This window comes from Gouania willdenowi, chromosome 11 (genome assembly GCF_900634775.1).
Source record: "Gouania willdenowi chromosome 11, fGouWil2.1, whole genome shotgun sequence".
Classification (NCBI taxonomy): Eukaryota; Metazoa; Chordata; class Actinopteri; order Blenniiformes; family Gobiesocidae; genus Gouania; species Gouania willdenowi.
Window position 1 is genome coordinate 8,849,691 of NC_041054.1, and position 144,179 is coordinate 8,993,869.

Below are 144,179 nucleotides of genomic sequence, written 5' to 3' on the forward strand. Positions count from 1 at the left end.
AAATAGACCAAAGACATGTCTCCGCTGTGCTTACGCACTAAAAGTTTTAAAGAAAATGACAATTGCTCTTAACTTAAGCTGAGGGGAAACCAGAGGTAACTGAGCTGGGTTCACACAGTGTTACAGTAGAACAAACAGCAACAGTGTCACTTCCTGTCAGTGAAAGCTTGCTGTATGGTTGCATGGAGGAAAAGCATAATAGCTGCAGGAGACAGAAAATCATTTATCTTTAACAGCAGCTGAGCATGAGTGAACCTGCCCGCTGACAGATTAACAGCTGATTGTGGCATTAATGAGACAAAACACACACACACACACACACACAATCTAAAATACCTCAGACATCTCCACAGGTCATGGTATTCAATCAAATTCACATGTTTTTTTTAATTTTTTTTAATCTATTCAAGCCTTACTTTTTGTTTTAATAAACCTAGTCTATACCAATGGTTCTCAATCTCAACCTTTTCAGCCTGCGACCACAGTCATGTGGAAACAGGAAAATAGATTATTATTATTATTTGCACCATAGCATATAGTCATCTTAAATATGTAAATCCTTGTTTCAATCAGAAATAAAAGGAGTTAAAGTGACCAAAAACGGTGGAAAAAGTGGTGAAATTTAATTTTGAAAAGCACAGAAATTGGTTAAAATTTGCAAATTAGAATGGCCATAAAACTGACAGAGAAAGGGTTAAAAAGGGTTAAAAGTGTCAATATTAGCTTAAAAGTGGCAGAAAAAAGTCAGAACAATGGAAAATAATGGGCATGACAAATTGTGATTGTGGTTAAATGGGTAAAATTAAGTTTGAAATATGGTGAAAAGAGGTTAAAACTGACAATAATGGGGTCAACATATGTGACATTAGGTGGGAAAAGTGGTGGAAAGGTTTTATAAATGCCAAAATATATTGAAAGCAGAAAAAATGCGCAGAAAAGGTATTAGAATTTGATGAAGAAGTGGCAGAAATGGGAGTAATGTAGCAAAAATGCATTAAAAGGAGCCAAAATATGGACAGAAAAGGTGATGAAAATAAGTTAAAATATGGAAAGTTTGGTGTAGTCGCAGAAAAAGTTATTTTATTTTACATTACATTTAAAAAAAATATTTGCTGAAATTGTTCAAAAAATGTGTCTCGCAACCCCAGAGTTGAGAACCCCTGGTCTGTACAATTGGAGACAAAACTATTGATTTTGCATTTAAAAAACAAAATACTAACATATACTGTATTTCCTTTTACTCTTTGACAAAATTTCTAGTGTTTTTTGGAAAAAGCTAAAAAAGAAAAAGCATTTTCAAACTTCTACTTTTAATATATTTCAGACAATCCTTACAAACATCTTTTTTTTCTTTCTTTTTTTAAAGATCCAGTAAAGTTATGACTTACAATATAAGAGGAAAATATGAAAGGAAATTTTGATTTTTAAATTGAATTACGAATTGGTTGGAACAATTTTTCACCATATCTTTAGTGTTAAAGCAGCGCCATCTTTTGAAAAACTCGACCTACTGCACAAATAAGAAACCAGTTTCAATGTAAAGTGGTTTGACTGTAATATATGTTATTAGCTATTTGTCTAAAGACTAAAGACAGAGATCAGGTGAAATAAAGACAAATAGAAACTTCATTAAAATTGTATTGTCTGGTTACAAAAAAAAAAGCTTTGAAGACTCAATACTTACAGGTTTAACAACAGTAACAACACGTATGAATACAAATGTGAAGCAGTTACATTTTCATCAAAAAAAAAAATTAATTCCCTCTTATATACAGTGTATAAATACAGTAAACAGATGGCAAAAAAGAGACTTAAACATATCTTCATATTGTAACTAAACTTCAGTAAGCCATATAGATAAATAAATGTTAATAATGACGTTGATAATGAAGCAGTAAACTGGCAATTTGTTTAGTTTGGTGTCTTAGAAAAACAATATTCAAAATAAAATGAATGTAAAAAAAAAATAAATGAGGGTGAATCCTTCATTAAATATACCTTTAAATGTATGACTATCAGTTGGATTTTGGCTCATTGTGGGAGGTTTCTGGACTTATACTGTGAAATTTCTCACGTTTCAACACTTTCCCAAACTTACGGGATTAAATGTACTTTTCTCAACGCTCACCAGCATCACGAGTCCAGTTCCCATCATCAGGTGTTCTTTGTGCTGTATATGTTTTGTTCTATAAAACATAACTTCCGTGAAAGTAAACGTAAGAGGGTCTTTCCCACAAATCTCAAAACACTGCTTTGTTTTCCGTGTAATTTGATTCTTTAGAGCTACACAAATGTACCCAAAGTCACAGCTTGAGGTCAGGCTCAGAAACACAATGTTATCCACAACATCTGTGTTATTAATACTAACAGATGATGAACCTTGTATAAAGTAATCAGACATGTAATTGTGTAAAATGCTAGTTTCTTTGTTCAGTCGTCATATGCCCTTAAGCTTAAAAAACGTAGAGTTTCTTTAACCAAATAATGAGGAAAGGCTACACTTCTTCATGTAAGCACGTTTGCTACCATGACTCCCATTTGATTCCTTCATATTACCTCACTCTTTTAAAACAGCTACTCCACCTTCCAGATGGCAATCTTCCCATCATGCTTTCCTGCGCCGCTCAGGACGTAGCGATCCTCGGCAGAACAGAGCGCCGTCACTTTATCATTGTGGCCGTGAAGCTCCTTTGAGACTTGGTGGTGCTCTATGTCAACAATGTAAATCTTGCCTTTGGTTGAACTGCGCCCTAGACCACCAATCCAAACCTAGGAAAGAAAAACATGCATTTGTAAACATAATTTGTAGAGTTATGGATGTCTTCTCCATGGCTCTAATTGAAGAAACACACTGCAAAGCAACAAAGTAGAGAAGTGTAAATTCATGCAACAGCCAGTCAGTGTGTATTTTATGTGCTGGCAGCAAAACTGAATTTAAAACCCACTCAGTGCAAAAAGGAACTGAAATTAACTGTGGTTAGAGCAGTGTTTTTCAACCTTGGTGACGTAATTTAAATGGGGTTGCCTAAAATAGCTAGTAATTACTGATTAAAAAAATAAAAAATCTATATATATTGCTCTTTTTATCACCTCCAATTCAGACATGGGCAAAGGGAGGCTCAGGGGGTACATGTGGCCCACAGTCTAATTTTGTGTGGCCTCCAAAGTAAAGGAAAATGATTAAAAGAAACATACTCAAAAATATAAAACGCAAAAATGACAGAGAAATTTATAAAAATAACAACAAAAATACACTAATTGACTCAAAAAACATAAAAAAACAGAGAAAACCACAAAAAAAACAACATACACAAAACAAAATCTAAAATGTGAACAGAAACACACAAAATTACCCAAAAGTTGCACAAAATATCAGAATAATAGAATATTAACATACTAAGCGAGTGCAGTGTACACAGTGCAGAATATACGAATCGACAAGAAACAAAGAGGATTACTTCCAGTAATGTTGATCATTTCTTTAAATGGTTGTTTCTCATAAAGTTGGGTAAGTGCTAAATAAAGACTAACCTGGTTTTTAACTTTAATCATGCAGTGACATCCACAGCAGTCCTGAAGAGTCACGTGGTGGAAAGGTTTGGTCGCATCTTTAAGGTGCCAAATGCAAACATCTCCAGAGTCTGTGCACACACTCCACAGCTCGTCCCACTAACACACACACACGAAAACAATCAATAAGTCTGACTTGAGTGTAATCCAATTAAAAAAAGAAATAAAATAGTGTGTGTGTGTGTGTGTGTGTGTGTGACCTCAGGTAGGATCAGTATGGAGCTGAACGTAGCTGTGGAGCCTTTACGCTGCTCTGGCAAATGCAAGCGCTGCTTCGTTGAACCGTTCCTCCACACCTCCATTATACTGTCTCTGGAGCCTGAAAACCGTCGGGGACAAATAGAGCTTGGACTTTCACATGAACTCTTACAGGTTTCTAACTTTCAGCACAACGTTTAACTTACAACACCACAGCATTCCATGAGCGCTGTAGATAGACTGCAGACAATTGCAGGAGAGTCGGAAGTGTCTTCTCACCTGAAGGATTGCAAACATTTATCGATGCGATATTGACAGAAGTGCAGAGAGGTGAGAGAGTCATTTTAAAGCTTGTATTAAACCAACCTGCAGTGTAGAGACGTCCCACACCATTACAGTTCCCTCTGCACTGCAGGAGTACGCCACCTTTTGGCTAGGAAACATAATACACAAGTAATTAGTGTTTTCACAGCAAAATATGAATTAGTCTTCAGATTAATAATGTTTTTTTTTTTTTCCATTTTCAGTTTAAAACCACAAACACTCCCTTCATATCTTCTTGTAACCTCACAGAGCTTACTTATAATTGGCTCTTTTCAAATCAGATCAAAAAACTTTTATTGTGGGATTTTCATCTCATTTCTTATTTGTTGGCGATAATGTGAATCACAGTGTTAGTCATTGTGTCCTTTAGCGTTTAGTCTTATAATAGTGACGAGATCATAACTGTAATGAAAATATTAATTGATGAAATAAATACTGTATGCACATCTTAAACAAAGTATAGTGATAACAATGTTAAGGTTTCATTTATTCAGACAACTGTTTAATTCAGGAAATTTACTTTGAAATTTACATAAAAGCGATCAGTAGATGCCTTTGAGGAAGTAAATTTCAAAATAATTTTCCTGAAGAAAAAGTTGTCTGAATAATTGAAACGTATTAAAAAATAAATGCTGAAAACCACATTAACGCAGATTAATTTAAAAAGAGATGTTAAGAAAGTAAGGATTTCTGTTAGGGTTAAATAGTGTTTCCCAATTCTAAGGATTTAATTCATATAACAAGTATCTTAATTTGCTGCTAATTGTATTCACATACAATAGGAAATGTGATAAAGTCAACTTTTACTCATCCGTTCACCCGACAAAAAACAGATATAAACCAAATCTTCTGCCTGTTTTCTACATCAAAACTCTCACTTCCTGTGTGGTTTCCTTCAAAAAAGGCTGGGATGGTACTTGCAACCATTCACTGCTAACATGGTTGTGAATTTCGTGCCAAAATACAATTTAGTTTCAGTTTCAATCAAAACATAATCGTCTCACTTACCTGTATTTATCCGTGTCCAGTGCGAGTCCCGTGACCTCGGCCCTGTGTTCAGTCAGCTGTCTGTTGCACACCATGGCCACCATGCTGATGATGTAAATAACAGAATCCTCAGAGCCCATCCACACCTGATCCGTGTCCACTCCCAGCATACAGTTCTGAACACAAACAGCACAAAGATCAGGAGTCACTGTTCAACACAATAAAAAGGCCACCTCGTACATGGTCAAATGATTAAAAAACAAATAATGAACTCTAAAATGATGCAGATGGTGAATGAGAACATGCATCACTCACCATATTCAATTAATTATTGTTAGTTGACTAGGATTTTCCAATAAGAAGATTTTTTATTATGTTTTTTTTTTGGTTTTCTAACTGTGGGGCAGAAGCATGCTCCTGTGCTGTAACTTCACAGCTGTGCGTGGCCGTACGTAACAAATGAATGTGACAGTTGTAATTTTTAACAAGAGATTACTGAACTTTTAAACCCATGGTCTGCAGAGAGGATCACATTTAATGCATTACCCTGAGCATTTCAACATGCAATACCTAGCTTTTCCACTAGATGACTGAGTCTTTCTATTTAACTTATTCAGCCTGCATTAAACACATTTAAACAGAACAAGACTTATAGCTTCCCTATATAACTGCATAAAATAATTTGGCATATTTTCATAATTCCTTAAAATTTCACTTAGGATTGTATGCCGTTGCCTTATTCTAAAGACATTAGGCTTATTCTCAAGAATACATTTAAAGATGTTAGTACTTATCACATTCAGTCAAACACTAATTACCAACTAATCTTGAGTGACTCTTTTCAACCTTATTTCCACTCTAGATATCAGTGCAACACATTAAAGGCCAAACTGTTCAATCCTAACATAAGTTAAAGACACTGAGCTCTTGATATAGACATATACTGAGATCACATCATACTAGTGGCTTTGAGATGGAATATGTATATGAATAAAAAACAGAAAATATTGTCTTGTTTGCAGCCTGTCACTGACGTTTTCTTATCTCTCACCAATTTAATCAGTGGTCATACCGCTGTAGATCTATGACGGCATAATCTACTGCAAGTGTCGCATAGTTGAACTCACAGTGAACCGTGCACAAGAAAATACACTCTGTCTCCAACATACACACAAACAGGTTAACACGCTTCATGTGACTGTGTCGCGCAGATAGCGATTAGCTTAGTCTTGACAAACTTCACAGTGATCTTTAACTTCTAACAGGATATTTTTCTACTATAGAAAGGCTTAAGGAAGAAGATTGACTTTTTGGTTTGTTCCAGTTACTGGTACTACACCCTAAAACATCTGCTTTGAAGTCTGGAAATGATACTGCACTGGGCTGAGATGGAGGCAGCAGCAGCAGCAAAACATCTGGATCAGATGTTAGCCACTGGCACAAAAACTGTTTGATCTGCTGTTCAGCGAGGAGTCACATCTGGCAGGGTGGGTGTTTTTTTATTTTTTTTGTAGAAGATCAACAAAGTCCAATATGTTTGTCAAATGAACTTAAGCAGTTATAAAACTGAAACAAACGTAATACATTTTGAAAAATAATTTGTGAAAACTTAATAGATAGCTGGTGAAGTGTTGCTGCAAGCCTTTTATTGCAGTATCCAGATTTTGTTGTGTTAAGAAAAAGATAGATTAATCTCACTTTAAAGGTTATTGTGTGTTTGTGTGTGTGTTCTGCCTGATATTGCAAATATCACAGCCTTTTTGTGTATGTAAAAGTTCACAATCATCAAGAACAGAGATGTACTTACGAGTACAGAGTTTGTGTGTGAGTCTTACCAATCTGGCATTCCCAACATGGCAGGTGTGTGTGAGGGACCAGCTGGAGACATCAAACACCATCACCTTTCCCGCACTCACTGACACCCACAGTTGCCCTGAAAGCGCGCACACACACACACACACACACACACACACACACACACGCACGCACGCACGCACACACGCACGCACGCACCCACACACCCCTCAGTGGGGATTTGCTAAAAACTGGTAAGAAGCCCCTTCCCAATGAACAAGAGACTGTCTAATAAAGAGTGTATTTGTGTTTTGACTTGTTTTCACTAAAAAGCCAACATTGACTTTTACCTTGCTAACTACAATAACTTTATTACTTACTAACGACTTGACTCATGAAAAGACTGAATCAAATCTATATTTGAGCAGCGTGACTCCACCCAAACGGCCAGACTTCCTCCAGCGAATTCATTGCTATTTGAAATCCCCGCTGGTGGAAACGGTAACACCCTAAATTCCACACAAAGTTTAGAAGAGGATGGTGAGACTTTGATTAGAAACTGGACATAAAAAGCAGTGGGGAGGAGAGAGAGAGAGACAGAGAGAGAGAGAGGGGAAACTGGATTGAATCCAGGAATTGAGTTGTGTGACCTATATTCTAGGCAGAGATTGAAAGAGTTGACAGTGTAGAGAGAGAACGAATGAAAGGCTGCATTTGTTTCTTTTCACCAACAGAAATCCAAATGAGTGGACTGCTACAGGGGAACTGAGCTGTGTTTGTATACGTCTGAATCACAGAGTATGAGTGTGCATGAGTGTGTGAGGGTTTGCGGCAAAGCTGCCACCAGCATGTATCCAAGTAGACTCAGATGGTCGCCCACTAAAGGCCAAAGCTTAGCATGTTTTCCTGTTCCCTTCCTGCCTCGTAATGCCCATTCTTCCTGCATGAAAATCAGACCATTATACAGCAAAGTAAAGTAAAGTAAAGTAAAGTAAAGTAAAGTTAAGGGGGAATTGGGACTAATAATGTTGTCAGAAACAGCCAATACAAACTTAAGTAAAAACTAAAATAAAAATGTATGCAGAACGTAGAAAATTCAGGTCCTTTCTTCCTTGTTTTTCTAAACGTTTGCCATCTTAGGTTGACATAACATGTTATGCCACTTTTTCAGTGAAGAGTAATAATTGTGACCATCACTCGCCCTCCCTGAGGTAGGATATAAAAGAGTTTTGTCGTGCAAAATATGTACTGGATAACAATAAGGAAGTGCTACACCCTTAGTGAGGGGGAAAAATGTAGGAGGTTCTGGAAAACAGGAGGAGAGAGGCAGTATAGTGTTAGTAAAATGTGCAGTAACAACTTGCAGTCTGGTGTGCTAGTGCGATGATGCATGTTTAGAGAGAGTAGCCCTGAGAAATATCCCAATGCTCATATACAAGGAGGAAGTAGATGTGTGCATCACGCACTTTCTTACTTCCCTTAATCCTGATTCGTCCATTTATTATTGGTAAACTACCAAACTTTGTATTGTAGCTGTAAGAACCAATGCATTTTTAAAAAAAAATTTATTCTGTAAATATATCATAATTTCCTCTTTCTATTTTAGTTTTCACACTACAGATGAAATCATAGGAGCAGCCTGACTGAGCCAAAGGCAGTGACACAATAAATGTGAAGTTTGCATTTATTTGTAATTCTGAGCAATAATGTTACACAAGAAACATTTTCTACTTCTCCAAACAGCCAAGGTGACAATTACAGCAAGTAAGAACCTGACACTCGCTTTCTCAGCATTAATAACAACTCTACTAAGGTTGCTTAGATACAGGACACGCTGACCAGGTGAGAGTGTGGGTGTGTGTTTACCTGGTGTGTACAAAAGTACATCCACTGCCTGAGGTGCAGCAAGCTCCAGCGAAGGGTTAATTTTGTGCTTTAGTGTCTCTGCAGTTGTCTTGGGGACCATCATTGGGACTAGAAGACCCAAATCACACAAGAAGCTAACAAGCTTTGAACAATAAGAGAACCTTTGAGCAAGGATTGAAAATGTAAATGAAGCGTCTGAAACAAATATAAATGTCCTAAACATGTAAGATCATTAAAAATCTATAATTAATTGTGCCAAACAAGTGTACTGCAGTTATATGAATAAAGTTTTGGTAAAATAGAATGCAAAGTCAAGTAAAGCCAACCTGAACCAAAGCTACGGTGTAAAATTGAGAGTAATCTTGCTCAAAAATAAACATCCAGTTATTGATTTTTCTTTACCTTCCATTTTAATACGCTCAAAGTGGGCCAGCTTGGACGCAGCATAGATGGCCTTGCTGCTCTGAAGGCTTCCCACAACAGCATCCATCAACAAAGCATTCGTCAGAGCCTGTTGCATGTACTGTGGGTCCTGCAAGAGGCAGAAATGGGAAGTCAGAGTGTTAGTAAAGAAATGAAAAAAAAAAGCAAAGCAAACCAAAAATGTGGGGAAAAGAAAGACTAAATAAAATTAAACATATAATTTTAATAATAAAACCAGCCAACTTTAAAATGTATGCATTTCTGCATTTTACATGTACTCTGACATTACTGCAGCGTTACCTTATGTTGGTCAGATACGATTCGCCCCGCCCACATCTCTTTAACCATCAGGTTCCAGAGTTCAGTCTCTGTTTTCAGATTAGCCTCGAACGCCTCCTTCCTTCCTCGAATACGCAGCTTCAGGCTGGGAATCCTCAGCAGCAGGAAGGGGGCAGAGGACACTTTGACTTCCTACAGGGAAAACATGACACTACATTATCATCCTGGTTTTTGCCTGAATACAAAAAAACAGGTTTTGTTTGTTTGTGAAAGCAATTAGATGTCTGCATTTATATTACATCATAATAAAATGTCATGTATTACAGGCAATAACTTTATACACAGATTACATCCCACTTTGGGTAAAATGAAGTATTTCGAGAAACATTCTAAAGTAATGTTTTTCTGAATATAAACACACACAAGAAAATAAAAATAAAACAATGCAAAAAATGTTATCTTCATCTCTAGGTGGTTTTTGTCTACATCTTATTAAAAAATATAAAGACAGGAAGAAAGACATAAATAAATAGACAAAAAGAAAAAAATAAAGGTAGAAAGAAAAAATAAAGACAGAAATAATAAAGAATGACAGAAAAAAAGAAACAACAAGAAAGAAAAAGTTCCACATTGTATGAAGTGGCTCAATGAAGCAATGACTATGCACCAGAGAAAGTTTCTTCCACAGGAAATGCTCTTATCAGTAACTTTGTCACGTTTGCCTTTTCTTAGTTCGGAGGAAAAGACCAAGATGACGTCACCTCGAGATCTCGATACTGAGCCACCTCCACGTAGCCCGGCCGTCCGTCAGTCAGCAGGAAGAGTCGGCGCTGAGTCATGGCAATCTTCCCCACGCCGCGACTTGTTTTGACTGAAGAGGAGAGCTTGAACACGCACTCACTGCTGTCAATGTGCTCCAGCACAGACGCTGGCACACACACCTTTAGAGTTTAAAGTGATGCTACATTTTAGCTCTTTAGCACATTATTTCACCGATGGTTCATTGTAATGTGCAAGGTGCACAGAATGCTGACCTCTTGTGCCTCTGCCTCAGTTTCCTTCCAGATTGTGTAAAACACTCGGAATAAATCGGGACCAACCTGCTTCTGGTTGCCTGCAACAAAACACACACATACACACATTATGTGCATCCATGTGACTTGTGATACCAAATTTAAATGACAAATCCATGCATGTAAACCAAAAACCCTCAAAGAGTGATGGCTAAGAGTATTTCTTCATCTGCAGAAACATGTGGGTGTTTGCGTAAAGACTGATGATTCCTGTCTTCCCAAAGTCTGTGATTCTTACTTTGATGCAGAACTCCGACAATGACTAAACTCACAACAAACACAACTCATTTCATTCTAAACTGTCAGGGCGACCGTGGCTCAGGTGGTAGTGGGTCGTCTTCTGATAAAGCGCTATATAAAAATCAAGTCCATCCATCCATAAAGACTTAAGAACACTTTGTTTTCACTTCAGGAAAGCAGTAGTGAACCGTCCAAGCTACATGACAAAGTCTCCTGGAAGGAGTGAGCTAATGATTAACCCAGAAAATAAATGTTTGCCTGAGTGAAGGGACTGGGGAGCTACGAGGTGGAAACATTTGTGAGCTGGAGCTCTGCAGTCAACGTGTCGGACAAAAGATTTCATTAATCTGTATTTGTGCCACTTTTACTTTACTTTCAAGGACCTTTTTTTTTAAACATAAACATGTTTCAATCAAATGCTTGTACGCACTTCTTACCTACAGTGAGAGCATCAAACAGTCTGTAAATGGTTCCTTGGTCTTTTACAATGCCGGACTCCTGCACACACTTCACAAACTCCTGCAGCTGCATGTATTTTTTGGGCAGCTGAAAGTGCTTCACGGCACCGTCCTCCTGCCCGTTACCGTGACACGCACGTTCCCGCTCCTGATCCCTCTTCACCCGACTGATGAGACGTTTGAGCTCCGGTCGTCTGTCTGCCTGTTGGGACGTATTTTTTTTATATATTAAAGTCATTGAAGCATCAACAACTGATAAAAAGGAATCCATGAAGTAAAACAGCTTTTTAGTGAAGCAAGAATGCTGTGTCATACTTGTCAAAGCAATGTTGTGAAGGACAATTTCAGTTTAAAAGTGAAGAAATGACAGCACTATGGTGTACATTTTAGGACATTCTCAGGTCTCAGAGGTATCAGGTATCAGCAAAACCTGTCATTTGTCAGACCAGACGGACCTATGACTCAACAAAACCTCCGTCAGATGAAACTGCGTCACTTGCCGTCAAATGAAACGGCCTCAGGCCTAAAAATAAAAGTCAGACTCAATGGCATCAGGCTGTAAAACACAATATGGCATTTTATTTTGAAGGACCCGGAAGTCCATGTAAGTTGAAAATCTGTTCTTTCCTTAAGTTAACATATACAGTATCAACGTATAGTTTGATTAATAAATACTGTACATAGTTATATTGATGACGTCATGTGTATTTCCGGTTCCTTCAAAATACGTCATGTCGTGTTTCACGGCCTGAGGCGGTTTTATTTGAGGCAGTTTAGTTTGATGACTTTTATTTTGAAGCCTGTGGCCGGTTCATCTGATGGCGTTTGGTTTGACAAGTGACAGAGGTTTTCCTGTTACATCACTCTGAGACCTGAGGATGTCCTAAAATATACACCGTCGAGCATAATGTTTTTATTTCAACATGACCTAAAAGCCAATACCTGTAACCGCTCAACTTCCGGTAAGGAGTCGACCAACGTCTTCACCATCTGAGTGGGGAAGATATCAGAGTCAGTCTTGTAGAGACTCTGGAAGTCCTCTAATGCGTCCAGGCGCCTGTTGGTCACAGTGTTCACCAGCCCACGCAGATAATGATATCTGCACAGATTCACAATGAATGGTTAAATGTGTAGCACAATGCAATTGTGTGCATTAATAGGAAAACAGCTCATCTATGCTAGATTTCCTAGTTTGAATTGAAATACTTATGTTTTTTCATTAGCATTGTTACCCTGTAAATGGCATAATTCCTATTGTACTTAAAAATACCCTTTTTTTTCATTTGAAAAAGTTTTCCTTATCTCTGTCTCTCAGCTGAGTACCTGGCCAGCAATGCAGACTCCTCAGGCGGTGTCGCATTAATAACCTTCCCCAGTGAGGAAACCATGTCGGAGTAATAGTTCTGGACATATTGATAAGCCAGGGGAGGAGGGAAGTCTGGGAGATGAAAAACCTTCACTGCTTTCTTTGGAGACTTTATTCCTAAAAAAAAAGGAAAATAATTAAAAAATAACAGAATGAGATGAGGAAACTTTCATCGACCATTATCTTTCAGCTCTGCTGCTGCTAACCAATATCAGGAGTCATCTTTCTGAGCGAGGTGGGCCTGGTGGGGCTGATGGCAGTGGCTGTATCACTAGGATGTTGGTCTAGGTTGGGCAGACTGGCTCCGAGCCTCTTGCTCAGTCTGCTTTCAGGGCTGGTGTAGCTACTGTAGCCCGTCCTGGAGAGCTCCGACATCGGAGGTCGACGAGGAAACTCTGTCACGGCGCGATTCCTGCACCAAGAAATCACAAGAGAAGGTGAAATAAAAAGGCCAGCTATACACTGCTCTAAAAAGACATACAATAGATAGATTCTATTTTTTGTTCTAAAACGAACAAGGTAATTTTCTTTTTGTTGTATATCTGTGTAATTCAGTGGTAACAAAGTCCAAGTGTAACAGGTTCACGCATTTCCTTAACTCAGAGGAAAATATGCAACGTTTGTTCCCTATTTTAGGATACAGATTCAAAGATTAGTCACTCAAAGCATGCATCATTAATCAATGACAAACATTCGTGCACGTCACATTGCTTTTGTTTTCAAACTTTTGTTGTTTTTTAATTATTAAAATCTCTTTTTCTTTTTAGTTACAGCTACTGTTTCACAAGTGTTGGACTTTCACTTCTGTACATGGTTATTGTTCAATGATTCACACATTATGCGTATATCATTTTGTGGTAAAGTTGAGCTTAGCTTTGTTTTTTTAAAGCAACATCTCGATCTGTTCAGTTTGATTCCACTTGGACATTTCAGTCACATTTTACAGAGAAAACAGCTAACTGAAGATTAGGAATTAGTTTTTATTAGATTATTAAATGATAATAATATTAATAGCTTTTTTTAAATCCAAAAATAGTTATTCAATTAATAAAGAAAAAGTATACATTAATTAATAATTATTTCACATATGCTAAAATATGACCTGTTAAAGCAGTGGTTCCCAACCATTTTTGGATCGTGACCCCATTTTTATATCTCAAATTTCTGGCGACACCAAAGAGTTTTTTTTTTTTTTTTTCGAGAATTTGATTTTTGGTCATGTTTGTTATACAGTGAGTTTATTTGTTTTTTTCTCTTCCTTTCACTTTTTTTTTCTTCTCTTTATACTGAATTTTATTTGAATTAGATTTATATTTGAGAAAGTAGAGCATACAGTTGTTTAAGATTGTGTTGCCTTTCACTTTGAAAAGGAATCATAATTAAAAATAAAAAACATATATTTTTTAAATCAGTAATTATTTCAACACATTCCAGGCAACCCCACATGAAAAACACTGCGTTAAAGGAAGTGTAACCAGATTCATAGTAAACATTATTGTCACGCTCTGATTCAGCAGTAACATCACAGCGGGCATCACACCTGTTCACATGGTTTCGCATACGTTGCTCCATGTGGCTGAAGGTGTCTCGTTTCCTGTTGAGCCTGTCCCGCAGGAAGGAGTGAAAGATGTGCGTGTCTAATACCTGGAGACCACAACAAAGAAAAACATTCAACTCAGGACTGTATTTTTGTTTGTGTGCTGTGCATGTGTTGTGCACAAAAGCACCTTTTTATAAAACAGCACATCAGCAGGTTCCCGTGTTCTCAGAAACTCCTCACTGTTGAAAACTCGATGCTCGTGGTTTAGAAAGTCCTGAACGCCTCTGAAAACGTGACACAGAAACAATATCATTAAAAGTACGATTATATATGTAAAGATGAATTAACGTGGGTAAAGCGGAGCCCTACTTGAAGATGTTGACCACGAGCTCCAAAGCGATGTTTTGTATCTGTGAGTTAAGCCGTCGCTGCCAGTCTCTACGTTGAGCTCGCAGGACGTTAGCATCCGTGCTAACTCCGAGATGACACATCTCCAAGTCATAGTGAAGCTGCAAACACTCGGCCCTTTACAGAGACACCACATTCAGGCTGTATGACAACATCTCTTTCTTTGCTGAATATGTAATTTTTACATTTTATTGTACTTTAGTAGAAGTACGGTTACTTGATTTAAATTTTACTCAAGTACCAGTAAGTCATACATAAAATACTCAAGTACAAATAAAAAGTAGCTAAATTAAATAGTATTCAAATTTAAAGTTACTAGTTACTTGCATCCCCCCATGTTTATTTTTGGTAATAAATCTTGCCACGGTTCAATTGTACACAATAAACAACTCATGTATAAACCTAAAAAGGAAGAGATGAAATCTTGCACAATTGGAATTTATTTTCCACAAAGGCATCTGTATAAAATAAGACTTGTCAAAATGTATCATTCTTTTTAAAATAAAATAACTTCAATGAATTCAATTAAAAAAAAAAAAAAAGATTCTCAGGCTCTAAGTATAGCTATATTTATATAATCTAAAACTGAAAAAATACACCTTTCCGCTGACACCTTGTTTGGCCCGATCCAAGTACTTTTGGATTTTTCCTAAGTTTTTTTTTCACACTGCCCTCTCCCATAGGGTTAGGGTTAATACACGGAGCCAGCGTCCTTCCCGCGCGTGGGCGTGGTTCCAGCGCCTCTAACTGACACGCTTCCAGCATCTCAGAGCAGAGAGAAGCGCTTGCTTTTCCATGATTTTGAGACCTAATTTTAAAAACTTAGCAATTTTTTTCATCTTTAAAAATTGGCTCAGTGGTCAATGACATGTTTTTTTTAGTTGTGTGACAAACTCATGACACAAATGTATTTCTGCTTTACACAGACTTTACGTACAAGTAAAATGACTGATTTAGAAATATACTATACTATATAAAGTACCCATAAAAGCAACTCAATTACACTAATGTGAGTACTTGTGATCAGTTACTTCCAACTCTGCATTTAATAATTGTTGGGCTACCTTGAAACAAAGCTCTCGGCTACAGCTAGAGGAATAGAAGGCAGGTCAATGTTGTCAGACAATGATGACTGTATGAATCCATCATCGATGTTCACAAGGATTAGGTCCTCCGTCTCCTATAAAACAAAGATCAACAGACATACACGAGAGAACAATGGCTATTATTCATGACGACAGAGTAAGGGCTGCCAGTGCGAAACAGAAGGCTACTGTAAAAGATGTGAAGTCCGCTTTCTGCAGTAACCATTGAATAAAGATGACGGCAGAGAAGGGTAAACGGTCACAGTGAACTCAGCCGTGACGTTTTAACTTGCAGCAGATCCTAGTGTTTACACGCTTTGTCATTGTTTGCAGAAAAAAACAAAGATGCTTTGTTCAAGGTTGCACTGTCAGAGATTGAGAAAGTATTACAAGAATATTAAACATATGAATGAATACAAAAAACTCTGCAAATCCTCTTGTACAATCATTTGTTTCTACAAGAGTTTTAATTAGAAACAATAGCTAAACAACTAAGCAATAAAGATAAAGAATTATAACAATAATTTTAAAGGGATACTCCACTGTTTGAAATACACTTTATAGAATATCTATACCTAAGAAAACACATTATGTTGCACCATATTAGTTTTATTAACTTAATGTGGAGGACTCCAACCCTAAAGGATCGTCTTTAACACTCCGTGATTACTCGCTTAACTTCAGCCATCAGAGCATCAGCCGCGCACTGTTTAAGGGGAAGTAAAGGCCCCTTAGGAGAGCTCTTCCTCTCTGCTTCATCGTCTACTATGAAACCACAGAGTTGGAATTGTTGCCCATTTTCAGGTCAAAACTGTTTTCATTCTCTTTTTGGTAAACAAAAGAGGTTTACATCGGCATCTTTAACTTTGGCTGATTATTTTGAGCAACCAAAAAGCAGCACAAATTGGCATTTTTACCAAAAAAGCTGTTAAATGATCTATAAAGCTTGTTGAATGCTTCACTCCAACATTAAACAATGACGTTTACAGGCAAATGGGGCTGTGTGACGTCGTCAATCACGTAATTTCAAGATAGCAGAACACAGGCTCCTAAAACTGTAAAATCCTATTTTTTTAAATTAATAAAAAGAAATATGGTGCAAAATATTGCATTTAGTTAGGCATAGATCTTCTAATAAGTACAATTCAAAGATTTTAGGCCATATTTGTAAAAACAATGGAGGATCCCTTTAAAAATTACGAAACAACCCTTAAAGTCCCAATTTTAACACAAACTCAAGGCTTGATTTAAGTTTCACATCGTCAACATTGTTGTCTTTTACGACTTAACAACTGAGGACAAATAATTGCTTTTCGTATCATACTATGATGTCCTTCAACTCTCACTTTGTTTCCAACAAGTTCCTCTTTGAAAAAACACAACAAAAGCACACAATCAAACAAGATTAACTTCATCAACAGCAGCATCATTAGCTGATGACCTCAGAGCAATATTAGATTTTCTACCTAGGAATTTAATGAAGAATGTTTTTAACTTCTTCACATAATACTTTCAAAACCACCCCCACATGTATCCATCATTATAATAACTTAATAATGGAACTTCATACGTACAGCTGCAACCTCCTGGAAATGATTGATGTGACAGCCCATCAGAAAGGCAGTTGGAGCCATGAGGAAGTCAAGCATTCCTCTGGCTAGAACAGGAACATAAGGTTGCTGCCAGGACAGAGGCTGTGAGTGTTAGGAAAATTAAAAAAAACAGGAAAGATGTCAGTGTTGAGATCATTTGATCTCACGTGGAGAAAATGTGCCCTACTCCAACCTGCAGGTATGACAGCAGACACTCTGCAACCAGAGTGAGTTTGGCCCAATCAGAAGAGAAGAAAACCAGCCTCTGCTCCTGGAGCAGACAGGACAGCACCTAGAAAAGGAAAGACATTACTTGATTCTATGCACCTTAAAAACAAAATAGTTCCCTGTTGAACGTTACCTGCAGCAGTGCTTTGTGGGTAAAACACAGAAATGGCAAATGCAGGTCAATGTCAATAACAGGGCTGTCTTTATCCTCTCTGGATGGAAGAACCAATTGGAGCGGGCGAAGGCTGAAAGACTAACACACAGAGTTACTCTATACATAAGGATCTACAAAAAAAGGGTGAAGTTGTTGGATACAGAGGATTATTTCATTCAGCCAGCTGATGGATTGATATAAAAAAGGGTTCTGACCACATGGAGTTGTCCAGGAGGCGGCAAAGGTACCAGAGACAGCTTAGCTGAGAACTCCTTTACCGTCTCCTCAAAGTCCGCTTGTCTTGCAGGTCGAAGTTGAACCAGAAGGCTGAGAGCACGAAGGCGTTAAGGATCAGGACAATAATCAAGCAGCAGTTTAAAAAGCTCACCAAGACAAGCAGTCTCTCAGGGCATTGTAGTACGGAAACTTAGAAATGATGCACACAACAAAGGGTGTGTAGAGGCGGGACTTGGTGCTGTTCCACCTGTGACCGTTCTGGACGTGACCTTCCTGACAGGACTGACAGAACAGAGAGCCAATGAGACTCTGGTATCCTAAAAAAGTGTTTCTAAATGTGTTCAGAGTGCGTTTGTACCTGTATGGTTCTGTAGTACTGCACAACAACGCCATGGGTTCGGTTTCCAAAAAGGTCAGTGAACACTAGGAAGTGGTATGTGTCTTCTCTCTGCTCAGTGGCCAACTGTAGCCCTCCTGCACAAAAACAGCCAGCATTACACCAAATTAATCATAAACACTTGGTTTGCAATTGTTTGTCCCTCTCTTTATTTAAAATGCATGTTTTGGGACAATACCACACATTTATACACTGATTTTTGCTCATCTGAAGTGTGTTTTTAATGTGTACAGTTCTGATTATTATAACTGCATTGAAATCTGAAAAGACTCTGGTACAAAGACAGGTTTAGCTGATGGTGTATCAGTTTAACTGGTGACACGTCACGGCAGAAGCATGAGACCTCCGATTTCATTATTCATTATTACTATTTCATAAATAATGTTTTGACACCATATCACACATTTCCATTGTATATTTCCCATAAAACTGGTGGCTGAGAGTCTAGCAATGTGGCTAATGAACATGTTAAGTAAGCACAAATCCTCTCAAAGTGGTTTCTAGAATACAACAATGAGTACAATATACTTTCATGGTGCCAATGGAATGTGGTGCAACATAACTTTCACATCACAGACATGGAGCTAAAAAATATGTAGTAACTGTGTGACGTTATCATTTCACTGAGGATGTAAACAATACAAGGATAATGTGGGATTAGAGTTGGATGAAAATAATTCTAAAAAAAAAAAACACACTGGGAAGATGCACCTCAGAGCAGCCATTGAGTGTAGTGGGCCACATTGGAATCCTTCTCATCCCTGTAATGTCATGAATGCAGTGTTGTATGCTAGCAATCACCATAGCTTCACATAAAAAAAAAGCATGTGAATCTCAGTGTCAGGACATGGAACATTGGTCATGATCGTCATTGTACACCATTACCCATAGAACCAAAAGAGATTATTGATGACAATAAGTAAAAGCCTGACTCAGTAACTGAGGAATCGTCAAATGTTAAATCTTGTTGGAACAGATGAAGCAAACAGACTGAATACAGCTGTTTGTATTAAAGACGTTACTGTAGAGGAATGTTCTGCTTGATAAAAGTGAAAATACCAGGAAAGCAGAGCTGTGGCAAAGCAATGAGATCCAGATCCTTTGGAACGCTGATATCTTCTGTTGCTGGAGACGCATCAGCACGACCGGCTTCTCCATTGGATGATGACTCGGTAGAACGATCCCGTCTCTTCTGCAATAAGATACTGTAAGTCTCTAAGTCTCAAAAACATTTTTAAAATTGTGTTTTTATCTTCGCACAATTGAGAGAGAGAGACTGGTACGTGAAAAAAAAAAGTACATTAAAAATTTTTGTTATACTCTTGCATTAAATAAAAAATAAAGAGAAAACCTTCTTTATGAAGCTCCTCCTCCTCTGGACACGACTGAAAGCTGGACCAATCACCTGGCTGGAATTAGTTCCTTTAGAAACAAAAGGCGGGGCGTGGACCTGCAGTACCTCAGCTTCCAGCAACGGGACCTCATTTAGTTTATCCTGCAGTTGAAGCTGCGTGAAAGGAATGCAATGATACCGTGAATTAATATTAAGAAATATATTCAGACACATCAGCGATAACAAAAGAAAAACCTGACTATTATTTTTATTTGCTAATAAATAAAGTAAAAAGTTAATGCATATGCTCTAAATTAAAATTTAAAAAGAAACTCTCTTGCTTTCGTTCCATTGTGCATCCCACCTCAATACACTGAATGATAATACAAATGTTTTATTTATTACCTATAACAAGGAGCTAATATTTTTACTGGTGTTTATTTGTTTGCTTGCCTGTTAGCAGGATTACGTCAAAAGTACAGACCAGTTTTGGACAAAATTGACAAAAGATGGACCTTAGACCATGGAAAATTCCATTACATTTGGAGGAGGGGGGGAGGGATATCAATGTACTGATTCTGGATCAGCTTTAAAAAAATTTAAAAAATCCTTATCTCTCATCATTGGCAAAATTTCGAAATATCAAATACCAATAATTCAAATATTGGGACTCATCCGGATTTATTGGCCATTTGATTGTGATTTTTGACCATTTCGATCTACTGTGTCATTATTAATGAAGATATACATTTCCTTCAAGCTTATAAAGCAGGGGCGTCAAACTCATTTTAGTTCAGGGACCAAATACAAAGTAGTTTGATATTAATTGAGCCGCAGATTTTAACCAGGAAAACGAGCAATTCCAACATTACTGTCACCAAGTTTGTACTTTACACGACATATAAATCATACATAAACGATGTAAGACAATTACAATATCCAGGCAATAAGTGACAGATATCAGTTCCTTCAGGATTTTCTCTTTTAAATTTCATTGATTTTGTCACCATTTTTTGGGGGGAAATTATGAGAAATATATTCAGGAAAATGTAGTTCTTTGAACAATCTGAATTTGTGATATATACAACTGAATTATTTGGTCATTTCGTAAATAATTTTTTGTTTTTTCTAGGGTTGTCCCAATCCGATATTGATATCGGTCCGATATCAGCCAGAAAATGAATATGGGATTTTATTGGACTGCATCTAAAATCTCCAATATAAGTGCTCCAATAACTTTTTGTTGTTTTTGTCCCCATCCACAGTTGTTCCCACCATATACTGACAGTAAAAATAACTGAAAAACGTGAGTTGTTTGCACTTTAAAAGCATAATTTGTTTTTATTGGATTTATTTAGGTTATTTTTCAGGGTCTTATAGTTTATTTTAATTTATTCAATTGTAGAATACTTTAGATTTTATGTTGAAGGTTAAAATGTATTGAACCAATTGGTTAATAATAAATGGGTCAGTTTTTCTCATCCCTACTGTTGATGACTATTGTTCTCTGTTTGAGTGATATCACTTGATCAAGACTTTAACATTCCACACTACAAAATAAGTAATAAATGTATGTATGATTCATGCTGAGATCGCATCGGATCGATATAGATATCGGACAATACGCAAGGCTGCAAAATCGGTATCGTATCGGAAGTGGAAAAAGTTGTATCGGGACATCCCTTGTTTTTTCTGTCTTTTTGACTTTCTGCTGCGGGCCGAATTGGATAGTCTAAAGGGCCGGATTAGGCCCTCAGACCGTGAGTTTGACACGTGCTTTAAATCAGTGATTCTCAACTAGTGGGTCGGGACCCAAAAGTGGGTCGTGGACCAGTACTAGATGAGTAGCGGACAGATGGTCAAAAATGAACGTCTCGTGTTGGACTCGTCTTTTATTTTGAAAGAAACTTTTTTTGACAGGCATGTTGCGAAATGCATGTTGCACACGAAAATATATAGATTTCCGTTTAAAAAAAAAAAAAAAAAAAAAGATTATGTATGTTTGTTTTTTGAAAAACAAAACTTGGTCTGAAGAATTCAAAAAAAAAATGGTGAAACCAGTTGAGAACCTCAGCTTTAACCTCAGCTTTAAATGGTACCATGTGATCCAGATTAGATTTTAACAGTGATCCAGGTTACTGTTAAAATCTGACAAAGTGCTGCTCTTGTTTCAAACGTGGTTACAGTATGCCCTTACACCAGAAGTCAATGTTTGTGCATACCTGGTATATGTCTCTTAGCTTATCACTGGGAGCTCCAAGCACTACACATGCTTCCAGCAGTCCGGATGGGAGCTCTGCCATTACACACTGCCAGGAACACACAATTAAAGACTTGCATGAAATACTCCTTTGGGTTGTTGTCGCTCTCCTCCATCAGGATGGTGGTAAAAGGCCAGGTTATACATGCATTCACAGCAGCAACTCTCCTCTTTTTTCTTTACTGTACTTCCTCTCCTCTGCTTATTTAGATCATTTGTCTTTGTTTTTATATTTGCTGTACCTTTGTATCTCTACCATCTGTTTTTCCTTTTTTACTCCCGTACTGACAGTCTTCAGGCCATTCCGGCCTCTGACTAAGAGCCCTGCTGTGTCATGGAAACAAAAAACGCACACATTTAACTCATTTATTCCCCTGAAAACCTCTAATTTAGGAAACCTTGTGGTGAAGAGGCGGGAGCGCCTTTACGCTTTTCAACTTTTTTCGCCCATTTTCACACACAAATCTCTGCCTCAACCCTTAGTACCGCGTACAGTACACAACTTTATATTAAAACAACCATTTGTGTGATTTTTTTTTCCCTTTTAAACTACACACTTAAACTACAGAAACAAGTGCGAGCACAATAATGTACTAGACTGCTGTGAGCTCAGAGGAGGTAACCCCACGCTGTGAGAAAAGAAGACATCTGCGTCTTAGACTAAGCTGCTTTTACTTCACCAAACTAGTTTAACCTCATAACTTTCAGTCAGGCCTTTGCTTTGCTTTGCTGTTCCTTCAAAAAAACCCAACACGCACTGAAACTATTTTATGGAAACAACATGGACTGCAAGTGATTACCTAGTGTCGTGTTCACATATCCTGTGAAGGAATTTGTATCATATGTGACATCTGATAATAAATGCACAGCGTCCACGTTAAAAAATAATAATAACTCTTTCTAAACTACTGTCACTTCTTAATGGGTCAATAACTAGTCTGAACCACTTCTACAGACAAATCAGGGTTTGATTTCAGCTATGGTACCATAAATATTTAAAATTATCAATATATTCACCTTCTAATCATGCCTATTAAGACAATTCTTTGTTTTTAGAAGCAGATGTGCCAATTTTTCTCCACCACAACAAATGCAATGATAATTCTGACCTGGTATGTCAAACAGAAAAAGGATCGGCCTTAAACGCAGTGTCTATTGATACAGAAACGTCCCACTTTTGTCATATATATTTTTTCATTTTACGCCGCAAATTCCACCTTTAAAAATACATATACAAAAAAAAAAAAAAATCAACATTTTAGGGTATTTCCTGAGTTAGGGTTAAAAATACATATACAAAAATAAATAAATATACATTTTAGGGTATTTCCTGGGTTAGGTTTAGGGTTAGGGCTAAAATAAAAGGGTTAGCAGGGTAGCTAAAAAATAAATATGAGCTAAAATACAACTGACGGAACTGTAAGTCACGTGGTGCACCTATCACCTCACCTAAACTGGCGAAGGAGGGGCACAAGTCTATTCATACGTTTCCGAAGAACACGGTTCAACAAGGTGGTGTGACAAAATAGATCAGGACTATTTCATGATTTTAACATCACAACAACAACAAAGAGGGAGGGACACACACACACACACACACACACACACACACACACACACACACACACACACACACACACACACACACACACACACAACATGGCATCTTGAAAAAAAAAAACAAAAAAACATTAATTTGCATTTTATGGTGAATTATATTTTAAATGCATGGAGTTTGTATCATGAATATCAGGTAAACTAGCATTAAAAACAGTGGAATTTACCAGTAAAGAAGTTCAACAACCACTGGTCGTGCAGTGGAAACATGTTGAGATTGTGAGCTTTGTAGATAAACCGAAGTGTGTACACTCACCTTTATTATTCGACCATTTCCACTGGAAACGTGGACGGAATGCCCCGAGTTCCCTCTTTGTGTCTCACACAGAGCGACAGCAGCTACTTTAATGAATCCAAACCCAAAGTCTGCGGATATTCTGGTATTTCTGTCTGACTCTGACACACATTGCTGAGGGTTTTTTTTTTTTTTTTTTTTTTGCCGCTGACCTGTCAAACTTCAGCAAACCTCTCGTTCACTTCGACGTCCTCTGAGACCGTTTTTCAAAGTAAAAGTTTTGACTTTGTAGGGGGCATTTAACCGCTAATTAGCGCCACCTGCTGCTACCTTTTGCACCAGTCCAAATACAAAATAAATGAATAACTATGTAAACGTGAAAATTAAATACAAATAAATAAATGTAAGTGGAAAAAATGGAAAAATCAAAAAATGTTTTCTAAAAATTAAATAAGTGGAAATAAAAAGAAAAAAATAATCTAATTTATTTTAATTTTTTTTAAATTTATTTTTACTTTTAGTCATTTAAATTTGTATTTTATACATATAAAAATATTTTTGTTTTTGTTTTGTTTACAGTTTATTTTAAATGTTTTGGCATTTCTTGCATTTATTTATTTACGGAAGAGCAACAGTTATATTTAGATTTTAATTTCGAAATTTCTACTTTATTAATAACATTTTCTCCATCAAAATCAATCCTTTTCCGTATTTATTTCATTATGTATTCATATTTGTATGTATATTTTAACTTTTGTATTTTTTCCCACTTATATTTATTTTATTGTATTTAATTTAAAATTTTCCTTTTTTATTTTTTCACGTTAATGTATTTATTCATTCAATTTACATTTTGGCAGGTTTGATCCTCTCCAAGACCAAGTTAACAATACAAATACGAAATAATGTAGTTATTTACGCATATTTGTTAACACATTTTTATGGTTAAATCTTCAGTGCCTTCCTTTTATTCCACGTGTCAAACTAAAGGCCCGGGGACCAAATCCAGCCTTTTAGTACATCCAATTTGGCCCCGCAGGAGAAAGTAAAAAAAAAACATGAATCATTTTGTATATTACCAACTAATTTAGATGTAGATATCTCATCCCCGCCAAATACATCAAACCACTAGACTCTCCACAATATTTGTAGGGCTCACGGTTTCCCCACGACAGCAGTCGTTTATTTTATAATATCAAATTTTTCCCCAATTCCTTTAATTTTCCCCAATATGTTTCACAAAAATTGCACCAAATTATATAAACATTGGTCACAAAATCAAGGAAATGTAAAGTAAGGACCCTGCAGGGTGGTTATCTGTCACTTATTGCTTGGTTATTGTCGCTGCCTTGCATACTTTACATATAATTTATAAGTAGAAGTGCACATTAGATTAGGAGGTGAGGCAAAGTTTTCACTTTCTAGCATATTAAATGAGTGACCAAGCATTATTTAAAACTGTATGTAGGCCTGGGCTATATAACGAGATTCAAGATATTTCAAGATTTCTATTTTGGTGATTACAATTACAATTACATTATTGCCTATAACAATATACAACTATATATATATATATATATATGTATGTGTGTGTGTGTGTGTGTGTGTGTGTGTTATTTTATAGCTTATTTTCTATTATTTTCTATTAAACAACTTGTTTTAGGACTCGAGCATTTCACTACAGAACTCACTCACACATGCTGTCCCTCAGAGGAGAAAAAGCTAAAAGTGAAACATACTGTGCAGCTGTTTGGTAATAAATGTGCCTCTGTGGCATTTTAAATCATTAAATTTGAACCTGAATTGTGTTTCTGGTCATCATTTATTGAGTTAAAAACAACAAGATTAATAACGTTTTTTTTTTTTTTTTCAAAAAAATATTGGGGTATGAGTTTTGGTCCATATTTCTCAAACTGTAATATGTATGACTTCACTGGTTTTTGTTCATGTAAGTTATTTATAACTCGTGCATTTTAGTGGGGGGTTTTTTTATACAGTTTTGTTTTTTTAACCATACTAAGTATCAATCCATTGCCTATAACCACTTCTTCATACACTTACAGGGAACTGTTGTTGGATGTTTCCAGCTCACATTGAGCGTAGGAGGAGTAGTAGCTTAATTCAATTAATCATTTCTCCAACTAGTTCAACTTTTATTCTTTAAAAAAAAAAAAGTATTATTATTATCACACAAGCCCCTGGTCACTCAGTAATAGTTTTGCTTCATGTTTTGCTGTAATAACAGAAATACACCACCAGATGTCGTCTTCAAACCTGAAATAACATCAATATTTAATTGAAGTGTTCCTGCCCTTGGTATGAATGAGATAAGCAATGACCACTAATGATGTAATGTTTGATGTATAATTCAGGAGGCTTTGATATAAAAGACTTTGCAGATAAAACATTTATGTAGACTAATTTACATTCAGGAGTCGAGTTTTGCAAAATATCATTTTTAGATAAGATTATTATTATTATTTTTTTTTTTTTTTTTTTGCTAGATTGCACAATTGTAAATTATAATAAAACCATCACAGAATGGTCAATGGGTTGAGTTTGCTTCACGTTCAAATGGATATTCTTCAACATGGGTTTTTTTTTTCTTGAATTACTGTAGAGGAAATTAATTAGTTTTTCTAAATATTCAGTAAAGCTCATCTGTTTATGATTAGTCAGTCAGTAATCAGATAAAAATGATATTGGTTGTTTACTCTTCTCTTTCCTTTGTTATGGACATTTCCTCGTTGATAGAAGAACTTTGGGAAAATACCCAGAAGAGTCATGATGCTAATATATGAAATGAAATCAGCATAACTGAATTTATTAAAGTAGAAACACATTTTTAAGTTGTAGTTCCCTATACCAAAGCTTTTACTCTTGAAGCTATGTTACATGTATCAACTAGTATTGAGTGATGATCACAATATTATTGGTGCTTTAGTCAGTTTTTTAGTCATTTGCCACTTTCCTCGGTTCAGGTTGGGGTTTCTACCATGTTGTTACCCACATGGCAATTGTACAATTTGACAAACCTTTTGTTTTATACATATGCCTTTGTGGAAAATAAATGAATTGTGTAAGATTTGGTCTCTTCCTTTTTAAGTTTATACATGAGATGTTTACTTAATGCAAGGGAACGTCAGAGAGTCCATTTTTACACCCACAACGTCACCGGCCTTGCGGATGATTCTGTTGGCGTCTGCGACCCTCAGTCCGCTCCGCCAGCAAACAACAGCGTAGTAGAGGATCGCACTCGCCACCACAGACATCCTAAATAAAACATCCTCAGCATTTTCCTGCAGATGTTGGAGGACCTCAGCCGTCTCAGAAAATGGAGGCGGCCTTTTGGGCCTTCCTGTAAAGGGAGTCACTGTTCTTCCCCCAGTCTAGTTTATTGTCAATCACTAGTCCTCCACAATGTCCACACTAAGGATAGACCCATATGGATTTTTTAGAGCAGATGCCGATACCGATTTTTTTTTTCCCATCAGTTTTAGCCGATGTCCGATACGGACTGCCGATTTTCTTGGGGCGATATTTGGAGCCGATACTACTTTTACTCCCTCAGTTTTCATCATAAAAATTACACGATGATGAAAACAAATTTTTAAAAAGAACATTTATTGAAATAACAAAGGTGATTTAGAACGACACCAAGTAAAAAATATTTAACAAATATTAAAAACAGGTGTTGTGGAACAAGAACAAGTAAAAAATATTTAACAAATGTTAAAAACAGGTGATGTAGAACAAGAACAAGTAAAAAACATTTAACAAATGTTAAAAACAGGTGATGTAGAACAAGAACAAGTAAAAAATATTTAACAAATGTTAAAAACAGGTGATGTAGAACAAGAACAAGTAAAAAATATTTAACAAATATTAAAAACAGGTGATGTAGAACAAGAACAAGTAAAAAATATTTAACAAATGTTAAAAACAGGTGATGTAGAACAAGAACAAGTAAAAAATATTTAACAAATATTAAAAACAGATGAATGTAGAACAGGGGTTCTCAACTAGTCTCACCCTGGGACCCACATTTTGCCAAGGTCATTAAATCGCGACCCACTTTCTTTCTTTTTTTTTTTAGAACTCAAACAACCAAATTTAGTTTTTCAAAAATAGCTGTTGAAAAAACACGTACGGTATATAATCTTTTTTTAAACATAAATCTATATGTGTTTCTGTGCAACACGCATTTCACAGCGTGCCTGTCAAAATAAAAGTTTCTTTCCAAATAAAATACAGGTCCAACATGAGAGACATTAAGGTTTTACTTATTTTTGACCAGCTGTCCACGGCCCACCTAGTACAGGCCCACGACTGACTTTTGGGTCCCGACCCACCAGCTGAGAATCACTGATGTAGAACAAGAACAAGTAAAAAATATTTAACAAATATTAAACAATGTGAATCGGCGAACCAGCAGCCCTCATCGGCCGATGCCGACACGTAAAAACCGCAAAAATCGGCCGATAGTATCGGCCGGCCGTTGAATCGGTCTATCACTAGTCCACACTGACCCCCTGGATGGAGGCAGGGCTGACCGGCCTCTTGGTTCTCCTCAGGTCCACAATCAGCTCCTTAGTCTTTGTCACATTGAGTTGTAGATGGATCCGTTCACTGCATGGCAAGATTTATTATCAAAAATAAAAACTTGAGGGGTGAAAGTAACTAACTTTTACTTTGAGTACTATTTATTTGAGCTACATTTGACTTCTGTTCGAGTTTTGAGATACTCTTGTATTCAGTAGTAACGATTGCATACAGAGAGACGTAGTCAGAGGTTTTGTTTTGCTGAATCAATAAGTCAATCTATTACAGATGAACAGAAAATGAATCAACAACAATATCAAGTCAATATAGAACAGGCAAACAACTAATACACAGCTGTGGGTGTCAGGGTCGGCTCACTTCTGGGCCTCCACCGTATATTCTCTCATCATTTTTATTCTATTTTGTTATGATACTAGTACATTTGGGATTGTTAGAGTTAAACATGAGATCATCAGATATGAAAAAAAGTTTAAATCTAACAGTATTATTTTAATTAGATGATGTTTTACATTTAGAAATAAAACGATATTTTATTACAGTATTATAGTAGTATAGTTAAACTATTAGTTAGTTAAATATTCATTATTATTTATCATTTAGGGGTTTATTGTGTCTGTTTATTTGATTTATTAGGTATATGTATATGAGTTGTTTAATGTGTATTAAGTTTAATATTTAAAATATAATTATTCGTATTTGTTAATGATTTAGATTTTGTGCGCTTTGGTCAAACTGTCTTTTTTTGTGTGTATTAATCTGAGTGTCCTAGTTATTTATATCTGATTTGTCTCATCGCCTACAGTACGTACTTGCTTGTGTAATTGTTAGATTTAGGTTAAGTTGAAATCGGATGTTCTGAAACTGTTTGTTCCAACAAATAATAGGCGTTGAGAAAGTTGAACTGAATATGTTTTATTATTGTTAAATAAGAGCTATTGAACATTTAATTAGAGTATGTTAATAAAAAAGAAACCATGAATAATAATCCATATTTTCACTTCAGTACTTTTTACTTCAGTACTTTTTACTTCAGTTTTTACTTAATTACTTTTTACTTCAGTTTTTACTTAATTACTTTTTACTTCAGTACTTTTTACTTCAATACTTTTTACTTCAGTACTTTTTACTTCAGTACTTTTTACTTCAATACTTTTTTCTTCAGTACTTTTTACTTCAGTTTTTACTTAAGTACTTTTTACTTCAGTTTTTACTTAAGTACTTTTTACTTCAGTACTTTTTAACTTAAGTACTTTTTACTTCAGTACTTTTTTACTTCAGTACTTTTTACTTCCGTACTTTTTACTTCAGATTTTACTTCAGTAATTTTTACTGCCGTACTTTTTACTTCAGATTTTACTTAAGTACTTTTTACTTCAGTTTTTACTTAAGTACTTTTTACTTCAGTACATTTTACTTCAGTACTTTATACTTTAGTTTTTACTCAAGTACTTTTTACTTCAGTTTTTTATGTATGACTTACTTTTACTTGTACTTGAGTACAATTTAATTCAAGTAACTACTTCTACTTGAGTAAGATATATTAGTACTCTTTACACCTCGGATTATTTCAGGGTAAATGTATATTTCTGAGGCCTGTTCCTAATTTTGTGGCTCCAGTGCTCCCAAAGGTATCCATTCATTCATGAGTAGCCGGACTGAGGCTCTCAGGCTGGCCCTCCCACAGCTCCTCTCCTGCTCCCTGTGTGAGTCCCTGCAGCAGCCATGTTGGAATGCTGGATGTGGAGGGGAAGCAGGAGCAGGCGACGAGAGGGAGAGAGAGGGGACACACTCTCTCACACACATACACACACCTACAGACACATACCGAAGCGAGGAAACATTCAGAGGGAAACTACTCCCAGCTCTGGAAGTCGAATTGCGGATGATTTTAGCGACTCTGAGCGGTTAAGTCAACGCTAACCTCCGGGACGTCACCTGGACCGACTCACCGTGAGTGATGAGCTGTTTTGGTTCATTTCAACACATAAAAGAAACTACAGGATGGGGTTGTTTCACTTGTGTGTACCGCTGTTTGTTAGCGGTTTCCTTTGGTAAATATGCGGAGTGTATTACTTAGTAACTCCGTGGTAATTCCAGATAAGTCCTGTCAGCTCTACAGCTCAGTGACTGGGAGATAGTTTTGCTTTAAGTATAACTTGCAGTAGTTGGAACAGAGACGAGCCACTACCACCTAAAGGCGCAGACACATGGAGCCAATGTGGGTGAACTTTAAATGCTAATATAATGTAACAATGGTGGAACACGATGACCCTATCTGAGCCTCAAAATGTGCCTTCGTCGTGTCTCTTGGATTCAAGGCTGTAGTCAGCCACCTTGGCTCTTTGTCAGACTTTCTACACTGCAGAACCACTGATAATTTAACATGTATGAACATCTAATTAAAAACACATTTTATCTGCTCCAGTTCAGATTTAATGTACTTTTTACATTTCATTGTAGATAACAAGCACCATTTCATGTTTGGCTAAAAGTTGAGTCATGAAACAGCCAAACAAATACATTTTTTTCGTTTATTTCTGAATGGATTAGAATACATGATTAAAATCAGGTGTTAGTGATTAGATTTGATTGCACTTTATTATTCACACATGGGGGACAATTCCAGTGTTAACTTAGTTTTGTCCATTACAAATTTGGCAGTGGCTATCCATATGGTTGCCGTATCAATATACCGACATATCGACTTTCTATCCGTATGCAGCGCCCCTCATTGGCCAGTTTAGGTCACGTGACTAAGCCTAAACCTAATCGTAAACCTAACATTAATTCTAACCCTAAAAATGTTGCAATATAAGGTTATAACTTAACCCTAACCCTAAACTTAACCCTAAGACGCTACGTACGATTACTTCGGTAAATGTACCAATAGCATCGTGGGGCAACCATACGAATAGACACTTTCTACAAATTTTCGTCAGGATAGTTTTTGGTTGACTACATTTTTCTAAAGTGACAATGGCCGTGATCGAAATGGCGCACTCCGTACTATACACAACAAACTCAATGAGTACATACTGTCTATGTACTATATGTATATATACTATATAGTATGTGATTACCGTTCCCACTGAAGTATACTTCAAAGTTTCCCAATTTGCATTTCGAACCTACAACGACAAAAACCTGACGCACACTGAGGCTAAATATCTCCATTTATTTGCCACCTTTAAAAGTTCTGAAAACATTATAAGTAGGAAAGTTACCAAGGAGAATATCAACATGTGCTCATTTGATCCATAAAAAGTCACGAAAACTCATTTCATGCTGACATCTTGGAGATTTTTGGAGACCTGGCATGGTGCTACTGACAATGCTTTCGGTATCATTAACTTCAAAATGAGCGCCCTATTTACAAAAGCGTAAAAAAAACTGATGGACGATAAGAAGAGATGCTTTTGTTTTGAAAAGTGGATGTTTGATTTTTAGATTGAAACAGGCCCCAGGACGATTTTACGTTCCCCTCGCAATGCATCATGGGGTGGTTGAGTATATGACTAGTGTGCGCACCGTGCATACTTTAAAAAATGTCCCGATATAGTAATACTATATTACTATATCGAGTATTACTATAGTAATACTTCTCGCGTACTCAGTTTTTCCATACTATCTAATGTGAATGCACTACATGCTAATTTTGACGTCAAACTTATTATGAGTAGTATGTTATCATGCAATTTCGAACACGTTAAATAACTACAGACCGTGACTAATGTTTAAAAATTCAACTGAGAGAAAACTTATTGACATTTTTGTCAACTAATAAAAATTAAACTATCATGTTCACATGGTTCAAAACACAGGTTTGGAAGGTATCCAACCAACCAAGGCTACTTTTGTTGCGTGGAAGGTGGGACAAGCCGGTAATGGATCCAATAGGAAGTAAGCCGATTGTGTTTGGGAACGCAGTGAAGAAATAAAAAAATTAAAAAAAGCAACTACACAATATACCCTTTGCAGTTAAATATTTTAACAATATAAAATAAACCATAGAGGGAGGTATGACATATGCAAACAGGGATTTTACAGAAGAAGGTATAGACACACAAAAAAGGCCACGTAATATTTAACAATGAAAATGAATAAATAAATAATATTGCACATGATAAAGATTTGAAAGAGTCATAGTCTAGTTATCGTCACTTAAAAAAAAAATGAATCGACCAAAACTATGATGAAAAGTTGCCGTTACAAGTCAATAACAACTCCTGTATGTTGGCAATTCCTAAAACCTTGTTGTGCAAGCAACATTACTTCACCAACATCCCTCTTTATATTTTCTTATATGGGGGATTTCTATATTACAACTGGTTGCTGAAAAATCTCACAGTCCAATAATTCAAATGTCTTCTCTGCTGTGATTATTACGATGCGTCAAAGGCCCCAGGAAGGAGCAGAGTGGCTGATATCTACTTCATATTCTAGATGCAAAGTAATGCTAATCAAGTGCACCATCCTGAGGGCACTGAGGCTACAGCCCCTACAGTATACTAATAAGAGTGCAGTCACTTCTCTACTTATGAAGAATTTACATTGCATACTGATGTGATCCAGCCATGGACATGACAATAGTTTAAGATACAATACAGAGCTTTTAATCAGTAAGTATAATCATAATATTCACAATTCCAATATTATTGAAGAATTATGTAAAAAATAAAGCACATTTTATTAAGAGAAAATAAATAAATTGTTGTCTATGGACAAAATTAGGCTACATAAAAGGTTTTAACTGGTCAATATAAATCAAGTTGCAGAACCAAACAAGTCCACTTCCTTTCTAATAAGTTGCTCCACACACTATTTGATTCGACTCTTTCCATGACTGGGCTACAACAAGCCAATACAAGCGTGACCGTGTGTGCTTGTGCTCGTGTGTGTGTGTGTGTGCGCGAATTGCACAGTGGTGCAGGAGGCCTGTATTTATAGAAACACTTCACTGCACTTAGATCTTGCAGGAGCAGTCCACCACACTGCAGAGAAGTTGTTGGCTGCTGTTTGTTCTCTCCAGGGTCGCTTTCTGCTTGGTCACTTTGTTCATTTGTATACCACAAATCACCTTTTTTTTCCTTTTTTTTTTTACCACTTTAGCTCTAAAAATGAAGAGTAAAACATGACAGTCGGTAACATAGACTGTTTTTAATGTAGTATGTAGTGTGACTGAAGTAGGGCCCACAGCAGGTTTTCTCACATTAATTGTACATTGGAAAGTTTGGTAAAGCTCTGGATAATACTGTTACTGTATGCCTTAAGTATGCATGAGTCTCACGAGGAGTATATGATATACTTAATGATGTCATTTGTCCGATAAGGAGAAAGCAGCCCTGTGTGTAAAGGGACTTGTTTTGCACCATTTCCCAAGCTAAGGGTGGATAGTCTACTACTTTGTACCTATTATGTAAACATGTACAGCTGTGGTCAGGTTTGAGCTGTTTTTCCACATCTTGCACAAAATCTAAAACTGCTTTTTGGTAATTACCCTTAAAAATCAACAGCGAACGCTTTGTGTGTCAGCCTCGAATCAATCGATCCAGTCTAGAACACGTACATTATAAATGTGTGCTAAACTCAGATTTTCCTTTTCATGGATCGTATTTCCATGCATCCTGATTGTGTTTACAGCTGCGAAGGAAAAGCTGTGTGTGTGCGTGTGTGCGTGTGTGCGCGCGGTGCGTGCGTGTGCGTGTGCGTTTTGGATTTGGGAACGGGGGACATCCATTCCTTATGCTTCCAGATTAGTTGCATTCAGGAAGTCAACCCTCACCCCTTGTGCATCCTCCAAAATGCTGTGTCCCTCAGGGGCTCAGAGGAAAACGCCTTCTTCCTCTGCAGCAGCATCGACTTCTCACACTTATTATTGTCCAGCAACTCAAAAACCTTGTGTTAAATTGTTCATGTTTTTTTTGTGTGCGCTACTGACTCAATTAACCAGGGATACATACATCCATACCAGTAATACATTATATCATCATATTTGATATTGGTCATAGGTGTTGTTTTTTGTCAAGGAATTTAAAGCCACAAATAGTTGTTATTTAGTTTAAGAGGGTCATCAGGGGTTCAAACAAAGGCATTTTTAACTTTTGTCAATTATGTTAGCAAAATTATGTGAAGCACTTTAGAAGGGGCTATATAAATAACGTTTAATTAATTAATTGATCATGCAGAAAACACAGTACAGAGCCACAGAATCACCATGCAGATACATAACTTTTTTTTCTGTGACTGTGTTTTGATGCTGTTTATTAACCGGAATACAGTGTGTTTTGCTGTAACTGTCTGTTACTCTGTGTTATAGCTGTGTAATATAAGTAAACTATTTACTCTCCAGAGTCCAGACACTGGTGTTCATTTATTGTAATATAACAATAATGCAAACATTTGAACTGAGCTTGCTAAGTTTTTCAGTCTGTGTCCAATGACGGGCCCTCTGATTTGGCTTGAGTTCTCACTGTGGAAACTCAAATTTGCTACAATGGAAGGAAATGACATCATTGTTAATGACTTGTCCCATCTTGGGCCATGCACACACACACAAAGATACACACTTTTTCCAAGTCCAAAGTGAAATGTGATTGGTTAGACTAGAGGTCATAAGTCCATTTGGTGACAAAAATCTTAAGACGCGGTGAATATATTTTCTTCATATAAGAGAACTTTTCCCACTAAAATCTAAACTTTGTCTCTCTGTTCCACATTTTGAACACTGTGCAGATTTATTTCTGATTACTATGAACGAGTGGCTCCTCATTTCGCGTGTCGTACAGTCTGTGTGTAATTACACTGTAGTGAGTCACAGGGAGAGAAAGAAGTAATTGTCATAAAGAGCTGGGAGGGTGAGATATCTGGCTGCTGGAGTGTGTGTACATGTGTGGGTGAAACATGTCATTCGTTTCTGGCCATTAACCAGTTGTGATTTATCTTCATCTGTGCTGGTCTGTTCAATCATTGTATGTCCCAGACTCTTTTGTTTTTAGTTACATTAGTAGTGGAAAAAAGAGTTTGATGTTGGAGGAAATCACAAAGGCACAACTCAATGTAAAGAATGGTTAATAAATACAGTATGTAGCAGGGGACCTTCACTGTTCACACATGAGATAATTACTGGAAAACACGTTTTCTTTTGCTTATTCTCGTCATGAAGTGATCCCTCTTCACAATTTTTTCACAATAGCCTCATTGGCAGATCAAAGCCAAGGGCAGAGCACCGTTGCCAGCTTAGCTTAATATCTGCAATAATTAGCAACTTTTCAGACCCCCTTTTTGAAGAAAAAAACCCATAAAACAACTAGAGACAAATCTAGCAACATGACAACGTTTTCTGTTGTCCAGTTACTAGTTAACAAGAACATGTTTAAACCTTTTGAACCAAGATTTGTGACAGAGTTTATTCTTACAGAGTTCAAGGTCTTTGTGTACAAAAACAAACAAACAAACAAACAACAGTATACTCTAGTCTATTCAGTCTCGTCCGAGGTATGTTATTCAAAATTTTGGCACCAAAATTATAATTTTTACAGCAAAAAAATATCCGTTATCGGGTTTCTTTGATTATTAATAATTGGTATCAGTATCGGCCATAAGAAAAAATAAAAATTAATAAAAAAAAGGTCATATTGGTCAACCTTTATTTATTTTAATGTTGTCGTTCTGTCCTGATCTAGAACGCTAAGAAAGGTAGGCAGACCTTGGACAGGTTTCCAGTCCAAAATAAGGTTAATAGATAATTCACAGAAAATTATAGGCATAAATCGTACTTTACATTAAATAATAACAGAATAGTTCAAATTGTAAAACACAGTGTTCATCTGTAAATGTGATGTGATTATTATGTAGTAATGTGTTTTGAGTCAATTGTTCATATTCACATTTAATCATATCTTGTGTTTGTGGCTATTGATTATGGGATTTGTCATATTAACAGTTGCACATCATAATATTTTAATCTGCTTGGAATTAAATTGAATCAGAGCTGGAATAACAAGAGAAAGCATTTTGTTTGTGTATGTTGCAGACTTGGTTTTCTATTTAAATATAGTGAGGCCAGTATAAATGTAAACACGTCAAAGTACGGTTTTCAGCTTTGGCTTTGAAGGTTGTTGCTGTCTTTCATTATATTAATTGGCATCTGAAAAAATAGGTTCAGGACATCAAGAAAGCTGGATGGTGATAAACATACTTACATTTATCCCAGGTAGTGACCTTCCAGGACCAGGAGTCGAGTGAAGGTTAACATTTATAATGTGTTGTAATCTGGATTGCACGCGTCTGGGATTTTACCGACTGTAAAGAGACGCAAAGAGAAAGAGTCATATTTCACCCAGTCATGGTCAGTGTCTGCTGCACCAAACATATGACCTCATATCTTCTTTAGATCCATCACAGACACACAACACTGTATGGGTAGAGACACGCACAAAGGCAGACTAGTGATGCATTACAAAGGGGAGCAAGTAGTGATCTGCACAGTCAGTGGAACACCTGGACTCAAGCCACAGGTATGACATCACACTGACAGACAGTGGGTGTGCTGCCATACACTGTTGAGTCTTGAGGGAACATGTGCATGTCGCGTCACAGTGTGTCCCTGTGTGTGCCTGTCTAAATGTCTGTGATTGCTCCTGTAACAAAGGTTCATTGGACAATTGTTTGGAAACTGTCTATCACTCTTCTTCTTATGCAATGACTTTGTGTGTGTGTGATTTAATGTCAGCAGTGTGCACTCTCAAACACATGAATACAAGATCATATATTTCAATGGATATGATCTGACAGTATCCAACAATAGTTTTTCAAAGCTTCTAATTGTACACATCATATAGTTATTGAATGAGGTTTAGTTGAAGGAGCATAGGGCAGGATTTGAGAAAAAAATAAACATTAATTTTAAGTTTTTTTAATGCTAATGGGTGATGATACGCTCCAAATCAAAGAGAATGAGTCCAGACATATTTCTACCTATTGCCTTGAAAAGAGTGTGTGATACATTTTGTACTGCTGTTACGGTACCGATTTCCCCACGCAGTTCTGCGTACATGAAGTCAAAAGACGCTCGTGCGCATTTTCGACGGCTTGGAGAGGTGTCCCAATACCGGAAATAAAAAAGAATGAGAAGAAGACGGCTATGAGACTGAAAGAAGACTATCACAGTTGACTAAACTATTGTTTGGTTCCACAGAGGCATGTGCACAGGTCTTGCAGTAAGCAGTCACGTGAATGGCGAGTAAATAAATAACCGTGTCACAGTTGGAGTGCCGATGGGCCGCATTTTCTCGTCCGAGTCCGACCCAAAAGTGAAAACCTATTTTTTTTTCCTCAAAGAAATGACATATTTACATTTGTTTTAGTGGTAAGCACCGATTTTATAAACAAAACTGTTAATGTCAACATCAGATCAGCGCACTGGTAACAAGAGAAAATGAAACACAGACAGTACACGCAAAAGACCCATTGGATCTATTTATATAAGCCATGTATCAAAGGTAAGGATAATCCATGTTATTGTGCAGAAAAAGGAATGTTTCAACGGTGTATTCCTTTATAATTGTCCTTATTTGCGCGCAAACGACACTATGTGACCGACTTCACCTGTCGGTGATAAGCAAACAGTGAATGCGCGCTCCATGGCTGATGACGGCAGTTACACCAACCATCGTGGTGTCACTATGGAGTCTGATTTCTAAATCCTACCCTATGCTCCTTTAAAATAAAACTCATTTAAAACACTTTTATTTTATTTTATTTTTTAATGGCAAACTCTTTAATACTGTTACTAGATGGATCGGCTATCACAGTGTTTTTCAACCTTGGGGTCTTGATCCATGGGGTCACCTGGAATTTAAACGGGGTTGTCGAAAAAAATACTTATTACTTTTCTTTTTTTTTTAATATTGTTTTTCAAATTACAACATGACATACAATCTTAAATAACGATACTAAAATATCTGAGCTGGTGCATCTTGTCACTTTGTGCACTTATCCTAGCTACTCTATATTTGTAACATAGTATAACAAACATGATATTAAAAAAAACAACTAATTCTAGAAAAGAAAATGTCTTTAGGGTCGCCAGAAATTTGTGATTGCAAAATGAGGTCGTGATCCAAAAAAGTTTGGGAAACACTGAGCAATCGATACACTATAAAATTTGAAGAGGATTGAAATTTGAGTAGAAAGACTGGTGAACAAGACTTTATAGTTAAACCTTTGTAAGTAACACCTTATTTGTGGAAGTTTAACACCACAAAAGTTGTGTTGATGGCTTCATGGAACAATAAATATAACACTTTATACAAAAAAAAAGTTTTATCAATGGATTCCACTAGAGGGCGATGTTATCTCAAACACAAAACACAGCTTAAGAAGACAAGCAAAGTGTATCTGCTTATGTGTGTGCGTGTGCACGTGTGTATGTGCGTGTTTCATCTTGTCCTAGTAATCCTGTGACCTATTAATCTTCTTTCCTTCAGAAAGAATAGAGCTTGTCCTCTACTGGCCTTTACTGCCCCATGCCTTGTACATAGACTGGGATATGCTGTAGTATTGTGGATAACCTGCATGTTATATTATATCAGTAGTTAAGAGTTTTCTGCTGTATTATCATCAACTAAAAAGAAATGATTCCTAGTGCACAATGTTCTCTGGATAGTCCCAAATCTGATCATTTCACAGCTGCAGATGTACTGATGAGAACCTCTAGTTATAGGTTCTTCAAACTTGGAAGAAATTTGCTAGTTTATTAATAAAAATTGAGAAAATTGAGTGGTTTTTTTTGTAAGTTAACACCAGCTTAATTGCTAGCCACTGAATTGTCTGGGTTTAAACTTAGTATATTTGGCTGCAGTCAGCGAAGATTTTCATGTCACCTTTAGTGTAAAGACAAAAACTTGGAATGCATCCATCTATAACTAAATAAGCAAGTTTCTCCCCCTAATTTCATTCTGCTGGTAATTAATTTGATTACTTTATAATTCAATTAAATGTGTAAATTCAGCAGAACTGCTTTTTTTCTTCCATGATAGATGATTTTTTTTTCTCTCATTTGTTTTATTTCTATACATGATGGATTGTATTTCTGGCAGCGTTGAGTTGAGATGATTAAATTATGACTGATTGAGCAGTGCCTCAGGGGAACTCTGTGTTTCTTTGGGACAGAATAGCAGATCCACTTCCACGTACGTTGATTAAATGAATGCACTCGATCTCTAATCATATATATTTTCCATTTTCCAGTGTCTCCTCCTCTTCTATATTCATCATTTCTAATTGAGCAGTCGTTGCATCACATCTCTTGCCTTAAGTATGTCCATCCTCACTTGTGTACCCCCCCTGCCTCCTCTACATCTGGTTAACCCCCACACCCCCCATTATCCTCTTGGGGGGGACAAAACCCCCTCTCCTTCCTTCCTCTTACCTCCCCCTTTCTCTCCTCATCAGCAGCCTACTGCTGCTTTTTGCTTCCCTCCCTCCTTTCCCCCCCTCATCCCTTCACTACTCCCACCACACATGCTGCTCTCTGTTTGTATATGTGTGTCAGTGTGATAGCAGCAGCAGCAGCAGTAGTAGTAGTTGTAGTAGCAGGAGGAGGAGGAGCAGACTGGTCTGTGAGCTTAAACCATTAGCCATCATTACTGGGTAGACCTCAGGATCTGAGGTTTTGCCTAATTTAGCTGCTTCTCAAAGAAGGACTTTACTTCTCTTCTGTTCTCTTTTCAATGGAGGGACTCTATCATGGTAGGACTTCAACCCCACTGCTTTTTCAACAACAACTAAAAAAAAACACAACAAGAAATGTTTAGACTTTTTTTCCTGCTCTTAATGTGTGCAACTCTTCCCTTAAATATATCCTTAATAGTCATGTAAGAGATAAAATGACTGTGGTAATTAGGGCTGGGCGATATATCGAGATTCAAGATATATCGAGTATTGTATTTTGGCAATATAGAAAATTACAATACTGCCTATATCGATATATAGATTTTTCATAGTGTGGAATAGAGTTATAAGTTTGAGCTCTGTCCGTCCGTCGGTCCATTTGAGTTAAAAGGGACAGCTTTTATCAGAAACTGTTTAAGATAGGATAACCACATTCAGTGTGTGGCTTCAGGGTATCAATACCTTGATGGAGTTTGAAAATGAGAAGCGCACAGTTATATTTTTCTCGAGTTATTGCCCTTGTTCCGTTCTTTGGACTCTGTTTGAGGTATCTTCAAAGGGGACAGCTTCTCATAGAAACTGTTTAAGATAGGATAACCAATTTCGGTGTGTGGCTTCAGGGTATCAATACCTTGATGGAGTTCGAAAATGAGATGTGCGCAAGTATCTTGTCTGGAGTCATTTCCGTTGTGCCGCTTTTTTTTTTTACTGTGTTTGAGGTTTCTTCAAATCATACATGCTGTCCTTTATAGGAGAAAAAGCCTGTTAACTGTTTGTTAATAAATGTGCCTGTGGGACATTTTGCATCAGCAAGTTATTGACGAAGTGGTTGAGATGGAGGACTGTATTTGTTATTTTTTTCAAAAAGGACAGTTAAATTATCTTTGATCAATAAATGATTGAATGAATAAACCAGTTTTCAGCCAAAATGTATCACTTTGTAAAAACATATTGCTCTATTCTATTCTCTTTGACATGCCTTACATTTGGTGAAAACATAGTTTATTTGTGTGTGTGTGTGCGTGCGTGTGTGTGTGTGTGTGTGTGTGTGTGCGCGTGTGAAAAAGAGATAATGTATTTGTCAAAAAATTAATAATTTCCCTCATATATTCACGAGTAGGTGTTAATGTATAATTTTTCAACATGTGTGTATGTGTGTGCGTGTATGACACAGTGTGCGTGTGCTAGGCTTCAACTACCGTACTACTCCCCTGTGGCTTTTGTTTCTAGGTTAGATCATCCATATTTCAGGCTGTTTGAATATTTTGATCTTGGCTTGTAATGAGTAGAAATTTGCTAAACAAGACTGAGGCAAAGTGGGATGCTTTCTTGTTTACACACGAAAATATCCACACACACACAATTACTGTAAAGTGTGCATAAAGTATATAAAAATGTTGTAAAAATCACATTTTTAATAGCAGAACTCGACAATGTTATATCCAACTTATTGTAAAGAAATTACATATACATGGTGCATTAACATGGACGATGCACTCATTTCCAGTGTCTGAACCTTTACTATTGGAGTTTGCAGGCCAATCAGAATCTAGAGCTCATTTTTAGCCTAGTAAATGATCACCCCTGGGTGTGTTTCTCATGCAAAATAGAAGAAGCACTCAATTTTTAATGGTAAGAAAAAAGACATGTTTTCATTTATTATGCTAGTTCAACATACAACTGGGGATTTTTCAACTGAATTTTAATAATTTATTCCAAGTCAGATTTGCCTTGACTGGCTAATGCTAAAGCTTACGTTATCTCACCAGTTCATTCGCCCTAAATCTGTTTCATTGGATTAATAATGCGTGAATATCTGGTCCGAGTGTGATACTTTAACATGGTAAACCAGTTAGCTTTATCGCTGCACCTGAAAGATGCACACTTGAGTGAATGTGTGCCCTTTTGCAGATAAATGTGTGTGAGCAGTCATGTGTGTGCGTGACCTTATTATGGTGCGCGATGCGTGTAGTGCTTGACAGGGGAGAAGGCCTTATAATAAGTGTGTGTTTGATGTTTAATGGGTCCACTGTTCTTTATCTTCTAGCACACGGCAAGTTAAGATTTACTGCTTGATGTTAATTGGAATGTGGATAATGAAATGAAAACATGGTTGTGTTTGAGCACATGTTTGTATAGATAAACAGTAGTTATGTCTGCTTGTGGCGCTCTGACATTAATCATAGTCTAACCTTTATCAGCAATAGTCTGCATTGGTAAAAAAAAAAAACCCACAATATTACACTTTCACTCTAAAAACTGTGACAAATTAGGAAGTATATTGTCCCTCATGCCAGCTAAGCAAAAAAGGTAGCATTTTATAATAATAATAAAAAAAAACATATATACATTTTTTTTATTTTTTTTCCACATCTCAATCTCTGAATAAACAAAACTAACAGGAGTTTTGTATTCATAAAAATGTCTTTATAAAGTTTTTTTTTTTTATCTAGGTATGTCTTACTTTCGTCTTTTTTTTACATCCAGTACAAATACCTTTCACTGTGCATTGTACTGTGTATATTTGTGTGTATGACAAATAATATAATCTTTATTCGATAGGCTAGGGTTGTCCATTCAAAGTGGTTATATCAAACACTATCTAAACCTCAGCTAAAAAGCCACTAAGACCAGTAACCAGGGATACATGTACCCCTTGGGTTACTTGACTACAGTGAGGTTGTTATATGGAAGCATTAATCAATTTGTTTCCAAGACAAACAATAAGTAATTGTATAAGCCTTCTTCAAACCCGGTACTGTACATCATTTGCATGTTTTAGTTTGTTTTTGTTTCTGGTCCACTACACCTAATTCTAAAGAATAGATCATTATCGGGCTTTCTGGAGAGCTGCATGATGACACAAATATTAGATTAAGGTGGTGTTAGTGAAGGGAGACATCTAAAACATGCTGGGTAGGAGCTTGCGAGGACCAAACTCATGCAACTCTGATTGTTATACAATCATTGGCACTATTAGAAAAGGCATAAAGTTAATATGCCTCTGTAAAGGTGAATATGAGGAAATGGTTCGCGGCTCTATTCGGATGGACTATCCTATCCTATTCTGTTTGCCCTTCTGTTCACTAACCCCAACCAGTCGATGCGGATGGCTGCCACCTCGGAACCTGACCGTGGCTCAGGTGGTAGTGGGTCATCTTCTGATCGAGAGGTTGGGGGTTCGATCCCAGTACCTGACTATGTGTCGAAGTGTCCTTGGGCAAGACACTGAACCCTAAGTTGCTCCCAGTGGTCGACTAGCACCTTGCATGGCAGTCCTGTCCCACTGGTGTGTGAATGTGAGAGTGATTGGGTGAATGAGCTGATATGTAAAGCGCTTTGAGACTGCTTCAGTGTGGTGATAAAGCACTATATAAAATCAAGTCCATTTACCATTTACCATTTAACCTGATTCTGCTGGAGATTTCTTCCCACTGTTGCTAAGTGCTTGTTCATGTGGATCTTGTTAGGTTCTTTTTTTTTACTATGGACTTTATATTTTGTTCAGCACTTTGAGTTTGAGATTACTTTGTTGTATCTTGCACTATATAAATAAAGTTGAATTGAATTAAAATTGCCAAAATGTCAGGAATACATTAACAAATACATTAACAAAGTTATAAGTATCTGTTGTGTAGAAGTGTTCTGAAGCAGGAAAACAACAAATCAAAACATTAGGGATACAAATTAAATAATGATTTAAAAATGGTCAGAGGTGACACGAGACACTTTATTTTTTGGTAAAAGAATAAAACGTTACTTTCTAAATCTAAAGCGTTTACCCACTTCTGCAGGATCATTGTGCATTGATAGTAATTGTTTCCTTTTCTATTCTGCCACTGTGTCTTGCTGTTGAGCTCAGCTTGAATAGCAGGTGTTTTGGCCTGTTCCACCAGGAAGTATTCATGTGTGTTTAAGTGTTGCATTGTGTGTAACAGATGGAGAGAGATAAATAGGGGTGTTAACACACTAGCACTACAATAGCACTACAGCAGAAACTTCAGAGACAGGGATTATCCATACAGCAAGCTCCAGATGTAAGATTGTATTTAAAGCAATAAGAATGAATGATGAAGACAGTCAAAATGAAAAGTAATAATGTCTAACAATAAAATGCCCCAAGCTTTTATTGTCCATGAAGAAGCTCTAGTTCAGATGCAGTCTATTCCTGTCTATTAGACAGGCAACTGTCTCCTATGGTTGTTCAGTCTAGACTTTAGGCAAGGCAAATGTATTTGTATAGCACATGTCCTACACAAGGCTACTCAGTGTGCTTTACATGATCAAAAAGTGCAACAGAAAACATTCAACAGCTTAAAATCTATAAGAACATTGGCTGCTAATCTCTGGCTAGGTAGCACCTAATGTGTAGGGCAGTAATTCTAGAGTGATGAGATGGACACAGATAGAGTAGAGCTTTCATAGCACCCTGGGAATAGATGGGCTTTAGATTAGGGATGCACCGAAATGAAAATTCTTGGCCGAAACCGAAAACTGAAAATAAGAAAACCAAGGCCCAAAACCGAAACATCGAAAGATATTATTATGCATTTCGGTACATCACTACTCTAAATGCTTAAGGTTCATCTCAATGTCGTCACAAACACCTCATCAGCACTGATTCAGATCAGTTTACTGCATGTGGCACTTCTCTGCTGCTTTTTTTTTGTTAGCTTAAAACATTAAACATACAGAATTATGATCAAAGCAGCTCCTAGGGGTAGTGATAAAAAATAGATAATGTATTAATTGCAATTTTTACTATTGACAATTATGAATTGATTCTTAAATTCCCAAAGATCGTCCATCCATCCATCCATCTTCTCATGCTTAGCCGTTTCCGGGTCGCGGGGGCAGCATCCTCAGTAGGGACACCCAGACTTCCTTCTCCCCGGCCACTTCCTCCAGCTCTTCCGGGGGGACCCCGAGACGTTCCCAGGCCAGCCGAGAGACATAGTCTCTCCAGCGTGTCCTGGGTCTTCCCCGGGGCCTCCTTCCGGAGGGACGTGCCCTGAATGCCTCACTAGGGAGGCGTTCAGGGGGCATCCTAATTAGGTGCCCGTGCCACCTCACCTGGCTCTTCTCGATGCGGAGGAGCAGCGACCCTACTTTGAGCCCCTCCCGAATGACTGAGCTTCCCAAAGATCGATTATTTATATTTTATATATTGTAATACAAACCAGGTGAGTCCTCCTTGTTTGGATATTTCAATTACACCATACAATTGAATTGATAACTGTTACTAAATGAAAATTGTTTTGTAATTGAATCGTAATCTAAGGAAATCCTGAAATTGTCATGCTTTACCACCGCTAGTAACTCACATTATAAATACATTGTCTAAACCTGGGAAAATAATTGAAAATGTCCAGAACACAAGAAGGGAAATGAAAAATAAAGGTCATGGTATTTATGAAAATGAATTAATTTGATGTGTCAATGATAATAAGTTTCACTTTCTCGTGTTCAAAAGCTAATGGCCTTATGGAATATGATTAAAGCCTCCAAAACACTGTGGAGTAAACAACAATTTATACCTTGTTTAATTTAGAAAGACACAGAGTTTTATGTTCTGTTGTCAGAGTTCCACATCTAGCCGTCATTGTCTGATAAACATGTTAAAAACCTTGTTATTTTGGTGAATTTTTAGAAGCAGATACACACCCCTGCACAGTCAATGGTCATTTTATACTTTAATGGTGTTGTAGTTTAGCCATCTTCCGTGAACCATTAGATTTTGTATTCAAACCTGTCCAAACAAAGCCAACTTTCCAGCTAAATGAACCGTGGCGTGGATTAAAGCGAGCTCAAACTATGTTTAGTGTTGGTTTTAGTCTTGATCAGAATTAGTTTAAGTTTTAGTTTCGTTTAAAAAATTGTTGTTTTGTCTTGCGTTGTTGACAAAGGTTAGTTAAACTTATCCTTTTGTTGGTGAATTTAAGACGGCTTAAGCCACAATTTATGTAATAAAAAAACAAAACAAAAAAAGACGGACTGCGCTGTAAATCAAACCAATTGGAAATATTTATTTAGGCTGTAAAAAGCTAAGCCTCGATATATACAAGTGATGTTTACCCTAACTGAGGCCACTTACTGTAACACGATGACTGAAGCTGTCGTAAAAACTTTGAAAATCTACAGCTCTGAGTTGAATATTTGAAAATATAATGTGATTACTCTCAATTGTTTCTTGGGAAATTTCAATGATATAAAGGCATTTAAAGTCTTAGCACTCTGAGATACACACACAGACACAAATGAGTCTTTCCCGTATCCTGTTACGCAACATGTATCGATACACACATATGCAGAAGCCCACACCATGAGTCACCTTTATGGCATTTCCTCTTGATTCTCTTTTACCATTACATCATATTTGCTAACAACCCCAGCTGGTATTCAATACAGTGTAAGTGTGTACGTATGTGTGAGTGTTTGCAGTACGTCAGGGTGTCTAAAGCACTTTAGGCACTTTTCCTTTTGACATTTTCCTATAACCTGGTGTCAAGTTCTCTTTAATGTTTCTCATGGGCTTTTGTTGGGGGGTCATCAGTATTGTTGTTAATGGAGTGTGTCACAGCGGTCAATAAATACAGTCATATTTAACATTGTTCAAACAATTTAAATTCAGCAATTCAATTTCCTGTTGCTATATCTGCCATTTTTGTTACTTTGTCAAGTCAGTTTTTGTAAATTAAGCTTTGCATTTCCTTTTAGAACTGACGGTCAAGGTCGAATTGCCATCCAATTATAATCCAGTTCTAATGATGGAAGGAATTTTATTTTTTGTGGAAGTTTATTGTTATATATGATGCCCCTAATTTATAGTTCCTAAACTCATTTTGTCGTGACATTTTGATGGCTTGTGCTTGCAACACCCTTTTATTTTTTTTAACAAATCATTACGGTTCTTAACAGTGAAATAAAACTATGTAATGCTAAAAAACACAAAGGTTTTTCTGAACAACGTAAATGTATAGCAGCATGACAATCAAAAATTGTTCACAGTCATCTTAAGGAGGCCAACCTGTAAGGATGATGGAACGACACTACTCAAATTGTATCTTGATTGCGAGAAATTCTGATTCCAATTTTATTTTTAGCAACTCTCAAAACTTGATGTACTGAATTTTTTTTTCCTTTTAATGAATTTTCCAACTACTTAAAGTATACGATAATTGCACTTGTAATAATTCCTTTTTTAAAATATATTCCTGGAAAACTTTGTCTGAATACACAAACTCTTAACATATATTTAATTCCACTTGTAATTTCTTATGTAGAGCAAAACAGAAAAAAAAAACCTCAAGAAAACAAAAAAAAGAAAGAAAACCTTACAAATTTGTACAACCCTTTGTTTTTTGGTTATTCCATTTTAAAACCAAATCAAAATGACAAATAGTGTGGTAAAAATGTTTATTTTGCACGTTATAAATACCGCTAACAGCAGGCGTCAACACACACGGAAGTTGATCATCATAAACGAGGAGCACCAGTAGATTCATTACACCACCTCTGGTTCCACATATGTACATGTTTTACATAACATCCATTTTTGGTTTTGATTTATTTATGTAATAATAACGTTTCAATTCACCAGTAATGTGACTTATGCGTTGCTTCTTTTTATGTCCGAACCGGGAGCAAAAGTCTTCCCAGTCACCAGTTTATCTGGATACTATTTGGACCGTAACACTGTTCGGTAAAGTTGGCAGATATTCACAGAATCGGACTTCCAGCATCAATAACTCTTTAACGAAACGCAATCGGTGTGAGGTGGAAAACATGCCACAAGATCATTTTATAAAACGCAGCAGAGTAAAGGTCCATCTGTCGGTCGTTCTCTCTGGTGAGATTAGAAGATGAAGTTCTCGTCCTAGTTTCCCCGTAAATATCCAAATATCACACAAACAGAACCAGATTTAATTTTGAAACAGAAAAACGCTGCATGTTTGGTTTTTGGTTTCTGGTTTTAAATGAATAAAACCAAAAAACCAACCTGTTTTTTTCCATTTTTCCAATTTGTTTTTTAAACGAAATAACCAAAGAACGAAAGGTACACAGATTCTTATAAAATGGAGGGAAATAGAATTGATAAATGAAGAATATACATACACACACACATACGCAGACATAAATACATTTACATATCAATGTACTTGATGTACTTAATTAATTCTCTGAAACTTAGGTCTACTGCAGGACTGGGCTTGTTCAACACATCTTTGTTGTCGTCTTTTATTTATATTTCATTGTCAACAAATACATCTTATCCTAAAACCTGAAATAGCTCCCTTCAGAATTCCTGTTTAAGTTCATATAACAATACACTACTGTGATAGTCACATATTTGCTCTTTGACTGTAAAACTATACCAAATCAGTTTGCAGGGGAAACATTGTTATAATAGCAAATTTAAAAATAGATGTGTGAGAGATGTCTGTAAAAAGGATCTTGATGGATTTTTAATGAACTTGCTTTGACAAATATTGTCAAATAAACTAAAGCTTTCCCACTGTTGCAGCTGAATTGTGTTAAATAAACTAATGTTTCATAATTGGTTCTGGTTTGGTTATTATTTGTTAAACAGCAAACAGCACATCAAATGTATTAATCACACTTTAACTAACTAATTTCTTCATTTGTCTTTCAGATATTTCAAGGATCGCCTTCTACACAGGTGAGTGGTTGAATTCACTGCAATATAATATGATTTACTTGTTTCATGTCTGTGTAGACCTATGATGAATATATTAGGGAGAGATTAGCCTGTTTTAATGCGGTTTTAATTGATTCCCTAAAGGCAAATACATCATGTTGGTTTGATGATTATACTTTGTTTGGAGGTGAAGAACATCAACAGCCTTTACTTTGTCCTTCTAACATTATTGTTAATCTCAATAATACTGTCTGTGTACATTTATCCTGTGGTGTTTTTTCTACAGCAATTAAAACAATTTTAAACAATTATAGTAAAAGTGATGAATAATAAATTAAGATATGTCAGACATTTTAAAGTTATGGTTAAATATAACTTTATTTTGTATTCCCCAGATGCCAAATTAGATGTGTGAATTAAAAGCCTTTACTGCAGTAGTAATATGGTTATGTTTGTGATTCATAAAGCTCTTTTTTTATACCTTCCTTCAAGGTTCTGAAACAAGTGCACAGACTAATCCACGAACAAACAATTACCCATCAAAGTCGATTTCACACATCTGAGGTTCACCCTCTCCTCGTACAAGATGCATTAGCATTTTCCAGCTTCAGGGTGTTGCTTTAAAATAATGTAAATGCAGTGTGGTTAAAAAAAAAAAGAAAAAGAAGAGATTTGGCTTGGTCCCAAAAGCGCTCTTCCCATTCAAAGCTACATCCGGCCCTTTTTTGTTTTTTTTTTTTTTTGAAAAAAAGCTTGTAATTCCTCACGCATACACACAAGCCTGAGCGCGCACACACACACACACACACACACACACACACACACACACACACATCGGAAACCTCCTGGCCTCCCAACACATTTTCATAACAATGGCTGCTTAGGAAGGTTGAAGATACACCCACACGTGCACACATAGATTCAATGGGTGCACGGGAAGTGCTATATTTGGTCATCTTATGAGGAACTGTTAGGGGTGTAAGGATACACTCAGTCAACGATTTGATTCAAATCCTGATTTAATAAAAAACAATAAATAAATTCAAATCATAGTTTAGGAAGTAATGATGCACTTGACTACTTTAAATTTGAATATTTTTTTTTTTGTGAAAATACAGATTCTGCTACCCTTTACTTGAATTGTCAATTTTTTTTTTTTTGACTAATATATTTTCTTTTTATAGCCTTCGTACGAACTGTTTGAACAAAGTTAAACAAACAAAAAAAAAACATTAAAAAAAGTATAATAAATATGTGAAAAAAGTTTGCTTATGTTCCTGGCTTTGAATTTACATAATTTTCTTACTGTGTGTGTGTCGGTGTGTGTCGCTCTGTGCCGACGGTTTAGGCTTTATTTCGACGGTTATACCTTGGGCTCGGGCCGGGTTCGGACGTTGCGCAGTAAATCAGGTTATGTATTGAGATAGATGCCTCGGATCATTCATGCATGCGCACGGACATGAATAGCGTGGGGTTGGAACGGGTTTGAGCATAAAGAGACATCGGCTTCTTTCGAATGGGACGGACTCTGTTCTGTATGACCCTGTCGGGTCTTGTTTTATTCGCTACATTAAAGCTCTTCTCCCACCGCTGCTCCTAGTTTATCCCGCACACTTGGAGCTGAACCAAGAGCGTGATGTCCAAACAAGCAGTATTAAAACTGTCACAGCACCACCGATAGTTTAAGCAGAGTATTGATACACATACTGTACTGTATCGATTTTAATCCCCTCTTATTTGCATCAATTTTTAGCCGATTTAGGATATATCCTTACATCCCAAGTACTTGTTGTAGGTGTGTGTTTGCGTGATGAAGACATATCGTACATCCATGTAAATCCCTATTTAGGTATGTGAATCTGTATAATTTGCCTTCAACTTCCTGTTGCTGTAGATATCGTTGGTATGTTGCTTCCAGAGTGACAGAGGAAGTAGCTGCTCAGGATTAACATCGGCAGTTCTTTTCGGAAATAATTTTGTTAGCAATTACAACAATGCTAATGGTATTCTCTTCCCCTTAAAACAAATTCTCAAATCACATAAAAAAAGGACCATTCTGTTGGTTGTAAATGTGTTGACGTGATATTTCATAAATTGCACATAACTTGCAGGATTATGATGGATTTGTAGGACTTTAAATAATTTAGAAAAAACAGTTTCTATGGGCCTAATTTGGTTTATTTTACTTGTTCGATCATGTTAGGCTTCAGTGCCTCACAGGAATAATCATAGGTAATGTGTGTTTGGTTTGATGCTAAGATATAAAGACGTTAACCTCAGGATGGGATTGTTTTGTTCCTGTTTAACACTTGGATTCAAAAGTAACAGTTTCAGGCTTGTCCCTTGCATGCATGACTCCGCTCAGCTGTTCTGTGATCAGCTTCTTAGGTGGGAGTGGCCTTTTCTACAATAGAAAGGCAAACAATTAGCATATTAATGGTGTGTGCAGCTCCTCCTGCTTGGCTTTTTCTGCTCTCTCATTCTTTACTCAACTTTCCTCAGGCTAGGCAGCTTTGCACCAAGTTTCTCTCACTTGGTTTTATACTTGATAATCCATTCAGACAGGACACAGAAATGTCGCTCTTTTTCTGTGACCACCGACTGCCTAAAGGCCTTCTGGAGCCCCATTGGATTTGGCTCTTAACTTTTGGCTGAATGCGCCGTCCTTCTACAGACACTCTGAAACGGGTGAAACCAACTGAATCGTCTCCTGAGTGACAGCTCTGTAACTATGGTGTGCAGGCCTTGTTGGACTGAAAATTAGGAATGAAACAAACATTGGATTGTATTGGAGTCAAATTCTTGGTTCTTGTTTTTCTTCTGCATCTTCGGCTGAGAGGAAAAGCTTAAGAGGACGAGATTTTACAGCACAGAAGTGCAAATTACCTTTAGTTTTCTGTTGGATTCTGGACGTTCTTATCGTCTCAACAGACTGGAAATCGGAAATAATTGTAGGATAATGTTAATATTGCTTTGCAGCCATGTCTGCATCGTTGTGAGCCTTTTTTTTCTGCTTCAACACCCGACAAGTTGACCCCGTGTGGTGATGCGTGATCGGGAAACGACACGTTGTCTGTCCGTCCTCAGTGTGGACAGCCACAGAGCAGGACGGACATGCGTTTCCATGGCGACTATTGGCTGTAGCCCATTCCCCATGTGTTGGGAAAAAGGTAGGAATGAAACTCCCCCCCCCCCCCCCCCCCCCCCCCCCCCCCCCCCCCCCCCCCCCCCACACACACACACACACACACACACACACACACACGCATAGACAAAAAGACACTGAAGCTTATAGTTCTGCTTCTCACAAATCTGACATCTGACTCCATGAGAACCAAAGCTGATGTACAGCCACGGCTACCGTTGATCTGCTGTGTGTGTGTGTGTGTGTGTGTGTGTGTGTGTGTGCGCGCGCTCGAGAGTTTTTGCGAAAAAAAATCCGAGCACATTTACCTTTATCCTCATCCAACATCAGCACAGGCGTTCCCGAGGGGTTTGTGTCTGTTTCTGTGTTTCTGTTACTACACACGTAACCTGTTCACCTCTCAGATGTAATTACCTGAAAGAGCACATCAATTTCTCATTTAAGACAAGAGAAGAGGTACAGGGAGAAATGGATGCAGAAAATTGAGCTTGAAAGAGATTACAGTCAGCAACTCCCACACTCGTACATCTGCACATTCAGAAACACACACACAAACAAAAGCATAGAGGCTGCAGTTCATATTTAGATAAAGTTACCATGAAACTGTAGTAAATGTATCAGTCAGATATCTGTTTGTTTTCAAATGGAGCCTGCAGGGTATTCCCTCCTCTTTGTGCTCAGCCAAAAAAGGCTCACCTCTAACATTACATTAATAACTTCACTCTCTCAAGAATTTAGTCGGCTATTTTTGCTGTCCAAAGTTTTTTTTTTTTTTTTAAAGGCAAAGAAAAGACTAAATAATAGAAATGGACTAACTTAACCTCATATACTGCTTTTTAGACACTGGTAGCCGAAGGAGACACTTTTGCCCTCATGGAGAACATGTAAACTCTAGCTGCAATTTGAGAAAACAGACTTTTTTTTTAAAAATGAAGAAAGAAAAATGTGCCCACATTCCATCCGTCTCTTCTGGACTTTTGTAGCACTTCGTTGAGTCTAATCCAGGAACTTGTTTGCTTTGTTGTGCTGCCGTCATGAGAATTTAACTAAGACTCTACCGTAGACTTCACGACTATCTTCACACACAGAGATCACTTCTGATTACATAGTGGTAGCTTCCTGTCCCACCCTTTCACGTGAATTTGCCACAACCTATATATATATATATATTAAAAAAATCTGATTTAATCTTTAATAGCAGCTTTTCTTTTATTTTTGTTGACTCGAATCTCATTCCATCTTAAAATTATGCTGGTAAAGCATTTGTTTGCTGTGATCTAATTTATTCGGCTCATTAGAAGTCAGTGGTAATCAGTTGTTACCGTGTTAGAAAACCTTTGCACCAAATGTGAATAATTTAACTTGTTATTAATTATTAAATAACCACAATTATTTTGTGAAACATCGTCACCAGGATTAATTACAGGATTCGTTTCCGGATTCATTTGATTTGAACTTTGTCTTCCGTCCTTTCATTTATTGAGTTTTTTTTCTCGTTCTCTTTGATTGGCAGAATATGACAGACACCTAGCAGCAGCGGTGACAGCAAGGAAAAGCATGGCGACGGCCTACCTGGACCCCAACCTGAACCACACCCTCATAGGAGCTACCAAATCAAGGCTGAGTGCAGGCGGATCGGACCGTACCATGGCTGGCTCCATGGACAGAGTTCTGAAAGTCTGTCATCACTTTGAGACCAACACTGAAAACAGCTGCTGGTCGTCAAATATCAGATATGGAGATGCAACTGATATCAGGGTAAGTAGAAATGAATCGGTTGGTTTGATTTGTAAGCCATAACACTTTAGATACACTCAATCATGTACCGGTATTTACACCCTGTAGTAACATTTATTTATTTTAACATTTAAATGAGCTGATTGTTTTTTGAATGAGTTAGATCAGCACAATTTTGCTTACTAATATTCAGGAAATGTTTCATGAAAGAGAGGAAGGTTATAACTTAAGAGGGAAATCAAATCTAAAGGTTTGCAGTGTTCGTACAACAGTGAAAAGCTTCTGAAATATCATCTGTGGAGTTAAACTGTGGAACAGAGTGATTACTGAATTTAAAATAATTCCAAGCCTGAGTAAAGTAAAAAGTTGTGCGATATGGTACATATATTTGTAAAGGATGTATGGTCAATGTAAAAAACTGTTATTGCATGGTTTCTGTGTAAGTATTATATTGCATTGATTGTTTATTCACATTATTTTTTTTCAAATTGTTTATAAATTGAGACTTTAACATTTAAGTTAGGAAATCTAAAAAAAGATTAAAGTGGTAGGATCTTTCTGCTCCTTTACGTTCAAGTAAACTGAGATGTGTAAAAATCTGAAGATGCAAGATACTGTTTTGTTTTTATTTCTTGATGTTAATTTATTTTATTTTATTTTAAACTGTTTTTAAGTTGTCATTTACATGATTGAAATAAATTTAAAAAAAATCTAATCAAATACATATAACCTCAGCACACCAGTTCTTTGTGTGTGTATTTACTTATTTACTTTTGCATGTACTACCATAATGCAGGTTCTGCGTAGCACAGCTTAAATCTTAGGGGTCAGTAAAGATGTGTCACTGCCTTTCTTCCATCACTCCCTCCTTCACTATCTAGGTCAGACCCCCCCCAGCGTTTTACATTGAAACACACACATGCTCCTGCGTGTGTGTGTGTGTGTGTACGTTGTTGACTTGTTTCAGTGGGAATGTCATTTGAAATTTCTTACAAACACACGCACAGACATGGACAGATATCCTCGTTGACCCAATGCAAAATACCAGATGTAACTATTGGTGTAACGTATAAAACGTAAAGAAGATTAGCACTAAATCGATTATAAGACACAAATAGATTCTCTACCATTGAGCAAAGTTTACCCAGGCCTTTAATATTTCATTGTTGGGACTTATTGTTTGCAGGGCATCATTCAGAAGATTTTAGACATTCATAAAGTGCGCTGGACCTCCTGTTTCGGCCTGCGTCTCACTAACAGCCAATCAACAGACCAGGTGCATTGGCTACACCCAGATATGGGTGTATCCCACGTCAGAGAGAAATATGAACAGGGGCGTCCAAACGAGGAATTAAGGTAAGCAAAAATGTAGCTGTTATCCGATGCAACTTCAGCTACTCTGGCAACTAGATTACATTCAAAACTCAATCACGAGATCTGAGTCACTGGAGAAAGTTGAAAATGTTGAACTTTTCAAGCGACTTTGAGTGACGCTGTGTCGCGACATCCAATCTGAAATGAGTTTCTCCGTTTTGCCCCACGTCACTCCCCCGGTGGTCACGTCACTGGGGTAGATGAAGTGATGAAGCGAACAAACAGCATGGCTATGTTCAAGCGACTCATCATGGACGATTTGTGCAACTATAGTCACTGAAGTCACGTTCGGTGTGAACGCACCATAACACTTAATTTCTGAGTACAATATCAACCGAAACCAATAGAGGCAGGCTTTGCCCCCCACAAACTTTCCCTCTCACTGGGATCTCCAATTCAGGCACTGTTTTATTGGTTTTTCATTACTGGAAGAAAATCCAACATCAATTTATTTATTAGCATAGCTGGAGAGGCTGTTGACATTCATTTGTAATGCATGATGTACTTTTTTTATTATCAATATGCAATGTTAAAGATATACCTGTATGCATGTCAATATTATGATATAAGCTAAAGGTGTTATATCGTTAAACCTGTTCCTCATATAAATTTAACTCATACATTTCTTTAAACGTTGTTGGTTTTTATGTATTAAGCGTTTTGCTGCTTTGATTTGGTTATGCTTTTTTTGGCCCTGCTTACCAGCTGTCTGTCATTTTCTCTTTCCTGTGATATACCATGAGCCGCCTGATTAGAAACAGGTTGTCTAACAAAAGGATGCTGTATGTGTGGCTGCGTTGATCTGCACTTTGGATGCTAATGCTCTGGTATATATTACCTTTTATTGAGGCAGCATTGATGCTAATGTCGTTGAGCGGTAGAGACCTTTTGCACCACAGACATAAAGAAGCAGATGCCAGCTTTGTCCGACTTAAGTCAACAACTCCTGGTGCCTCTGTGGGTTTTGTCTCTACTGATTTAACAAGCTCTCACTTCATTTAGGCTCCTGAATATTCTGGCCATGCACCGTCTGTCGGTGTGTCTCCCTCATCTACTTTCATATCTCCTTTCGCTTCTGCTCGCGTGTGCATCAGTATGATACAGGCGAGAAGATCATTGTGTTAAAGGAATTCATTCAGGCTACATTTTAAATGTTATTCCTACTATTAGACTTTCCAACATTTGAGAAGCAGCACCAGTTAGAGCTGATTGTGTGGGATTGTGGTACTCTCATCATATCTTCTGTCTTTCCTCCGTAGGTATGAGTTAAGGATCCGGTACCTACCAAAGGGTTTTATCCAGCAGTTTACAGAAGACAAACCAACTCTCAACTACTTCTATCACCAGGTTTATACACACAAACACACAGACACACAAACATATTTCAAAATAATGTGCCCGCAGCAAGCTTTGAGACATATGGTATTGCTGGAAGTGTGTTTGTGTCTGAGGACAATCTAGGTCAGTAGGAATGTGTGTGGGTTTGCTTAGCTTTCATTTCATGGATAAAAGAAGAACATGTAACATATTCCCGTGTGTTTGTGTTTGTGTGTGTGTGTGTTTGTGTGTTTGTGTGTGTGCCGCAGGTGAAGAATGACTACATGACAGAAACTGGGGATCAGGTGGAGCAAGATGTCGCTCTCAAACTGGGCTGTTTGGAAATCAGGTCGTTCAAATTACTGTTATTATTTGGGTTTCAACATTCTTTTAATTTGTTTTGCCTGATGTTTTTATAAAGATAATTTTTTTTCACACATTTATTTATTGCTTTGCTTGGATTTAAAATTGCTCTTTGATTTAGATTCAGTGCACCATCACAGCAACACTCCAATAGCAATCAGCCTGTTAATATTAAATAAACATCACTTTTGAATTGCTTTATACTACACATGTTGTCTCAAAGAACTCTACACTGATAGATGCATTCACTCATTCACATATACATCCAAACACCCATGGTCACCCATAGCGCCATCGGTCGCAACTTGTGGTTCAGTGTTCTTAGTTTTTTTTTTGTGGTATTTTTTAGTTTCTGCTTTTGTATTCTCGTAGTGAATCTGTATTCACAGTTTGTGTTTCTTCTGGTTTCATTACTAGGAGGTTCTTCAAAGAGATGAGAGGAAATGCCTTGGACAAGAAATCCAACTATGAACTACTGGAGTAAGTAGATAATGTAGCTAATATAGCTAAAGTTAACACGTTTGGATCGGTTCCTTAAAGCCATTTTTTGTCATGTTTTAGATGTTTACCTTTGTGTTTTAGATGCTTCAATACTCCTGAGTTAAGTGAGTGGCTTTATAGAGTACCCTCTGCATAATAATTGTGAAGCTGAGAAACATTTATAACATGCGAGTCTGTGGTCCTCCAGGACCTGGATTGGACACTCCTGTGCTACACTTACCTGTTTTACAAGCTCTTTGTTTTTCTTTGTTGAAAATTATATAAGTAAATGTATTATTTACATTTGGTGAAAGAATTTAGCAAATTTCAGTGAGTCACGCACATTTCTTAAGCCTTTTATTGGAGCTGAGACAAGTAGAAAACAAAATCTAAACATATTTGTTCAAGTTGATATAAGATAGATAGACAGTTAGATATACTTTATTAATCCTGAGGGAAATTAAAAGTATTAAGCAGCTACACAGATGTAAATATTAACTCTGTTCCTCATTGTTATTGTTCAACCAGCAGACTCTTTAAATGTAAGGCATCAAACAGCCTTTGACATATCTTCATGTATGCAGAATCTCTGAAAATGGGGATTTGAAAACTTTGCTTTTGACTCCAGCTTGATTGTAAATAGTCTTAAATGAAACCCATCGCCTACTGACAAAACTATTACAGAGTGATACTGCTTGCAGTTTAATGTGGGTGCATGACTCTCTATGAGTTGTCCCACTGTGTACGGTACTCTTTGTAAAACCGATCTTAACTAAGAGTGAACTCACAGAGTTCATTCCGTCCCTCAGCCTAACGAGCGCTCCAATTATCTGAGAATTCTCTTCTGTCACGTTCATTACTTCATTTCTTTCATTCTTCCGACCATTCCCTCATCGTCTGTGCTCCTGTGTTTCTCTGCTGTCCACCTGCCCTTCTTTGAACAAAGATGGTGCGTCATTATTCAAACATAAAGTGTCCTGTGTCTGAATAATATTTTTCTCAGTGTGCAACACAAACTTTACATGATTGTTTATCTTGGTAAAACAAGTCTGTCCAACAAAAAGTTTTAACATTTAGTATTTATTCAAAGAAATAAACCTTCATATTTTTACTGTGTTTGATCTGGTATTTGGTAGTTTTTTTTCCAATTTACTTTGACATCATCAAGATGATAGTTTTTCATAAAAAGCAGAACTTTAGGATGGGTTAGCATTAGCACTGCATTTTAACACAAAATATATATTTATTGCACTTTAGTTGTAGTGTTTCATTGCTGTTGGTAGACTTTGAGGCTTTCTGAAAGACTGTACTTGACGATCTAATGATAAACATTAATAATGGTACATTTCTGTTGTCAGATTCATATAAATCAGTTAATTGCTTGTTTTTCCTGTTTTAGATTTTATGTGTGAAACAATAGCCACCTGATCATTACTCTTTGACTTTCTCCCATTTGGAATATCGACACTGTTCAGCTCTGTTAAACATATTATCATGATTTCAAAGACTAGCAGAAGTTGCTGACACAGGATGCAAGGCATTGTTGTATTATTTGAACCTTTTACATTTTTCCATATTTCCCTCTCCCTGCCCTTTTTCATTGGAAGAGTGAGTCATCATGATTGTTACCTTCCTGTGTATCCTGTTGATAAAGTTGTAATGTAGTGATTAGGGATGTAACGATTAATCGTAAGGCAGTTAAAAATCGATTCATAAGTATCACGGTTGATATCGATTTTCTGAAAATTGAATCGCAGTACTTTTTTTAACCAGCAGAGCATCCCACCGCTATCCGGAAGTGTTGGCAGCGGGCGGAGTCTGCTAATACTTTCTTTCTTTCCACCTTCTACTCCTAAATATATTCATAAATGATTCCTTAACCCTTTAGCACCGAAGGAATATTTGTAATATTACGTGAATATCTGTAAAAGTCACGTTTTTCTGTTAGCTCTGTCTGCTAGCATAGCATCTCTTCTTCACTGCAAGATATCTGCATGCCAACCGACCACTGGGTTACCAGCGCCCTCTGCTGGTCCAAACAAATATCTGACGTAAATCAGTGCAATGGCGATTGTTTTTCTTTTAAGTCCAATTGTTTAGGCACAAAATACATTTTCAGTTGCACTTTTAAAAAGAATAAGAGCTATTATGCAGTTTTGCATTGTTTATTATAGAACCAGAATTTAAATTAATAAGCTTCTTCATTTGTATCATTCCTTTATTTGTTTAATTCAAGATTTATTTTTAGTTAAATTGCTTTGTTTTGAATAGTTTATCAAGGAATTCTTTTGACAATGAAAAATAAAAGGAAAATAATACAGTATTTTCTATTGTAAAAAAATAAAGGAATATTTTTCAATCATCATTTGTCTACAGTCCCATTTTGTAAAATAAATCGTGAGAGAATCGTATCGTGAACCCAGTATCGTGAATCGAATCGTATCGGGAGTTGAGTGAATCGTTACATCCCTAGTAGTGATATCTCAGGGGAGGAAGAAAATACTCCTCAGAGACCAGATAAAACAGAAACTATTTCCATTTAACATTTTTTGGTGTAATTACAGAGAAATGTCAGTTTAATCATGTTTTACTGTTTCCGTCTTTTGCCGTTCTTTCAGGAAAGACGTCGGATTGAGGCGTTTCTTTCCCAAAGACCTGCTGGATTCTGTCAAGGTGAGGATGACACTTTGATTTACTCGTTGCATTCATACACAGATTTTACACATCTGGTTGGATGGCAGATGTATCAAACAAACAAACAAACAAACAAACAAATGGATCACATCAGAGTTACTCAAGCCAGATCTGACAGATGTGAACCCAACCAGTGAAGCACAGATATGTAATGATGATTTTAACTATTTAAAATGAGAATGGGGGGAAAAGAAGAAGGAAAAGATCAAATCAGAGTAAAGAGTTATTCAAGTAAAATAGATTTTTCAAAATCTCAGTTGGTGTAATCGTTATTATAATTGTGCTTGTTTAATTCCAGCGAGATTTCTTTTGTCTTCTTTTTGACCTGGCAGTTGTCAGTCGAAACATGTCAGGAGATCAAGTCGATTTGTTGAGGAACAATTGTCTGAATGAATGAAACCTTAACATCTTCAAAAACAAGACAAAAATAATTTTGCTGGAATTACTACGCAGAAGTCAAGGAAACTTCAAAGAAAACATCAAAGAGATCAACAGACGCCTCTTACAAAGACTGACAGTTGTCAGTCAAATCATGTAAGTTAATCAAAGTGGATTTCCTGAGGGACAGTTGTTGAGCCTTAACATATTATTCAAAAAGAAGACAAAAAGAATCTTGCTGGAATTATTACGTGCAAGTCAAGGACATTTCAAGGAAACATGAAAGCGATCAGCAGATGCCTCTGACGAAGACTGGCAGTTGACAGTCAAAACATGTCAGGAGATCAAAGTGGATTTCCTGAGGAACAGTTGTCTTGAATAAATGAAAACTTAACTTCTGCACTTGATTCATCTCAGAGGTCGCACACATCAAGCGTTGTTACTTTTAAACTTAAGAGTAGAAACTGGGTTTTTGGTATTCTTGTGCACAAGGCTGGGGTCTGCTTGTATAATGAGCTGTGTCAGTGATAAATTTACGGCACGTGTTTTATTTAGGGGGTGTGTGTGTGTGAGAGTGTGTGCATGTGTGCATTTGTATGAGAAAAGCGCAGTGGCCCAAAAGGCCTCAATGTCAGCAGGCGGCGGGCAGATGCTCTGCACAGCGACAGACATAGTGCTTGGGCATGCTTGTGTCTTTTGGCGTGTGTGTGTGTGTGTGTGTGTGAGCGACCCCCAGGTCATGTTTAAGCCCACTTTTTCCTTTCAACAATAAGAAGGGAGGGGGGAGGCGACAATGTGAGTCTCCTTCTGGGCTCCGCCTCCTCTGTCTGTCATGTCCCTCTGACTCCCCTCTCATCAGCTTCTAAATTCGCCTCCTCTCCTGGCAGATGTGACATCACTCACTCCCCTGAGGTTTGTTTTATGTCCCGTGAGGATGAACACAGAGCTCCCCATCTGCAGTTTTAACCTACACAAACAGGCACATCTGGTACATGTCCTGTATGTCTGGACTTGTGTAGTACAGAAAGTTAATACAGTCTGTGGTTTGGATAAATTTAGCAGCTCCTGTGCTAGAAGCAGCTTTAAAGAGTGACACATCTGCAGTGGATACCATCCATCTAAAACACTGACAAATGCATGAGTGTCCAGATTTGGTGAACATGATAAAATTGGCGGCAGTAATTGCCAGACGTTGTATAAAATGTGCTGTGTCAAGCTCTCTTTAGTCATTTTAAAAGTCTCTGATGTACAGTGGATTGTGCCGGTATTTAAATAAAATTAAAATCATAAAAAATAAGTTTAAAAAAACCCCATAAAAAACATCTAAAAAATATTTTAAAAAATGAATACATTTAAAATATAATAAATAAAAAATGAAATGGCTATTTCTGAAGCTCTAATAATACACAGAAATATATAGTAGTGTTTTATATACTTTGTATTCGGAAGAATAATGAAATACTTGAAATATTAAAAGTAGTTTTCTTCAATATAGCTCAAGCCAAAATTATTATCAGTCTTTACTCCTGTTTCTATGGTTTACCCTGTGTGTGTGTGTGTGTGTGTGTGCGTGTGCATGAGTATGTGTGGAAGGAGCACAGCTGTCATTTACGTTTTTTGTTCACTCTACTGAAAGGGAACGGCAGTCATTTAATGAGATTATTCTCCCTCAATGGACTCCCTCACACACACACAAGAGCAGATGGCTGTTGTAGTAAATGGTAACTGCTGTTTTAAAGAGAGGTGCGTGGTCATTCACAGTGACCGGTCGCGCGGCAGGTTTAGTGAAGTCGACCTTTCGATCGCTTGAGTGATCAAACATTGACCAATGAGGCTGAGCGCGAGTCAACCAGCCAGCCTCCCGTGTCAAATTAATAACATCATGAAACACTGTCACACTTTATGAAAGCAAGGATTAGCTCAATAAAGGCTAATTGTATTGCTGTGGGTTGAGTTATTAACCTTACCTAACATTTACATGAAAATGGAGCTACACTTGATTTAGAAACACTTAAAGTTCCACCAAGCAATTCTTCTGCTACGTAAGCTGTTATTATACAAGAATACAATATAGAAGTACTTTAAGACTGGAAGGAAACAGCAAATGCTTTTGTTTTTCGAGTGTTTGAGCTATAATAATGAGTGCAGTGAACTCAGAATTCATACGACGTAACATTTATACATTTACAAATATACAGGAAAAACCCTGTCGGATACAAGTGCTGCACATTTTGTTGCTCTTTAACTTAAATCGTACACTGATGATGCGGTTTTCACTAGTTGAAAACAGTAGAGTGAACAAGCAAAGGTGAAGCCAGTCAGTGATTCTTCACTGGCTTCTCAGCTGCACACAGAGCCAAAAAGAAAAAAGGCTAATTGTATACTAGCTTATTAGTGTAAGGAAATTAAGCCGAAGTTAACTAGTTACAGAAACAAAAAAAGATGAGATGGGAGGAGCATATACTGATGATTCCTATTGGCTCCAGAGTCCAAAAAAAACCCATGACAAAACAATGAATATTATGAATGAAATTGTTGTTTTTATCCTGCTTGAACATGTTTCATCAGGAAATTAAGCTTTTTAACTTGAAAGTGTATCTTGTGCATGTTAACAAGCAACAGAAACAGCGGAACCCAGGATCCGGGTTTTCAATTTCGACCTCCGACCTAAATGTGTTTCATTCAGTAAGCTCGAAAACATAAGCTGATGTTTAGTTTTATATTGTTCGAGTAGCAAAAATGTCTGCTGGGGAAATATATGAGCTCCTTGAGGGTAAGAGAGAGAGAGAGAGAGAGACATCATGCACTTTAAGTATGACTTGAATACACCAGCGAAGGGAATCCTTCATGTGTCATTGAACCATAGACTGTAGAAAGAGTGCATTGAACTATACAATATCACTACTTACGCATAGCAGTGCTCAAATGAACAGAGTGGGAATGGAAATGCCACTACAAAGTTATTCTACACTTTTAGTAACACAAATGGCAAACTAGACGACACATAGAAGTAAAAGTTGAGGAGAAATGGTCCCGAGCTCAAGGTCCACTTTATTTCATTTTTTCATTTGTTCTGTTAGATTTATCTGGGTTCCGAGCGCATTCGAATGCAGCATTACTAGTTACAGTAACTAGTTATGGTATTTTGTTGAATTTACATGTCAACTAGTGAAGCTTCTAAATTGTGTAAATTGTAATTGTGTATCCCAAGGATAAATGATAAATACTCACTCAGCAGCTTTCCATATAAGCGAGCTAAACAAAAAAAAAAATTGAGTTATTTGACATTTCTTAATCTCAGTGCCTACTTGGATTATCATTGTTTTTGTTTGTTTAACTGCTCATTTATACTGTGCACACTGACCCTAATGTGATGCAACAGTCATACAGTAAATCCATGCATACTTTTTTAAGCCAGCTTCATATTGAGCTAAATCTCCTTTAATCTGAATCCTAATCTAAATATGAAGAGCCATTTGTACCATGTGAGCTTGTTGAAATGTGTATTGTAGGAGTATACTGAGTGTGTGTTGGAGCAGGGACTTTAGGCTGGGCTGAACATTTGGATGCATTTGCTTGTGTCGACAGAAGATAGATAGTGTCCTGATCTCTGCTGGGGTAACAAGGGGAGGATGGTAATCGACAGAATGATATTCCTAGGTGGAGTTTCTGTGACATAACTGACTAAAATCAAAAGGAAGACAGATTTTCCTTTTTAGTCAATGTGATTCCCTCTTCAATCGATAAGCATTGGTGTGTAACATAACATGCCACATATACTGTACAACAGATGAACGGAATAGCTTTTGTAGCTGACAGAGTCTGAGTGTTCTTGTAAAGATATTGATGAGGACCAGGAATGAAGCCGTGATGTCAGTTTGATTGGAGCCAAAGAGGAGCGTTAGTCAATCAATGTCTTTTAATGTCCCACGAAGTAAAACACACCTCCTTTCATGCCTCCTTCACTGCTGCTGCTTTTCTTCACTTTCTGATTTTTCTCTCCTCACAGGCTAAAACCCTCCGTAAGCTGATTCAGCAAACTTTTAAGCAGGTGGCAAATCTCAACGATGAGCAGTGCATCTTTAAGTTCCTGGAGACGCTCGCACCCATCTACCGCTATGACAAGGAGTGTTTCAAATGTGCCCTCGGGGTAGGTTTGTTGTTGCATTGAAGTTATTTGTCTTTGATTGTCCTCTTTTGGTGGTTTCAGGTATTACATGCATCTAGCTCGTGGACCCAATAATAATGTCATTATGTTTATCAACAGTCCAGCTGGGTGATCCAAGTGGAGTTAGCTATTGGACCAGAGGAAGGGATCAGTTATCTCACTGATAAAGGATCCACAGTGAGTTTCCACCCAAAAGTAAAACATATAACAGCATTTTGTCTTGTTCCGATTGACATGTTGAACATCTGTACCAAAATATGAGCTAGGATAGCATCAGTAAAAGGTGGCACACATTTTAATGCTCAACTGGAGAATGTGTAATTTCAGCAGATATTAGAAACTTGAGTATGGTCAATAACAGTTTCTCCCTGTTTTTATACTAAATGACTAAGAACATTAGAACAGTTCAAACCAAAACGTCAACATTGTGAAAAAGTGTGCCACCCGTAAATGTGCAGCAATTGACAATATTTTTCTGGTACAGATGCTTACAATTTTAATTGGAGCAAAAAGTGATCTGGCAAAGTTTGGTGAAAATGAATGAACCACCCTAAACCACACAAAATGGATCTCCATTAACAAATGCATCCAACATACTGTGAGTTCTCTCATCTTCAAAGAAAATAACAAATATATTTTCCCTCTCTGTCCCCTCTCTGTCCATCAGCCCACGCACCTTGCAAACTTCAATCAAGTCCAGTCCATCCAGTACTCAGCAATGGAGGAGAAGGACAGGAAAAGCATGCTGCAGCTGAATGTAGCTGGAGCAGCTGAGGTTTGTGCCATTTATATGGGTTTTATTCTTCAGTGCTTTTGTTGTTTGAATATGACTTATTTGTGTGCCCCATGTATCTTCACTTCAATATTTATTGGTCATTCTCCTTATCACACAGTTTTATTTCCCACATTGCCAGTTTTTGGTGCAGTTAAGAACCTCCTCAGGGCTCCCATATACTGATTACATTTGTAACTGTACTCATTGTACGTGCAGCCTCTCACAGTAACGACAGCGTCGCTCACCATGGCAGAGAACTTGGCAGACTTGATCGACGGTTACTGTCGGCTCGTCTCCATGGAAACACACTCATTCATCGTCAGAGCTCAGAAAGGTAAAGTGTTGATTTTTAATTTTTAATTGGTTTGGTAAAGTTTAGAATATTTGTTAATGCTGTGTAAAGTTGTGTTAGGGTTAAGCTACAGGTATATTTTGATGTCAGTGTGTGTTTTTCTCCTCTAGAGGGCGAGAGAGCACTGCCTTCCATTCCAAAGTAAGTTCATCTGGTTTGTTGAAATAAAAGCCTACGATTAAACATTTAAGTCTACAGATTAATGTATTTGGCATTGCGGGGGGTGGTGGAGCTTTACCTAACGGGTTACCAAACCCTGAAGACTTCCAAATTCCAAATTGTATTGATAAAAATTAAAAGATTTTGGCATAAAATCTTAAAATGGCTAAAAAAAAAAATGAGGGGGACGATAGCTATAGCTTAGATTATTAACAGTTAACTTTGTTGAATAATTTTTTTTTAAATGGAGCTGTTAACTAGCTATCAATAACCATCACTTTGATGTTTAAAACACACCCAGATGCTTCTACAGTATGTGCTGCTCTCCCAGAGTCTGTGCTCAAATAAGGAGATGTGTTTAGGAGACAAACTTTTTTTTTTCCACCTAAGCGTTTTTAAACACTCTGCTATTCGTCCGCCCCCCCTTTCTTTTTCTCTCTGTTTTTCTCTCTCTATGTTGTAGGGTTTTTATTTAACCCTCTTTTCTGTTTTCATAGAGTGTCTCATAATGAGAAAAAGTTGGAAGCAGTGAGGAGTGGAGTCAGAGCGATCTCTGTCTCAGGTGAGTTCTTTTTTAACTTGCAAAATGACTGCACGAGGCTTGAATGGGACATGGTCTCATCACATCCTTGATGTCGGCTACTTTTCACTGTTTTCCCCAACATCTGTCACTGTTTTTACTCCAAACTGTCTGATTGTTTTCAGTATCAGGAACTTTCATCTCATCTCATCTTCTCTCTTTCTTCTCCTCTGTCTTCACTCCTCCCTCTCTCATCATTCACACACTTCTTTTTTCTTCCTCTCCACTCTTTGATCCTCTCCTCCACCTCATTGGCTGAAGATCTGGTGACAACGACCCCCGCTAAGCCAATCAAGGCCCGACGATTCCTCCTCCCATTTGTCTTCTGTTCAGAATCACCCCCCAATGGTATCATTGGCTTGTGAAGGGAGGGGCATACTTGCAAAAGTTGTGATGTAGCGGAGTAACTGTAGCTGTGACAATAAATGCCTCAACAAGTAAGGCAAACTGAATAATGGTACGTTCACACCAAACGCGTTTTGGCTTCAAAATCGTGTCTCACACCCGTAGTTGGATGCTTGTGCTCATTGAATTAGTACGCTTGTCACCAGTGTCGAAAATGCTCGGGACGCGCGTCCAAACAAGTTGGGAAGGGAGCGCATTGAGGGGAGGGGCTTCTCTGTTTCGTTCATAATTCACTCAGTGACTGTGAAGTGGTGGGGAACATTATTGCGATGAGAAGGCTATGTTTTCGGTCAGAAGTGTGGGTGAATGGAGAATAAAGTTTGGAGTTCCTTGCTGAACACGCCACCTCCGACTCCCGTTCATCGGCTCTACATTATACAGAGTGGTTTGGCTTTATTTGCTTGAAATCTCAAAACGCCAAGATTGAGAAAAAAAAATATGAGTTGGATTTTTCCTTTTTTTCTCTCCTGTTTTTCCTGACAATGACAACGATTTAAGGAGCTTTAACATCTTTGTCCACTGCATCACAAACTGAAGTGTTTTCCAAGTATATCTCCTCTTCACTGAGCTGTGTCTGTTTTTACTGCTTGGCTGCTTTGACCTCTTCCTACAACCTTAACAACAGATTTGGTGTTGATGTATTTAACTATTGGACAGTGAGTCATCTTTTATCATAAATTGTTATATCTTAATTCTCTGTCTCAATAACCTGGTGCTTTCCTATGAAGGACTAACCACTGACCACTTAAGGATTCTCGTTTTTCCATTTCAGTCCTCCAGCTGCGATGGGCTGACCATTCTTGTTAATTTTTTCAGTTTTGCCGTGATTTGCCAGTTTTGCTTGAACATTGGAGCAGAGAAGCTTTGTACAAGCTTCCTTATGGCATACTACCATGTACTTCATGGCCTTGTCTCGAAGGTCAGGGACCTTTGTTAGGGAGAGAAAATTGTGAGATACAATTCAAGCACACAGTCAATGCTGTTTCTACCAGTTTCTTCTCCCTAACAGGTACAGAAAGTTGTAACTTTCTTCCAGTGGCTCAGTTTGTAACACTCCTCCTCTGGTTTCAGCTGCTGTCAGAGAAAGTTATCTTTAAAACCTATTTATTCAGCCTGGCTTTTATGTAGTGCTCTATGATTTTTTATCATGTTTAGGGTTCTTGAATTTTTTTATGCTCATTTCAATGTTTTATATTTTAAAAATCGTTCCCTTCTCTGCTTTGTCTTTTTAAATATTTTTTGACTGTGTGCATTAGTCTAAAAAACTTATTATCATTTTCATCACATAAGCAAATTTCTGTGAAGCAATTTGATCTACGACGAAGATCCTAAATAAATAGTTTGATTGATATTTCAATCTTATATTCAGTCCAAACGTTTTATTTTGCTTATGAAATGCTTTTCAGAAGGCTATTGTTATCTTTGTTTTTAAGATGCTTTGACTGAGTGTTAGCAATCTAAGCTTGTGGTGTAGTTTCAACTCACAGGACTAACATGGAGCAGCCTCTGCTAACTGCGCTAACCTTCCTGCTACCATTTCAAGCATGTCATTAAAAAAAACCCAGACTTTACCGAGACTATAATAAAGTTTAAATCCGGTCTGGCAAAAGAGAATCTTTTTGTTTCTCATGAATCTTTTCTAACAACTGTTGTGCTGTCCCTAAAAGTCTGTTTTAAGATGTTATTTTTTTAACTACCGTAACTGCTCGCAGAGAGTTTGGCTCCACAGATACAGAAATGTTGCCTGTTTCATGTTCTAACCTCTTCTTTCTCTCTCTCTCTCTCTCCTCACTGCTCGGCTTCTTCTGTCTTTCCTATTTTGCTGTCCCGTTTCCCGTTTCCTGCATGCACACCTGGACCCTACAGAGGATCTTAGCGGGGATGGTAAAGTCACTCTGTTCTTCTTTTTTTCTCCTTCCCTCCTCCTCCCACAGACACTTTGCAGTGTCCTGACAAAGGGGTGTGTCGTGTGTGTTCTTGATGAGATGTGTGGGAGAACAATTTGCATGTGTTCCACTTTTGTTTTAATCTGAAAATACAAATGCATGAATTAGCAGCAGCGTTAAAGGTCCCATGTCATGCTATTTTTCACCATCTCCGTTTGTTCTAAGAACCCCAAAAACATAGTATTTGAGGTTTATTTCCCCAAACTCGTTGGTTTTCCAGGGTTTTAGCCTCTGAAAAGTTTCTGATCAACTCTACACAAACAGGCTGATTTGTGGCCTACTTATGCATATTCATGAGTGGGCGTGTCTATAGACGGGACACTGACTTTCTCCTCCCCACACACATAGGGCCAGAAGACGACCCGCCCTCCTCCCACCCACTCCGTAGTCCAGCTCATGCTGCTTTATAAACACGAAACAGAGCGTGTGGGCGGGGCTTTCGCCGGTACATACATAGACTGTAGAAAATACATACATAGCACTGCATGAAGGATGCTGAAATGCGCACCTTAGTGGGCGTGTCTGTTTACATGTCAATCACGGCAGAGAGCTTCCTGGAGGCACAGCTTCTCCAGCTCAGTGCCACATCAAATTTGTCATCAAAGTGGGAACCCGTCATCAAATTGGAGCGAGGTGTTTGGGCTCACCCTGCAGTAAGAAAGGAACAAAAAAACCCTCTAACTAACGATTGAGGGAATCAATAAAAAAACACCTTGGGCATGTGTATGAAGCCCAAATAGCACTTTTATCATGTTTATAGCACAGAAAAGTTGATTTAGTTTAACATGGGCCCTTTAATGTCTGTATTCAGGTGGAGATTTTATATCAATATTTTATATATGTGATGGGACAGCCTACAGCAAAAGCATAGTTAAATGGCATAAATGGAAAGGATTGCTGTTTTGAAATGTGGAAACATTCCTTGCACGCTTTCTTTGCTAAAGAGCAGAAATAGTTAAACCAGACAAATTCTTGCGTAAATGCACCCAAAACCACTTAGAACCAATGGCCCTCCCAATATAGAAATAACAACTCTACCTAAAAATAAGGTCTTAATGATATTTATGTAAGCAAAAAAGAAAAAAAAAATGCTTGGTTAGCATTTGGTGAATTGGTAATATTTCTACTGATTCTCACACACATAAAACTGTTTTTCACCTACAGGCAAAGCAGGGCTATTGTTTTCCTCTATGACATCAAAGGCTTTCCTTTCCTTTCATGAGAATGATAAATCATGCATAGCAAAGGTTTAGGGAAACTCATCCCTGTTTGATTAAAATACCGACCTTTAGCATCCTTTTTTTCTTTTTTTTTACAAAAAAACTCCAATATCATAATAGTTGACAAAGGCTGTAAAATGTAATATCCTGTTTGGTGGATTCAGGGATCATGAAGAGAGACTTGTTTTTTTTTTTTTAATCTGCTTTCCATTTTTCTGTGTATAGGTCTTTCAGAGTGAGTTAGGGTCTTAGTTTGATTCCTAACAGTTACAGTTAGTTCTCCCTCAACGGGGGCGTCGTGCAATAGGATACTCAAAACGAAAATGAAGCGTTGTGTTTTAGTTTAAGGGCTTGTAAAAACAAAAGGATAGTTGGAGAGTGTTTGGGCGAGCTTGTGAATGTTGATGAGTCCCACTCCAAGCTGCTCACACTAATAATGTCTTTAATAATTTAAAAAAAGAATGAAAGTTGAACCAAACGTTTGCATGTGCACGTTTAAGAGTTTACAGTCAGAGGAAAAGCTGCAGGGGAACTCTTAGGACAGCAGATGTTTGACTCTTGTTTCCAACAGCTGAGTCTGTTCACTGGTTTTTATTTTAAACACCACCATCTGCTCCACATCATGTAGTCCATCTCTCCCTCTATCTGTTTAACTGTTGGCACGCCTCTCTGTCCCTCCCTCAGGCTTTCTCTCTCTGACTCTGCACACATTTTAAGCCAAATTTGACCATAGGCTTGCTTGACACTCAACATCTTTCGAAACCAGGTGTTTTCAACCCTGAGGTCGCAAGACACTGGGAGGGGGTTGCCAGTCACCTTAAAGAAACTTAAGATTATTTTTTTAACAAATTTTTGTTTATTTTTACCCTTTTTCTACAACTACACCAAACTTGTCATATTTTCATCACTTTTTCTTGCCATATTTTTGTTCCTTTGAATGTATTTGTGCCACTTCATCAAATTTCAATGCTGTTTCTGCAAATTTTTTCCACTGTCAAGACATTTCCGGCACTTATAAATACTTTCCATCACTTTCCCGCCTATTGTTGCATATGTTGACCCATTATTTTCACTTTGAACCTCTTTTCACCATATATCATGCTTATTTTTGCCAATTTAACCACATTCACGATTTGTCATGCCCATTATTTGCTTGTTTAAACCATTTTTTTCGAGTAAATATTCCAATATTGACACTTTGAACTCTTTTTACCACTTTTTTTGTTTGTTTTTGGCCACTCTAATTAGCTACTTTTAACCAATTTCTGTGGTTTTTAAAATCCCTTTTCACCACCTTTTCCACCATTTTCGTCACTTTTAACCCATTTTATTTCCGATTAAAACAAGGATTTACATATTTAAGATGACTATATACTATGGCGCAAATAATAACAATACACTTCCTGAATAACAGTGGATATTATTCAGATGAATAAATAAATAGATTCATAGAACAATGGACCATCATTTTGCTGACTTTATTGATGGGGATAAAAAAGCTCTCCCCTTTATTCCTCCTTATAGATGGCTCTGTCTCCACATGACCGTTCTTCAATGTTCATGTCTGTGTTCAATCACAATCAGGTACACTGGGGGTCCCTGGTCTCTGGCACCTTTATTTTGGGGGTCGAAAAGGGCTGAAGAGGTTGAGAACCACTGCTCTAGACAACTCTCTGTATCTTCTTTTTTTCCTGTGTGTTTATTTTCTCACTACTTTTTAGTTTTTTTTTATCTCTTTCCATTTTCTACTTTTTTCTACTATTTTCCAACCGTCCTTCCACTCACTCCTCCTCCTCCTCCTCCTCCTACTTCACCACCACCGCAGTAACTCTCTTCAGTCCAGCTGCTCTCACACAGACATATATTCACAACACATGTTCAGCTGACACTCCCCGCCAAGTGTTTTTTGTGTGCATGTGAGGGAAGAGTTGAGCAGAGAAATGGAGAGCGAGGAGCGACATGACTGTCATTGTTCCTGAGTTAGCTTCCAGCGCTATATCCTGGTTTTGTATAGTTTTCATTTTTATCGGGAGCCTCTGCGTTACACGGTAAACTAAGTGTGCGTCGATTGTTTGGTTCCATATGCATGCAGTGTCTTTGTGGGGTGTCTTTTGAAGGTGTTTGTTTGTTTTTCTTCGTTGCAGAAACTGATGACTATGCAGAGATAGTGGATGAAGAGGACACATACACCATGCCCTCCAGTAAGTGCCTTGTTCTACCGTCTGCCTGTCGGACATTCATTTTTGATTTGCTGCTCTCTTAAGGCGACTATGAAGGGAAGACTTTAGAGAAGGCATAGTCGCACAAATAGGAAGAAAAAAAAAAACACCACAGAAGTTGTGCAAAACCACATCTGGTCTGGCAATACAAATCACATTCAGGCTGGTTTTCAGAGAAACTGGGGCAGGTTTCAACCTCTACTATTTATATACGAAGGAACATCACATTTGTCAGGAATCTCCATCATCCAAACCATGAATTTCCTGAAACTTTTGGCATTATTTGAAAGTTTTTTGTCCTAACGTGGATGCTCAGGCTAAGTGCAAAGTATATTCTCTATTTTATTCTCAAGCCAGCATTTAAAAACGACTGCTGATTTTATTTTGCGGTCTTTTTTTTGTTTGTTTCTCAGTCTTTTATTTTCTATTTTCTCTCTTTGTGACTTCCTTTAACAGACTTTCTCTTTTGTTTTCCTTTTTTTGTGGTACTAATAAAGTATTGTCCTACCTAAATTTGCATGTGTGTTCAAATTAGCAATCTTAGAAAGAGATTGTATTACCTAAACATATAACAAAGAGAGATGTGGGTTAGTTGTTGTGCGTGTGTTTGTGTGTGCATGTGTGCTGTTTCCGATCCTGCTGCAGCTGTCTGCACCTCTCTTCACCTCTTTTTCTTCCTCTTTCTCCCACTGCCAACACAGTCAGCTATGGACTAGTTGAAGGTAAAAACTCCTGCCTCTATATTTCTGACTCAGCAATCTGTGATTTAGAGGAGATGTGAAACGATGCTGAAAGCTGTTCATATTTGAAACGGAGAATGTCTTACGTCTGATATTTTTTGTGTGGATGTTTAGGTCGACCGCTCAAAGGGAAAACTACATGAGTTATGAAAAGTCATAATAAATTGTAATTAAGTTTGTAATTTAATAAACCAAGCTCTTAAATTCTGTTGAAACAATGTCTCATGATAACTTTGCAGTCTTCAACTAATTATTTTAATATCTTTAATCTCTAATTGCTATAAATTATTTCAGTTTCTAAATGGGTTTTTCTTTCATTAATAAAAGTGTAACAACAAATCTGTCCACCTGTGTAAAACTATATGAAATCTGAAGCTTACACAGTAAATTATCGCAAAACATCCTCACGTCAGTTTGCATTGTGTACCAGGGTTGGGGTCAATTATAATTGTAATTATTTAATTGATAATTCATTGCAATTATGATGTAATCATATTTTAAATTGTAATTAAAAAAAAATCTGTTGCTATTGTAGTCATAGTTTAAATGTAATTGAGTTTAGATACTTGACTTTGGAATTGTAATTCTATGGAAATTTCTATAGAATTTCATAGAAATTCTACAAAAACTGTTTATCACAATTTAATGAAATGCAAAACTGTGGAACCATGTTCAGTTCTATGGCTTACACAAACTATGTAGATAACAATCAATAAAATCAGTTTCTTACTACCTGTCAGTTGTCTTCAGGGTAATTTTATCATAAAAAATATTAATACCAATGTTTTTAAGGTAAGCCAGAGATGAAAAACTAATTAGATGATAGTTAATATTTTTACAGCTGATTTAAGACATGAGTCAAAACTGAGCCGTTATCATAAGAGATGCTAACAGGAAGCTAACACAAGAGGAAGGTTGCTTTTTCTAGGCTTATTTATTAGTATTTGTGATTAATTGTAGTTGACTTTCAGAAGAGAAGTAATAATTGAAATTTTAATTATAATTGGAAAAAGTGCTGGTCACCGTAATCATAATTGATTTGTAATTGGACATGATTAATTGAAGATGTAATTGAAAATTGTAATTGACCCCAATCCTGTTTTGTTACCTTCACTTCCGCTTGTTTTTAAAGTTCTATGTTTGCTCATTGATCCAAACTTTTAAGAAAATGTCTTCATTTTAGCTTTTTTAATTGAAATACTGCACTAATTCATTCAATTGAAACAAAGGTGAATGGGATCCCTGTAGGTGGAAAAATATGAAATCAGCTAATTGTTTTGTCTTGCTTGGTTGTATTCACTAAAGATGCACGTCATGGATTAAAGCAGACACGTAACCCCCTCTAAAGTTCTTCTTCTCCTGCTTTCGTCCTCCTCTCAGCGCGAGACTATGAAATCCAGAGAGACAGGATTGAATTAGGTCGCTGCATCGGAGAGGGTCAGTTTGGAGACGTGCACCAAGGAGTCTACAATTGTCCAGTATGTAGGAATACACACGGGCAATAGTTGAAACATATTTTTAATATTTAGCCTCTGGAAATGTCTTATTTTTGTGTGTGTTGTGCAGGATAAGCCAGATTTACCTGTTGCCATTAAGACGTGTAAGAACTGCACCTCAGACAGCGTCAGAGAAAAGTTCCTCCAGGAAGCATGTGAGACCACGTCAAACACCAGCTCCTCTGCACCTGTTAGCATGTTTTCTGTACATAATTGGATGATGTGTTTGTGCTTCTCCTCACAGTGACAATGCGGCAGTTTGATCACCCTCACATTGTGAAGCTGATCGGTGTGATAACAGAGAACCCCGTGTGGATCATCATGGAGCTCTGCACTCTCGGAGAGGTACGACGACTCAAACATCCGACACTGAGGGATTGTTTATTTAAACAAAGCATCGACGTATTTTACACATGTCTGACCTTCCTCTGATTCTGTCCTCTTCTCTCTGCAGCTGCGTTCGTTTCTTCAGGTGAGGAAGTACAGCCTTGACTTGGCCACACTCATCCAGTTTGCATACCAGCTCAGCACGGCACTGGCTTATCTGGAGAGCAAACGCTTTGTGCACAGGTACACACACACACACACACACACAGATATACACACACCGTGGGCACAGGACACTGAGACAGAGCCCCCAGTCCAGCAAAACAGTAGAAACTATTCACCAACACTGGGGGCCACAAGACGGACAGCACCACTGCAGCCACGGCCCATCACATCCCCCAGTGCAGAGGGCACCATCTGAGGAAACACTGGGATAGTAAAAATAAAAAATAACAAACCTAAAACTATAAAAATAACATGAAAGATAACAATCCTATAAAAACAACATAAAGGTGAATAAAAACATGAAAGATAGCAACCCTAAAATGAATAAAGAATTAGTGAAAAGATCATTTGAAAAAGGTGGGTCTTGAGCCTTTTCTTAAAGATATGAACGTTCTCTGCAGCCCTGAGGTTCTCCTGCAGACTGTTGTACAGACGGGGGCCGTAAAACTGTAAAACGCCTCACTATGAGTGCATGTTCTGACCTTTGGAGATTATTAAAAGACCAACGCCAAAGAAGGCTCATTGGGTAAAAGCAGTTCTGAAAGATAAGGAGGCCCAAGACTATTAAGACACTTAAAAACCAGTAAGAGAACCTTAAAATCCATCCTGAAACACAGGACGTGCCGCTGAAATCTGTTATAATTGCAAACTTGAAATACTCTTTTTGGGAAGACCAGAAAGCTTTCCCTGTATTCAGATTCAAGATATATTCAGATATCTATTTTGGCGATATAGAAAATATATATAATATATATTTTTTTATTTTATCGCTTGTTTTGAGCATGAAAAGCACAGTTAGATGGATTTCTGAATGCATCTTAAACAAGTCACTACAGAACTCACTCACTACAGAAATGCATTATTAGTCAACTAGGCATGTAGTTAGTGGTTGTTTTATTTTATCCAAAGTAAGAACTTCATTAGTACAGCTCTAAGTAACGTATAGAGCTATGCATGAATAGAATTCATTACCAAATAATACTTCAGAGCGTTTATGTCTGTTGTTACTCATTTTTGTTTGAGTTGAAATGTCTGTTTTGATGGTGTAATGTGATCAATGTTGTCATTGTATGAATTGTATTATCATTGTGTAATTTGTGGACCCCTGGAAGAATAGCTGACAGCTTATGCTTAAGCTATTGCTGATCCTAATAAATAAACAAACATGCTGTCCTTTATAGAAGAAAATGAGACTTTAATTGTGTTAAAAATATCGAGATTTAAATTATATTATATTTTGAGTAATAAAAAAAACATGTTAGTAGATGTTGGATTACAAGTTTGCAGCTGTCATTTGATATGTGTAAATATCAGTCTACACATTTATGAAACATTTTTTTCAAGTCAATGGACGATTCTCATTTACATTAAATTTACATCAGAGCTGTTTGATATAAGATGAAGAATGCTGCTTTGTTGTATTCTGCTTTGTCATGTTTCGATAAAATCGTTTATTTACGCCCTTTATTTAACCACCTTCAAGTTTCTGTTAAACACCTTTTTAGTGACTCCTAATGTGACAGAACTGTAAGTTTAAGTGTCACCTTTGTTTCCTTCTGACAGGGACATCGCAGCTCGAAACGTCCTGGTGTCGTCACTGGACTGTGTGATGCTTGGAGACTTTGGTCTGTCTCGATACATGGAGGACAGTTCTTATTACAAAGGTACTGAACCCACATCACAATTACAATGCACAGGGGACCATTGATTGTAGGATTTAGATTATTGCCTTTACAACAGAACAAACTGAAATTTGTTTAATCATTAGATAAATAAGAAGAAAAATCAGTTTTAAACAAGTCATAATGGAGGAATACATCTAAAGTTAAAGAATGTTTATTTTTTTTTAGTTTGTTATTTTATTGAAGAAAACTTGAGTTGGTGCATTAGTTTTTTTTAAATTTTCAAACACAATTTTCTAGCTTATTACATTTTCTAAAATTCTTACAGCTGTATCAATATTGTCTTGTGATTGACAGATAGTCAATCAATCAATCAATCAATCTTTTATTTGTATAGCGCCAAATCATAACCAATGGTATCTCAAGACACTTTACAGTAGAGCAGTCTTAAGGACGTACTATTCGTTTTATGGATACACACATATGCATATATACGTATATACACATACATATGTATCCCACAACCAACATGAATTCATCATGGCGGCAAGGAAAACCTTCTGTTAAGCAGCAGGAACCTTGTGTGGATCCCATTCCTCTGATGAACAGCCATCCACGTTATGCTGTGTTGTAGTAACAATCATATTTTAACAATAGCAGATCTGACCATATTTCAGTCACAAATACATTACTTTAACAAAGCAATGTTATTCATAAAGGCAACCAGGTGAGGATAAATCAAAGAAAAAAGAAGAATAAATGGGGGAAAAATAAATCAAATAAAAACAATAAAAAAGAGTAAAAATAAAACAAGAACCAGATATGTGGGATTGACATGATTGGTTTGGAGTGAGTGCAATATGTGACTGGGTTGTTTTAGTGAACCTTCATTAACAAGTTTCTATAAAGAGGTTTAAAAAAGTAATACTGCATGATACACTTTTGTATGACTGTTTTTAGTGTTTTTATTTCACACAATGATTGTTGTGACCAAGTGCAAACTAAGAATCTGTATTTTGTCGGAGTACTTGTTTGTCCTGGTTCTACCCCTGCACTCCTGTGAACTGAGGTGACTGTAAATCAAAGGAGATTCCTATCAGCAGTCACTGGTTGTTGTTGGTTTTTTTCTTTTCTTCAGTGCTTTACTGCCATCTACTGGTTGCTCTTGAATGCTTTTTGTCATTTGAAGACAGTAGACCTATGCAGACCTTGTTGTAATCGGACCGTCCCACTTGGACAAGCAAGTGGATGCAGACATGCTAACAAGTGGCCAAAAAGTGGAAAAAAAGAGTGAAAAGTGACTAAAATGGACCAAAGGCAGTCAAGAGTGGCCAAAAAAATGGCAAATAAAGAGGAACCAGGTGGTATGTAATGGCAAAGGGTAGGTTCAATGGGCAAAATGTGGCAAACATTATTGAAAAAGGGCAAAAATTTGCAACAGAAAGACGCAAAATGTAGGGAAAAAGAAAACAAGTGGTATTTATTGGGCCAAAGTTAGCTTATTTGGATGAAAAGTGAGCCAACAATATGAAAGAAAGGACAAAAATTTGGTAAGTGTAAAAAAGAACTTGCAAAAATAGACAAAAAATAGGAAAAAAGGGATATTTATTGGCAAAAGAAAAAAGTGTCAAAACTTTTTGAAAAGGGGCAAAAATTGGCCAATGGAAAAAGGTAAAAAGTTTCCCACTTTTAAGTTTTTCTGGGGGAATAATAATTAAAATTAAGACATAGAGCCACGTGTTGAGCGTCACTGATTTAATAACAGCTTCTACGTGATGTCCACTGATAATGTAGTGGGCTGGTCTGGACAGAAAATGCCAATGTGGAATTTTTGTCCCAATCCATCCATGCAGATATAAACTGAATGAATTTTGTTTGTGTGTCTCAGCATCCAAAGGTAAACTTCCTATTAAATGGATGGCCCCGGAGTCCATTAACTTTAGAAGGTTCACATCTGCCAGCGACGTCTGGATGTTCGGTAAGTTGGAGGAACGTTGTAACGATTAAAAAGATATACATGTATTCACTCGTGTCTCTGTCTGCAGGCGTTTGTATGTGGGAGATCTTAATGTATGGCATTAAGCCCTTCCAGGGTGTGAAAAACAACGACGTGATTGGTCGGATAGAGAACGGCGAGCGACTGGCGATGCCTCCTCAGTGTCCGCCCACACTTTACAGCCTGATGACCAAGTGTTGGTCGTACGACCCGAGCAAGAGGCCACGGTTCACTGAACTGAAAACACAACTCAGGTAAAACATTAGAGTAACTTAAGACATCCCATAATAAATAAACAATAGTGGACATGGTGGCCCTAATTTATCAACCGTGCATGAAAACGGGCACGTTTGGCCGTACGACATTAGTGAAACATTCGTATCTGACCAATCCCAGCGTAGAAATGATCGGGTGTTGATAAATGCGGTGGCTGAATTCGATCATCAATAGCATGTTTCGCCCTCCTGTTTTGAAAGCCCCGCCCACTGAGGTCAAACAACAAAAGAAAGATTTACAAGATGAAAATTGGAATTTTTAGATCTGAGATAGAGCAAAACTAATGTTTGCTTTCTGAATGTGTGAAATTTAAACTCTGTAGAAGACAATCAGCTACGGAGCTGGTGACGTCTGCCCCCCTGTGTGCGCTGCGAGCAACTTCACGGCAGAGATCCTGGAAATGCTCACGGAAATGATTATATCAGCCTCAGTCCACACGCTTGAAGCGCTAACGATCACATCAAAAGAATTTAAAGATCGAAACCCTTAAAAAAAGCACATTTGTAAAAGTTGAAGGTACACTTTACATTTTAAAAGCATGAATGAGGTCCTATTTCGTGACTATTTCTAAAAATAATGTCACACACTTTGGGGTAAACAGCAGCGTTCCCACAGTCCAACACAGAGCACACATGGGTCAACCCATGCGCTCCTACTCTAGACGGTTTACTAGCGGGGTTTTGCTTTATTCCGTGGAAGGAAAACCAAAAAAAAAATCACACTTATCGTTAAGAGTTTTCAATGACTTCATTTATCAAGATTATTTGCAAACCAAACTATGAAACAATAGTGTATAATGTTCTGCTGAAGTTCTGCTGATGTTCTGCTCCAGCACCATTCTGGAGGAGGAGAAGCTTCAACAGGAAGAGAGACTTCGGATGGAGATGAGAAGACAAATCACAGTTTCCTGGGACTCTGGAGGCTCTGATGAAGCTCCGCCCAAAGTAAGAGTTAGCGCCTGTGGCTATGTGAGGCACTTTTTTAACGTCTGCTCATCAAAGTGAATAAACCGTTGCTTTGTGTTTCCAGCCCAGTCGACCAGGATACCCCAGTCCTCGTTCCAGTGAAGGATTCTTCTCAAGCCCCCAACACAACCACTTCCCGGTAAAAAAAAAAGTTTCCTCCTTTTGTATTTTTCCAATTTATTTAACACTCTACACTTGTATGGATGGATCAAGCTCTGAAGGTAATATGTTTGGTTAGTCATCACTAAAGCTGAGCTTAAGTGATTTATAGAATTACATATTTGTTGCATTGCTAATGGTGGAAAAACCTTTAAAAATACAAAAGATAAAGAGAAGAAGTATTATCTAACAGCCATTTTAATAAAAAACACATAAATTATACATTGTTTTCCTGGAAAAACTTTTGTATCTCATCGCCAAAAGATGACTCAGTCTGGAATAAGAGAGAGCACACACACATACTGTCACAAAGGCACTGTGTGCGTGTGTGTGCATGTGCGTGTGTGTGTGTGTGTGTGTCACTCAGAGTGAAATGTAAGAGTCCTGTAGCGTTAAGAGCCGATTTCTCTGTCACACACACACATAGTTCATATCGAAGATGAATATTACCAAAGGAAGTGTGTACAGTACATACATTTGCATTTGATTTACAGTATTTTTTGCTGAGTTTTAAAAATGAATAATGTCCTAAAATGTCATAAGAATCAGAATCATTTTAGTTTCAACTAGGGATGCACCGAAATGAAAATTTGTGGACGAAGCCGAATAAAATATACACGCTTGGCCAAATGTTGAATGTGGTTGTTAAGTTTTTCATTATTTTGTTTAGTAGTGCATGAATAGCCTAGAATACATTTTTAAAAATGTTTTTTTTAAAGAAAGTCAATGTTTATTGAATATTCTGACATTTTTTAAATATTCTAGTTGCCTTTGCTTTTCAAAAAAAGCACAACAAAGTTTTTAATTTTTATTAACCCTTCAAACAAAACAAAAAATGCATTCCAAAAACAACTAAAGTGCATTAAAGTTGATAAACCCACAACAAATGAATGATTGTCCTTTTGGCACACGTCTGCTTAACCACAGTAGATAGGCTAATAATGTAAAACCAAAGGCTCAAAAAAATCTCAATAAGTGTGTGATGTTACAAGCACACACAACATATCCTAGGCCAGAACAGATTTATCAATAACAGTACTTCAGCTTCAAAATAAAAAGAAGAAAACTATGACATCTGAGACATCTTAAAATTGTTTTATACCGACAAAAACATTAACAACTGTGCCTGTATGTGAAGTCCCAAATAAAATGCGTAAGAAATCTGTGCGTCGGGCACCGCGTCACTGCACATTGATTGATCACATCATTGTGTCACATGCTACTATTCGGCCTTGCTTTTAACTCATTCCACCGAAGGCCAAATGTGGCTTTTTTTGCAATATTTGGCCTTGTGCATCCCTAGTTTCAATCCCTTAACGTTTCCTGTTTTCATCTTCCTCTGCTTCCATGTGGTCGTGCTCCTGCATAGACGTCGGCCCTCGGCGGCGTGGGAAGCAGTTTCCCTCCTGCTGATTCCTGGGGTCCTCATCGTCCTGAACACACAGCACTGTGGAACCCCACTATGGAGGTACACACAACGAAACACACATTTGAAGCATGTTTTCTACTCACTGCTTGTGCATCTGTGACTGCTACAGGACGGCGGTGGTGCAGGTCAGGCTCTGATGGAGGAGAGGCTGATGATGCAGCAGCAGCAGATGGAGGATGACCAGCGGTGGCTGGAGCAGGAGGAAAGCTTCATGGTAAACAAACACACTCACCATTATTCTAGGTGAAGACGATACATGCATTTTAAATTTTTGTGAAAGCATTAAAACAGTGCACACTTTACATACATTGGTACTTTTTTTGTCGCTCACAATTAGGATTTTTATGCTACAAAACAAGGAACAAAATACAAAAGGTCATTTTAGTTTAGAAAACTCAAGAATTGGAAAAGATATACAGTATATATATGTATATAAAGTAAATAAATTATCCTCATCGTGTGTTTTTAAACCAGTTTTATGTGTTTTACTGTGCTGAATGTGTTTTATTGTGCTTAAAATGTTGTGGTTGTGGCTGTGTCAAAAAAAGAACAGACAATAAAGCCTATCTATTCTATTCTATTCCATTCTATTCTATTGTAATAAAAGGTCCCCCTGGGAGTTTTAAAAAACAATAATAGATAATACAAACCAATCATTTGTCCCAATAGGACATCCAACAATAAAGTATACATACAGAATTACAGAGCCATCCATCCTCTCTTTCTGTCTGTAAAGGGTTAACAACATATCTTATACATATCTTGTGATTTCCTTTTTACCAGCAGTTATCAAAATACTAAATAAGCGTTAATCAGCTCGCCTGACTAATGAGTCTAATTTACCTGAAAACAAAAGAGTGTGGGAAACTGCATGGGTAGATTAGTGTTAAATATACTTTCTAACACTTTCTGAGGCTCTGTCCAGATGGATAAAACCACTGGACATTCCAAAAATGATGCCAATGATTGGCAACCTGGTGTCCACAATGTACATGACGTATTTATTCCACCGTGCCGTGCCGTGAGTCATGTCAATCTTTGCTGTGGTGAATAAAAATTCAGTCATAATCCATCAACTGTCACAAATCCTCAACCCAGCTTCTACTGTATACTCAAGCAGAATAAAGAGATTGATACTACTTCAGTCTGGGTAATATCAATAAAGAAATGTTTGGAGACAAAAATGGCCACAAAAAAAGAGACAGGATATTAATAAACTGTGACTACCAAAGAGAAGAGTAAAAGTTAGGAAAAGGACCGAGGGAGGGAGAAAGGAAGTGGGATTGGCAGTGGAAGAGAGGGAGGACTTGAGTGTGGAGTCACCATCAGACAAAGAGTGATTGAAAGAGAGGGAGGGAGAAACAGAAAGGAGAGAGAGAGAGAGAGACTTTGGCTCTTTTCTTTGCAGGACTTTGTCTCGGTGTTACACTGGAACAACATTTTTCTCTGGAAACACTTTTCCTCCCTCCCTGCTTAACTTTTCCTCTCTCTACATTTACGTCTCACTTCTCACTTCACTACTTTTCTCTCTGCTTTACTTTGTTTCTCCCTCCGTGCATTAAAGCTTCTCTCTATCCTCTGTCACTTTTTCACCCTTTCTCCTCTTCCTTCTTTCAATGGCCTCCGCTCTTTACACTTTTATTTTCTCAGTCGCTTTTTTTCGCCCAGGATGCATCTGTTCAAGGCATGCTTCACTATCACGGTATAAAACCATGGCAAGATTGAAAAGATGGATGAAGAATGGCAACATTTGGCCTTTTTTTTCTTCTGCGTCCAGATTTATTTTGCATTATCAGTAATATTTCTGTGCTGCGTGTCCTGCAGAAGGCCGAGTCCAGAGACAGCAGAGGAAGCATGGACGGAGAGGACTTCACGCTGCAAGCACCGGTCAGTCAGTCCACGCTTTTCTTTTTATGTATAAAAGTAGTTCCAGTCTACAGGTATGGACAGATGTCATGTCTGCTCTAACACAGGGACTGCAGCTAAAGCCAGAGCAGAAAGTAAGTCAGTGAAAGCTCAGAGATTATAGACGTAGAGCGATTGCTTTCATTCTGACTGACGCAGAAAGTGAGGAAGTGCAGCTACTGAAGGGAAAGTATTTGTGTCTGTGAGCCGCTGCCTGCATACCAGGCACTTCACCACAGAGGGCTCATGGGATCTGAAAAGCCCGAGGCACGGCACATTTACAGCAAACGTAGGGTTACAATATCCTGAAGTAATTGTCTCCACACACAGCACTGTAGTAGAAAAACAACACTGAACTGGTTGGGTATAATGTAGGCTTTTCTTTTTTTATGATTGTGTTATTATTGTGAAATGATTAGTCTGAATAATGAGTTAATATTATTTGTTTCTGTACAGGGTGGCAGCCAACATATCTACCAGCCCATAGGTAAACCAGGTAAGTTATATCCTACTTTCACCAGCATTTATTAAGTTGTTTATTTGTTTGTCTTTTTGCAGGATTACGTCAAAAGTATAACGCAGATTTTTACAAACTTTTAATCAAAGGTAGACCTTGTGCCATTTAAGATTCCATTACATTTTGTAGGGGATCCAGATCATTATTACTAATTCTGGATCAGTTTGAATAATCAAAAAATCCGTATCTCTCATCATTGGAGATCATTTTTAAAAATTCATATTTGAGTTTGTAATTGACCGATCTTTATGAAATTTTACTCAGTTACTGTATGTCGAGTTGGTTCCTCAATTACCCGACTGAGTTTCATCTGGACCGGATCCAGATTACGAATTTCATCACAAATTTTTGAGAAAAGAGTGGAGCCCATACTGTATATTTGGACCTACTGTATCACTATTAATGAGGATATTAATTTCCTCTGAGCCTTTAAAGTGTGACTAATCACGGAACCATGATCAGCATCACCGATCCAGATAGTTGCCAATATCTGGCAAAGAGGGGATTTGGCGCTTGGTGGAGGTTTGTGTATATGGGAGAGATTTGTCTCAAAAATATTCACAATTAGATCCACAATTTTCACATGTAATTTTCAGATTTTCACATGTTTTTTTTTTCCAGATCCACAAATGCATCCAGGATTTTCACGTGTTTGTCAGATTCACAAGTGTATCCACAATTTACTCGTGTTTTGTAATTATAATTTGTGTGTGTGTATTTATCATGAATTAACGTGTCAAACTTCCATTGTGCTTGTGAATTATGTAAAGTGCATTTGTGGATCGGCCAGCGACAAACGCAATACAGTTTCGCTCAGATTCACGCACACAAAGTTCCCAATCCTGATATGTGGAATTCACAAGGACAATTGAAGATTAACACATGATAGTTCATGATAAATACACACACACAAATTATGAAACACGTGTAAATTGTGGATATACTATTTGTGGATCGGAAAAACACTTGTAGAAATCTAAAAAATACATGTGAAAATTGTGGATATATTTGTGAATATTTTTGAGACAAATCTCTGCCCATATATATACCTATTTTTATGCCTCATTGTAATGATAATTTTCTTTATTGGAGCACACCTTTCCTCAGTAAATTACTGTAGTAGGATTCTCTGTGATGAGATGATTTCTTTCCAGATCTCGTGGCTCCTCCAAAGAAACCTCCTCGACCGGGCGCCCCGGGTCACCTGGCCCCTCTGTGCACAGTGGACAGCTACAACGAGGGAGTGAAGGTAAAGTCCAGGAGTGACATGCGGCTGTTTCAGAAGTAATCTGCATGGGTTTGCCTGCACTGGGAATCTGTCTCTGTAGTTACACAGTTATAAATAATATGTCCAACTGCCTGTGTTTGGCTTCAACCTAACACTCTGTCCCTCTTCTCTCCCTTTTGCTGCTGCATTTGCCTCTTTCCAATCATCCATTCTCAAATTATCTCTCTTTTTTCCATCTCTGCATCCATACAATCTTTTATCCACGTGGATACAATCCACACCCACCAATTTATTACCTTTGACTCCCCCGTCCAACATCCACTTTCTATCATTCTCCCCATTAGCCATGGAGGGTAAGCTGATCTGTGTGTGTCTGTTTTTAGCATTAGCTAGCATTAGCTGCTATTGACTTGGATTGTTTTTCTTCACCAGTGTCAAAACAAAGAATAAGAATACATATTTATTTTTTCATTGGGTCTGAGTAAATCATCTTGAACCAATCTTAATGAACTGAGGAAGAAAAATAAAGTTCAAGTATCGCATTAGCGTACCCAAAACTAGTAGATGTGTAGTAAAGTAGTAGCCAATGTAATTAGCAATGAGCCAAAGTCTATAAAAGTAAGTTTGATGGACTAGAAATGGTAACAGACTGTGGAGGAATAGGTAGTTTTTTGCAGTGGTTCTAAAACTGTGGGGAGCACCCCTCACCCTGTTCTCCTTGTATCACACAGTTGATTAAACAAACTGGGACCCTAATGGCACAGTTTGAGAACCACTGACTCGTAGCATGTAGCAACAAATGCATGCGGCGAAAACTAACCAATGTTTTTTTTCCAAGAAACGTCCTGTTCTGTATTCATGAAGTGTCCACTATGTTGGTGCAGTTGCAGCCTCAGGAGATCAGCCCCCCACCCACGGCCAACTTGGACCGCTCCAATGATAAAGTGTATGAGAACGTGACAGGACTGGTTAAAGCAGTCATTGAGATGTCCAACAGGATCCAGCCTGCTGCACCAGAGGAATATGTCCCCATGGTGAAGGTGGGACGCTCACATCTGGAATCGGCTTCAACTGTCTGTTGGATTGTTATACAGCACGTGTGTGTGTGTGTGTGTGTGTGTGTAGGAGGTGGGTCTGGCTCTGAGGACTTTACTTGCCACAGTTGATGAGACGATTCCTGTGCTGCCAGTCAGCACACACAGAGAGGTGAAGCCCAGTCATTCTCACTCACACAGTCCCAACGGAAACACTTTGAAAGGCTGCCATGTTAACCTTGTTGATGGAGGCCTATGCGTAACTATAGTGTTGATGTGACACAGTATCATAAAACACACTTATGTGCCCCTTCAACTCACCTTCAATAAAATACAGACGGGGACAAGTTATTTTGCTTTCTGAGTGTCCTTCTCTCCCTGAGTTAGTCCAACCACTATAGGTGAAATGAAATAAGTTCATATTCATTTTCATACAAGTTAATGTGTTGTGTAGAACTCTAATGGTAACAATGATCTCTCCTGATTTTTTTTAATCTAAATCCACCAAAACAGAACATATTTTCAAATACAGCTTGACTGTAAAATAATGTTTTTGAACCGGGGACCTTTCGCAGTTTTGCTCTCGTCTTTACAACATTAGCCAGGCCATCACTGTGGGATGTTGAGCAAGTCCCTTAACACTAACTGCTGCACAGGGATGGTTTAAAAAGAAGAGAACACATTTCCTGTACGTAGCTTTACATTAGGGGTGTGCAAAAATATTGATACAACGATATATCACGATATTTCGTCTTGCGGTACGTTATCAATACACTGGCGCCGAATATTGATTTTTTTTTTTTTATTTTTCTCCTTTTTACAGAAGTTAAGTACTAAGCACAAGTTAAATGTTCTCAGGTTTTCAAGTGTACAAAGAACAAATTGATATTAGTATTAGCACTGAAATGTATGTGCAGTCTGCACATACGATACGCTACGCAATACAAAGGTATTGCGTAGCGTATCTTACGATTTGACAATTGATATATTGGTCAGAAATCAATCTACGATAATTTATGACATAACAAGAAAAAAGAAAGATTAAGTGAAAAAATACAATTTTTATTTTATATTTCTGAAAGACAATAAATTGAACAATTGTCCTATGAACAGTGACACTATTTTCGTGCAACATTTCTGTAAATAAGTGTCTCCAGTAGTGCTTTCTGTAAACAAAAAATAGGGTCTTTCTTACCAGTGACACCATTATAGTGCAATATTTTTACATTTTTGTGTGTTTTTGTTGACATTTTGTATATTTTTTTATAATTTTGTGTATTTTTCTGTCATGTCATAAGTCATTTTGTCACTATCTTACCAGTGACACCATTATAGTGCAATATTCCAGTAAACAATATATTGGTTCCTTCAACAAACAGTGACAACATTTCTGTGAAGACGTACCTGCACAGTTTAGTGGAAAAAAAAAAGATTATTTTTTAAATTGATACTTAGCACGAGCATATCGATAATCAATCGTGCGAAAAAAAATATTGCGATATATCGCCGTATCAAGATATTGTCACACTCCTAATCGTGAGGTACCTGGCGATACCCAGCCCTATCTCTACATATATGACAATAAAGTATATTCATTCATTTCAGTGAGAAAAATGTTTCAAAAATGCACTTTTGTGCCATTTACAGCCTGAACATTTTCAGTGGCCGGAATTTTGGGGCATCACTAATTATTTTTGGGTTTTTTTGCTGACAGATCGAAATGGCCCAGAAGCTCCTGAACTCCGATCTGGCCGAGTTAATAGCAAAGATGAAACTGGCCCAGCAGTACGTCATGACAAGGTGGGGAAAAAGTTAACAATCCTGTGGAATCCAGTGTCATTGTGTTGAAACTGATGCATTGTGTGTGTGTGTGTGTGTGTGTGTGTGTGTGTGTGTGTGTGTGTGTGTGTGTGTGTGTGTGTGTGTGTGTGTGTGTCTTTGCCCTGGAACAGTTTACAAAAGGACTACAAGAAGCAGATGCTAATGGCAGCTCACGCTCTTGCAGTGGACGCTAAGAACTTGCTGGATGTCATTGACCAATCCCGGCTTAAGATGATCAACCAGACACGCCCACATTAGCAAAGGATCCAATCATACCTAAGGTTTTTTTTAAGTCGGACTTTTCTGAGCAGGTTACTTGGAGACTCATGGATTTGTGGCTGGATTTTATGAAGAATCAAACAATAAAACAGACTGAAGTAATGACCTTCCTCCTCCTCTTCCTCTCACAGTTTCATCTATTTCAGAAAAAAATGCAGAGAGAGACTCGTCGCGTATCCACAGAGTTTTTCTTTAATCACCTTTTTTATTTTTTAAAGAAATGAAAAACGTTTTGGAGGCTCATTGGAGGACTGCTAAGTTTTTGTGCAGGATTCATCAACTGGAAGTGGGACGCCAACCCAAGCCTCTTCAGCCTCTTCTCTTTCAATCTTTACAGTCTTCCTTTTCAACCTTTGTATACGTTAAATGATGTTTTTCTCCACAGCTGCTCAGAAATATGTGAATATTCATCCCCTTTCCTCAGGCACTAAGAGGAGGCATGGAAAATGCATAATATACAAAACCAACAAAATGTCTTTTATAGATAAAGAATTGTATTATGAAAAAAAGCCACGGGCCACTTTTTACATAAAGTTAAATACAGTATATGAAGAAGCTTTTATTTCTAACTTGGTCATTTTCCTCAAAAATCTTAATTCCAACAACAATAAGTGCTTTTCTGTTTTGCAGTTGGCATTACTTGCATGTTGTTGTTTTTTAAAGAAGTGACTAAACTGAATGTAATTCTGGCTGCATGTCTATAAATAAGCACAACTGCAATAGCTTTCATATCCGGTTGCTGGCTGCTTTGTACACATGCTTTAGAATTTCAAATATTTAAATTCCTACCATGATGGATTTTTTTACCTTACTTTCTTGGAGGTAATTATGTATTTCCCTGTTTAACTCTGCTACCTTTCCTCCGTCTCTGTGAGTATTTCCTCAGGAAGGACACAGTCGCTAAACCTGGCAAATAAAACACTATTATTATTATTATTATTATTATTATTGTTATTATTATTATTATTATTGTTGTTATTATTATTAAAAAAATGCTTTACAAGTTGTTTGAGTTCTGTTTATTTCATCTGACAAGGTGAGTATACAGTTGATATTTTTCTATGGTCACCCACATTTTATTTATTTTTTTAGTCATTTTGTTTGTTTGGTTTCATTTTTGTGTGTTTTTGTTGACATTTTGTATATTTTTGTTGACATTTTGTATATTTTTACATTTTGTGTATTTTTCATGTTCATGTTATAAGTCATTTTGTGTGTTTTTGTTGTGTCGTTTTGTGTTTTCTGAGTCATTTCTCTGTTTTTGTTGCAGTTTTTTTGTTCTTTTCTGTATTTTATGTCATTTTGTATGTTTTTTGAGTCATTTTGTGCATTTACTTTTGGGGTCCACATAAAGGGCCACATGTGGGCTCTGGGCCACCTTAGTGCCAATGTTTGCTCTAAAAGAGAAAGGAAAGAAGAAAATTACCCTCAAAAATCAGAAAAAGGGGAAAAAAAAAAAAATTATTAAAGTCAATCAGAGATGAGATTACAGTGGCGGCTAGCCAATAGAGAGCACTCGGGCGCCACCCCCTAAGTGTTTTTGATTTTTTTTTTTTATAAATATTTTTTGAATAATTAATCGTTTTGACCATCATGTGTGTTTAAATTTGCAACAACATGTCATATACAAAAGAATAATTAGAATTTTGGGGTAAAATGGTTTCCTGCTGATGTCTGCTGACTCACTTGTGCGATAGAACAATCGCCCAGCCAGTGCGGCTGAGCAGCCAATCACCGACCAGAGATTCGACATAGCAACAGGAATATTCAATCAGCGTCGACATAGAATCTGATGCCGCTTGGGCGATGAAGATATCGCCCAAGCAAAAAGCCAAGCGTTCCTATAATGTGGGGAAACAAGTTACCTGTGGAGGGCAGCATCGAGCCTTTAATGCGACTAGTCTGCCGGAAGTTCAATTTTTTCTTGCCACACATAAAGCATGCATTAGCGGTTAAATTAATCTGTTCCCACACAATTAAAATCTCTTATTTTCTTCCAGAATAGTGTTTTTTTGGCTTAGTTATCTTATCTTATCTTATCTTAGTTATCTTACCAGTCATTGCACAACACATTTATTTTAGGTTAACAAATTGTTATATCTTGATTTTATTTGTCATTAATCATTAATAGCCTCTGTAAAAAATAGTTTCAATAGTTTTTTTTTTTTAAAGCTATAGGGAGCCATTGCAAAAGAGTCAAAGGGCCACATTAGGCCCCAGAGCCGTATGTTGCAGACCCCTGCCCTGGGAGAACCACAGCTGAACATCTGGCCTAGCATCATCGTCCATCAGTTCTGGTCCCTCCATGCTGATTCTGATGAGCGTGTACACGCTATTGCTGCGCTCGGCATGTTCTTCCTTTTTCCTGCTGCCCTCAATGTGTGCGCGCACTCAGCGAAGGGCTCGTTATGCCTGGCTCCGTTTGCGGACCGCGCGCTCTCCAAAGGAGCACATTGGCGTTTATACTCGGCTTTTTCACCGTTGCATTACCCGCAGCCAAGATGCGTGAGCGGGCACCGTCTCCTCGCCCGCAGCACTGCGGTAAAGCCAGCCTGATATGATACCGATATTGCAGCCTTACGTATCGGCCGCAACCGATATTGATCCAATATCAGTATGAATCATACTTTTTTCTTTAATAAAAAATAAATACATTCTTATTTTGTAGTGTGGAATGTTAGAAGAGTCTTGATCAAGTGATGTCACTCAAACAGAGAACAATAGTCAGCAACAGTAGGTATGAGAAAAACTGACCCATTTCTTATTAACCAATTGGTTACATAAATGTTAACCTTCAACATAATATCTATGGTATTCTACAATTGACTAAAATGAAGAATAAATTAAAAATATTGGTAAAGTCAGGCTTCACTGATCACTGCAAAATGACTCAAGATTTCCAAAGTAACACTAATAGTGCAAACTCTATGTTTATCTGAATAATAACTGCCAACACCTAAAATGTGCCGTGACCCGGATTCGAACCGGGGTTGCTGCGGCCACAACGCAGAGTACTAACCTCTATACGATCACGGCTATGAGGATGTCACCGTCTGATAGCACTAACATGACAACAATTGGCATCAGATAGTGAAATTAGTTTAAATTATGTGATAAAAAACAAATCAAATACATTAGATTTGTTCAATATTATCCACAGATAAACACCATCAGTGCAAAATAAGAATACTAGTTGAAAAAAGTGTCATATTTGTTATCAGATATGTTCTTTCAAACAACAAAATATATCAGATTTTCAAATATTTTTGGAAAAACTAAGACAGATGTTGATCAGAAATGTGCTGTGACTGGTTGCACGACGTGTCTTTCTGTCCTGATGTTAGTCCAACAACTATATTAAAAAAAGACAAAAAACAAAAAAAATAATAATGATGTTTCCGCCCGGTTTCGAACCGGGGACCTTTCGCGTGTGAGGCGAACGTGATAACCACTACACTACGGAAACTGGGTGTCCTTCATGATGTGTCGGCAGAGCGGGAGAAACGTCATTCCCACATAAGTCCCGTTGCATTCATCTCTTATATATATATATATCTTCATTTATTTTTATTGTTGTCATAATAGCAAAAGCAACCCTGCAGGGGGCGACACTTCACCATGTTAGTCGACAAAGGCCATGGGAAAGCACTTTACACATTACAATGAGTGGCCTAATGTAAGAACTTACCGTTTGCTTGACTGTATGTTGTAATAAATCATCAATTAAACCGAGCGCGCGGCGGCCGTGTACAGTTGATATTAACTCTCTTAACTTTTCCCATTCATTCTCAATGGCAAGTCCTTACAGTACGGATGCAGTACATTTTTTGGCCACCCGCTGTTTCGCTCCTGCCGAAAAGCACGAACATGACAACAGTTAGCATCAGACAGTGAAATTAGTTTTAATTATGTGATAAAAGACAAATTAAATACATTAGATTTGTTCAATATTATCCACAAATAAACATCATCAGTTCAAAATTAAAAATACTCATTGAAAAAAGTGCCATATTTATTATCAGATATGTTCTTTCAAACAACAAAATATCAGATTTTCAATATTCTTGGAAAAACCAAGACAGATGTTGATGAGAAATGTGCTGTGACTGGTTGCACGACGTGTCTTTCTGTCCTGGTGTTAATCCAACAACTATATTAAAAAAAGACAAAAAACAAAAAAAAAAAAAATAACAGTTATGTTTCCGCCCGGTTTCGAACCGGGGACCTTTCGCGTGTGAGGCGAACGTGATAACCACTACACTACGGAAACTAGATAGCGTCAGGAACGCATAATAGGGAAATAAACCCCAGGAGGCGACACGCTCCATGTTAGTTGACAAAGACCATGGGAAAGCACTTTATACATTATAATGAGTGGCCTAATGTAAGAACTTACTGTTTGTTTGACTATATGTTGTAATAAATCATAGTACTGTTTTTTTTTTTGTCATTACAACAAAAAGTACTTTAAAGACCCAAACATATTGATATTGGTCACGACCAATGAAGACCGTCACAAAAACTACAATTTGAGTGAGTTGTTGTTGTTTTTTAAATATTATGATATTCATTAGGTATCTTTTTCAGCTTGTAGCCCGTAGTGATGAACATATTTCACTATATAAATGAAAAGGATCATATTGATTTCAGACACAGTTAAGTCCTATTAGACCGTTTCTATAATTACAGAATTGCGCAACTTCTAGTTGTAATGTAAATTAGTAAGCCAACTGAAAAAGGTGAATTTGTAAATTAACTGTTTGTCAGCCGTGATCGTATAGAGGTTAGTACTCTGCGTTGTGGCCGCAGCAACCCCGGTTCGAGTCCGGGTCACGGCACAATTTATTTTATTTTTACCCCGTATTTTTGTAAGACAACATAACATCTCGCGTACTTTTCTTCCTCAAACTAAAAGGAGAGGCTAAAAACACAAATTATAAATCTTGTAATTTTTCTTTCTTTACAAATCAACAATTTGAGCTGTGATGTTCAATGAAGTGTAAAATAAACACGTTTCCACGTCATTGTTGACCTCCCCAGTCGTGTTGTTCTCGTGGTTATCTGTGACAACGTAAAGTCTCGCGATACTTCCTCTAAATCTCACCCTACAAGACAACCAGGAAGCTAACAGCGGAAGTCGGGTCCAGTGCACGTTTTCGGTGCAGCGTTTGTCAAACTTTGGCTCGGTTTGTCTTCGATCATGAGGAGAAGTGAATGAGAAAATGCATTCGCTTGTCTACGGTGGACACAGTGGTCCAGTTTAAGCCCGAAATGTCGCCGTTGTTTGCCGCCTGTCAGAGGAAGTGAAGCGATCTGTTGGCAGCCAATGATCCAGCTGTCTGCAGCCGCCTGTCACCATAAACACAGGTTTGTTTAATCTCTAAATTTGACTGACATTGTCCGCCATGAACGGTGAGATTAATACACGTATGACTGCCTAAATAAGAACATTTTATGGCTTGTGAAGGATTGATAACTTCCCAATGGTGGCTAGTCGTTCTTTCCTGAAGAAACCAGCTGGGAAAAGCTCACACGCCTCTGCTTTAAAAAAAAAAAAAAAAAAAAATTATCTCCAAATAATTGTTGTATTTTTATGCAATAAATAAATAGGAGTTTTTTGGGTCCCATTCTTAAAGTCAGCAAAAAATGATGGTCCATTGATACATGAATCTGTTATAAACGCATTTATTTAATGATCTGACTAATATCCACTGTTTTCAATGAAGTTTATTATTATTATTTGCGCCATAGTATACTATATAGTCATCTTATAAATCTAAATCCTTGTTTTATTCAGAAATAAAATGGGTTAAAAGTGACCAAAAATGGTGGAAAAGGTGGTGAAATGGTATTTTAAAAACCAGAGAAATTGGTTCAAATTTCCAAATTAGAGTGGCCGAAAAAAAAAGTGGTAGAAAGGGTTAATAGTGTCAGTATTGAACAATTAGTTCAAACTGGCAAATAATGGGCATGACAAATCATGAATGTGGTTAAATTGGCAAAAAAAAAAAATAAGCATGAAACTAGAGCTGTCCCAATCCGATATTGATATCAGATATCGGTCCGATATCAGCCAGAAAACAAATATCGGATTTAATCGGACTGCATCTAAAATCACCGATATAAGCTCTCCGATAAAATGTTTCGCTGCAGCACTTTAATCCATAGGTGACTGTGGTTCACACTCCAACAGAGTAACCTACTGTTGCTGACTATGCAAAACAAGTAATAAAAGTATGTATGATTCGTGCTGATATCGGATCAATATTGGTATCGGCCAATGCGCAAGGTTGCAATATCGGTAAAGTATCGGAAGTGAAATCGCTCCATGAAATATGGTGGAAAGAGGTTAAAAGTTATAATGATTGAGCAAAATATGTGACATTATGTATAAGATCCAAAAAAATCTTGAAAGTGGAAAAAAAAATGTGCAGAAAAGGCATTGAAATTTGATGGAGAAGTGGCAGAAATTGGAGTAATGTGGCAAAAATGGTTTAAAAGGAGCAAAAATGTTGCAAGTTTGAAAAAAAAAAAAAATGGTAAAAATGGGCTCAAATTGTTCAAAAAATATTCGTAGTTTCTTAAAGGCAATCAGAAAAGTTTCCAGCTTATTCCTGAAATTTGGGGCGGGGTTTATTCAGGATACTCATATTCCATAAAAAGGGGACAAGAAAAATATCTTGCAAAAACATGTTTATATAATGAAATATATATTGTTTTAATGTGGTACAGAAATGGCAGTCATACTCATTCCCAATACTGCTCTTAACATCTTTCACCAACTGTGTTTTGTGGGTGTTTTATTTTTTTTTGCAGACATATGGCCTCACTACACAGCTGCATGAGGGAGAGTCACTACCGAGCGTCATGTTTCTGAAAACCTCCTTCACCACCGTGATCGTTGGGGTGTTTGTGGTCTACGTGCTCCATACATGTTGGGTAATGTATGGGATCGTTTACACCAAGCCTTGTGACCATCCCAAAGGTGTCAACTGCATCACCCCCTTCCTCGCAGGGAACCCAAAACTACAGGTCAGTGATGTGCATCAATGGACCGTTTTACTGCTTGTTGTAATTGTTTCATATTAGATATTGTTTAAATGACTGATTTTGCTTGGGAGGACCACTTTATTATAATATTGTAATATTTACCTTTTATCTTTCATTATTAAAGTTGAGTGTTTACACTGCACTGCGCGCAAATGCAGATGGAGGACACACACTCATCCACAAAGAGGAGGAATTTAATGTCAGCAGCAAGTTTGAGAGGTTTGTTTCACAATCTCTTCATACAGTGTTTTTCAACCTTGGCGTCGGGACCCCATATGGCATCACTGAGAGAAAAAAATTATTACTGATGATTAGAAATACATTTTAAAATTATTTCAATTAAAATGTTTTCAAATTAAAACCACACACCGTCTTAAACAACTCTATTCTATACTTTACCTTTGTAAATTATAAATCTAGTTAATAATAAATCTGTGTTGCCACAACTAATCCTGGCTACTTTGTATTTGGTCAAAAAGTGGCATCATCGAGCAAGGTTTGCATGAATAATATGATAAAAATAGAAATACTGTGAAATCTTATATAGGACTATATTATAACTAAAATAGGGCTTATAATACATTTGATTTGATTTAGAGTAATCAAAAAAAAAAAATCAGAATGGCTGTCATGGCCAGACAGTCGCACAACATGAAATTTTGACACTTTCAGTAACAGAATAAATTACAGAAGTAATGTAATAAGTAACAAAAAAATTAAAAAAATGTGAGCCCATGTATACTAAGTACTACATATTTGGTATTATTTTATGCATTTAAACCTTTTATAACCAAAAGTGCAAATTAGAGTGGCCAACAACGGACAGAAAAAGTGGTCAAAACTGTTTAAAGCGTCAATATTGGCTTAAAAGTGGCAGAAAAAAGTAGAAACAATTAGTTTAAACTGGCAAATAATGGCAATGACAAATCATGAATGTGGTTAAATTAGCAAAAATAAGCATGAAATATGGTGAAAAGAGGTTAAAAGTGACACTAATGGGTCAACATATGTTACATTAGGTGGGAAAAGTGATAGAAAGGGTTCAAGTGCTGAAAAGGTCTTGAATTGAAATGTGATGAAGTGGCAGAAATAAGAGTAATGTAGCAAAAATGCATTAAAAGGAGCTAAATGGGGGAAAATGTTTGTAGTAGTTTATATGCGTAATCAATCAATGGATGTACCCTCCCTGTTTTTACCAGGATCGTCAACGTCTCCCTCCCTAAGAAAACCCGTAACAATGGGACGCTGTTTGCATTGATCTTTGTCCACCAAGCCGGCGTCAACCCATGGCAGGATCCACGGCACGTCCACTTCGTGTCTCAGCTCACCACCTACATGGTCCCCAAACCCCCTGAGATCTCTCTGATATCAGGAAACGACCAAACACAGGTACGGAGAGTTCAGAAACAAACTAATTACTGATTTAGAAATATACTCAAAACAGTACTTGTAAGTACCCATAAAAGCAACTCAATTACAGTAACGTGAGTACTTGTAATCCATTACTTTTAACATCTGTACTTGGTTTAGTGCATGTTTATCTCAGTCACAGCAGCAGAAACGATACATCCACAGCTGCTCCTTTGTTTATTAAAGCCTACTAACCAAATATGACAGCTGACTGGCTTTTCCCTGTCATTTTATCACAGGGTCATTAACCCATTAGATCCAGACTAGATGTATATTAACAACTCAAATAAATGAGATTTGTTCTTGAACCAGCCTGCTGGTTTGGTAGTACATGTACGTAAACAACATTTTGCTTTAAAAAATAGTCCCAGTTCAAACCACCTCTCGCCTCATTCTTTGCTATGTTAACAAAGCACATCCCCCAGAATGCTTTGCGTCATAACTTAGCTCCAAGCACTAAACGTTAAAGCAGTTGTCTCTAAGCAAATATAAATATTTGTTTTTGCACTTTGTACTACTTTTTTAATAATGATTGTGCGCAATAAAGGAGAAAATGTGGTAAAAATCAAATCTGTTTGAGAAAAAAAACTACGTATAGTTGCATTCAACTCTATGACTTGATCAATATAATTGTTATGAGGCAAAATCACATATTTTAACTATAGTTTTCAGGTATTTGAGTTTTTTTTACACCTTGTTTCTCTACTTTACCTCAGAAGTTTCCTTTAAAAACTGCTCAAAATAACCTGTATCCCAATCTAAGCCGTCAGTCACTATAAAACTTCTTTTTACAGAGTCGATTGTGCCAGAAATAAATAAGTTGACACAGCTTGGTTTGGTTCACAGGATCAGAAAGAAGAAAGCCAGGAGAAGACACGACCCACATCAGGGAGTGAAGCAAGAGGCGGAGCTTCTTCTTCTTCTTCTTCTGATCATCCAGTTTCCCACTGGCGTTCCCGCCTCACGCTAAACATAGTCAGTGACCACTTCCTGTTTGACAGGGAACACCTGCCGAGTGACGTCCACAGATACCTCAGAGTGTAAGAGAACACACACACACACACACACACACACACACACAAGATGAAAGATGAGATCCTATTTGTTTGCACGTTACAGATTTCAGAACGGGAAGAGGATGGTGTATCTACCTCTACTTTTTGTAGATCAGCTCAGCAATCGGGTCAAGGACCTCGTGGTAAATGTCTTATCTTTGTTTATTCTTGACATAATATCTGAGGCTGTCCCTGTGGAGCACTTTTAAATGTTTATTTGTGTAATTATAAAGTTCCAAATGTGTGTTTGTTTTAAAGGAGATCAACAGCACCTCCATCGAGCTCCCTCTGACCATCTCCTACGACTCCATCTCTCTGGGGAGGCTGAGGTTCTGGATCCATATGCAGGATGCGGTTTCATCTCTGCAGCAGTTCGGTGAGTCACTTTTTGCCCCATGTGTTTGTGGAAAGACGCACGTACACGATGCACTTACAGTTATAGAAGGGTACTGAATTCAGTACTTTTTTTAGGTATTGACTGAATTCCTTCGTTACTACCTGGTACCAATTCATGTAAAATCAAACGGTGCCATGTTTTGGGACCTAAATGCATCCTTGTGACTGCGAGGGAGTGGAAGAATAGGCAATTTCCGTGCAGTACCCCAACACAACATTGCATTGTATTAAAGAGAAATTATAAAGGAGCGCCTCACTCTGATTTTTTTAATCCAACCCTCCCTTCACCTCGCAGCTGCACGGGCCGTATAAACAGAACAGGCTCCTCCCACACACGGTTTTTAGCATAAACAGGATTAGAACTAACTAAGCTCTGGCACTAGCAATAGCACCAACCAAAAACTTGCTTCTTTTGTCCAAAAAGGGGTAACCGAGTGACGCGTCTCACCGTTTTCACCTATGTGCACAAATGCAAGTGAAATATTTGCAATATAGAGCCCTGTCACATAGAGCTGCTTATTTGTCCATTATTAAAAAAAAAAAAAAAAAAACACACACACACTGCATAGTTGTAACTAAGGGTTTTCATGACGAAAAAATTTGTGTACAATACAAATAGTTGGATGTTGGTTTGATTGGTTGGTTGGTTTAATATTATCATTATGAGAAATAAATACAGTAAATTGGAACATTTTGACAGTTTATTATGTACCATTTAATACCAAACAAAAGTACCAAAAATTGGTACCGTTGAGTACCAATGCACAGTATTGAGTATCGGTTCAAATGTGAAAGGTACCCATCCCTACTTACGTACATGTGCTTTGCTCGATGTTGCACAGGTTTCACAGAGAAGGATGCAGATGAGATCAAAGGGATCTTTGTAGATACCAATCTGTATTTCTTGGCCCTGACCTTCTTTGTCGCTGCCTTTCATGTAAGTCTGGCTGTAGAAAATAACAACAACAACAACATTGTGAGTTAGAATCCTTTTTATTTCCTTGTTCAAATCACCCGTCATGTCTCCCACTTTGCATAGCTCCTGTTTGACTTCCTGGCCTTTAAAAATGACATCAGCTTCTGGAAACAGAAGAAGAGCATGGTGGGAATGTCGAGCAAAGCAGGTGAGAAGAATCATTATTTTGAAAACGCACAAATATCTTGTGAAAGTGGGAGTTGTTTTTTTTTTTTTCTTCCTCGTGCACTGACATGGTCTCAGTGCGAGGCTAAAGTTCATTAATGCAAAAAAGCAGTGCGTGCAAATTTGTTTAAGAGTTGTTTAAACAAAGATATTGATCCAGGTTTGAACTTGATACTAACTTTCATCCACTTTCCTTTTCAGTTCTGTGGCGATGCTTCAGTACAATTGTTATTTTCCTTTATTTGTTTGATGAGCAAACCAGTCTGCTTGTCCTTATTCCTGCTGGCATTGGCTCTATAATTGAAGTAAGCATACTGTACATATTCAAAAATACTAATATAACTATATTTAATTTGATTGCACAAACTAATGAGAAAACTTTGGCTTATTATTTTTCATTTTCAGGTGTGGAAGGTGAAAAAAGCCTTGAAGATTCAGGTTTTCTGGAAAGGAGGCAAACCCACATTCCTGGTGGGTGTAATGCATGGAAATGTTTTCAATCTGCGTGATGATGACGATGTTAACGTTTCATTTCTGTGACACAGTTTGGAAAACTGGACGAGTCTGAGAGAAGAACAGGAGAATATGATACTCTGGTCAGGCCAATAGGAGTGCTTTATGCCATCGCTAACTGATTAAATGGAAACTCCTTCATTAATAATTAACATTTCCTTTTTATTCTGTAGGCCATGAAGTATCTTTCATATCTCCTTTATCCTCTGTGTGTTGGCGGGGCCGTGTACGCACTCATATACTTACGATATAAGAGGTGAGAGACTTTTTGAAAAGGATGATTATTTATTTGTTTAAATGACACTTTTTTGTTGTTTTCAGTTGGTACTCATGGGTGATCAACAGTTTGGTGAACGGTGAGCCGTTATTATTTATACTCAAACAAGGCAGCCACATAGGGAAAATCGCTAAAGTCTATTCGTCTTCATTCCTACAGGTGTTTATGCCTTTGGTTTCCTGTTCATGCTGCCTCAGTTATTTGTAAACTATAAGGTAAGATTTACCCTTGCAGGAAAGAAAACCAAAAAAAAAGCAGTGTACATTGATTTAAATGTGTGAACTGTTTGTTTTTAATGTGTAGCTGAAGTCAGTGGCACACCTGCCCTGGAAAGCCTTTATGTATAAGGTGAGATCACTGCTCGTGCACTCTCAGACTAACTTGCTTTGACTTGTTCACTTTGATCTACTGTAAATGTAAGAATATTTTACAGTTTGATCATTTGAATGAATTGAAATGTGTTTATTTGTTTCCCGCCCACCCCAGGCTTTCAACACATTCATCGATGACGTCTTTGCTTTCATCATCACGATGCCAACGTCACACAGACTGGCCTGTTTTAGAGACGATGTGGTCTTTCTGATTTACCTCTACCAGAGATGGTACACACACACACACACACTTATGTTCATCTGCATTACTGACTAATGGGGAGATCTTGCGATATTTAAACATCACGTCAAGTTTTTTTGCACTTTAAAAAGGAATTTTTTTTTTCTTTATTGTTTTTATTATTTTATATTCAAAAACTTATCCAGAGTTCAAAGCAAAATACATTTTTATTTGTTAAATATGATAAATAATCAATTTAATTTTTTTCCTTTTCAAAATATCGTATCTTATTAATTCAGCGTAACCAATCTTGAGTAGCGCATGCATAGGCATCTGGCCGCCCAGGGGCCACATGTTTGGTGTAGCCCCCCCAAACAAATTCCCCAAAATTGTATTTCAAGAGGTTGGAACTTGAAGGGATATAAAGCCCGACATAATACACAAAGTAACTGACAAAACGACAGCAAAATACACAAAACCACACAAAACATTTGAAACATACACAAAATGTCAACAAAGACAGACACAACAACCAACACATATTAGCTCCAAAAGACAAACAAAATGTCAACAAATCTGCAAAAAATGACAGGAAAATGCAGAAAACAACAAACAAAAATCCAGACGGTGACAATGAAAATGACATAAAAATACACATAATTACAACAAGAACACAACAAATAACAAAAACACACATGCCTAAAAACTGACAACAACAAAACCACAAAGAAAAGTTAAAACTCTGTTGTTTCCTGTGCTAATGCTCAGATTGGTCGTTATTCTAATGCTAGCGTGAATGTTGATAATGTGGCCCTTGGAACAGAAACAATTACATTTTTGGTGCCCATCCCTGGTGTAGCGTATCGTATCCTGTACTCGGTGTATCATCCCAACCCTACTGACTAAATAATTAAGGTATTAATGCTAATTTAAATCTCTCTTTGTCCTGCAGGCTCTACCCAGTGGATAAAAGCAGAGTGAATGAATACGGAGTTTCTTATGATGAAGAGCCCAAAGAAAAGTCCAAAAAGGACTAGAAGAGAACAAAGCGCTGCCAGTCTTTGTGATTCACTGTGAGATTTTGTTCCCTCTCTGAAGTGATCCTAAGAACATTTGCTAAGATTGTTGGCGTTTTTGGCCAACACGGCGTAAACGGGTGGAATCAGTGCCCACAGTTGGAAGCAATGTTCAATTAAACTATTGACATTTGGTGAAACAATAATCTCATTCATCTAAACACTGAATATCTTTACAGAGAGCTCTTAACACAGGATTGAAATGAATGAAGGTTCAACTGTCATAGTTTAAATGTTCATTCAACACTTTAATTAATTGAGTAATACATTATGTTGTACATTAGAGGATCATGTTGCCCCATAATTAAACTGGCCCTTGATGCCCTTTTTTTCCTCATGTTTTCAGGGTCCAACATTGTTTGTTTGCATTGCTTTGTTTAAATCATTCAAACAAGGAAGGAATTCACAGGCAACTACACAACCAACTTTCTTCATTTAATGTGATAATGTCATTTTAGCTTGAAGTATTTTTTTACCTGTCGGGGCCAAGAAGATATAATGGTGCCAAATGGGAGAATGGTTCTTTATTTGTGGGGTCTGTATGTTACTCTAAATACTGTACCCATAACACTTAAAAAGAAGTATTGCTACATCTGGATTTATGCCTTTCAAATTTGGACTACTATGCTATGATGTTTTGTTTTTTTTTTTTTATTATTATTATTATTAATTTTGAATTGTCTATTGAGAATAAGTGAAAATGTTATGGTTCTAAATATTTTTTTTCCTGAACAGAATTGCCAGTTTGGCCTTGACAATTTTTTTGTTTTTGTTTGTTTCTTTTTTGTTTTTTTGCTTAATGTAATGTTTGTGTTTCTGATGGAAATAAATTAAATGTGACTCAACTTGTTGACTCAACGTTTTACTCATTTGACACCAAAAACACCAAAGTGTATAGTGTAACTGTGCATTTTAAATACAGTGGTTACGAAAAGTATTCAGACCCCTTTAAATTTTTCGCTCTTTGATTCATTGTGGACATTTGTTAAAATTAAGAAAGTTCATTTTATTTCTCCCATCTTGACAAAGAAACAAATGTAGAATTTTTTGCAAATTGATTAAACAAGAGAAACAGAAATATCACATGGTCATACTGTAAATATTCAGACCCTTTGCTGTAACGCTCATATCACATGCTGTCCATTTCTTCTGATCCTCCTTGAGATGGTTCTGCTCCTTCATTGGAGTCCAGCTGTGTTCATTTAAACTGATTGGACTTGATTAGGAAAGGCACACACCTGTCTATATAAGACCTTACAGCGCATTTCAGAGCAAGTGTGAATCGTGAGGTTGAAGGAACATGCCCAAGGAGCTCAGAGACCGAATAATGGCCAGGCACAGATCTGGCCAAGGTTACAAAATAATTTCTGCAGGCACTCAGGGTTCATAAGAGAACAGTGGCCTCCATGATACTTAAATCAAAGAAGTTTGGTACGACCAGAACTCTTGCTAGACCTGGCCGTGCAGCCAAACTTAGCAAGAGAAGAGCCTTGGTGAGCGAGGTAAAGAAGAACCCAAAGATCACTGTGCCTGAGCTCCAGAGATGCAGTAGGGAGATGGGAGAAAGTTCCACAAAGTCAACTATCACCGCAGCCCTCCACCTGTTGGGGCTTTATGGCAGAGTGGCCAGACGGGAGCCTCTCCTCAATGCAAGACATATGAAAGCCCGCATGGAGTTTGTCAAAAAACACATGAAGGACTCCAAGACTATGAGAAATAAGATTGAACTTTTTGGCGTTAATTCTTAGCGTTATGTGTGGAAAAAACCAGGAACTGCTCATCAGCTGCCCAATACAATCCCAACAGTGAAACATGGTGGTGGCAGCATCATGCTATGGGGTGTTTTTCAGCTGCAGGGACAGGATGACTGGTTGCAATTGAAGGAAAAATGAATGCGTTTAAGTACATAGATATCCTGGAAGAAACCCTCTTCCAGAGTGCTCAGGACCTCAGACTGGGCCGAAGGTTCACCTTCCAACAAGACAATGACCCTAAGCACACAGCTAAAATAACAAAGAAGTGGCTTCAGAACAACTCTGTGACCATTCTTGACTGGCCCAGCCAGAGCCCTCACCTAAACCCAACTGAGCATCTCTGGAGAAACCTGAAAATGGCTGTCCACCAACGTTCACCATCCAACCTGACAGAACTGGAGAGGATCCCTAAATCCAGGTGTGAAAAACTTGTTGCATCATTCCCAAGATGACTCATGGCTGTACGAGCTCAAAAGGGTGTTTCTACTCAATACTGAGCAAAGATATTTCAGTTTTTCTTTTTTTAATAATTTTGCAGAAATTTCTACATTTCTGGTTTTTTTCTGTCAAGATGGGGTGCCGAGTGTACATTAATGAGAAATAAAATGAACTTTTTTTGATTTCAGCAAATGGCTGCAATGGAACGAAGAGTGAAAATTTTAAAGGAGGGTCCGTACCCACTGTATGTCTAGACCTTTGTTATTTTTTGTTTTTATGTACTTTAGACCTCGACAAAGCCTGTTTGGTGGATGTGGAAATATTGCTCCTTTATAGTGACACATGCTTAAAAATCTATTTTTTTGTGTTAACTCCAAATCTTTGAGTTTAAAATTCAAAATGCTTAGTGTTTTTAAGATAAAATTGATGTTTTCCAAATATAACCTAACAATGAAATAAAATAATAAACTTTGAAAATGTATTTCTAAAGAATTTGCAAGTAGTCTAAATGTTAATATTAGTGTTAACAGTCAAACATTGTGATGCACTGTCGGTATTATGGGAGGTGATGAGTATAGTACAGTTTTACATTTTGTAATTTGCTTTTAAACGTACCAATATTTCATAGGTATTGGGGCAACATTTAGTTGAAAGTTGTAAATCTGTGACACATTTAGTTATGAATTTTCAAAATGTAAACTTAAAGGAAAAAAAAATGCAATAAACAACTGAGCCTTCGGGTTTGAAAAAAAAAAAAAAAAAAATGCAGGATTGAGATGACAAAAATGTAGAGATTATTAACTAAAACGCGCATTCTAATAAAGTAATGACATTTTTAGGTTTATATATTTTTATTGAACAAGTGCAAATAAAATTAAAAAGGCACCTTTCACATTTATACGGATTATAAACAAAGCTGAAAGACAACAACGTAGATCCACTTGAAACATCAAAAAACGTCTTTTGGTGCCTGATGTTTCCTGCGTGATTACATCATCACGTATGCGTCATGACGCTGGGTACATAAGATAAGGTTCCGCCCTCCGCCCTCCCTTTCCCGTGCAGGAAGTGCTCGTGCCTAAGGTGTTTGGTTCTTCACTCGAAGCTAAGGCCCGCAATCCGGCGACTAGCACCGTTAAAATTAGGCATCCATCCCCACAAACTTGATCTAAATCATCTACGATGGCTTCTGTATCTGAACTGGCTTGTATTTACTCCGCTCTGATCCTCCATGACGATGAAGTCACTGTCACGGTAAATGTGCCCGTTTATTAACAAGAGCGGCTCCTTGTGGCTGTCTGGCCAACAAATACACGTGTTTAACGTTGATTTTAACATACATTAAAACTATATTTAAAGTTATTAATAGCTGTATTTATTATTTGTGTAGTTGTAGTCACTAATTACGTGGGGAACGTGAAAGCCGCGCACCGGCAAAAATAAAAATGGCGGCCTGCTTAGTGCTAACATACGGCTAACATTCATCTTGTACACCGTTACTGCTCCTCGGGTTACTTGTGTGCTTTTAGACTTTAAAATAGGCGTGACATGTTTTAACGTTATTCACGTGTTAAACCTGGTCTCATTGATCAGCGTGAAATCTTATTACTTTAACTGACTGTCAGATGTAATAAGTTACTGCTACACGTGGGTGCTGTAAACCTACCTGATGATTGACACGTTGTCACATTGATGTGAAACTTGGAACACAACAGAAAAAATATCTGGATATATTTTAATCTTATTTACTCTAGGTGTTTCCCCAATGCTAAATTTTTGGTACACGCAGCCGATATTGTAGCCTTGTTGTTGGTAGATGTCTATCAGCACGAATCATTATACTTTTGAGTTTGTAGTGTGGAATGTTGTGCAAAAATAACAGTTTCTTTTTTCTTAACTTAAGCATGTTTTACAATTGAATAAATTTAGTAGGGCTGGGTGATTTTGCCTTAAAAACACTGATTTTTTTAAAGTTACTTAATTGTGACATCAAATATATTGTCAAAAGTGCAACTTTATTGCTGTGATTGTGAAAAGTTAAAATGCATAGAACAATTCCAAAATAAAAAGTAAATGAGGCTCTGTCAGTCAACAATTTCAAGCTTTAACCCAGGTTTAAGCAAAAGTACAACAGCAACTTCACAGTAGCTTAAATTTTCTGATTAAGAAATCAGATGGCAACATATTGTTGATTAATTTTCATATAAACACTTCACAACTGTATTGTATACCTAAAATGTATTGACTATTAATCTAGTTTAAATAAAACATAATGTGTATATATATCAATGCAAACTTATCTAAATTGTTTTTTTTATTATTTTTAACATTCAGGAGGACAAGCTGAACGCTCTGATCAAGGCAGCTGGAGTAACCGTGGAGCCCTTCTGGCCAAGTCTGTTTGCCAAGGTGCGTTCAACAACCATTCATTACTAATAATTTTTCTGCACTAGTTTGTGATTTTTGCACATTTTTACAATAATTCACGTGTTTTGCTGTAGGCCCTGTCCAGCGTCGACATCGGCAGTCTGATCTGCAACGTTGGAGCTGGAGGTGGAGCTCCAGCTGGAGCACCTGCAGCTGGAGGATCTACCGCTGCTGCTGATGCTCCAGGTAAATATTATTACACTCATCCCTTATTGGTCAATGCTTGAGGTTGTTGTGACTAGTGCTCTCAAGAGATAATTAAAAAAAAGTGCAATTAATTAATAATGCTCTGTAATTAACTAGTCTCTTTTTAATTTCACCTGAAAACTGATGAGAAACGCCCTCAACTTGAGTTATTTTCATTTAAATGACATTGTGGCAGATCAAAACATTGATATGTAACGATATAAAGTGGCTTTATAAAGTCATTGTTTTTAACAGATGCAGGTGTGCAATTTACATGATATATTAGAAATATGATAGAAAATACAAATTAAATAAAACGTCATATGTAGTGCTATAAGTTGGCACATCGTACACAGTAATACCGCATTTCTGACACCAATCTTGGTGCTTTTTTCTCTCCTTCAGATGATAATATTTATTCAGTGAGTTTGTTCATTTGTCAGACACGTCGTGCTCACAGCATGTAGCAGTTAGGACTGTCCGTGTGTCTGCACCAGCTGCTACATGTTTAGCATTGAGGTGCTTGCGGTGCTGTAAAGCTATGGCGATAAGGCAAACTCTCTCTTACACAATTTGCACACTACTGGGCTTTAGTTTTTATTGTTTTTAAAAGCCAAAATTAACTCAAACGAAGCTGTGCAGCTCGGCAGTCTCTTGCCCTGTGCATCGGTGTTATTGGTATACCGAGAACTCTTGTGATGAGAGGTTCTGTGCTGTTTGGAGTGCTAAAAAAGCAATTAACGGCGTTATTTTTTGCTTGTTATTTTTAATTAATCGCAATTAACGTGTTAAAGTGACAGCCCTCGTTGTGACCGTGACTTTATTATATGTTGTTACGTTCCTATAGATGTGATTTAATATGCATGTTTTTCCTCTTACAGCCAAGGAGGAGGAGAAGAAAGAAGAGAAGAAGGAAGAGTCTGAGGAGTCCGATGACGACATGGGCTTTGGTCTCTTTGATTAAGACTGTTTTTCAACTAAAAAAAACAAAATAAAAGTGTGAAAATGACTGGTTACTCTTGCTCATTCTGTTGAATTATTGATTATTAACATTTCCACAACTATTATTCTGCTCTCAACATTGTTGCTGTGAAAGAAATACTATGATTAGATGTCTCGATACAACTTTCTTATTTCCGATATGATACTGATATTGCAGCCTTGCGTATCGGCCGATATTGATCCGATATCAGCATGAATTATGCATACTTTTTGTTTTGTTTCTTTAATAAAAAAAATTTACTTATTTTGTAGTGTGGAATGTAAAAGGTTTGATCTAGTCAGCAACAGTAGGTATGAGAAAAACACTTATTATTAACCAACTGTTACATACATTTTAACCTTCATAATATCTACAGTATTCAACAATAAATAATAAAAAAATTTGGGTAGTGGGGTGGGGGGTTGGAGAATTCCGAAGTTTGAATAATATCGGATTGGGACACCACTGATTAACTTGAACATTAGTTAAAAAGCTACTTTTGTGGTTACGGTACTCAAAATACTTTACTGTAGGATTGGTCGTAATAATGTTGAGCATAAATCTAAATTCCTGATCAGTTTGTAAACCTAGATGCTTCGGAAAAACAGTCATTATTTACTGCAGGACAAACTAAATTGCATTCACGCGCATCATAATGGCTGTTTATCAACCTGTGTTGTAATGTGTAGGTAAGTTGACATATTTATCAGTATTAGTTACTCTTGTAATTACTGGAGAAAGCTACTTGAATGCAGAAGGAATTTAATGTTTCTATAATATCAGGCAGGGAGTCCAGCTTCAATTTGTTTACAAAAACGAAAAAACAAGTATATATAACTTATACTTGTTTTTTTTTCTTTTTTAAACCATACTTATATAAGTATGGTTTAAAAGTAACGAATCAATTTATTTGAGCAAAGTTATATTTATTTGTGGAATACATCTAGTGACACACAACTAATATAAAACAAATACACAACTATTAAAAACATATATACACAACTATTAAAAACATAATACACAACTATTAAACACACAAAAACATAAATACACGACTATTATAAAATGTAAATACACAACTGTTAAACACAAACACAACTATTAAAAACAAATACACAACTATTATAAAACGTAAATACACAGCTGTTAAACACAAATACACAACTAATATAAAACAAATACACAACTATTAAAAACATAATACACAACTATTAAACACACAAAAACATAAATACACAACTATTATAAAATGTAAATACACAACTGTTAAACACAAACACAACTATTAAAAACAAATACACAACTATTATAAAACGTAAATACACAGCTGTTAAACACAAATGCACAACTAATATAAAACATAAATACACAACTATTAAAAACATAATACACAACTATTAAACACACAAATACACAAAAACATAAATACATAACTATTAAACACAAATACACAACTATTAAAAAGCATAAACACACAACTATAATAAAACATAAATACACAACTATTAAAAACATAAATACACAACTATTATAAAACATAAATACACAACTATTGAAAAGCATAAACACACAACTATTAAACATAAACACACAACTAATATAAAACATAAATACACAACTATTAAAAACATAAATACACAACTATTAAACACACAAATACACAAAAACATAAATACATAACTATTAAACACAAATACACAACTATTAAAAAGCATAAACACACAACTATAATAAAACATAAATACACAACTATTAAAAACATAAACACACAACTATTATAAAACATAAATACACAACTATTGAAAAGCATAAACACACAACTATTAAACATAAACACACAACTAATATAAAACAAATACACAACTGTTAAAAACATAATACACAACTATTAAACACACAAATACACAACTATTTAAAACATAAATACACATCTATTAAACACAGACACAACTATTAAACACAAATACACAACTATTAAAAAGCATCAACACACAACTATTATACATCAACACACAACTATAAACTGAATAAATAAACTGAATAAATAGCTAAAATAAATAAATAATAAAACATAAATACACAACTATTAAAAACATAAACACACAACTATTATAAAACATAAATACACAACTATTAAAAACACAATACACAGCTATTAAACACACAAACACACAACTAATAAACATACAACTATTAAACACATAAATACACAACTATTAAACATATAAATAAATCTCTCTTTTTCTGACTGCTATCCACTAGGGCTCAACAGCGCCCCCAAAATCCGGCTAGTGGCCAAAAATATATCACATCCGTAGTGATAAGTACTACCAGAGAGAATGAATGGGAAAAGTTAAATCACGGCCCTCGCGCGGGAGTCTTGGAGGCCCCCGATTTGAAACCGGGTGGAAACAATAATTTACAGTCAAACTGTATGTGAGAACATGTTTTATTTTGATGGCATCAGATCAATATCAAACATGAGGAGAGATCATTGTTACCGTTCTACACGACACGTTGTAATCATATTGGATACGTGAGTTTTGGATCTCAACATAATCGATTATACGATTATATACATGCAATACAAGGATCATCCACCATGGGGCAGTATTTAGTTCAGCAGAGACCTTGTCATGAGGAAATGAGGAAAGATGCACAGGTGGTTTTAGAGGAAGAACTTTTCCAATTTTGAAAAGACTAAGGTAAGAAAAACTTTATTTTTTTAAACTGAAATATCAATGGGAAGAGTTATTGGGTTGATACAATGTGATATTAGTTTATATTTCATCATTTCTGTTTTAGCAAAACCGTGTTGAAAACGGTGTATCAGATTCCAGCATGTATATGAGATCATAACTCTAAATCAGTCAATCATCATTTTATTGTATTTCATGCATTTTATATATATATATATAGATATAATTTTTTTGTTTTTTCAAGTAGACTAAATAAATGTTTAAATTGCATAATTTGGTTACCAACACAGGGAACTTTGGACCAGTTCACATGCATGGACACGTCTCTATTTGTCTCATTCAAATCAATGTAAGCAGTCCTGTGCAGGCCACTATGTCCATGTGTACTGTGAGAGATGATGAGTGTTTTCAGGCCAACCACCACCATGCTTGTTCATAGGAACCAATAAAAGGCTCCAGCTTTAAATTATTTGAATTTTTTGTAATTTAGGCTTTACAGGGTTATAAATAAAATAATAATAATAATAATAATAATAATAATAATAATGTGAGCTGCTACTAAACAAAGTACCACAAAGTGTGTTTAGCAGTTAAAATGGCCGATAAGTTCAGCGTGTTTTCAATATTGTGTGCGTCAACACATTTTATCATCATCTTTTAAAATGTGCCGTGACCCGGATTCGAACCGGGGTTGCTGCGGCCACAACGCAGAGTACTAACCTCTATACGATCACGGCTGATGAAACATCACTGAAAAGTCACACTGCTAATCATAATAGTGTGATACCTATGTAATGTATAAATATACAGTGTCTGTTAACTCATTCATATTGACATAAAAACTGACACCAAACATCTCTAATGTATTTATCATTTATCTGTGTTTTTCTTGAGGTAGTTTTTGAAAGCATGAGTTCCTTTGCAGTGATCAGTGAAGCTGGTCTGGTTTAACAGATGAAATGGTTAATAAGTTTGGCCTGTTTCAAAGCTTTTAATTCTCTATTGTGTGTGTCGAGATAAATCAACATGTAAATCTACTTCTCAACTGCATTGTGTGCGTACGCTCACATTTTATCATCATCTTTTAAAATGTGCCGTGACCCGGATTCGAACCGGGGTTGCTGCGGCCACAACGCAGAGTACTAACCTCTATACGATCACGGCTGATGGTAAATCAATGAAAAGTCACACTGCTAATCATTATAGTATGATACCTATATAATGTATAATTTAAGAAAAACATACAGTGTCTGTTTATATTGCCTTGCGTAAAATATTTGCACGGCGTCATTTTTATTAATAATCAAACACTATCATAAAATTGCTGCTGCCACAGCACAGGAGAAGCCGGCTTGAGGTTGATTATTTTTAACTGTATAAGAATCACACAGCACAATAGCATGCCGCATTGAGCTCCGTCTGAACTGCGTACTGCAGTCAGGGGTACTTTGAACACAGAGTACAAACCTCTATACGATTGCTGCTGATAACCACTTGAGACACCACAACATCATCAAAATGAGGCGTTACATTGAAATTAGGCTTAATCTGTTAATTCCAAGGATATGTCTATACTGTACATATCATGACCAAAAATGAGGTTGAGGGGCACGGGTCTACGTACTCACTGTATATATCCACTAATATTGGAAACTTAGTATTGGGCAATCTCTGCAAAAAATCTGATACCGAACATCTCTAATGTATTTATCTTTTATCACAGGATTAAATCTATTTCCATGTAGAATCCTCACTTTTAGATGTTAATATATATCATGTCAGTGCTATCAGACTAGCAGTCATCTTTTCTACAGCCGTGATCGTATAGAGGTTAGTACTCTGCGTTGTGGCCACAGCAACCCCGGTTCGAATCGGGGTCACGGCAAATTTTAAGTGCTGCCAGTTACTGTTCAGCTGAACAGATAATTAATTACCACCTTTGATCTTACAGTGTTTTCCTTGATGTAGTTTTGGAAAGATTGTGTTCAAGCAGTTAAAATGGCTAATAAGATTGTCGTGTTTCCAAAGCTTTATTATGTGCGTCGAGAGGAATCAACCTGTAAACCTAATTGTCAACTGCATTGTGTGCGTACGCTCACATTTTATCAACATTTTTTAAAATATGCCGTGACCCGGATTCGAACCGGGGTTGCTGCGGCCACAACGCAGAGTACTAACCTCTATACGATCACGGCTGATGAAACAGCACTGAAAAGTCACACTGCTAATCATAATAGTGTGATACCTATGTAATGTATAAATATACAGTGTCTGTTAACTCATTCATATTGACATAAAACTGATACCAAACATCTCTAATGTATTTATCATTTATCTGTGTTTTTCTTGAGGTAGTTTTTGAAAGCATGAGTTCCTTTGCAGTGATCAGTGAAGCTGGTCTGGTTTAACAGATGAAATGGTTAATAAGTTTGGCCTGTTTCAAAGCTTTTAATTCTCTATTGTGTGTGTCGAGATAAATCAACATGTAAATCTACTTCTCAAGTCCATTGTGTGCGTACGCTCACATTTTATCATCATCTTTTAAAATGTGCCGTGACCCGGATTCGAACCAGGGTTGCTGCGGCCACAACGCAGAGTACTAACCTCTATACGATCACGGCTGATGGTAAGTCAATGAAAAGTCACACTGCTAATCACCATTGTATGATACCTATATAATGTATACATTAAGAAAAACATACAGTGTCTGTTTATATTGCCTTGCGTAAAATATTTGCACGGCGTAATTTTTATTAATAATCAAACACTATCATAAAATTGCTGCTGCCACAGCACAGGAGAAGGTTGAGGTTGATTATTTTTAACTGTATAAGAATCACACAGCACAATAGCATGCCGCATTGAGCTCCGTCCGAACTGCGTACTGCAGTCAGGGGTACTTTGAACACAGAGTACAAACCTCTATACGATTACTGCTGATAACCACTTGAGACACCACAACATCATCAAAATGAGGCGTTACATTGAAATTAGGCTTAATCTGTTAATTCCAAGGATATATCTATACTGTACATATCATGACCAAAAATGAGGTTGAGGGGCACGTGTCTATGTACTCACTGTATATATCCACTAATATCGGAAACTTAGTATTGGGCAATCTCTGCAAAAAATCTGATAACGAACATCTCTAATGTATTTATCTTTTATCACAGGATTAAATCTATTTCCATGTAGAATCCTCACTTTTAGATGTTAATATATGTCATGTTAGTGCTATCAGACTAGCAGTCATGTTCTCTACAGCCGTGATCGTATAGAGGTTAGTACTCTGCGTTGTGGCCCCAGCAACCCCGGTTCAAATCCAGGTCATGGCACATTCTAAGTGTTGCCAGTTACTGTTCAGCTGAACAGATAATTTATTACCACCTTTGATCTTACAGTGTTTTCCTTGAAGTAGGTTTGTAAAGATTGTGTTCAAGCAGCTAAAATGGCAAATAAGATTGTCATGTTTCCAAAGCTTTATTATGTGCGTCGAGAGGAATCAACCTGTAAACCTAATTGTCAACTGCATTGTGTGCGTACGCTCACATTTTATCAACATTTTTTTAAAATGTGCCGTGACCCGGATTCGAACCGGGGTTGCTGCGGCCACAACGCAGAGTACTAACCTCTATACGATCACGGCTGATGATACACCACTGAAAAGTCACACTGTTAATCATAATAGTGTGATACCTATGTAATGTATAAATATACAGTGTCTGTTAACTCATTCATATTGACATAAAAACTGATACCAAACATCTCTAATGTATTTATCATTTATCTGTGTTTTTCTTGAGGTAGTTTTTGAAAGCATGAGTTCCTTTGCAGTGATCAGTGAAGCTGGTGTGGTTTAACAGATGAAATGGTTAATAAGTTTGGCCTGTTTCAAAGCTTTTAATGCTTTATTATGTGTATCGAGATAAATCAACATGTAAATCTACTTCTCAAGTCCATTGTGTGTGTACGCTCACATCTTATCAACATCCTTTAAAAATTTGCCGCGACCCGGTTTCGAACCGGGGTTGCTGCGGCCACAACGCAGAGTACTAACCTCTATACGATCACGGCTGATGGTAAGTCAATGAAAAGTCACACTACTAATCATTATAGTATGATACCTATATAATGTATAAATTAAGAAAAACATACAGTCTGTTATTTTCAATATTTTATATTGAATTTGTTTATAATCCCTTGCTTAACATATTTGCACGGCATCATTTTTATTAATAATCAAAAAATATCATAAAACTATGCCATGACCCAGATTTAAACTAGGGTTGCTGCAACCACAATGCAGAATACTAACCGCTATACGATCACAGCTATGAATGTTATATGAATTTACACAAAATAAAACAAAACAAAAAAAGTCCTTCTTTAAAACAAAACAGTTCATTAAAGTGCGTGTCAAGGCCAAATTAAGTAGCTTAACTCATAAATAGCTGTAAGTTCTAAATTTTGCAATAGAAATGTAATTTAACCTTGGTTCAAATCTGGGCTGATCCCCACAAATAAATAAGTACTTGAAAATTCGTAAGTAACAAAACAAACAACAACGCGTTTTTGAAATGCATGCAAACGGTAAATGAAACAACACACCCTACATAATGTGTTTGATAAGTATTTTTAGAACATTGCCCTCTATAGGACAGATTAGGGAGAGCTTCCTGCCTATACAATGACAGGTCTGGGTAATTAGCCTAATTCAAGTAGGGCCTGGTGACCTTCTCTGGGCTAAATGAAGCTCCACATTTGAGGTAGGCTTAAAAAGTGTAGATGTAGGATTCTTGCAGATGTAGTTTTTCAGGATATTTAATATTTGCATTTGTTATGTGAAAAATTGTGATTTTTAACATTTCTACTGCTGCAGATAAAGTGCCAGACTGCTGCTTTGCCTGACTTCTTACAGTTGCTTCTTACTGCTGTTTGTTAGTTATAAACGCAATGTCCAAAAATCAATGCTGCAGGTGGTTATATTTTAAAGGATGGATTCCAATAGTGAAAAGTTGGTCTTTTTCAGTGACAAAATTTGTCATGCAGTTTGTAGCTGCACACCTGCACACACGTGGTCTTTATTGTAATCACAGGAACAATATTCTGATAATGTTAAATACAAGGAAAAAAAACCCTGATATGATGCAATGGAAGACAATAAAATAATCTAATTTATTATCATATTCAATTAATTAAAATGTATTTGACTTTGAACTGACTTTGACACAAACTACTTTGTTAGATGTTATTGATCGTGTGTTACTGAGCTTTGGGGTGGAGACGTTGAGAAAGAAGCAAAAAGACAGAGATGCAAATAGGAGAAAATGGCACCATCTAAAATATATGACCAAGAGAAGAGCAAAAACATTCCCCGGACACATTCTGGTCTCATTCACTTGTCAGATGTGATTAAATATTCCAGCTCATTCCATACCACTGATGTACTTCTTCCTTTCCCTCAGGAAACTGGAGTCCCATACATTAGTTAAATGACTTGCTCAGTTAGAGAGCAGGGAAAGGTCCTCCGGCTGGTCCTTCGTACTTTTCTTTTGTCTCACTTTGAGACAAAATGTGACATAGCCTTTTTCTCTCAGAGCCTGCACACTTTAAAATAGCCTGTCTGGTCCATCTTCACAAGCAGAAGAATGGTCTTTAAATCATCTTTTCCCTTTTTCTCTCCATGAATAAGAGAACAATAGCTTTGGGGGTGACACCTCTTGTACCCTCTAATGAAAAATGTGAAATTTTAATTTTGCATGAACTTCCATGTTCTGTACAGTATTCCCTGCACTTAACTTGTTCACTTCAAGACAGTGACAATAACTGTTGACTAATGAATGTTTAGAGGACTCATGATATGCCTTTTATTTGGATTTTTTAAAATCAAAATGAGCCATGATGTCCTTCACTAGCCGTATTTACAAAATTTGACCAGCTGGTGGCATAACTGCTCCATGTACCAGACAGACTGCTGGGATTCTTCTTCTTCCTTCTTCTTAGCATCTGAATGTTTGTTCATTCCTGCTCTTCCTCAAACCTCCGTCATGCTCCCAAATCAGCTCTCCATGTGTCTCCATTAACATCCATCATTCCTAGTGTCGTTTCACAGTTGGAAGGCCGAGAACAAAGAGAAAGTCTTCCAGTCTTCTTCTCCAGAGAGAAGGTTACTAAAATACAAATTTTTCCAGAAGACCTTACAGACAAAATTAATGTGAATCTCCAATCAAAATTCTTGGGGTAAAAGGAACAAACTTTGCCAGTTAACATTCAGCTAACTTTGCGCAGCAGAGAAGTTATTTATCACATCTCGGATTTTGTTGACTTCATAGATTTCTTATTATATCCTATTTAAATACAGATTTCACTTCCCGTAAAATCCATCCTTTACTTGTGGCATTACTGCAAATACGGTTCTAAGCACAGTTCTGGGTGTGCTAGCTGACTTAGCTAACTGCTAACAATGTAGTTTTTATTCTTAAAGTTGCAGGACATAGAATCTTTTTAGCAGACAAATCCATAGTAAAGGCACCACTGATCAATAAATCAAAGATCATTTGCTTGAAGAAAATAAAAAATGTAAAAGAATGAAATTGCTGCTAGAAAGGTTATTCTTTCCACGCCCTGTTTGACATGTTTGAGCGTTGCATTGTGGGATGTGGAGTCCTGAAAACACATGCGTAATTGTTTTTACTTCATTCAAATGTTGTTCGTTCTTCATGGTTTTGAGCAAATTATCTACCATTGATTGATCTATGTGACAGGGTAATACTATATTTTAGGGAACACCTATTTACCATAAATTAGTTGCTTATTAGCATGCAAATTAGTAACAATGACTCTTAATTAGTCATTAAGTACTCACTAATGCCTTATTCTGCATGGTCTTATAACCAGTAAGCCACTAACAAAGAGTTTTCCCTCAATAACCTCAGAATTATTACTTATTAGTAGTAAGTAGGGAAGTTGTTGTATATGAATTATGATCTCAACATGCTAGGATTAGGGTTAGCCCTAATCCTAGCATGTTTGGACTGTGAGACTGCCATTAAGTGTATAATAAGGCATTAATAAGTACTTAATGATGACTAATTAAAAGCCTATATGTTATTAATGCTAATAAGCAACTAATTAATATTAAATAGGTGTTCCCTAAACTAAAGTGTTACCGGCATACACTATGGATCTTTTCCACTTATTAATCATGTAAACCACAGCCTATCTCCAGCTGTCATTGGTCGCTAGGCTGGGATACACCCTGAACAGGGCACCAGTCCATCTTGATATTTTCACCCGTGCATTAATGCATCTATTTTTGACAGCTAAGGGGTTGCTTCACTGAGCTGCATGTGTTCTAAATCTATCTTTCAATCATTATAACTCAACCTTTTCCGAGTCATGTCTCTCTCCTCTAATCTCAACCCAAGCTTTCTCCAAAGTATTTCATAGCCATCGTGAATGGGAAATAACCAACTGCATTTAAATGCTAATATGACTTAAGTTAAATCATTTTTGCATGAGCAACAGGTTTGACGAAGGCAGACTCATGAATCTGCATCGACTTTAGCTTTCAGAGCACATTTTTTCCCAATGAAAACTTTTTTGTGGATGCATTTTCATTGGCCCTGCAGTGCTGCAAAAATACAGAGGAATCAGTGGTCCGCACTGCTGGTGTAACTGAAAATCATTGCTGACACTTATTCTCTCGATCACATCTTCTGTTTGACGGGACTCTGCTGCTGTTATAGTAGTAGCCCCCCTTGTAACAGTTGAAAGGATTTATTTTAACAATTCCCATCGTTTTTGTAAAGCACAAAGCCTGGGGGGAATGTTTTTTATGGGTAATTCTTAGCACTGCAATTATATGCTCTGTTGATCTATCTGCATTTCTGTTTAAAAATATATATAACTGAAGTCCGTTTGTGAAGTCTTGGCACAGAGTCAGACTTGTTTCCAGAAGGTGTCTGCTTCTCTTGTATCAAATTCTGTTTGTGACTTCAAGGATTTCATATCACATCCAGAGTGTCATCAGAATTGGCTCTCGACTTTTTTTTTTTCTCGCAGACCTTGACTTTGAGCAAGCCCCGTGGCGGTTTGAAGCCAAGTGTGAAGCAACTGGAATGAGAGCACCTTCAAGTTTGAGGCCACAGTTCTGAGGATGCTTTTATCGTCGAGATCTAAAGTCCACAGGGATTGCTTCTTCCAGCCTCTGGGCCAAGTAATGAAGCTTAGGCATCTGGAGGTCTTGTTCATGGTTGAGGCTGAAAATGGAGCATGAGATGGATTTGTAGACGATTGGCGCAGAGTGACTGGAAATGTGGACCTTGTAGCACACATAGCGGTGGTGGACAGGGTGCTGAGCTGAAGGGCAAAGCATTCAATTTACCGGTCAACCAGTGATCCCACTTTCAGCTCAGGCCGTAAGCTTACAAGAGCAAGTGATAAAAATGACATTACCAGTTGAAATGGTTCACAAATACTGGCTAGGGCCTTCCAGGCAGTTTCCTGCCACATCCAACTGTTCAATGCACTGTAAATATTTCATATCTCATGTGGTCTTTGAATACCCCCTGAGGACTTGGAAATGCATTTCTTTTTTAACAGAGATGTTTGGGGTCCTTATCACCATACCTAAACCCTTTCCCCATTTTTGGTAAATTCCTTTATACTAAACAGTAATACTGTACTTGAAGTTTTAAACATCATGACATGACACCTGTCACTAGCATGAATAAGGTGTCATGAAGGCTGTCATTAAGTGTTGTCTGTTTCCGGCCTAACCCCTCGTTACCCTAACCCAGACATAGGCAACTGGCGGCCCAGGGGCCATATCCGGCCCTTGGTCTAATTGTATGCGGCCCCCAAATTAAAAGCACAAAATAATATTAAAATACATAAAAAAAACAGCAAGAATATACTAAAATATACAAAAAAAACCAGCATTACAGAAAAATATTGTAAAAGATGGAGAAACACGCAAAACTACTACAAAAAATTACAAAACAGAAATACACAAAAAAACTCCAAATAACACAAAAGACACAAAATGACATACAGAATTACAGAAAATGACAACAAGAGTAAACAAAAAGACAAGAAAAAACCCTGAAACATTAAAACATATACACAACGATTCCAAAAGAGATACATTTTACAGGGTAAATGCACAAAAGGTCAACAGAATGGCACATTATAAACAATGACACAGAATGACAGAAAACCCTTTGTTCTCTCCTGTATTCATCTGCAGATTGGTCATTATTCTAAATGCTGACATGACTGTACATAATGTCGCTTACCTCTGCTTTAACCCTAACCCCACTAGATCTCTCCACCTAACCCAAAAATGCCAACATGGCTCCAAAGTTGAACTAATTTAGCGAAAGGCACTTAATGACGGCCTTCATGACACCTTATCCATTCTAATGACATCGTAATGTCAGCCTTATGTATAAAACTTAAGATAAAGTGTTACCTAATATACTTATATATGACTGTAATCCCTCGTACTCTCACTCGTACTCAAGACCTTTTGTTCCAACGTTCCTTCTCACCCACAGGAGTTCCTCCTTAATCTCTCCTTACTTTGCCGCGTTCCCTCGCCGTCTGTCTGAAACTTCAACCTCTTTCAATCTGTCTCTCTGCCATCCTCCGTCTCTGTCACCCTCAGTCTGTTTCGCTCTATTCTCTGTTTGCAGCCACCCTCTCTCCGTCTTTTCGTGATTGAACGAGTTGAAATGTTGGATGAATAACCTTCTACAGTTCTCCAAGGTTAACCCCTAAACACACACACGGCCACCCACACATGAGGATGCCTTCACGTGCAACTTTTGCACAGAGTTGCATAGAAGAGTGCAAAGGTGTATTTGTATTCGGGTCCATTTATACAGTTAGTGCGTGACTATTCTATGAAATGAATTTCAATTAGAGAAAGTTGACAAAAGGAAAAGTCTAGATTTAAACAGGATGGATTTACCAATGACAAAAGGGCAATGGCTGATTATTAACTGATTGGCTGAAAGGGAGAGGGAATGAAGTAAAAGTGAGAAAGGAGAGTAGAGCTTAGAGGAAATAGTAAGTGGACGTAATCTCCATAAATGTATTGTAACCTTTAACGAATAAGTGCAGCTAAGAGGATATGAAATCCAGGGTTATCCATTACTTGTGGTTGTTTCCTCATTGCTTGTATGCTTACATTTTAATCTCCTTTCCACATTGACACCAATCAAAGGCAAGTGTAACAAACGACTAGATTATCTTGATTACATTTACAATAATTTTTCTGTCCATCATCTTGTCATCATCCACAGATAACACGTGACAGTTTCTTAGTATCAAGGTTAAAGGTTTGATTTGACAACAAAGCTCTCCAGGTTTTTCCTGTTAAAAGCGAATTTTGGCTCTACTTGAAACTCACAGGGTTTTGACATGATGCAATTTACATAAAAAGAAAGGCTCACTTTGATCTTTATGCTCAAACCACCGAGTCATCTCACGTCTTTTCCATTTTAGTAGATTTGATTTATTTTTCTTCATGCCTGTCTTTAGTAGGTCTAATATTTGCATACAGGTAACTTATGAGGTGCACTTAACAAACAAATTAATATAAACTTTTGTTTGCCGCCTTCGTCCCCTCCTTGGTGCTTTTCTTTTTTTTTTTTTTTTTTTTTTGTATTTCATGGCGTAGCTTTGAGTGATTCAGAGTCTCGGCTTCACTGATTCCTCTTTCACACAACGCTGGCCTGCCTACAAATGCCTATCTGCATGCATAAAACTTTGATTGTTTCTCTTCTCCAATTCTCTCCTTCACTTCCCTCTCACATCTCCCCTCCTTTCATCCTTTGCCGGGCTTCTGCTTTGATGTTGAACCCCCTCCTCAACCACCGAAAAACTTTCTCACCTCACTTTGTGTCTTTCTTCTACTTGTCTTTCTCACCAGTTTCATCTCTCAGTCTGTTCATCTTGACCTGTCAGTTTGGACACTCTGGGCTTTTGTCACCATGGCAGTGCTGAGATGGGTGGATCATGGAGGGAAGACACGATGGTGAGCCAAAGGGACAGATGCACCAAGTGCGAGATAGCGGAGGAGAGATGAAGAGACATCTGATGTTCTTTCGCTGGGGCAGCCATGGGTGTCGTTACAATCTGTAAACACACACACACACACACACACACACACGTAGGATTGGGATAAGAACACAAGGGAAATCTGTACCCTCTCAAACAGAGGGAATTAACACAACAGGAAATTGGTTTCTGCTTTCTGTGCAAATGTGACGCGTCCCTTGACGAAACGATAAGCTACGTGTCATTTATCTATAGCTACAAAGAAGGAGTTGATAGTTCTGAGGAAAGTAAGTAAATTAGAAAACACACAAACAAAGATTGTCTTCCATTGTACTGTGCAACACCTACTTTTTGATGATTAAAAGATTAGCAAACATCTGGCCAAAGTAGCCCTATGAAGGAGCGATAGGAGTTAGCAAGCTAATCACTTTTCAGCTAGGGACTCTAATGCCAGTTTTTACATTTAAATCAATGTTTCAGAACCGTTTTTGTCCCATGTACCCCTTATTATTTTGGTTATATTGCAAGTAACCTTAGTTAATTAAGGCCCGAGCACTGAAGACTGTACAAAGGCCTTTATTTTTTCATAAGAAGTTTTCTTATTATTTTACCGCCATTTTTCTTGGATTTTTGAGAGGGGTGCAATTTCATAAAATTTGGCAGGAGGCTATAGTTTTGTGACTGTACTTTTTTGAAGCAATTTTGGGATTAGTTAGCACCACCTAGCGTTTCTAACTTTCCACTGGTTTGAACTAGCTAAAATGCATTCGATAGGTATATGCAGTGGACTGCGACAAGCAAAAATGTAATTTGGACCCACAACCTAAATTCAACAGGAAGTCTGCAATTTTGAATTTAGAAGGCCAAATTTGGCACTTTGCTCAATTTTTGGCCAAACCACACCATCTTTAGGTGCCCGTCATCACTGCTTGCAGTTTTAGTGTTGTGTATTATTATTTTGTGTCATCAGGCTCATCTAAACTCTTTCCTGTATCTGGTATAGTCTTTTATTCATATATTTCTGATGTTTTGGCCATTTAAAATTTTGAATGTTTTGATACATTTTAAAGAGTTGTCATAATTAATAAATAATGAGGAAAATGTCTGTGTGCATGTAAAAACTTGTCCTATAATGTTAGAAATGAACTTGTTTATGATCCCGTGTTCCCCCTGACAAGTAGAAGCCACTGATCTAAACAACACTGGTGTTACTGTAAATAATGTCAGTTTGATATAATAGAAGTAAGATTTTGCAGATTTTTGTAGTTTTCTTTTTTTTTTATCAGTGCTTGTAAATTGCAAATATTTAGTTTTTTTGGTAGGGTAGAGTTGCCTTCCTCTCCTTTTTTCTTTTTTAGGTCATGAATAAATAAAAACCCATTGCTTCACTGGACTATAGTAAAATGAAGGGTTACAGCTGAGTGTTACGGTACTTGTTTGCAAACTACATTGGAAATCTGTAGTGAAGTTGTATCTACTTATTACACACTAGGGGTTGAAGGACTACATAATTTTAAAGGTCGACTTCATGTGCATACTAGTCTAGTCGACAACGTCACCAAGAGCCGAGCTGAGTTGCAGCCGAGTGCCGGTGTTGCGCCAAAATCTGTGACCGGAAAAAACTGTGACCGCAGGTGGCGACAGTTCCAACCCCTGCAGCTTCTCGGTGGACATTTACTCCTCCTTAAACACGTTTATAATTCTTCTCCAGTCTGCATTTACTTCACTCACCGTAGCATCATGTTTAAGGGGGAGTAAATAGCTCTTTAATAGCTTCGAAGAGGTTCAGCACTCTTCTTCTCTACCGCCGAGAAGCCGCAGCGGTCACAGATTTTTTTCGGGTCACAGACTTTCGCACATCACCGCCAGCATCTGGGACACGGGACATGCTATAGAAGCTAAGTAAACCCAGGAACACTGCTGCTTTGCCTACTGTGAGTCTACGGTAACTGTTAAGCCCAGAGGCTTCCTCAGAGCCTGGCGTTTATACTTTGTTTGAGCTGTTTTTACAGTAGCTTCGGCTTTCTTCGCTGACGCCGGTGTTGTGCCAAAGTTTGTGACCCAAAAAAATCTCTGACCGCTGCGGTTTCTCGGCGGTAGAGAAGAAGGCTAAACCTCTTTGTAGCTATTAAGGAGCTATTTACTCCCCCTTAAACATGACTCTCCGGTGGGTGAAGTAAAGGCAACTGGAGAAGAATTACAAACATGTTTAAGGGGGAGTAAATGTCCGCCCAGAAGCCGTAGAGGATGGAACTGTCGCCACTTCCGGTCACAAATTTTGGCACAACAGCGGTCTTCCCCCTCTAATGGAGCCTCCATCCTGCACTGCTGATGTTTTCCAGATCTGCTTAATACACAGACATGTTACCACTACAGCTAACGTTAGCATGTATATTAGCCGTAGCATCTACCTACCAGCTGCAGTTTGAGCACAAATCGAGCGAGAAACACTTGATGTTGTGCTGCCTTGCCGTGCAGGGGTACTAGGACCCTCGTTTGCTGTGTTGCGCCGCTATCTTGGGCAAAAGTCAGGTACTGCGACTAGTCGTCACGTAGACAGTCGCAAGACAACACTAAAGTCGGCTAGTCTGTTCAACCCCTATTACACACTGTGAATCATTTTCTTCAAACAAACCAGCTCTTGAAAATACCTTTAACCGTTCTTATTTCTAAGTGTTTTATTACTTTAAGGGAATGTCTATGCGCAGCTCAGTTCTGTTAAGGATCATCGGTAATGCACAATTAATGTCTAAAGAAAACATTCAGCATATAAATATCTCAGTTCCTGTTTCACTCATCTTTACAGACTCTAGACAATCGACCTAAAAATGAGAACTGCTTTGAAAACACACCATGACATGCTAGCGGTCCATATTCATAGGTATAGTGCATGTATGTGTGAATGTGTGAGTACCAGGGTGTTTGTAAGACTGAATGTGCTTTGATTTAGTGTGTGAAACACAAAAGGACACATTGTGGTGTGTCTAATTGTACCCTCACATGTTAGTATGTAATAGCGCGTGAGAAGAAAGGTGTGTTTTGTATGTATAATGTGCGCACATGTAGCTCTGTGGGTTTCTCCCCAGGCTGTTCTCTGACACCACTGGGTGTCGTGCAGATGAAAGGGTTGCTGGGAGCTCATTTCACGATATGAATCCTGGGGAGGTTTTCGTGCGTTGTAAGTACATCCTCGTCACTCAGTGATGGAAGGCTTTCATCCCTTATCCATCAATGTATCCTCTTTCTGTGCAATCTCTCCATCTTCATTTTTGTTCTTTTTTACTTTTCTTTATATTTTCTTTTCCGTCCCGCTGCTTTCTCATCCCTTGGCCATCATTATAACTCTCCCTCCTCTTCTTTTTTTGGCAGCTATCCTCTTCACAGCTTGGCTCTGCTTTACCCCCTTCAGTTCTTTGAATGAATTGTTTACATTGCTCTCTCTTCCTCTTTTTTACCCTTCTATGATCCTTTCCATGGCTTGATAATGATAAATTATGCCTTTTCCCCCTTTTTTAAATTAACAAACTTTTAATGAAAGAGAGACTGTTCTTTTTTTTTTGTTTTTGGAAGATTCACTTAAATTTTGGAGCTGATCTGGATCAATTTACGTGGGGATAGAAATTTCGCATAAGCCTTTAAAGCACTGGTTCCCAAATTGTTTCTGTTGAAACGCCCTTTGAACAATGACAGTTTTAAAGGGCCCCCCACAGCTCATCAAAATTTCAACAAAAATGAATAAAACAAGTTTTTACCTTTATTGAAAATGGTGAAACTTGTAAGTACTGTTCTTTAAAACTCATAAAAATAATGTGCAGTCACACATTTTAGAACAGTAATAATAAAGGTCTTTGAAACCAAAGAACATTTTTTACTATTATTTTTCATGCTCAATGTTCAGCAAGGCCGTTCTGGCGCCCACAAGTCATGATGTCATGAGGACACGTCCCTCAGTTTGGAAATCACTGCTTTAAAAGTGTGAAAGATCTTGGTACCAAGATCAGGATCACTGATCCAGATAAATGCCAATATCTGCAAAAGAGGAGAACTGGTGCTTGTTTGCTCTTGTTTCCTTGTAATTCTTTCTTCTTTTCTTCTCTTTTCTTTGAGGCCTTTAATTCATAATTTTCCCAACCATCCTTAACCACAATGGAAACACATTACGACTGATCTTACCTTTCCCTTCCTTAATACTTTTTACCTCTAATTTTTTCTTCTCGCTTTCATCGTCTTCCCCCCCTCTCTTCTTGCCACTTTTTTTTGTCTACAGTCTTCTTCTTTTCTCACTGGTAAGCGTATAATGATCAAAGTGCCCATTCTGGCTATGACAGTTCAATTTTACCAGAGTGCACAAACACACAGCCACTGAATCCCACATATACCCACAAGTGCTTTCTATAATGGTGCACGAGTGGGAGAAAACCTTAATATGGGTGCCTGGATGGCAGAACGTGGCCATTTTTGTGCGCTCTTGCTTGAAAACGTGAAGATTTTTATGTCTTATTGTTATGAATAATCCCATCATGGCTCATTTCTTTCAGAGCCGTTTTTCTACAAACTTTCAGCGTATATGGACAAGGATGTCAATGACATCTTTCATTTAGAAAAAAACGACACAACATTGCTAAGTTCATTTACTTTGCAAGCCCTACTATAGCTTTGTTTGTATAGGCACTTTGACAAAATGGGACAGTCTCGCAATAGAAGGCAAAGGAAGACGGTTGCAGAGAGACAGTTTTAAAGAGGGGTGTCTGGGCAAGGGCAAGACTTTTTCAAGGGATGCATTTGGATTTATTTCAACTTAACTTTTTTGTTTTTTAGCTTTCTTTGTGTCTCTTCTCCCTTTCTACTATCAGATTTCTTCTTCACTCTCTCCACCATACATGCAGCTAATCCCTAACCCTGTCTTGAACATCAAGTGTGGTCATTTGGCTATTGTTGAGATTCTGTCAAAGCCTTGCTTGTAGCATGGTTGAGCAAAATAACATTTTCTGTATTCAATTCAGTGGTTTGAGTTTGTTTATGCTTGTATCTGTCTTTGTTTGACTTTTGGCACTTTCACACTAACCTTTCAACCCTTTCTATTCCAACTGAGCTATACTGCTGCAGGGAAAGGCCCGACTCTGCACCAGTCGCAGGGTTGACTGACACTGTAACCTATAGCAGTTGTTATTGTGTCCAACCAGCTTCTACTCTACTGTATGAGAATGAAAAGAAAACCCTTCTTTTCTACCTTTTTACCCTGTGTCTTAAATGTGGAGTCTGCAGTCCTGTCCAGAAACACCTTTTGATATATAGGCGTGGGTGAAATGGTCCTTCTATCCTTAAAGTAGCCAACACATTATGTATTAAGAAAAAGGAAGAGAAATTATCAGACCAGATGGAATTCTTCATAAAGTTAAACCAGTCACTGCCATTCGGTCCGAATGGAAAGAACTAATCAGATGCGCTCACAAATGAGGTATCTCAAGAGTCTAAAAAGTGATGCAGAGGTTTATGTCTTTCTGTTCGACAGATCAATATTTGTTTTGCTTTAAGGGGATTTGTTATATTTGTATCAAGATGCATGTTCAGGTTGTGGGGGCGTGGCTTTGGATGGAGCCTGGACGGAAGGGGGAGGATGGGGGTGGAGCTTAGAGGTCGTCTTGCTAGCGTTCCAACACTTCCAACACTTTTAATGTGTGTTTCACAGCTATTGAGGCCGAATTTTTTTTTTTTTTTACTCGCATGCGGTCAAAATTATCATTAATTAGATCCACACTAGGTAATAATATTAAAACCAACATCATAATGAAATGAACTAAGTCTTATCCATCCACGTCATATCATTGATTGAGGGATATTTACTCTGAACTTGTGCTTTAAGTTCCAATAAGAAAAACTCAACAGATATTTAACCTTATTGTAATATATTAACTTTTTATGAAAATTAATTCATTTTAATTTGTTTTGCTAGCTAAAACAGCACATTTAAAAACAATTGCTAACAAAGAGATTCTGTTTTTATTTTTTATTGTTAGTGCAATGTTTCTCAAATGGGGGTACGTGATGGCACGACAGGGGGTACTTGAGAGAGAAAGAGATCAGAAAACAACAAATGAAAGCATTAAAAAGATGGTGTTTTATCATGTTCATACTGTAATTAGTTTAAAGTTATAATCATAATATTGGTGATGGAAATTAGCGTAATTAGAACATAAACTGAAAATACAAATGTCAGTCTTGGTCCCACACCAGGCGGAAGATTACCAGAAATGATTAAAAACTATAGAAATAAATCTATTCAGGAAGCAATAAATACTGTTTCATTCCTTTTTGGTACAAAATGAGATTCTTTAAAATGTGTGTTATCACTAATTCATTCCATCATTTTGCTCCATAGTTTTGTTTTTTTCAGTGTATTCTGAGCAAAATGTTGTAGTCGGACAAAGAGGGTACTTGGATTTAGTGATAATTGTTTCTGAAAAGGAAGTTATTGCATGAAATTCCCTGTGCCAGTTGTATGAGCCTGAGATGAAAGAAGCTTTTCTAATTATCACATGTAACACAAAGCCACAGATTTGCTGCCTTTTGAAATGAATCTTCTTTGTCTCTGAAATAAAAAGTAATCTAAGTGTAAAAATCTAGAGTAGGTGCTATTAGAGATGTTTCGAGGACTCTTTTATATTATAACCTAATCTTAGTTTCCCTGCTCACAGTTTCAATCTTAAGGTATGAAGCAGCAATAAAAAAAAAAGACTACAAACATCTTCTCCTTTAATGCATTCTTATCAGATTTGACACTCCTTGACTTTGTTTCTTCTTTTTCAAGTTCTTTTATCCCGTAACTTGTAAGGCTTCCTACTTACCCCTGAGTCCCTTTCTTTTCATCAGTTTCCTTAACAAAATTTATCATTTCGAGTAATAATTACAGCACACCGACACACATATTATTGTGAGTGCGTACACGCACACTGGCAACACACTGTAGTTGAGCTTTTCCACCAGTCAGGGTCACTGTGGTCCCATAAAGAAATGATTCAAGGAGGCGTGATAGAAGATGAACCATTACAGGCCTGTGTACGTGCATTTTGTGTGTGTATTTCTTTGACTGTGTTTTTCCATGACTCGGGGAGAGTACAAACTGGGCTCATGTTGGCACTTTGGTGCCCTAGCAATAACATCATTTGAAATAAACACCGCCCACATTGAATAGAAGCTGTACTACTGGTAACCTCGCCCGTTATCTTTCAGTACATTTACATACGAGTCCATAATGCACACTGGAACTGCCTTAATGTCTTCCTGAAGGCCACAGCTTTAACTCTGTGTGTGTGTGTGTGTGTGTGTGTACACCTGTGCTGATAAAAATCATCAAGGTCCTTGATAGCTTTGTTGCGTGCAAGTACTTTAGATTCAGAAACAACCCGCTTTATGACTGCAAATATTTACGCAGCTAGATGAGCTGGGTGCAATGTTAATAGAGGCAATTTTACAAAGTTCAGCATGTATTTGTCTCTCTTGGTATCTCATTTCAAAGGCTGATATGGCTGATATCATTATATCGTTCAAGTAATGAGTCATGCTGCCAACAGAATGTGATTGATGCAGGTTTCCCCTCATGCAAAACGAGTTAGCAAGATGACTTTGTCATTGAGGTCAATAGAGTGACAAAACTGACGATCAGATGATACAAATCTGAGTGGAATTATACTAAACATTTACATGAAAAAAAATGGAGAAGTTGCCAATTTCTCAAGTGACTAATTTTATAACTATGTATCGCAATAAAGAAGAAAATCAGTAAACGTAACAACATCCTCAGTTTTATATAATGGTGAAAAATGATTGTGTAAGACCATAAATATAATCTGTAAAAGAGGTTCGGGGCCTCTACAGGGTGCGCGGAATAGAGCCGGCGACACTATGGGAGTGTGACTCCGGTTAGAGAGTCACGGAGGCAGTTCTGGATTTCTAAAGGCTTTAATTGGAAGAACGTGGTTCTGTAAACACAATGCAGCAGTATAAAGCATATCAGTAATTTAACACATATTTGAATATTAAGTATTAACACACACAAAGCATCATAAAAGCACTTAACTCAAAAGCAAACACTCATAATCATTTATTTTTTCACCAATAATCTCCAAAATCAATCACTAATCACCGTCTTTCGTTTGGAGGTAGATTTGTGTTTTTATTATTTAATTTAAAAAAAAAAAAAAAAAACCTTTTCAATCAAAAAAAGTTTACTTCAATCAAAAATAAATATTTTTAAATCAAAGAAAAAAAGTGTTCAAATGAGATCCTAATAATTGCATTGAAACACTTTTGAAAAGTTTTTATTTTTATTGCAGTCATCATTTTTGTATCTGGGCCATATTATGGGTAGTACATTTGTGTCTTTATTATTCAATCAAAAAAAATCTAACATTTCAATCAAAAACATATTTTCAATCAAAGAAAGTGTTAAAATGCTAAATAATAATAATAATGTAGTTGCAAAAAATTGCATTTGAACACCTTTTTATTTAAGTGAGAATATCTATTTTTGATTGAAGTACACTTTTTTTGGATTGAAAAGTTGTTTTTGATTGAACAATAAAGACAAATCTATCTTCATATTATCTACCATTATGGAATAAACCGGTGCTATTTCTCACTTGCACTTGCACTGAGAATGTCCAGCCTTGTGCTATGCGTGAGTTTAGCTAATAATAAAAATATTCTGAATAGTTACTGAAGTGGTACTCGTCATCTCATTAGTAACCATCACAGCCCACAGTCGCATGCTAAACACACACACACACACACACACACACACACACACACACACACACATAAACAAAGCCAGTGATAGAGACAAGCTTTCAAAAAGCAGGGCAAATGTTATTTCAACCCTGTTTTCTATTCGTGTTTTCTTTTGTACAGGCTTTTTAGTTCTTTTATTATAGACGTGAAATGGTGTGCGTGATGTGGGTGTGCTGTTGTCACCTCAGGTCTCAAGCTTTATGAGGCTTCTACAAAATTCTTTGGAATATACTAAGAATGCTGATAACTGTATGAGGAGATTGTTTGCCTTGTGAAAAGCACAGAGCAAGAAACTGTGTTACTTAATGCCACAGTGTCCTCAGTCAATTTAAAGGCACACCGTGGACTTTGTGACCTAAAGAGTTGACCCATATGAGTTATTTTAAATGATTCCTCAGGCCAATAATATACAGCGCTTGACAGTATCAATGCTCCGAGCGGGGCTTCCCTCTTGAAATACCGACTGTAAGTTCGGAGGAGACGGACCATCTTTCACCGGGTCATGTGACCTGGAGAATGCCTGGAGAACGTTTCACTTTACGGCAGTCACGTGACCACAGGCTCAGATACATAGTTCCCACGTGACGTCACAACATACGGGCATTTCTCGACTCGGCGTCAGTGCTGTGGGCAGCTGAAAGGAGTTATCCTCTGTTTACAGCCAGAAGAGCACAATATGGTAGTTATGTGTTGGGTTAATGGTGCGCTAATCGCCGCGATAGTTCAATGAAACGTGGATTCTTTAGTAAGGGAAGTTGGCAAGTCAGATCCGTAACTTCAGGATAAGGATTGGCTCTCAGAGCTGGGGTGCGAAGCGGGGCTGGGCTCATCCCCCTACGCCGGGGGTCAGAGGGGACGCCACGGGGTTGCCAGTCCACCCTATCTCTGGCCGCTGTGCCAATCTTTGGCGAAGGGGGCAGACAACTTTGGCGAGGTCAGTGAGTAGGAAGGGAGGGCGGCGGCGGCGGCTGCTACTCCAACCCATAGACTGTAGCCGCGGTGCAAGCCCAGCCCTTAGAGCCAATCCTTATCCCGAAGTCACCGGTCAACTGCTGTCTACATATACAATCAAAAGACAAGGGAGGCTGGCCCGACTGACTGTTTGTTGATTTTTGCGACAGTGCTGCAGCGCTTGTGGCCTCTAGGGGCGCTTGCGTGAAAGTTACCAGTCTAGCGGCCCTAGAGGCCAAAAGTTACACAGTGTGCCTTTAAGTTTTTATACTTTTGGGGCTCCTTTTTCTGATAGTGTTCATGTCACACCTATATTTACAGTAATTCATGGTTGGTCATGTGCTGTGTTTGTACAGTTTTTGTCTTCATTTGTATTTTTATTCTGTGCTTTAGGTATTCCTGCCTGTCTTCACACCCACTCTCGTCGGTGCGTGTGCTCTGAAAGTGATTAGCCTCGCTCCTTTCTTTCACTCAGGTGTGCTGCATTTCCTAATTAGCCATCACTAATTAGTTGAGTGCTTGGACAGAGAATAGTTGCAGACATTCAGTCGGTGTGTGAGCTGTTGTCTCAGTCCTGGATCATCTTTGTGTAGCATGTGACACCGAGAAGGCCAGGAACATTTTCCGCTGATGGATTTCAACGTTGCACTTGCCAAGAAACCAGAAATGGGACTTTGGAAAAAAAAAATAGCAGTGGGTGCAGCATTTGGATGAAACTATCAACCGTTTTAGCAGAGATCCATGCAAGCCTTTCAACTGAACAAAGAAGACACCTTGAAACAGGTGAGTCATTAAAAAAAAAGGTAATATACATGCTTCAGGATAGACAAAATGCAAAATGGTCGGTTTGACTTATGAACACTGTGTGCAGTAGCCGTGATAATTATTTTTCGATGCTTTCGGATTAATCCAAGCCGCTGTGACAGGGAGCTAAACTTTTTTTCCAGTGCCTCCGAAATGTCCGTGGTGGTATAACAATCCATCCATCTCAGTAAGGTTTGCACATTTTAGCTGGAAGGGAAAAGGGAATGATGCTATCAGTTCAGTACTTGGTATCAACAGATACCCTGAAGCTGCTGCACCAGAACTAATATCACAGCCATTATGAAAAATGTTTCTTTTCTGACTGTCATACAATAGGACTTTTTCCACCATCCCATATATGGTGCATTGTTTATTTTTCCACTGATTGTTGTTTCAAAATCTATAAAATAGTGTTGACGTCTTCTCCCTTTTAATGAATTCACATGTTACTTCCTTTTGCACTCTTTAATCACCTTTTGCTAACAGCCTTATGCATTGAAATAAGCTTGTATTCTTGAGTCACAGAATACATGCAGAGTTTGGTAAATCAAGCCATCCTTTTTTCTTATCTTAGTTGCGAAGAAGTCATTTAATCATTGAGGTTAACGATAACAGTTTGATACAAAAGTCAGACAAGGTAGCAAACAAAATGAATAGATTTTAAGGCCATATATGCATTGAGTATTGGTGGCCACAACCAACAATGCTCGTGATATATTGGGAGCTCAGAGCACACTGTTCAGTCTCCCTCTTAAGTGGAATAACCACTGGCCTTGAGTATTTATATCTCTCTGTTGAAGCACTGTGAACAGAAGTAATGGATGATCTGTAAAAGTGCCAAGCCTTCACTTTTTTTTTAATCGAGTTGGAATAATGTAGAAAAGCAGATCTGGTCGATGTACATCTTTTGCCATAAGTCGTCCTATTTTGATGACGGAGCTCACAAATGTCAAAGTGGAGCAAGTCTAAATTGATTATCTTTAGAAGCAAAAAAAAAAAAAAATCAAACTATTCAGCATGTTGCACAGTCTAATCCTGTCCATGAACTTGTGTGCATTTGGTGCATAACATGAACTATAAATGATTAAAAACACATTGTTCTTGAATGCACAGTTCAAATACATTGGGCTTTGCACAAAAGAGGAAGCAATAATGGGCTCATGGGCCTTTGTGATGAAGACTCTTAACTTCTAAATTTTCCCACTGAAGTAAAAACTTGACCTGAATCTATGGGGCGCCGTTTGTAAAGTTGCAAGTGCTAAATGAAACCACAACTTTTTGCAACATTTAGCAAACAACCACGTTTAAAAAAACATATAGGAATTGGTTTATTTGAGGAGATTTACAGCAATATTTGTGAAATGAGCTTTTATTTTAGTACTTCCGATGAAATTGGCATATCAGCTAAATATTTAGTTTCATTCGTGACATTTAGAATTAATATTCAAGATTAGATTTAGTTTAAATTTATTTAATATTTAGCATTTAGATTTAACATTTATATTTAACATTGACATTAAATTTTTACAAGAAAAAAAAAATTGCTGTAAATGTGGTCAAGTTTTTCTAAAATATGGTTTGTTGATAAATGTCGCAAAAACTCTGCTGTTTATTTTAACATTTGCAACTTTACAAATGGCGCCCCATATGAATCAATCCATGTTTTGACTACCAGTACAAGTTGAAATGTATATATATATATTTTTTTTTAGGATTTATTTCTAATTGGACAGTAATTATTTTCTTAATGTTACTGTTTTACTGAGCCAATACCTGATTGGTCAAAGCTGTAAGTTTTCAATTTAAAGAGTAACTATACCCTGAGGTTTTGGCTGATGTGCATCTAGGCTGAAAATACGCAAATAGCCTTGGGCGGTGCTCCTAGACCAGTTATTACTAGGCCCGGCCTATATTATAAACTGTGCTATGCTAACTACTCTTTATATCTCACCATTCACAATTTTCTCAATCAACCGATTTTCCGCAGTTCTAGTTATTATAGAAGGGGCGGGGCAAACAGTGGTAGTTCCTAATGTAAGACAAAAAAATCTACTCTTTGAAGTCGACTACTGAGCAGCAATTTCAATCAGGCAAATATTTATCAATCTGCAAGATGAAGACTTCTATCAGCGAGGGGATCGAACAGTTAATGGACAATAAGGTCCAACTCTCCTAACCGGTTTTGGCCCATCCAAAGCCTCGTGCGTTTCTACAGCTGCCGTTGCTTACAAGCTGAATAAATGGAAAGAAATCCCAACGTTACCTTGTGAGCAGGCACAGGCGGCTGTGGAAAATGAAATCTTCCTGTTTACCTCAACCAGTCTCAGAAGTCGGGGCCATCTGCCTGTTTAGTGAATGTCCCCTGGGCTCAGATTATGCACAAAGTTAGATTTTTCCTCTTTTTGAAAAGCTGCTAACAGGCAGCCACCTAACAAGCATCAGCTGCATCACATCCTTGAATGCACCAAAAGGGACAGTTGATAAACAGTCTGCGCTCACAGCTGTGGTGCCATGGAGTGATAATCTTGCAATCATTAAAAAAAAAAGTAGGGCTGATTAAAGTTCTGTGTGATGGATTACTTGTAGGCTAGTTTCAGGTATCTGCAGATTTATCTTCATAGAAGAATGAAATAAACATTTTATTCTTTTCATTCCCTGGAAAAGACTGAATCGGAGCAATTAAACCCAAAGCTTGGATATTCGTCATGATGTTTATCTTGTATGATACTGTCTCTGTTTCCCCGGTACTGTAAGGAATCCTAGAGAGATAAGCATAATTATTGGTGCACTAGATGGCACTGTTGCCATTTCTCACATCTTTTATCTTTCTGTCTCCCTGTTACACACAAACACAGACACACACAAGGAGATGTTGGTACGATCTTTGCAGAAGTTATGCTAAGGTATACACATCAGCAATTCTTCTCCACAACTGTTTTTTCCCCCTTTTACTTTGACTTGACTTCTGTCTTCCATGTTATCACTATTACAAAACCTACACTAAAGACTTCTTACCAAACTAAAACTCCTTGTTACTGTAGTCTAAGCAGAATTTACAGGGATTAAAGTGGGCACGCTGTTTAGTATGACACATGTCAATGTGGAGAAATAATCGTAAACCCCTGCAAATCTCTACAGAGCCGTTTCTAGCTTTGTGCAGGGCCTATGCAAGGTGCTGTTTAGGGGCCCCCAGTTTGCCAAGCTACATAGTGCTACAGTTGATTACAAACCAACCTTCAATAGAGCACAAATCATTAAAATCTTTCACAAATAATTAAATCTTAAAGCTGATATCCAGAGTTTCTGAGAAATGTATGTTAATGTATGATTTTTTTGAAATGCGAAAAAATACCTAACTGATGAATGACCACTGGCAGTAGACCATAGTAAAAGATTAATGTATATAAGTCCGGCCTTCGTCCACAGACCCCTATACAAATACAAGATAGCGACGGATTCGCCTAGCCAATAGGCTTCGACTTCCTGGAGCGGGCCACTGTCAAAGTGACTGCGCGTGCACAATTGTAGAGGCGTAGCTTCTGGTAGATTGGCAGAGTGCGGGACTTCGAGACGTTCTCTCAGAAACTCCAGATAGGAGCTTTATCTTGATTAGATTTTTATCCACTGCTCTGCTAGGACCCCTAGTGGCAAATGGGGTCTTAGAATGAGCATAGTGCACATATAGCCAGAAACGGCTATGAAGAATACAGCCGTGCCATTTACGTTCAAATATCTGCAGTATACAAGCTTTTTGTACGGTCTTCTACTCTATCCTTTAACACTTAATACTGTCGATAAAGATGATGCAACTATCTACATTTACTTAATGAGTTGCTGTGTTGAACATTAATTTGGGTTGTTGATAAACTAGAAACTGGAGAGGACATCCAATGACAGCCACCTTTTTAAATGAGTACCACTTCATCTAGATTAGCGGATGCAATTCATCAACTCTATTGCCAGCTAGACTTTTGCTCATCATGGATGAGCTTGGAAACAAGTGCCAGACATGTATTGGAAACTGAAGAGCACAAACAAGTAGGTATTTTTGTTGTATTGCTGATGGTGTCAATTAAAGTCTTAGAAACTTCACATTGCATTGTCAGTGTCGAGTAGAATACTGGTATCCAATCCTGTTACATTCAGGTCAGTAGAAGAATGGGAGACATCTAAAATTAACGGATTAGCAACCCTCCAGGACCATGTTTGAACACCTTTAAATTATATACTTATCTTAAGTTTAAAATTTGTATATTTTGGTATTTGTTTAGCTATTTAAATTGATGCTAGGTGGTAGTTACTGTGACCTGGGCTGTACCATATGTTTGGTAATGGCAATGAGTGCAATAATCGCTCCAAAGGTACAAATAAAATAACTTTATCCAGTTTTGTTTTTTTTCCAAACCTTGAATGTTTTTACATGTTGAAAACTTTCCTAAATAATTGTTGTTCACGCTGCATGTTTGCCTTGTATTACTAAACAAACACTGTTAGAAAGGCATGGAATCTTTCAACCTTTGCTATTATTTTTCCTCCAATTTTGAGTCAATCAATGGCGAGTGAAGAACCTGCTGTTTGACCATCTGCGATATTGCAAGTCAAGGATTTTTAGATTTTCACGCTGGGATCCAAAGCAGCTTCTTAAACACTTCTGATTGGATTGACTACTTTTTAGCTGACATATGAAAGCTACCCAAAGCTGAACCTTTAAGTACACAACCAAAGCCTAAAAACCAAACATACAGTAATGACCCCTTGTGTTCTAGCTTATGTTTCTCTGATCACCACATACGTTGATCAGTAAGCATTAGTACTGGATGAACAGACACTCCTGTAATGGTAAAGAATAAATCAAATATAGTTTAATGTGGTTAGTAGGTATTTTTTGATACACACCAGAAAAATCGACACGTCATGCTACGGCCGAGGAATGACTGAAAGAAAAGACTTTGTGTGTTTAAACACGTCAACATTTTCCTGTCTCTCTTCACATCTCACCTTGGTGTCAGGGGAATGTGGGGGTGGGAATGGGCTGTGTGGAGAGACCTCACATAGACTTGGCCTTGCAGGGAAAAGTCTTAGTAATTCTAGTGGTTATTGTGAACATGGTAGCAAACTACAGGTGCTGGTCATATAATTAGAATATCATGAAAAAGTTGATTTATTTCAGTAATTCCATTCAAAAAGTGAAACTTGTATATTATATTCATTCATTTCACACAGACTGACATATTTCAGGTGTTTATTTATTTTAATTTTGATGATTATAACTGGCAACTGATGAAAATCCAAATTGAGTATCTCAGAAAATTAGAATATTTCTTAAGAGCGATACAAAAAGATTTTGAGAAATGTTTGCCAACTGAAAAGTACGAATATGGAAAGTATGAACATGTACAGCACTCAATACTTAGTTGAAGCTCCTTTTGCCTGGATTACTGCAGCAATGCGGCGTGGCATGGAGTAGATCGTTCTGTGGCACTGCTCAGGTGTTATGAGAGCCCAGGCTGCTCTGATAGTGGCCTTCAGCTCTTCTGCATTGTTGGGTCTGGTGTCTTGCAACTTCCTCTTCACTATACCCCATAGGTTATCTATGGGGTTATGGTCAGGTGTGTTTTCTGGCCAATCAAGAACTGGAATACCATGGTCCTTAAACCAGGTACTGGTAGCTTTGCAAATGTGTGCAGGTGCCAAGTCCTGTTGGAAAATGAAAAAAAACAATATTTTATATGCAGGACAGGTGGATATAATCGGATACTCTATATCGGATCGGGACACCCTTGATGCTGAAACTGTTGTTGGACATGTTTCATCAATCTCTCTTGTATATAGCTCTGGCTATAGAGGATTCTTTTTGCCCAAGCTTTGGCATTCTTAACTTTGACAACAGTTGATTCATAAAAGTGGCAAGATTAAAGTTGGCAGGTTGTTGTGCTATAGCAGTGGAGTTGCACTAGGTTGCTGCAAAATCTGATAATCTGACAGGTTGACAAAAGACTTTTAGTGGCTTCAGGATTTCTTCTGGCTTTACTGCAGCTCAGTTGTTAAAGGGAATCTTCATTTGTCTAAATGAAATGTTTGGTATGCTGTGGTGACATGGGAATGGATATCTATAAACGTGGACCATCAAAGTAAGACAGAAAAAAGCAATTCCCAAGAAATGTAAAACATTCATTAGTGAGTACTTGTGTGCACATCTGCTGTATTGTGACAGTGTGACATTTAGATACAGAATACTTTTATTCCTTCAGTCTTTACCTTACCTGATCTCTCTTTACTTGCTTTGTTTGCATTGGCATGTTGCCTATTGTAGGGACTTTACGTGACCACATTCTTTTTGCTGAGAAGAGAGATTTTTATATCACTTATGTTGTGTTTTTTACAAGAGCAGCATGTAGCTCTGAGCAAACACAAACATCGGTTACAGTGCCGCAATAAAAAACATACTTAAGTCTTGAAAATAACCTCATTTGATAATGAGAAATAGACAACATATTTCAAAGATGTTCGTGCACCTCTCGGCAAATTAAAGCACTTCATCACATTAATATGAATGTTATATAAAAATCAAATGTGACCATTAACCAGTCCTAGCAATTGATTTCCATCATTCACAATAGCTTTATGCACTCGGATAAATGGGGCGCTCTCTGATGCTCGTATTTGTCAGCTTTGCCACACCCCTTTTTATACCCATTATTTGGGGGGGAATGAAGTATCTAACCACCAATCTCTACTCACCTTCTTGTGCTCACCACAAACTATTAGTTCTGGGTTGCATCAGTGTGTGAATGTTGAAATCGAAGGGTAAAACTTTTGCCTTCTGGCCTCAGAATAAACTTACTTTCAAGCCTGAATTTTTTCCCTTTTTTTTAATTAAGAAGTTCCTTTTTTCTTTTCTTTTTTTTTTTTTTTTTACAAAGGAGATTTACTCCGGGGAGAGAAAAAACAAAGACTAAGCTTAAATGTTATACTTCAGTATTTGAGCCTCTGAGCTTTCCATCCATTTTCTACCGCTTATCCGGGTCGGGTCGCATGGGCACCATCCTTAGCAGCGAGGCCCAGACTTTTCTCTCTCTGGCCACTTCATCCAGTTCTTCCTGGGGAATCCTGAGGCTTTCCCAGGCCAGCCACAAGACATAGGATGCGTTCGAAATGGTACACTGCAGTATGCAATTTTGAATACAGCCATAGTCTCTACGACAGGGGTGGCCAATCCTGGTCCTCAAGAGCCACTATTCAGCATGTTTTAGATGTTTCCCTCTGCCAACACACCTGATTCAAATGATGAACTCATCATCAAGCTCTGCAGAAGCCTGATAACGATCCTGGTCATTTCAATCAGGTGTGTTGGAAGAGGGAAACATCTAAAACATGCTGGATAGAGGCTATTGAGGACCAGGATTAGCCACCCCTGCTCTACGACGTGGCCTACCGATGGGATGTGTTCTAAACACCTCACCTGGCTCTTCTCAACGCAAAGGAGCAGCAGGTCTACTCTGAGCACCTCTCGGATGATTGAGCTTTTCACCCTCATCTCTAAGAAAGACTCTGATCTTTCAAATCCTATCATCATTAGTTACTAAGGCTGATTCAACTCACATTCTTAATATTGATTATTTGAAATCAATGTTAAATCAATGAGACCTTATACTTTAGAGACTGAGCTTGAAGTCTTTAACGTTCTCCTATAGGTCAGAGACGGATGGTTTTAGTGATACAGAGCATACATGGAGACTTCTCCATTGTGGAGAAAGTGTTAGAGTCAAGCTAACACGATGAGCCCGCAGGTCAATGCTTTCTTTGCTTTGGAAGTATGTCTGTAAAGTCACCCCATCCTTTGGCTCTTCAGCTAACAGTCGGTTTATTTAACTTCTTGGGGATGATTTTCATTTATTTGCCCCAGGGAGCTTCTGGTGAATTTCTTTTTCTTTTTTTGTCGGAAATGACACAAGCGAAGGGAGTATGATAACAGTTTCTAAACCTAAAATGTCACACTGTCGCTATGTGCTAACGATTTTCTAACACATTGCATTGTCCAGTGCATTTAGTACTTTGCTTCTTGTATTTAACAGGAACACAGATTTCACACATTAATATTGAGCTTAAAGGTTTGTTATTGACCTCTGAGCAGCAGGTGGACTAATGGCATGGTTAATGTTTGGTTTTGCGAAAATGTTGCTTTTCACAGGTTTCACTCACCTCAAGTGTTGCAAATTGACTTTGTGCATCTGTTAGATATCTTTTAGAGTGTTTATTGACATGTTCTCAAAAGACATCAGTTCAGTCTACTGAGATGGAGCAGTTATCAAATTGGGTTTATTTTTTACATTTTCTGCTCGACGTATAATAAAAAAAGAACATTAAAGTGACTCACCGCTGTTTTGACTGGTTTGGGCTAAAAAGCTTCTTCTGAATATCACATTTCAGCTGTTTCACACACTGCTCCATGTCCCAGTCATTACATACTTTGCTGCCACTGTAGATGTGACTTGCAGTAAAACAGGACAAACAAAGATATTTGAGAGAATAAATCTGTCCGTGTGCGTATTTGCTCTAATTTGTGCATCAACTGAAATGGAGGAGGGATTAAAGGTGTGCATTGCTTTGAAAAAAAAAGTCAGATTAAGAGCATACAACCTGAGGTTATGAAATAAAGTATTTGACTCGTGATGGGAATGTTATAGTCAGTGATACTTTCAAATGTTTAAAGAAGCTGTAGCTGAAAGTAAAATGAACTCTTGATGATTACTGACAAATCCACTGATATTAACCTGAACTATTTTTATAAAACATGGAAAAACACAAACTTTTGAAGTCAATGGGCTTTGTAGTTGGCCATTCAAGATGGCATCCTTATTACTCCTTAATTGTAAATAAAGATCATCTTTAAAAGGCAATTAAATGATAATGGCGCATTTAGAGCTGTTAACTTTAGCTGCTCTGATGCACAAAAGCTTACAATAACAGCTTCATATACACATCCTAGTGTTGTTAGTAGGAATGTATAAAAGTATATTAAACAAAATGTGGTGAAAAGCACTATGGAAACGTGAAGACAACGACTTTGAGGGAATCAAGGATTTCACATCACATCTGACCGAACATGGCAGAAATCAGTAAATATTTTCTAGTGATGCACGATATTGACAGGGTATTGGTAGATATTGGCTTTAAAATTAAGTATCAAACACTGGCCATTCCTATATAATTAACTAATGAATAGGCATTACTTCCTGGATCAACTTGGAGACATTCTACACATACACTCCTCATCGCCTGTAAGAGTCAATGTTTTCCTTGTATATAATTATGACGCAATATGTCGTTTTCCCCACTTACTTGAAAAATGTAAGTAGGGAAGTATGTTGTAACTGTTTTTAAGCATCTCAATTATTTAGTTCAAAACCGATTGTCGTGAATAAATATGACATGTTTTAAATAACGTAAGTTGAGGTTTTTGCTGCAGGCCAACATGATGACGTATGCAGAATAATTCCACTACAGAATTGATGATTACTGTATTTAGGTGTGTGTGTCAGGGTTGGGATCAATTACAATTGTAATTGATGATTAATTACAATTATGGCAATTCTAATTTTAATTATAAATCAGTTACTTAATTGTAATTTAACACAAAAGTGGGGAACCATTTTATAGTTCTATACATATGTAGTTAATTATTAAAATGTGTTTAATATCAATCTTTCCCACATTTTACCAATAAAAAGACAAGAAAATAGAAATTTGTTTTTAGTGTATTTTACAGCTGCTTTAGGACCCGTATCAACTATCGGCCAAATGAGTTCATGAGCAACACTAATATTAACACTTGCTTTAAAGAATTTCTTTAATGCACCACAATGTACTACACCTCTATCTGACAGAGGCCAAACTTACAGTAACACCCCTTGTGCGTTTCATCTCCACCTCCGTCCAGTCCCCACGCCTCCTTCTGGACTCTGTGTTTGCTCCTATCTCCATTCTTCCCATTTTCAAACTCCTCCTCCTCCTTGGGTCTTCCCCCCTGACCAGTTTCTTGGCAGCGAGTGGCAGTTGCCCACTTAGTCTAACAAGCAGGTTGATGTGCGCCTCCGACTGTGTGTGTGTGTGTGTGTGTGTGTCTAGTCTAGACATGGTTTCCTCTCTTGTGTTTGTCTTTCTCCTCAAGCCAGCTGATCTGTGCAGCTAGGAATGCAACTGCTACTGCGGCTGGACTGGTAACACACTCTGTTCTTATGGAGTCGCCCACCCTGGTCCATTTATTCACTGATTTATATTTTGCCTGTTCCGCCTATCTTTGGTCCTCTGCAAACATGTTATAGTTCTCTCCTTTTAAAAGGCCAATAAAGCCGTCTGATTCTAACTTTTTTGTAACTGTTACTTCCCACTTTTCTTACACTTTTAGTTTCCTTTCCTTTTCGTCATCAAGTTTTGATTTCTTTACTTTAAACAAAGTTTGATAGCCCCACGTCAGAGGCAACACCTTAGGTATTTGTGGCCATGAAATACTTCCTGGTGGTTAGTGTGGCTCGTTGCTGCAGCAATGGAAGGTTTTGTCAAAGAGGACCAGGTTGCTGAGTTTCCCTCCTCGATGCCGTGTTGCTTTGATTTATGTTGTACAGCCATTAAATATGTTAATGTGTAGGAGTATGTGCAGCTGTGTTGTTTGAGGTTACAACGCCAGACTTTTCGATGCAAAATGGACTCACCGCGGCTGTATGTAAACAAGAATTTTTTGTGTATTCACACGTTGTCAAACCCTGTAAGTTACCCCATAAAGGCAGGCATACACCGCGATTTTTGGCCTATTTTGAGCCGATATTTCACTTGTCTATTTTTCGGATCGGGGGGAGTCTCTGCTAAATCGCATTTCGTGCATCGTATAGTATACATGGGGTCACGAGAAGCGATTATCACCTGAGGACCAGCTCTAGATCAACAATCGTATGGTTGTAAGGAAATCAAACATGTTTGAAATCCAGCCGCTCCCCATGAGGGTATCTCACAGTTGAAGCAGTGCCGCAGACCGGCTTACCTCAAACTCTCACACTGCGCATGCACGAACACCGTAGGACCGCTGTAACATTGACGGACCATACTGCCCACGTCTGTCCAGCCAGTTCCTGCTACATCACATCCCGTCTTTTCTTTTTTAAAGCTCTTTTTGCTGAGATTTGTGAGTGTCTCTCCACTACTGGGTTCTTCTTTTTTTTTCTTCTTCTGTTTTAATAGCATCACTTCAGAGTTCTTTTTTTCCTAATTTGTATGTTGCATTTTCGAAAACAAGACCCCGACATGTCATTTATGGATGTACAGTGTGAGCAGTCAGGTCGTGTCAGAGTGTCGGTCCGTACAGTGTGAGAACATGCATCGTGAGCTGCAAACATTCAGACTCTAACTAAGTCCATTGCATTAACAACTTGGCCATCATTACATACCACACATACTCCAGGTATTATTAATTATCATTCCTTGGCCACAAATTACTCTTGTGCGCACGTTCTACCTATTTCATGGCCACAATTGCATTTATTTATACCACGTCATGTCTGGCACATGTGTAGCATTAGTATAAATATGAATCTGTCTGTTCATGTGCGTATGGTTGTTTTTCAAAAAATGGCATACAAGTATTTGTGTGCCAGATACATGAACACACTAAGTATTTACCAGGGCCAAGATCTTCTTTTTTAGTTGAGCTGCTTTTTACTTATCTTAAAATAACATGTACTTTATTCCTTTATTGTAGTAAATACTACCAGTTTGTACTATTTTGCGGCTTCTTCTTTAATTCGTGCAATTGTTTTATTTAGAAAAATCTCTGGTTTAAATGGTTTTACAACCAGGCTCTAAAATCTGAAATGAATTTGTAAACTTTTATTCCTCAGGAAAAGAACTTTGATGGTGAAAGGACCCATATGCTACACCTTCTGTAAACATAATTTTAGTGAAGGGTGGTTGTTGCTCTTCATGCTGCAGGCAAGAGTAACAGTTGCTTTTAACAGAAGCCTTTTTTTTTTTTTTTTTTTTTTTTTTTGGAAAGCTTTTATAGATAGCAGTAACTTTTGTACCAGCTTTGAAAACAAGAAATTACAATCACAAGATAGTGATGAAACAAAAGAAAACGTCTGGATCTCGATTTAGTTATTAATGACCTCTTAAATCAATGCTATTTCACGAGTTGTTCAAGGAGTTGAAGTGGCATCACCTGATTTAATATAATTTGCTTTTGTTTGTCTGCATAAAATATCTCAAGTTTAATCTTCTGTTGGACTGATTTGATGAAATGCAAGGCATGCCATATGTTAGTGTCGTATTGATTTGTCATGTTGTCATGAGCTTTCCAGAGCACTAGCCCCGTCTCCTTCTTGCAGCTCTTACGCTTTCCCACCTCTTCACTCTCTCTGTTCTTCTCTCTTCTTATGCTTCATACCCTCAGGTTGTGAAAATTAATCTTCATAAAAAATAAAAGTTGTTCTTTCATCTCTTTCTATACACACTCACGTACATCCACTTTCTCACAAAATCACTTGAAGTGATAAAATTCTCTTTCTTGTTGGCTTTGACAATGGCCTGCGCTCACAGGTGCACACACTCACCCACACACACCATTCACACTTGAACCCTCAACAAAATGTGGCAGCTGTGCCAAATCAATCAGCTTTGGAAAACTTGGTGTCGGAACGGCGTAATGGCGGCAGAGCAACGGAAAACAAAG

General features: G+C 37.5%; 4 protein-coding genes and 10 non-coding genes across 18 annotated transcripts; 4 read left to right on the forward strand and 10 right to left on the reverse strand.

Annotated features, from left to right (window-relative positions):
* Nucleotides 1-1,713: 1,713 nt before the first annotated feature.
* Nucleotides 1,714-23,873, reverse strand: dennd3a (DENN/MADD domain containing 3a). Of its 2 annotated transcripts, XM_028461632.1 has the most exons (30): nt 23,686-23,873; nt 21,775-21,861; nt 19,571-19,726; nt 19,279-19,411; nt 18,181-18,296; nt 17,974-18,104; nt 17,801-17,912; nt 17,565-17,684; nt 17,397-17,495; nt 17,186-17,305; nt 15,591-15,706; nt 14,488-14,643; nt 14,306-14,402; nt 14,119-14,222; nt 12,785-12,990; nt 12,536-12,695; nt 12,155-12,311; nt 11,192-11,414; nt 10,476-10,555; nt 10,203-10,382; nt 9,463-9,633; nt 9,142-9,271; nt 8,740-8,847; nt 6,915-7,012; nt 5,101-5,255; nt 4,135-4,201; nt 3,975-4,047; nt 3,771-3,889; nt 3,532-3,669; nt 1,714-2,769 (listed from the first exon to the last, which is right to left on the reverse strand). In XM_028461632.1, the coding sequence occupies exons 2-30, from the start codon at nt 21,853-21,855 to the stop codon at nt 2,575-2,577; spliced, it is 3,801 nt and encodes a 1,266-aa protein (XP_028317433.1). In that variant the 5' UTR covers nt 21,856-21,861; nt 23,686-23,873; the 3' UTR covers nt 1,714-2,574. The 2 variants fall into 2 exon arrangements, 1 of the variants encoding a protein (XP_028317433.1); XR_003675086.1 differs by lacking the exons at nt 1,714-2,769; nt 3,975-4,047.
* A 6,043-nt stretch (nt 23,874-29,916) lies between these two features.
* On the forward strand, nt 29,917-88,893 carry ptk2aa (protein tyrosine kinase 2aa). 4 transcript variants are annotated; one of them, XM_028460593.1, is made up of 35 exons: nt 29,917-30,177; nt 48,554-48,580; nt 53,218-53,462; nt 54,628-54,797; nt 56,075-56,162; nt 56,402-56,481; nt 56,913-56,975; nt 59,594-59,648; nt 64,057-64,197; nt 64,315-64,392; nt 64,883-64,990; nt 65,207-65,324; nt 65,453-65,483; nt 65,999-66,063; nt 66,343-66,429; nt 68,353-68,370; nt 71,797-71,853; nt 73,992-74,089; nt 74,178-74,262; nt 74,352-74,452; nt 74,562-74,677; nt 76,223-76,323; nt 78,170-78,259; nt 78,327-78,531; nt 79,386-79,497; nt 79,583-79,657; nt 81,047-81,145; nt 81,216-81,320; nt 82,931-82,993; nt 83,468-83,507; nt 84,683-84,777; nt 85,641-85,796; nt 85,882-85,962; nt 87,505-87,590; nt 87,743-88,893. In XM_028460593.1, the coding sequence occupies exons 3-35, from the start codon at nt 53,262-53,264 to the stop codon at nt 87,867-87,869; spliced, it is 3,195 nt and encodes a 1,064-aa protein (XP_028316394.1). In that variant the 5' UTR covers nt 29,917-30,177; nt 48,554-48,580; nt 53,218-53,261; the 3' UTR covers nt 87,870-88,893. The 4 variants fall into 4 exon arrangements, with proteins under 4 accessions (XP_028316394.1, XP_028316391.1, XP_028316392.1 ...); XM_028460590.1 differs by lacking the exons at nt 29,917-30,177; nt 48,554-48,580 and adding an exon at nt 50,741-51,729; XM_028460591.1 differs by lacking the exons at nt 29,917-30,177; nt 48,554-48,580; nt 66,343-66,429 and adding an exon at nt 50,742-51,729.
* Nucleotides 88,894-90,854: 1,961 nt separating this feature from the next.
* On the reverse strand, nt 90,855-90,926 carry trnah-gug (transfer RNA histidin (anticodon GUG)). The gene has a single exon. It is a non-coding gene; the product is annotated as a tRNA-His (tRNA).
* A 357-nt stretch (nt 90,927-91,283) lies between these two features.
* trnav-cac (transfer RNA valine (anticodon CAC)) lies at nt 91,284-91,356 on the reverse strand. Its single transcript has one exon. It is a non-coding gene; the product is annotated as a tRNA-Val (tRNA).
* Nucleotides 91,357-92,087: 731 nt separating this feature from the next.
* Nucleotides 92,088-92,160, reverse strand: trnav-cac (transfer RNA valine (anticodon CAC)). Its single transcript has one exon. It is a non-coding gene; the product is annotated as a tRNA-Val (tRNA).
* A 496-nt stretch (nt 92,161-92,656) lies between these two features.
* trnah-gug (transfer RNA histidin (anticodon GUG)) lies at nt 92,657-92,728 on the forward strand. Its single transcript has one exon. It is a non-coding gene; the product is annotated as a tRNA-His (tRNA).
* A 254-nt stretch (nt 92,729-92,982) lies between these two features.
* clptm1l (CLPTM1 like) lies at nt 92,983-102,005 on the forward strand. Its single transcript, XM_028461115.1, has 18 exons — nt 92,983-93,257; nt 94,707-94,922; nt 95,065-95,159; nt 96,140-96,329; nt 97,197-97,390; nt 97,470-97,548; nt 97,664-97,781; nt 98,644-98,738; nt 98,841-98,925; nt 99,144-99,247; nt 99,348-99,413; nt 99,488-99,538; nt 99,629-99,711; nt 99,777-99,811; nt 99,892-99,947; nt 100,036-100,080; nt 100,219-100,334; nt 101,237-102,005. The coding sequence occupies exons 2-18, from the start codon at nt 94,758-94,760 to the stop codon at nt 101,319-101,321; spliced, it is 1,662 nt and encodes a 553-aa protein (XP_028316916.1). The 5' UTR covers nt 92,983-93,257; nt 94,707-94,757; the 3' UTR covers nt 101,322-102,005.
* A 2,582-nt stretch (nt 102,006-104,587) lies between these two features.
* rplp1 (ribosomal protein lateral stalk subunit P1) lies at nt 104,588-107,181 on the forward strand. Its single transcript, XM_028461389.1, has 4 exons — nt 104,588-104,806; nt 105,887-105,961; nt 106,054-106,165; nt 107,047-107,181. The coding sequence occupies exons 1-4, from the start codon at nt 104,735-104,737 to the stop codon at nt 107,127-107,129; spliced, it is 342 nt and encodes a 113-aa protein (XP_028317190.1). The 5' UTR covers nt 104,588-104,734; the 3' UTR covers nt 107,130-107,181.
* Nucleotides 107,182-110,511: 3,330 nt separating this feature from the next.
* trnah-gug (transfer RNA histidin (anticodon GUG)) lies at nt 110,512-110,583 on the reverse strand. Its single transcript has one exon. It is a non-coding gene; the product is annotated as a tRNA-His (tRNA).
* A 355-nt stretch (nt 110,584-110,938) lies between these two features.
* On the reverse strand, nt 110,939-111,010 carry trnah-gug (transfer RNA histidin (anticodon GUG)). The gene has a single exon. It is a non-coding gene; the product is annotated as a tRNA-His (tRNA).
* A 959-nt stretch (nt 111,011-111,969) lies between these two features.
* trnah-gug (transfer RNA histidin (anticodon GUG)) lies at nt 111,970-112,041 on the reverse strand. The gene has a single exon. It is a non-coding gene; the product is annotated as a tRNA-His (tRNA).
* Nucleotides 112,042-112,395: 354 nt separating this feature from the next.
* trnah-gug (transfer RNA histidin (anticodon GUG)) lies at nt 112,396-112,467 on the reverse strand. Its single transcript has one exon. It is a non-coding gene; the product is annotated as a tRNA-His (tRNA).
* Nucleotides 112,468-113,423: 956 nt separating this feature from the next.
* trnah-gug (transfer RNA histidin (anticodon GUG)) lies at nt 113,424-113,495 on the reverse strand. The gene has a single exon. It is a non-coding gene; the product is annotated as a tRNA-His (tRNA).
* A 356-nt stretch (nt 113,496-113,851) lies between these two features.
* On the reverse strand, nt 113,852-113,923 carry trnah-gug (transfer RNA histidin (anticodon GUG)). Its single transcript has one exon. It is a non-coding gene; the product is annotated as a tRNA-His (tRNA).
* Between the last annotated feature and the right edge of the window lie 30,256 nt (nt 113,924-144,179).

Coding starts and splice junctions, on each gene's coding strand:
- dennd3a (XM_028461632.1), bottom strand. CDS start 21,855: ATGGCAGAGCTCCCATCCGGACTGCTGGAAGCATGTGTAGTGCTTGGA. Junction 17,685..17,800: donor CTCCTGGACAACTCCATGTG/GTCAGAACCCTT, acceptor TCTGTGTGTTAG/TCTTTCAGCCTTCGCCCGCT. Junction 15,707..17,185: donor ATTTCCAGGAGGTTGCAGCT/GTACGTATGAAG, acceptor TTTGTTTTATAG/GAGACGGAGGACCTAATCCT.
- ptk2aa (XM_028460590.1), top strand. CDS start 51,606: ATGCGTGATCGGGAAACGACACGTTGTCTGTCCGTCCTCAGTGTGGAC. Junction 71,854..73,991: donor CACATACACCATGCCCTCCA/GTAAGTGCCTTG, acceptor TCCTCCTCTCAG/CGCGAGACTATGAAATCCAG. Junction 74,090..74,177: donor AAGGAGTCTACAATTGTCCA/GTATGTAGGAAT, acceptor TGTGTTGTGCAG/GATAAGCCAGATTTACCTGT.
- clptm1l (XM_028461115.1), top strand. CDS start 94,758: ATGTTTCTGAAAACCTCCTTCACCACCGTGATCGTTGGGGTGTTTGTG. Junction 99,539..99,628: donor CAGGAGAATATGATACTCTG/GTCAGGCCAATA, acceptor TTTATTCTGTAG/GCCATGAAGTATCTTTCATA. Junction 99,812..99,891: donor GATCAACAGTTTGGTGAACG/GTGAGCCGTTAT, acceptor TCATTCCTACAG/GTGTTTATGCCTTTGGTTTC.
- rplp1 (XM_028461389.1), top strand. CDS start 104,735: ATGGCTTCTGTATCTGAACTGGCTTGTATTTACTCCGCTCTGATCCTC. Junction 105,962..106,053: donor GGCCAAGTCTGTTTGCCAAG/GTGCGTTCAACA, acceptor GTTTTGCTGTAG/GCCCTGTCCAGCGTCGACAT. Junction 106,166..107,046: donor CGCTGCTGCTGATGCTCCAG/GTAAATATTATT, acceptor TTCCTCTTACAG/CCAAGGAGGAGGAGAAGAAA.